General features: G+C 44.8%; 4 protein-coding genes across 4 annotated transcripts; 2 read left to right on the forward strand and 2 right to left on the reverse strand.

Moving 5' to 3' along the window:
- Positions 1-619: 619 nt before the first annotated feature.
- On the forward strand, positions 620-34,637 carry MYLK3 (myosin light chain kinase 3). The gene is made up of 13 exons (XM_040982766.1): positions 620-1,096; positions 7,756-7,846; positions 9,063-9,492; positions 13,328-13,785; positions 15,461-15,566; positions 16,096-16,189; positions 16,652-16,761; positions 18,143-18,284; positions 25,787-25,857; positions 29,402-29,530; positions 31,024-31,176; positions 32,976-33,108; positions 33,994-34,637. The coding sequence occupies exons 1-13, from the start codon at positions 620-622 to the stop codon at positions 34,051-34,053; spliced, it is 2,454 nt and encodes an 817-aa protein (XP_040838700.1). The 3' UTR covers positions 34,054-34,637.
- A 13,685-nt stretch (positions 34,638-48,322) lies between these two features.
- ORC6 (origin recognition complex subunit 6) lies at positions 48,323-62,829 on the reverse strand. The gene is made up of 7 exons (XM_040982143.1): positions 62,765-62,829; positions 61,988-62,117; positions 60,496-60,659; positions 60,227-60,316; positions 58,755-58,867; positions 57,809-57,871; positions 48,323-48,820 (listed from the first exon to the last, which is right to left on the reverse strand). The coding sequence occupies exons 1-7, from the start codon at positions 62,827-62,829 to the stop codon at positions 48,693-48,695; spliced, it is 753 nt and encodes a 250-aa protein (XP_040838077.1). The 3' UTR covers positions 48,323-48,692.
- Positions 62,830-63,278: 449 nt separating this feature from the next.
- On the forward strand, positions 63,279-110,674 carry VPS35 (VPS35 retromer complex component). Its single transcript, XM_040982767.1, has 17 exons — positions 63,279-63,347; positions 72,556-72,654; positions 85,265-85,361; positions 87,149-87,272; positions 88,522-88,704; positions 91,140-91,353; positions 93,954-94,037; positions 94,450-94,559; positions 96,610-96,706; positions 96,821-96,969; positions 99,351-99,558; positions 100,032-100,187; positions 102,121-102,243; positions 107,188-107,367; positions 107,825-108,064; positions 109,454-109,597; positions 110,082-110,674. The coding sequence occupies exons 1-17, from the start codon at positions 63,345-63,347 to the stop codon at positions 110,259-110,261; spliced, it is 2,391 nt and encodes a 796-aa protein (XP_040838701.1). The 5' UTR covers positions 63,279-63,344; the 3' UTR covers positions 110,262-110,674.
- A 5,271-nt stretch (positions 110,675-115,945) lies between these two features.
- Positions 115,946-118,743, reverse strand: LOC121157815 (histamine H3 receptor-like). Its single transcript, XM_040982189.1, has 3 exons — positions 118,470-118,743; positions 118,182-118,348; positions 115,946-116,803 (listed from the first exon to the last, which is right to left on the reverse strand). Exons 1-3 carry the CDS (start codon positions 118,741-118,743, stop codon positions 115,946-115,948), a joined length of 1,299 nt encoding a protein of 432 aa, XP_040838123.1.
- Between the last annotated feature and the right edge of the window lie 24,377 nt (positions 118,744-143,120).

Raw genomic sequence — 143,120 nt, forward strand, 5'->3', positions numbered from 1 at the left:
TCATTGCACAGAAGATCTTCCTCTCTGTCTCTCCTCTCTGTATATCTGACTTTGCAATAAAAATAAATAAATCTTTACAAAAAAAACTTTTAAAAAATGTGTATGGGGCATCTGCTCAGGGCTTTAGAGCTCCAAAGGCATTACTGTTGCCCTGGGGTCTCTAAGTACCCCTGGTAAAGTTCAGTTAACAAGTTCTCATTGTCGTCTCTTTTTGACAGCACATATACAAGTTCTTGTTACCTAAATGACCTTTGTCCCAGCTCCATGAGCTACTGCCTGCCCTGGGCAGATTCTTAAAATATTTGCCCATCAGCAGCCTCTCAGAGAGGAATGTCAAATGCTGCCATGATGTCAAAGGGGCCCCAAGTGGGTAGGGACTGCACCAAACTTGGGCTGTCACTCATGGCCGTGGAGGAGTGGGAGATAAGCGAAGGCACAGGGAGGACCCAGTCCCACGGGCTCCCCAAACAAGCCCTGAGGTCCATGAAGGTTGGTGTTGTGGGGACAGGCTGTCAGCTGCCCAGGACAATGAACTTCCAGTCACTACTGCCTTTGTGAAAGCCAGAGGCTGGTGGCTCCTTCATTTCCTCCTGTTTACCCTGGTCCAGCCTGCATCAGGATGTCAGGAGCCTCCCAAGAGGGCCCAGGGCCCCGGGGACTGCCAGTGTTGGGCAAGACCTGTTTAACCACCATGGACAAAAAGCTTAGCATGCTGAATGAGAAGGTGGACAAACTCTTGCATTTCCAAGAAGACGTCACAGAGAAGCTGCAGTGCGTGTGCCAAGGCATGGGCTACCTGGAGCAAGGCCTGCACCGGCTGGAGGCCTCCCAGGTGCTGGCCCCGGTGGGTGCTGACAGTGCCCCTCCAGCGGACACTCAGGCTGGGTGGCATGAGGTCCTGGAGCTGGTGAGGGCCGTGCGGCAGGAGGCCACCCAGCATGGCGCTAGGCTCGAAGCCCTCTTCAGGATGGTAGTGGCTGTGGACAGGGCCATTGCTTTGGTGGAAGCCACGTTCCAGAACTCAAAGGTGGTGGATTTCATCACACAAGGCAGGGTGCCATGGAGGAGAAGCAGTCTGGCTGATGGCTCTGAGGAGGTTGGTTCCTGCTTCCCTGCACTGGCTGGAAGGGAGGCCAAGGGGGAGTGCCTGCCAGGCGGAGGGACTTAGAGCAGGAGAGGCATAGTTGCCTGCTGTGTCTCTTGTGTGACCTGTTGATGCGGGGAGATGGGAACTTACAGATGTGTGGGGTGGTGTGTGTGTGTGTGTGTGTGTGTGTGTGTGTGTTCCAGACTGCCCATCCTCCCAGGGAAAGGGAGAGGTGGTACCCTAAAACTGAGGCAGTCTGGAGCTGCTCCAGGCAGGTGTGGTTAGGGAAGGGGCTGTTGAGGTTCTTTGACATCCTGGGATTTCTCTTCCTCTGGGAGCTGCTGTGGGATCCTTGCTACCTAGGATGGAAGTTGGGGTGTTTGCCTCGGTGGAGCTATTACTTAGAAACCTAGCCCCTTTCTTATCCCCAACCTTGTGCTTTTCCCCAGAGTAGATGGTCTGTACAGCTCTCCCTTAGGGAGATGTGTTGACAGCGAAACACAGGGGACAAAGGCAGGAGCCAAACCTGGGGGTGGAGGCTGGCATTTCAGGGATCGGCTGTTCCCTCAGGTTGCATAATCGAATCAGCTGGCTAATGGAAGCTTGGGCTCTGGGGGTTGGATGGGGATGGGGGTGGAGTGGCTGGGAGATAGAAGGAACATCCTGTTTGGGAACAGCCAAGGACCAGCCACTTAGCAACACTCAGACGACCTGGAGCCACTGTTTCAGAGCCTGGCAGTTACGCGCCAGCTTGGGCAGGGGGTGAGTTGGACTCTAAAGGAGTCTGAGCTTGACTCTGTCAGTCAGTGGCTGACAGCGCCCCTTCCTTCCCATCTTCTAGACTATGCCCTGCTCTCCCCTCCCCCTCTCTGCCCTAAGCCCCATCACAGCCTCTGTTATCCGCTTGGCACCTTGGCCTGCAGCCAAGATGTGGCCCCTTGCACTCTTGTCTCTGGAAAACAACCTCAGCTTTAAAAAGGCCATCAGTATGATCAGCCAAAGCAATCCAATCAATTTAGTCTGATTAACAGCTTTAAAGAGAAAACTGTAGTATGCACTTGGTTAAAAAAAAATTACCTAGGGTCCGGCACTGTGGCCTAGCGGCTAAAGTCCTTGCCTTGAACACACCAGGATCCCATATGGGCACTGGTTCTAATCCCGGAAGCTCCACTTCCCACCCAGCTCCCTGCTTGTGGCCTGGGAAAGCAGTTGAGGACGGCCCAGTGCTTTGGGATCCTGTGCCCATGTGGGAGACTTGGAAGAAGTTCCTGGCTCCTGGTTTCAGATTGGCGCAGCACTGGCTGTTGTGCTCACTTGGGGAGTGAATCATCAGATGAAAGAGCTTCCTCTCTGTCTCTCCTCGTTTCTGTATATCTGACTTTGTAATAAAAATAAATAAATCTTTTAAAAAAAAATCACCTAATATAAAGGGCAGGCAGCTCCCTCCTATCCCACCCTGGGCTCTGAAACACTGTCCCTGTCCAAGCAGTCAGAGGCACCTGTTTGCTCTAACTCCTTTTGGGTGAAAATGGAGCATCTATAAGCATAGGGGATTGCACTCCACCCTGTTGGTTCTGTTCGGCTTCCATTCCTGTCCTCACATTGTTCTCACCTTGATGTTTCTAAATTTGTTTTTAAATGTGTACCCTCCTTGTCCCTGTTTCTTAAAATTGTGGAGTACTCCATTTTAGGGCAGGGGATATATTTTAATTTGTTAACAAGTCTGCATCCCTGCTTACGATGTCTCTCATTTCTTTAAACTACTATAAATAGCGATGCAGTGAATATCCACTGATACCTACAAGAACTTCAGAAACTTCGTGGAAAAACAGAACTAAAAAATATTTACTTTGGTGCAAAAAAACTTTCAAATCCAAGCATAGTTTTTCAAAGCACATACTCTCCATGGACTAAACCCTTATTTGTCTTTGAGAATATGCGAGGTTTTTCTTTTTAAAAGTTTATCCATGTATTCGAAAAGCAGAGTTGGTTGGGGCGGCGGAGGGAGAAAGATAGAGATCTTCCATCCACTGGTTCACTCCCTAGTTGGCTGCAATGGCTGGGGCTGGGCCAGGCTGAACCCAGAAGCCCAGAGCTTCATCCAAGTCCTCCTGAAGGACCAAGCCCTTGGGCCATCTTTGCTTTTCTCAGGCCATTAATCCAAGGGAACTGGATTAGAAGTAGAGCAGCTGAAACTCCAGCAGTTGCAAGTGTGGGATGCTGGTGTCACAGGCAGTGGCATTACCTCCACATCACAATGCCAGCCTCAGGACCATCACTTCCGGTACTTTCCCAGATGCATTAGCAGGGAGCTGCATCAGAGGTGGAGCAGCTGGTACCCGAACCGGTGCTCATGGGATGCCAGCATTGCAGGTGGCAGTTTAAACTACTGTGCCACAACACTGACCCCAAGTGAGTCCATCTCTACGACACACTTCTAGCCATAAAAACACCAAGTCAAGGGATAAGTCTGTGCAGATAAAGTGAAACCACTCTCAGTGAAGTCATTTTGGCTTAGTGTCCTTCCAGTCCTGAATGGGATTCTTGATGGCTCCATTAACAAGTCATGCTACTCAGTGTTTTGATTCTTCTGTCTGATGAATGAAAAACTTAAGTATGAAAATGTTGACCATTTATAAAATCTAATTATTAAAACATATTTATTAATTATAAGTTATAAATAGTGGTGAATACAGTTGTCCCTTGGTTCTGCAGACATTCAAGTCCCTTACATGTCTGCACATCTTCCCGGGTACCTTAAGTCATCCCTAGATTATTTATAATTCCTACTACAAAGTAAATGCTATGCAGGGAGTTGTTATACCATTACCAAAAAAAGAAAGCCTGTGCATGTTCAGTCCAGATGCAATTTTCTTCTGAATGTTTTCCATGTGCAGTTGCTTGAGTCCTTGGATACCAAACCCCTGAATCAGGAGGGGCGAGTGTGTAAGGGACCCATGAGCCTGCTTCCCAGCTTTACCCATCAACTCAAGGCCGAAATCATCTCATCTCCTCCCTCCTCCTAGCCCGAGGCATTGGCTCATTTCTTTCAAAAATGTTCAGTATTCATAGCTAAAACATAAAAAGGACTTTTTTTTTTTTTGGAAAACATAATCATGAAATCAGTATATCTAAGAAGGGAACAATTCATTCTTTGTCTACCTAAGTCAGTGTTCAAATTTTCTGGATTATCTCATACTTTTTCAACGGTTTACAATTTGTTTATTTGAGTCAGAGCCAAATGAAGCAATTGGTTCCATGTCTCGTAAAGCTAACTTGCCTTTGGAATTTTTACAATATTTTTTTAACTTTCTCATGAACAATTTTAAACACAATAGACAATAGAATGATGCATCCTGTGATTTTAATTCCTGTTTCTTTTTACTAGAAGATCAAATATTGCTCAAAGGATTAAACCTTCTGTATTGTCTGTCTGCTCATAGCTGGTTCTCTTTCTGTTTATTTTACTTTGTTTTCATGTTGATGAGTGAGGATTGCTCTTATGTTAATGAAATAAACTGTCACGTGTTTCAGATATTTATTTAAGGCATTTCTGGATGGCCAGGTCAGGTCATGAACTTTGGCTTTTCTGAGTTCTTGCAATAATTCTTGCCCGTGTGCTTCACTGGCCCTTGATGGATCTGTTTGGCCCTTGTGGTTAATGTGCATATCAATGTCTGCATCAATGTGTCTGCGGCCTGTTGGCCAGGGCAAGTCCCACAGGAGGTGCTCAGAGAAGGGATGCAGCTACGGCTCTTTAACACGCTGTCAGTGCTGAATGGCTTGTGTCTCCGGAGAGGCTAAAGGGCATAGCAGTCCCGCTGGGGGATTGCATGAAATCCTAGCACTGGCTATTTCAGCTGCAGATTGTGTCAGACTTTCGGGGGGTGGGGGTGCCATTTGGGTTTTCTCAAGTGCTCCGTGGCGCCTCCTTTGGTGGTAACCTGTGAATCAGAGTACTCGGAGGAGCCAGGCGTTCTGCCATGAAAGGTACATTCCGGCTTAGCTGAGGCGTGAATCACATTCAAACTGTTGGGATGTGTCAATCTTCTAGAATGGGTCTTGGCGTCTCTGTTACTTTTCTGCGTACTTTGACAAGGCAGATCCCTGAAGATTCAACCCTGAAGCTACAACCTGGCTGTGCGGGACTGGGTGGGATGTGGGGGGGTGGGGGCAGGGGATGATGCATGCCTGCGTGCCTCCCTATTTAAAAATAAATAAATAAATGGGAAGCAAGAACAGCTTGAGCCCAGCAAGGTCTGCCAAAGGACAGCGTGTCCAAGTCCCTTTCTACCGGTGGGGTGAAACAGGAGGAGGGCTGTGATAATGCCTCCAGTGCCCCAGCTATGAGGACGGAGCTGCAGGGAGGATAAGGGACAGCCATCTGCTGAGCAAGGATTCGAGCCACACTGACGGCACTCGTGAACCCATCAGAGCAGCTGGCATTTTTTTATTAAGTGCCTGCTACAGCCAGGCATTGGGGTGTGTCTTCTCGAGTGCTATGCTACCATTAAGATGGCAAAGTTTGGGGCCTGGTGCGATGGCTCAGTGGTTAAATCCTCACCTTGTAAGTGCCGGGATCCCATATGGACACTGGTTCCTGTCACAGATGCTTCACTTCACATACATCTCTCTGTTTGTGGCCCGGGAAAGCAGTAGAGGATGCCCAAAGCCTTGGGACCCTGCACCTTCTTGGGAGACCCGGAAGACATTCCTGGCTCCTGCCTTTGGATCGGCTCAGCTCTGGCCATTCTGGCCATCTGGGGAGTGAGTCAGCAGATGGAAGCTAGGTCTTTCTGTCTCTCCTTCTCTCCATAAATCTAATCTTCCTTACAAATAAAATAAATAAATCTTTAAAACAAAAAAAAAGAAGGCAGAGTTTGATACCCTGGACTCCCAAAGGGGTGAGCAGGTAATGGGCTTGAGCTAAGTGGGCAAAGAGGAGGAGAAGCAGTGAGGTCAGCCCTCTATTGTGGGGTCAGGGAATGTTCTGGAGAGGTGAAGCCCCCGATGGAGAGAATGGCTTCTGACCCTTGGGCCTAGAGTTGCCAGGGCTTTAGTTTCCCCCCATCTCCCTACTGCCTCATCCCTTGCTTTTATAATGTTCCAAAAGAAGCTGGGAATCTACATATTTTTTGTAAATTTTATGTAAGTATAATAACCATTCTTTTTTGATGCATAATTTATATACAATTAACTGCATACATACACACACCAAGCACATTTTAAGTGGGCAGTACAATAAAAATAGAGAACAATTGTGTCACCATACAGGGATCTTGGATTGTGATGTAAAAATCCACTATGCTTTATATGTTGAAAGCCAACTAAACATTTTAAAAGGCTGTGCAAACTGAATAAAATGTTCCCTAAGTTGTCTTTAGCCTCTTGACTCTAAACTAAGGGCTCTGTGGCCAAGGCAGGAGACACAGAGGCCCTTAATGGGTGAATGCCTCACGCCTGGCGGTCAGCCCAAGCTCTGGCCAAAGTGACACAGGCCAAGAGGCTATCTTACACTCAAAGCCCCCAAAAGCATCTAGGGACCCAGTAAGAAGTCAGGCCATGTAGAAATAGTTGCTTGAAGGCTCACAGCTGGGCAGTGCTGGGCATGCGAGGCGTGCTGTTGCAAGAGTAAAAGCGTGTGCAAGCTGGCACGGAGCAGGAGCAAACCCATTCAGTTGTAAAGATCAGCTGCTGAGCTCCTGTGGGCCAGGCCCAAGCACCAGTGTGGGCAATGGGCTGGTTTGATCCCCATCTCAGATGAGACAAGATTGTTACAATTGTTGAGCACCTGCTGTGTTCTGGGCATCCCACAGATAAACTCCCCCTGACCTCCCACTAACTGCAAGGCACATAATAAATCATTGCCACACTTTACAGATGGGGCAAAGGTGATGCAGAGATGGTAAGGGTCAGCAAGGCTGGCCCGAGAGTCCACAATTTTAACTGTTGTGAGAGCCACTCATGCAGCCCTGGGCAGACATTACTAATCGATTATGTCAACTGCCCCATTTATGGCTGAATCTCTCTTCTGAACCCTGCACACTCCAGTAATCATGACCAACTGATCTGCACTGACATTTTGCATTAAGTTTGGTTTAACTCCTCTGAGTTCAGTTGGTTTAGAATCCCCGGTCAGGAGCAGGGTCTGTCTTGCCCCTGTTAAGTTTTACCACCTTGGCTATCATTGTGCAGCTGGTTAAACTGCCTCTTGGGATGCTGCCTTCCCCTATTAGACTACTGGTTCAAATCCTGGTTGCTCTGTTTCCAATCCAGCTCCCTGCTCACACACCTGGGAAAGCAACAGAAGACGTCCGAGTACTTAGGCTGCAAGAGTAGTTCCTGGCTCCTAACTTTGGCTTGGCTCAACTCTGGCTACTTACCACTTTTGGAAGCAAATCAGTGGTTAAATCAGTCTCTCTCTCTTTCTCCCCCTCCCCCGCCCCTTCCTTTCTCTGTCTCTGCCATTGTTCTTTTCAAATAAATACATAAATAAATCTTTAGAAATAAGTTTGTGACCTTGGGAAGGCTTTTGTGTCCTTATCTCTACAATGATAGTGGCAGGATCCACTTTTTGATATTTACCACTAGACCACGCCAGATCCTAAGTACGGCTTAACGGGGTCCTGGAGATGGTGTTAATGACAGTTTCATGGTTGTTATTTTAGAGCAAAGAGCGAGCGGAAGAGAAGGGAGCAAAACCCAAGCATGTGCTGAGCACCAGAGGCGTGCAGGCTGACATCAGGGGGCCCTGGGAAGGTGAGTGAGGCCCCGTTCACCATCTCTGATTTGCACACAACAAAACACACCAGCCGTACCATTTCCAGTCTAATCCCTGGAAAACTATGGAAGCTGCTTTCTCTTCTTTACCCTTTTTTTTTGGGGGGGGGGCGTTGTTTGCCTTTTATATATATCCCTGCAGAGATGTGAAGTCAGGTGCTATGTTTGAAATTGCTTGGAATAGCTCCTTTCTCTGTGGGCTATGTCATCAACTTGATGTGCAGGCTGATTTAGTTCATTTTGCTTTATAATTTTATAGATTGCTGTCTTGTGGTTAAATTTTTTTATTCTTTCGCTTAATTTTACGCAGATTCCAAAGTCAAATTTTAGAAATAAGATGTACATTACGTGAAGTCTAGCTTCTGTCCTTGTCCCTAGCCCCAATTCCCCCTGCCCCCATGTAACCATTTAGGATGTTTTTGTCTTTCCCCCCACCTCTTTTTGATGTCTAGTCTATTGAGATCACAAGCTTGAGTTCCTACCCTTTCTCCCTTCTTAGATAAGCATCATATTGTGCTAGTTTGTATCTGGTTACTACCTGAAACAGGTTAACTTTACCTGGAAAAGAGTTGAATTTAGCTCTCAGTTTTGGGGACTTCAGCGCCTGCACTGAACAGCTATGGTGTGGCCCTCTTGGCTGCAACACATGGTGGGTGACAATGGTGAGAGCACATAGGAAATACAAGACAAGAGACAGACTGTGTGGGGACAGGCTCAGGATTTTGTAACAACCCTCTGGTGAGAATTTTGAAGGGGTTTCAAAGAAATGCCTTAATCCCTCCTGACCCAAGGAGCTCCCACTGACCCCATTTTCTTAAAGGTTCATGCTGATTCCCAATGCCATCACACTGGGACTGTGCTTCCAACACATGGACCCTCAAGAAACAAGCCACGTCCAAACCATAGTACCGTGCACAGTTCACCTTAATGTCACTCCATAGCTATGTATCGAAATACTAATTTCTCCCTTTCACAATTCCCAGTGGCTGTGCAACACTCCACTGTGTAGATGCGCCTTGCTCTAACCTGCACATTCCCTCGGGGTGGAGCCAGGGCTGGGAGGTCCTGTGGGGTTTCCTCAGTCTTTGGTTGTTGTGAACATGGTACACTGAATGACCTTGTGCATATGCTTTGTAGGGTCTTTGTGGTCAACTCCAAATTGGAGTGCCTTTTTATCCTGCTTATTTTCCTATAGAGAGCCAGAAGGCTGACCTGCCAGAGGGGGCGGTGGAGAGGCTGACTCCCATCAATGCTTCAGGGACAGGAGCTGACTTCCTTACCCGGGCAGGGGCCTCACTAGGACAGGGAGATGGAGCTCCTGACCCAGGGCATGAGTCCCTGGATCACCTGCAGCTGCCCACAGCTTTGGAAGCCCAAGATCCTGAGACATCCAGTGAGGACCCCAGAACTGAGCTGGAATTGGCTGTGGCACCCAACAGGATCAGTGAAGGCCTCACCAGCCAGGAAGCTGCCCCAAGTGCTGGGCAAAGTGCATCATCCAGCAAACCTGAGCCACAACCCACAGAGGACAGCAGGAAGCTGACTGCCAGCCCACAACCCCCAGGCCCTTCAGGATTGCCAGCCATGGCCAAGGCAACTCACAGTGGTGGAGAAACGTCTCCAAGGTAAGGCTTCTTTTCCATACTGGGTAAATTCAGGAGCTAGCTTCTACCAATATACATGACCAATGAGCCAGCTGTTGGTGTTGAGTGTGCAGTGCTAGCTGGCCTCAACAGAAGAGAGGAGGTATGGACCCTGCCTGGACCCTCTGCTGTCCAATGGGATTACTTGAGGGATTATCAGAACTTGATGATGAGTAGTTCTGATTCAGTTGCTCTGGGGTGAATCTGAGGTGTTAGCTGGTGATTCCAGTGGGGAGCGCTCTGAGCAGCAGCAACAACTGCTGGAAAATTGCACTCTCAGAGCGCTTCCCATATGCCTGGCATTGGCTGAGCAGTTCGTGGGTGAGCACGATGTTCATGCTTATTCTACTGATGACAAGGCACAGGCTCAAAATTCCTGCAGCTACCACACAGCTGGGGACCCGGAGCTGGGATCCGGGCTGTTACTGGATCCGGAATCTATCCCTTTACTACTGCACCAGCCTTCCTGCTTTGATTAAACCATCAGTGACACAGCTGGGAGAGGAAGATGCAATGCTCAGAGGTGGGAGATGGGTGCCAGCCAATCGATCCAGGGATTTGGGGGGAGATGATGTTGGAAGATCTGGAGGTGGAGCTGCTCCCGCTGCCCTGACCCTCAGGTGCAGCCTCAGAATGGTGCTCAGCAGACACAGAGCAGGAGACTGAAGAGCCTGCTGGCCCCAAGCCCTGGAGGTGGGGGGGCAGCGCATCCTTGGGGGCAATGAGGTCACTTGGTGAGCTGCTGAAGGGCACTGTGCTTCAGGGTTTCTCTCGGAGGGGCCTGTATCTGCCCTGGGCTGCCCTGACCTATACCCAAGACCCCATGGCCTGGCTCAGGGAGGGGATCTGATGTCTGTGTTTGCTGTGGTGATTGGCAGAAAAGCCTAGATCTCCTGTCAGCCTTTGTTCTGGAAGGAAACAGGAGCCTCTGGAGATGTGACAGGCTGGGGAGAGGAATTCCTGGCAGGCACCACTGGGGTGAGGCCAAGGCTCTAAATGTGGAATCTGGAGCTGGGGATGAACTTTCTGTGAACCTGTTAGGGGTCCCAGGAAGATTCTGAGTGGGAAGGCAAGATCTCCAACTCAACTTCAGGCTGGAGCTGATGCTCAGGTCCCTGGGGCCTGTAGTGGGGGCTGAGCAAGATCACTGCCTGTTTCTTCTCACCTCATGCATGGGTATTTAAAGTCCAGCATCTCCTAGCTGCTCTGGTTGGCAGTTTACGTGGGTAGAGGATCCTGAGGCTGTTCTCTGGATTTGGTGACACAGGTGCAGTAAATGATGAGATGCCTGCTGTGGGCATGCAGTATGTAGGAGAGCTTGGATGTTGAGCATGGCATGGAACTGCATGGCATTGGATTTGACACTATTAAGGGGGCATCCTGTGTCGTCCTGAAAGTGAAGACCAAAGGTGCAGACAGTGACCACTGGCCCAAGCTGACTGCATAGTTATTCCTTCAGTGACTGTCTTGCCACAGTCTCCTATGTCCCTGGCTTGGGGATGCGACCGCAGCTAGGTTTGGGTTGATTTGGCTGGATGCAACATATCCTATTCTGCATTGTCATCCCTGACCCATCCTTGACCCTGAGGGGCACAGTGTGGAAAGGTTGTCTGCCTCCTGCCAGTGCCACATGCCCTGTGTGTGGCTGTGGATGGTTTGCAAGGTCTTTCGGACATAGCAGGGGCACACACTGCCTTCCAAATTCCAGCCACTCAGAGGCAGCCCTGGGGCTTCAGAGGCTAAAGAAAAGCCTCTAGTTCTCTGCTTTATATTGCGATGACAAGCACATAACATACATGCTCCCACCTTAGCCACTGTGTGGCTCAGCGGCAAGTGTGTTCACAGTGTTGCAAGCGTTAGATCTCTAGAACTTTCACATCTGGCAGACCCTGCATCCAGTAAACAACTCCCAATTCTCCCCAGCTCCCAGCCCTGTAATCTTGCTGCTACTAGTGCATGGAATGGGGTCATACAAGAATTTATCCTTCAATGTTTACTTAATGTGATGTTACAAGGTCCAGCTGTGCGGTAGCAGGTGTCAGAATTTCCTTTTAAGGATGAAGATCTGCTGTATATATGTGCCGTATTTTGTTTATCCACCCGTCCATCTGTGGATATTTGGGCAGCGTTGTATCTTGAATAATGCCATTATGAACAGAGTGTACAAGTATCTTTGGAGACCTTGCTTTTGATTCTTCTGATTTTCACCCAGAAGTGCAATTGCTAGAATATATGATAATTCTATTTGCAATTTTCTTTTTTACTGTTAATTTTTGAAGACTCTCTGTGGTTTTCCATAGTAACAGCACTATTTTAAGCCCTACTTTTTTTTTTTCCAAAAGATTTATTTACCTATTTGAAAGTCAGAGTTACAGAGAAAGAGGGAGAAAGAAGGGGAGAGCTTCCATCTGTTGGTTTGACTTCCTAAAAGACCACAACAGCTAGGGGTGGGCCAAGCCAAGGGCAAGAGCCAGGAGCTGCAGCTGTGTGTTCTATCTGGGTGGGAGGGGTGCAAGTACTCAAGTCATCTTCTGTTGCTTCCTGGATCAAGAAAAGAGCAGCTGGGACTTGAACTCTTATCATTTGGAATGCCAGAGTTACAACTGGGTGATTAACTTTCTGTGTCCCAACACCTGCTGGAAGGCCTCGCTTTTTGCATCTTATGTGTATGCTTCCGCTCTCATTTAACTCTGAGTGTGCCTGAAACGTGTAACCACTCCTGTTTGACTTTTGATGGAACTGCAGCTAGACTTGTCTAAAGCTGCCTGGCAACCCACAGGCAGAGTGGAGACGAGGCCACCTGACTTCCTCCTTAAGACTAGTCCACATTAGATACCGTCCCTTCCGGCTCCTTGCTAAGCCACATAGAGCCCAGGATGGGGAAGCACTGTGATCCCACTGAGGGCGAGCAGAGATGAGGTGGCTCAGGATCCAGGTCCCTCCCTCAGGGTGTCAGGGCTCAGAGGGTCTTCCTGATCCCCACTCACTGTTTCAGATTGCTATAATGAAGATGAATGAAGTGGACCTGGGAGTGCAGCCATGAAGGCCATGGCTCTGTTTACTCCAGAGAAACAAAGTCCAGTCTTGGGAGCCATGGCCTGGGTTTTTTTTTTTTTTTTTAATTTGGTTTACTTATTTGACAGATTTCACTCCTGAAATGGCTGCAATGACCAAGGCTGAGCCAGGCCCAAGTCAGGATTCAAGAGGCAGGAACTCCATGAAGTCTCCCATGTGGGTGATGATGGTCCCAGTACATGGGCTTTCCCAGTGGCCCAAGAAAGATTTGGGACTAGCACCTGGGTGCAAACATTGCAGAGGAAAGCTTAGCCTGCTCCAGTGGTGCCTAACTGCCTTATTTTAATTACCTGCATCTGATTGATGGCTTCTAGTGTGATGTTTGACATGGGTTTTCACCTTAGCTTAGCTGGGAGGGAAGACTGAGGCCTAGAAGAAGGTGAGAGGGACCCGATCTCCCACCTGCAGTCCACAATCCTCCTGGGATGGAAGTCGGTTTTCAAGAACCTCATGGGACATCTTGCTGTCTTTGTTGGGTTTTCTCAAGCTAGCGGGCACCATGCCACAGTGCCCTGTCTGGGTAGATGTGCTCAGAGATGCCAGAAGCAAGGTTGGGAACCTGCTGATTTCAGCCACAAGTATGGGTCTACTGATATAACTGCACTGACTCCCCCATTTCACAGAGAAGAGGTCAAGAGGTCCCTGGCAGTGAGTGATAGCAATAGGCCTTGAGTGCCTATCTATTCTGACTCCAGGGTCTTTGTGTTTAACTAACCCCAGGCCATATTTCTGTCTGCCCCAGGATCTCCATCCGAGTGCAGGAGATGGATACTCCAGGGCAGCTGCTTGTGACACGAGGGGACAGCCTGAGACCCACAGTCCCTGCAGAGGCTGCAGTAGCTGCCCCTGCAGGTGAGCAAGACCCACTTGGTTCTGGATACTGCCCTGAAAGTCCTGGGACTCAGTCAGGAGATGAACCCCCTGGAGGGACCAGAGAACTTCCTGCACTGCAGGAGAGGAGCAGCAAAAAAGTTGCAAAGGCAGGAGAGCAAAGGCCTGGGGATGAGGCAGTTGTGACACCACACTTGGCCAGAAGCAATGAAGCAGATGATGCTGCCAGGACTCTGGACCTGCAGCAAGACAGAGGCCTGGAAGCAGGACATCCTGAGCCTAGGAAGGACTGTGCAGCCGGGGGCTCCACGAGAGCTGAAGCAGGAGGGAAGACGCCTCCTGATGCCAAGGCTGGTGGCATGATTCTGGGTAAGTAAGGCGGTCCTCTGGTTCCCCCCGGGCTCTGAGTTCAGTGGATTTGCAGCCCTGCTCCTGCTAGGGGCATGCTCAGCCTCTAGGGATGCATAATGCAGATGTGAAGTACAAATAGCCTCCAAGTCCATCCCATGGCTGGAGACCCATGTGCAGAGATGCAGAACTGCCAATGGCTGGAGTTGGGGCAGGTAGATAGAGTTCCCCAATCCACATCCCTGACTTATAGTTCTGCCAATGGTATTGCTTTGGGTGGAGACCAGGAAGGCATAGGGTGGGTGTTTGGCACAGTGGTTAAGATGCTGTGATTAAGATAGCTGGTCCTGGGCCCAGCATGATGGCTCAATGGCTCAATCCTCACCTTGTACCCACCAGGAATCCATATGGACTCAGGTTCATGTTCCAGATGCTCCACTTCCCTTCCAGCTCCTTGCTTATAGTCCAGGAAAGCAGTGTAGGATGGCCCAAAGCCTTGGGATCTTGCACCCACATGGGAGACCCAGAAGAAGCTTCAGATCAGCTCAGCTCTAGCTAGTGCAGCCATTTGGAAAGTGAATCAGCAGATGAAATATCTTTCTTTGTCTCTCCTCACTGCAAATCTAATCTGCCTTTCCAATAAAAAAATAAATAATTTTTCTTTAAAGGAAAAGGTAGCTGGTCCTAACCACACTAGAGGACTAGAAAGCCTGTGATAGAACCCCTATTGAGTGTCTGATTCAAGTTCTTGCTCGGCTTCTGATCCCACCTTCCTGCCAGTGTGCGCCCTTGGTAGATAACAGGTGGTAGCTCAGGTACATGGTCCCTGTAACCCACGTGGGAGAGCCAGACTGAATTCTGAGCTCTTGGCTTTGACTTGTCCCAGATTTGGCTGTTGGTATTTGAACTGACCTCCAAGAGCATGCATCAGGAGGGAGCTAGAACAAAGATAGAGACAGGACTGCATCCCAGGCATTCCCATAGGGGATGCAGGTGTTTCAGGCAGGGGCCTAACTTGCTGTGCCACAACAGCTGCCTTCACTGAGATGACTCTGTTAGACTGTTGGTATAATGTTAGAATATTAGCGTTAGGCGATATTGGGCCCTTTGTGGCAAGGAGCCGTTACTTCACTAGGTCAGGAGGCACCTGAACTGTAGGAAAACTCCACTTTAGCAACAAATCTGTCCTTTAGTCCTCTGTAACCGTATCTATCAACTAACCTGGTGCAGGAAGGCAGGGGCGCAATTCCCTGGTCCCAGGGACTGGAAGAGCCATAAAGATAAGGGTGCCAGGATGGGATGAGCCGTGGGACCGGAGTAGACTGCTTCCACTTGGGAGCCAGAAAAGTCTGAAGTTGTTCATTTTAAGTTGACGTTGATGTGTTATAGCCAAAAGGGCCTTATATAATCTCTAGCCTTATTTTAGGGGAGTCTGATCTCCGCTTGGCTGGCCTGCGTGCTCCAAGTATGGTCTGACCCCAGCATGCTGGCACAATAAACTCTTTGCTTTTTGCGTTACCAGCGAGACTCTTTGTCATTTTCTGGGGGTTGACTAGTTTGCACCCTAACTTCCAGGGGGCTCTAGCCTGGACTCTAACAATTCCTATACTAGGGCTGAACAAAGGGCTATGGGCTTGCCACTTGGCGTGCCATATGGCTGACCTGGCTCACAGCCTCTGTGTGGTCTCCCCAACAGATGACAGCCCCGCCCCGCCTGCACCTTTTGAACACCGAGTGGTGAGCGTCAAGGAGACCTCAATCTCTACAGGTTACACAGTACGCCAGAATGAAGTCTTGGGAGGGTAGGTGGCTGTCTGCCCGTCAAGAGTGGAAGCAGGTGCAGTGGGGGCAGAGTCCACTTTGAGCTAGGGGCCGAACCCACTGCTGGGTGATTCTAGGAACTGTCTAATCAAGCCTGGAGTAGGAGATGGATAGCTTGCACAGTGTGAGAAAGACAGCATAGCCCCAGAGGGCAAGGAGAGCCCCTGCAGCCTGGGCAAGGGGAGGTGCAGGGCGTGGATACAGGAAAGCTGACATGGGTGTAGGACAGTTTCTGTGGGACAGAATAGCCCATGGGTGTGGGGTGAAGTGGCTTCCCCTTAGGGTACAGAAGAGACCCAGGAAATAGCATGAAGAGATCTTTTCTAGGTGTCATGAGAGCCCCTGCTGTAGGGGTGACAGCAAGTATATGCTTTGGGGTGTAGGGTGGTTTTCAGGGTGGGTGTGGAGAAGCAATTAGGAGCAGGAAGCCTAAGGAACCAGTTGCCAGCTGGGTATGCAGGTGAACCCCCTTGGACCTTCAACCTCTGATTCACTCCTGTATCTCTACAGGGGCCGATTTGGCCAGGTCCACAGGTGCACAGAGAAGTCCACGGGGCTTCTGTTGGCAGCCAAGATCATCAAAGTGAAGAGCGCCAAGGACCGGGTGAGGCATCTGTCCTGGGCCAGCCAGGTGCCTCTGGCCAAGCTCAGGACTCATTCCCTTCCTTTAGATCTTCATCCTCACCCAGCCTAGTGCCCTACACCCCTGTGCACAATGGGCAGTGCCCACGGCCCTTCCCACCTCTTTCCCATGACTCTCTTAACTTCCATCAGCAGTCACCCCGCACTCCTTAGACTTATGGTGGGCATCAAGGCATGGTACTGCCAAGCTGCCTGTGAGACCCTATACCACAAATTCATCTCCTTCTTGGGCCTCAGAGTTGTGATCTATGAAATAGATCAATAAAACTTTTCTCTGGATAAAGGTCTCATCTGTTCTAAGGCCTAGTTGATGGATCAAGGAGATTTGGTGTGAGAGCATGAGTGTGTGAGTGTGTATGTGTGTGTCTTGGGAGGCACAGCTGGTCCACACGTGTGGACACTTCTCTCTCCCGGGTTCTACCAGGAGGATGTGAAGAATGAGATCAACATCATGAACCAGCTCAGTCATGTGAACCTGATCCAGCTCTACGATGCCTTCGAGGGCAAGCACAGCTGCACACTCGTCCTGGAGTAGTGAGTGTCTAGGGTTGGGGTAGCACCTGCTTCTTGGGCCCGGATGTGGGGCTGGAGCCACGCCACCCCTTGCATTCCTCTTGCTGAGACTTCCAGCGCCTCGGCACCCCCTCTTTCCTGGCTTGCCTGCTTGACCTTCACCATGGACTCATCTTCTCATAAGCCAGTGGGGTGCAGCTGCTTGGGGGTAATTGTGAGTTTTAGCTGTTAACAGTTTGAGTTCTTACTTTAGCACACATGTATTGGATCAGAACCACACAGAGATGAGTACCACCTCCGCACAAAGGTCCCAGCAAATTCATGAAGGATTCCATTATTTTGAAGAAGAAACAATTGGAAAGGAGAAGATGTCATGTAAAATCTAGAACCAGACTTCTCCAGAAAGTGCAAAAGATCGAACAGTGCAGTTAGAAACTGTACTGGAAACTGCTGGAGTTCACAGTGGCTGTGCCCGGTGGGCAGGGCTGCCCATCTCTCACCTGCCAGCCACCCCAGCACTGAGACAAAAGGCTCAAAGTCCTCTGATGTATGTGTTTGTGTTGCAGTTTTTCTGCTGCAAGGACCGAGGAAAGTAAAATATTTGTCACATCACATCTCTATCAAAAATGGAAAAGCAAGGTTGACTAATGACTGTTTTCAGAAATTGTGTATCTCATTTATGGTCTGATTTGCATAGTTGATTTGCTTGCCATGTGGGTACTGGTGGCCCCTTGTAGGCAGATGTGTTTACAAGTCTGGTGTGGAGTATTCAAAGTTACCCTTGGTTAGCAACATCGAAGACCATCCTGTCTTCTCCCTGATCAGTTACTTCCCTTTGTTTAGGAGTCTCTCTCTCTCTCTCTCTCTCTCTCTCTCTCTCTCTCACAAACACACACACACACACACACACACACACACACACACACACACACACCGGGAGAGAAGGAGGGAGGAAGGGAGAGAGAGATGTTCCATGCATTTCTCCTAGGCCAAGCCTGAAGTCAGGAGCCAGGAACTTCATTCCGATATCCCATGTCTGTGACTGGGGCCCGATCGATTGGGCCATCTCCTACTGCCTCCTCAGGTGCATTAGTAGGGAGTTGGATGAGAAGTGGAGTAGTGTTCCAAAATGGGATGCCAATGTAGCAGACAACAGCTTAAACTGCAGTGTCACAACACTGACCCCTCTTATTTCCTTTTTGCGACCTACACTCTCAGTTTTTGCTGTGAATGGGCCACAGGAAAGATCCCATACAACACCAAGTGGCAGTGGCCCTGTGATCCACAGGATATAACCTTAGACTTGTCTGGGTCAGCTTCCTTCAACTATTGACAATAGCCATTGGACAGTACTCTGAGAACCTTGCTCAGCAGATGCCCACCTCTCCTTCTGTGCTGGCAGTGTGGATGGGGGTGAACTCTTCGACCGGATCACGGATGAGAAGTACCATCTGACTGAACTGGATGTGGTGTTGTTCACCAAGCAGATCTGTGAAGGCGTGCACTACCTCCACCAGCACTACATCCTGCACCTGGACCTCAAGGTAGGCTCTGCCCAGGCTTGTGGCAGCTGGGCCTCCCAGTTCCTGAGTCTCTGTTGTGTTCTTGTCATCAGAGCTGTCAACAGTCCTGGCTGCCACTGCTTGGTTCTCTGCCATGTATGAGTTCTGGAGCCTTGGGCAGGGCCCCTGGTGCTGCTTCTGTGAGCCTCAGTTCTCTCACCTGCAACTTGGGGGTAATTGAACCTCTTTATGTCTAATTTGAACTTCAGATGTTAGAGTGACCTTTTTTTTTCTTCAAAAGTATTCTTAAGGTAATTTTTTAAAAGTAGAAGATGCAACATGCTTATAAGTATATAGAGCCAACATAGTGGTGTAAGAATAGATGGTGAGGGTTCTGCCCAGTGAAGTCTTCATGTTGAGAGGTGTACTATGTGCAATGCCCATGACATACAAATGCTCCAAGGATAGGAGCACATAGGATCCATGTGGCTTTGAAGCTTGCTTCTCCAGCTAACAACACACTGGAGATCTTCTCTCATTCTAAGCGCTATGTGATATTCCATTGATTATCCTCTTACCCACTCTCCTTTCACTCCCAGGAGTCCTGGGCACAGCTCCTGGATGGTGGCAAACATGTGATTCCTAGTGACTATTCCTGTGGTTTTTCCATTCCATTGTGCCAACAGGTATTTGCCTACCAGCCGTTTGAGGACAGGGAAGAATTTCAGTGGTTCCCTGCAAAAGATGGGAACTGAGTTGGCCGCACTTGTGGGGTGCTCCTTGCGCTTTGAACCTCCTTTCTTGATTAACATCAGACTGTGACATTGGGATACTCAGAAACATGGTGTAGATGGTGGGCCTCAGATTTTTGCTGCTCACTAGAGCAAATTCAAGACCAGCTTCTCTTGTGGAATGGACAGTTGGGGAGAGCTCAGTGATCCACTTTATGATTCTGGGTCAAGGACCAACTTTTGAGAAATTCCTGTGACTACGCAGTAAACAGCTCAGGTAGAGAGTTGAGGCCCATTTCAGAGCCAAGAGCAGACCTTATGTTGGTTCTGCCCTTGTCTGGTTGTGAGTCCTGGTTAAGTAACTTCACAGTACCTATCTGCTAAGAGAATTGTGAGGGTTGGTTAAGTCATACTTGGGTCACCTTTTTCCCATATCAGAATCCCTATGATGGAATCCTGTCTCTGGAAGCTTCTGATCCAGCTTCTTGCTAAGGAGAGAGCAAAATGGCCCAAATACTTGAGTCCTGGCCACACATGTAAGAGTCTCCTGGCTTTGGCCTGGCCCAACTCTGGCTATTACAGGGATATGAGGAGTGAACCAGAGGGTGGAAGAACTCTTCCTGTCACTCTGCCTTTCAAGTAAATGGAAATAAGTAAATAGACTTTAAACTATGAAGAAAGGGCTTCAGCGTTGGATTGTCTGATATAATAGCCATCAGCCCTACGTGGCTGTAGAGCACTTGAAATGTGGTTTGTTAGGCTGAGGAAATGAACTTTAAATTTTATTCATTTTAATTCATTTAAAATTGACACTTGCTTTGGTTATTTGAAAAGTTTGGTATGTTTGGAACAACAGATATGTTAGTGTATTTTCCAACTGTAGATTTCATGGAATTTAAATACAGTTCAAATATTTCTGATGAAAACTTAGGATGTGAATTGATATACACTTCACATAGAAGATACAAACTGCATTTCAAAGATTTAGTATGAAAATGATGGACAATCTCTCATTGATTTTTAAAATATTGATAATCATTGGAATGATAAAATTTCATATATATAGAGTTAAAATAAAATATATTATTAAGTGAGGCAGTCAGGTTTCAAACAAGCACTTTATAGGATGTCAGCATCACAGGTAATAGCTTTACCCACTGTGCCACAATGCTGGCCTTGCTAATACTAAGCTTTTATCAGTAGGAGACTTAGAGCTTTCCCTGTAAGATCGGCAATGAGACAGTTGATGTCTGTTTTTGCCATTTCCGCTAAACATTCTATTAGAAGCTCTGACCAAGACAATTAGGCATGCAAAGATATAGAAGACATCCATATTGGAAAGGAAGAAGTAAAAGGTACAGACGATAGGATCTTGTACAGAGAAAATCCTCAGGAGAGGAAATGTTAGAATTAATAAATTAGGCAAAGTTGTAGGACAACTGTAAAAAAAAAAGTGTGTTATATTTCTTTTTTTAAAGATTTATTTTATTTTTTTATTGCAAAGTCAGATATACAGAGAGGAGAAGAGACAGAGAGAAAGATCTTCCATCCACTGGTTCACTGCCCAAGCAGCTGCAATGACTGAAGTTGCGCCAATCCAAAGCCAGGAGCCAGGAGCTTCTTCCAGGTCTTCTATATGGGTGCAGGGTCCCAAGGCTTTGAATCATTCTCAACAGCTTTTCCAGGCTACAGGCAGGGAGCTGGGAGGGAAGTGAGGCCTATATGGGATCCTGACGTGTGCAAGGCAAGGAAGTTAGCCACTAAGCTACTGTGCCAGGCCCGTTTGTTATATTTCTAAACACTAGCGGTATGCAATCCATAAATCAAAATAGAAAAACAATTCCACTTGCAATAGTATCAAAAGGATAAAATACTGGAGCTGGAGTGGTCGCATAGCAAGTTAATCCTCTTCCTGTGACACTGACATCCCACATAGAAACTGACTTGTTCAGCTTCTCCATTTCCAACCAAGCTCCCTAATAATGGCCAGTGGGGGATGGCTCAAGGCCTTGGGGCCCTGCACCCATGTGAGAGGCCAGAAAGAAGCTCTGGGCTCCCAGCCTCATCCCAGCCCAACTCTGGCCATTGAGGCCAATGAACCAGCAGACAGAATAGCTCTCCCTGTCTTTCCCTCCCTCTGTAACTTTTTCAAGTTAAAGTAAGATAGATCTTTTTTAAAAAGAATAAAATACTTAGGAATAAATTTAGCAAAGTAAGTGCAAGACAAACTCTGATAACTACAAAGCAATTTTGAAAAAAAAATAAAATGACTTAATGCATAAGAATTCCGGTTGTTATGGGTTGGAAGAGGTAATACCACCGAAGTGACGATATTCCCCCAATTGATCTACAAATTCAACATTATTTTTTATCATAATCCTGATTGGATTTTTTCAGATTTTAATGAACTGATAATCATTTATTATTTTTAAAAATATTGATTACATGGTTGATCAGGGTGGGAAGGATCAAGGATCAAGGTTTAGGGTGAATTTGTTGCTTCCAAATTTGCTATTTCTTCTTGTTGTTTCTGGGGGAAGGGGAGAAGCAAAGGGGAATACCACTCACAACTTTCCATACATCCCAGTACCCAGGGATGAGGAACCTCATATCAACCCAGGGTCTCAATGTGTACATACTCTGAGAGTTCTGTCCACGTGGTTTGGATAGAGTTCTGAAATGTTGCCAATTTCACCCATCTGAGGATGATGTCATCCTCCCAATGTCCATTGACTCCATTCACTGAAATTTTTTGCTGTCATCATTTGTTTGGGGTAGTTGTCCAGTTAGTTCTATGCTTCTGCTACAGCACCAAATGTGCTACCTTATTCTCCTTTTACATGTTGTGTCCACTGCTCCACCTTTTTCGTTTAGTAGAGCATTTAACAAACTGATTTCAAACTTCAGGTAGGAATGCAAGGACCCAGAGTTGCAAAAACAGACTTGAGCAAGGACAGTTGGTGGTCTCCCATTTCCTGATTCCAAAACTTTCTTGGAAGCTGCTAAAGTCACAGGAGTCCTAGTGCAAGGACAGAAACACAGAGGACGGTGGAGAGTCCAAAGAGAAACCCTTACGTGTGTGACTGATCGACTCCGATACTGCTATGATAACTATTCTATGGAGAAAAAGGTATTTTTAACTAAATGTTGTGGGGACATCACGCTAGATATCTGAAGAATAAAGCCACACACCTCACACCACATACAAAGATGAATTCAGGATGGGTCACTGACCTAAATATAAAAACTAAAACTCTACAATTCTTAAAACACAGAGGAATAAACCTTTGTAATCTTAGATTTGGCAATGGATTCCTAGATATAGCACCTAAAACATAAGAAAGTAAAAATAGATAAATTATACTTTATCAAAATTAAAACCATTGTGCTTCAAAGAACATGATCAAGAAAGTGAAATGACAGCTCACAGGATTGGAGAAAAGATTTTCAAATCGTCTGTATGATACACAATCTGTTTCTAGGATATAGAGAACACTTGCAACTCAATCATAGATAACTTAAAAAACAGTGAAAGGATTTTAATACACATTTATCAACGGAGATACACAATGCTAGTAAGCACATGTAAAGATTCTGAACATCGTTAGGAAAATGTAACTCAGAATACCATTTCAAATTCACTAGACCGGCCAAATGAGAAATAAAAATGCATAGAATAGAAAGTCTTGGCTATCCACTGATTGCATATTTATATTTATCTACTTCCCCTAAAGACACACACGCACACCAAGTACTAACTGATTCTTCTAGGCAATATGTTCAAAACTGAGAGGATTAAAACATAAAATCAAGTCCTCAGACCCCCTTAACGGAGTGCTGCTACGTATAAGCTAAGCAATACCAGTCATACTTCCTAATATCCTCTTTCCAGCTCCAATTCGTGACTACAGAGAACATTTTCTTAATTCTATCTTGGAAAACTTTTTGAAAGTTATTTTATTTACAGTTCCAACTTAAAAAAAAAAAAACAACCACTCAAGTTAACTGGACAATAAACCAAGAAGCAATTTGTTTTACAAAAAGAGGGAAAGGCCGAAATGCTGCTTTCTATAGAGAACACACAGTTCAGTTCCCTGCAGAGCAAGGAAAATAGGAACTTTGGCTCATACTGGAAGTCAGTCAGTCTACATCTGAATGTCTACGCAGAGCGTGCGGGCAGTGAGGACAAGATTCTGCTGAAAGTGGCGGTTTGCTGCCTTTGTCTAGTCTGCCCAAAATGGACAGAACAGTGCAACCAGCATTTAGAACAATGCTGCAAGTGGCACTGTGTCCAGCACAGCATCTCGCTTCCCTTCACCCCACTGGTTCTGTCTGCTCTTCCTCTTCTTCAGTACAGTCTGCTTGTTTGGAAGGTCTTGGAAATTTCCCCAGGAATTTCCCCCTAGATCAGACAGGCAGACCAAGAAGACTTTTGCTGTATGTAGTTTGCAGCCAGAAAAACTAAGAAGTGTTGTCCTTGGTCAATTTTGAGGAATTCTTGGTCTGGGATAACATCCGCTCACTTTTCTTCGCCTTCAGGAGTGGTGGCTGAATGCCATTTCTAATACCTCTGCAGGAGTGTTTATAGAGGAACTGGGTCATCACCTTCATCATTCATTCCACAATCTCCCGTTATGGTCCTGATAGTCACAGATTGTTTGGCAATTTCCATCTCAACTTCAAATACCTCTCCATTGAAATTCTGCAAATTAATTGAAGACATGGTGCTTGGGCTAGCAGGGACAGAGGCTGAGGGCTGACCAAGGGAGAGAAAGGTGGAGGACATGGCCATCACACACTGTCACATCCAATGTCAAAAACAGTTTGGGAACCAGTGTTACCATGCAGTAGGATAAATTGCTGCCTAAGTTGTTGGTATCCCATGTCAGAGTTGAGTCCTCAATACTCTGCTCTGGATTGATCTTAGTGCTAGTGTATCTGAGAAGGTCATGGCAGATGGACCAAGTTCCGGGGGGCTCTTGTCCCCACATGGGAGACCAAGATGGAGCATCTCAGTCCTGGCTTCAGCCTGGCCCAGACCTACCTGGCTGTGGCCATTTGGAGACTGAACCTCGGATGGAAAATTTTTCTCTCTCTCTCTCTGTCTCGCCTTCTTTCTCACAATTAAAAGATAAAATGTTGTATATTTATAAGAAAGACAAACAGGGATTTCCTAAAACAGTAAATATAGAATTCTCATATGACCCAGTATTTTCTGGTCTGAGTATATATTTAAAACAATGAAACAGATGGACACAAAACCTTGTCTACAGATGTTCTTTGCAGTTTTACACACAGTAGCCAAAAGTGGAAACTACCTGGATGTTAATTAACTAGTGAATAGATGAAAAAAATGGCATCAAATATTGTTTAGGAGTGAAAATGAGTATTTATTATAACATGGATGAACCTTGAAAAAATTATAGCCAGTCATAAAATCATATACATATTGTATGATCACATTTATATAAAGTAACTAGAATAGGCAGATACATAGGAGAAGAAAATATAATAACAGTTCTTGGAGCTCTGGGTTGCAGGAGGAATAAAGAATGACTGATGATGGATGTGGTTTTGTGTGTGTGTGTGTGTGTGTGAAGGAATGAAAATCTTCTGAAAGGATAATGCTAGTATACAAATCTAAGAAAAGACTAAAAAATTGCTGAATTACATAATTTGAAATGATAAATTTTTTTAAAAAATCATTTTTATTTGTTTGAAAGAGTTAGAGAGAGAGGGGGGAAGAAAGAGATCTTCCATTCCTCTAGCCTACCCCATAGATGATGGCAACAGCCAAGGATGGACCAGCCCAGAGCCAGGAGCCAGGAGCTCCAGTCAGGTCTCCCAGGTGGGTGGTTGGAGTTTCTGAATCAGGACCATCCTCTGTTGCTTCCCCTCAGGCCACAAGCAGGGAGCCAGTCCAAGCCCTGCAGAACAGAGGCACTGCAACATACTGGGCTAATCTTTGATGCACACCGGTGGGGCGGAATATAGATGTACCAGAACCATGCTGACTGGCTATAATGCCGACATGTTCTGGTTTGATTCCAATGTAGTTGAAGCCTTCTGTCTTGTGTCCATGGGAACAGAGAGAGAAAGAGAGAACCCTTCCCATTTGCCAGGCTGCTTATAAGCCTGGAAGGGAAAGTGGTTACCTGAAATACATAAAGGAGATGTGTCAAGGCCACCATTGCACATTCCATGGCTCTCAGCTATCACAGCAAAAAGTCAGGTGGACATTTAGCAGCCCTCTCCTGATCAGGCCAGTGATGCTCACCTCTGAGATGCTGATGTCATTGGTCAGGGTTGGGGCCTGGGCACTCAGACTTCTACAGAGTTTCCCTGATATTCCCATGTGCAGCCAGGGCTGGGAGCACTCGCCCCAGCTAACAGTTGTTGGGCAAATCAGCATCACAGTGGTGTTCTGTTTGGGTGTCCTGCTTAATGAATGTGTGTTTGACTTTTTATGGAGCCATAAACATTTAGAAGCATGGTATTTTCAGATGAAATGCTGAATTTATGGCAGCTTGTGAGAGACTGGCAATTGTGCCTGTGCTCCTGCATGGTGACTGGTGGCTGGAGTCAAGTGGGGGCTGCCCTTTGGTGCAAGGCAAGATTCCTCTGGCTCCCCAGTTCACTCCACTCCTTCACATCTCACCAGTCCTGACTCCCTCTGGTCCCTGCAGGGCTTCCCTGAGTCATTGATCTCCAGAGGCTGGGAAACTGTGGGTTGTAAGACAAATAAGTAAGTGTAGGAGCTATGGATCTCCATAGTTGTTCATTGGACTAAGCAGAATTCTCTTTCTTTCCCAGCCAGAGAACATTCTGTGTGTCAATCAGACAGGACATCAGATTAAGATCATTGACTTTGGTCTGGCCAGAAGGTAAGAGAAGTTTATTCTGACACTTGGACAGAATTCGATGGGGACTCCTTGTAGGTATCCCGAGCCTGGTTAGACACTGACCTGCCAGTCCTTCAGTTCTGAGAGAGTACAGGAAAGCTCTTGCATGTAGAGGCTACTAGCCTTGGCCCTGAAGATGGGCCTTGCTGCAGGAGATGGCTTCATGATGAGGGCTCCACTTCTGTCTAGAATGCTGTGCGTTAGCAGAGCTCCAATCCACCTGCTAGAGAAGAGAGGGAAGTGGCAGTTTAAGGGGTTGCTTGATGCAGGGCTGCAATTCCGTTGATTTCCCAGGCTCCCTGGGACCAGGCTGTGTTGGCCTGTGCAGTGTATCCAGGATCACCAGCCCTGCCCTGGGGGAGATGACTGGGTTAAATATGAAAGCACCTTAATGATAGTGTTGGGTGTTTTTGTGGGTCAGTGGCTCTGGAGCCACAAGGACTGGGTTGAGTATGGCTAAAATGGCAACACATCAGAGAGGCAGTTGTAAGAGCTGAATGGGATAATGCATGAACAGTGCAAGATCATGCTCTGAGGGTGGTTTGGTTCTCAAGTTTTACTTCCCAAAATGTATATAATTTAAGAGAGCTTCAGTTCCCTTAAGATGCCTGGTGAGATAAGTGTGGTTTTACTGTCCATCCTACCCAGTCATGGAAGGTGAGTAGAGCGCCTATGTAGAGCTCTTACCCACAGCAGTGTGGGTTCTTAGAAGTGGTTAGTAACAGGGTCCTGGCCTTGTCAGGGCTGCTGCATGGCTACCAAGCATTCACAAGTCGTACACATGGCAAGGTTGTATGCCAGCTTCCAGGCTTCCTTGAGAATTCTGTTTCCTCCAAGAATGATTTTTCTGTGGGAATCACATATTTTTGGGTAGGTCTTGCAGCTCCTCTTGCTGAAGGTTTTGTTGTTGTTGTTGTTGTTGTTTGTTTTTTGTTACTTCATAACTTTCCCTCAAATAAATTATGAGATTTGGGCCTGGCACAGTGGCTCAGTGGTTAAATCCTCACCTTGCACACACAAGGACCCCATATGGGTGCTGGTTCATGTCCTAGCTGCTCCACTTTCCATCCATCTCCCTGCTCGTGGCCTGGGAAAGCAGTAGAGGACAACCCCTGAACCCACATGGGAGACCCAGAAGTTCCAAGTTCCTGGTTTCAGATCAGCTCAGCTCCAGCCACTTGGGGGGTAAACCAGTGGATGGAAGATCTTTCTGTCTCTCCTTTGTTCTGTAAATCTGCCTTTTCAATAAAAAGAAATAAATCTTTTAAAAAATTATGAGTTGGGCCCAGCACGGTGGCGCAAGTGGTTAAGGTCCTCACCTTGCACGCCCAGGATCCCATATGGGCGCCGGTTCTATCCCGGCAGCCCCGCTTCCCTTCCAGCTCCCTGCTTGTGGCCCGGGAAAGCAGTCGAGGACGGTCCAAAGCTTTGGGACCCTGCACCCGCGTGGGAGACCCGGAAGAGGCTCCTGGCTTCGGATCGGCATAGCATCGGCCGTTGTGCTCACTTAGGGAGTGAATCATCGGACGGAAGATCTTCTTCTCTGTCTCTCCTCTCTGTATATCCGCCTTTCCAATAAAAAATAATAAAAATAAATCTTTAAAAAAAAATTATGAGTTTATGGGTTCCCTCACTGTATTCATAAGCAGAGAGGGAAAGCCTCATTCCCACGGAGGCAGAGCAATTCTCCTTGCTTAGCCTCTGCTGGTGTCTCACACCTGCTTCCCAGGCAGGGTCTAGAACCACAGTGGCAGCCTCTTGTGAAACTTCATGACCAGAACTTGTCTAATTCTTTTATCTTGATTCTAATAACAAATATACAGGTTATCACCAATGGATGAATGGCAAAGCTGAATGCATAGAATACAATTGAATAGTGTTCAGCTTTAAAAAGAAGGAAACCCTGTCATAGGCAACAACATGGATGATATTGTGTTAAGAAGAAGAAGTCAGGCAGAGAACACTGGGCTTGGCTAAAGTCCGTGCCATGAGTGCGCCGGGATCCCATATGGGCACTGGTTCTAATCTCAGCAGCTCCACTTCCCACCCAGCTCCCTGCTTGAGGCCTGGGAAAGCAGTCAAGGACGGCCCAAAGCCTTGAGATCCTGCACCTGTGTGAGAGATCTGGAGGAAGTTCCTGGCTCCTGGTTTCAGATTGGCGCAGCACTGGCTGTTGTGGTCACTTGGGGAGTGAATCATCAGATGAAAGAGCTTCCTCTCTGTCTCTCCTCCTCTCTGTCTATCTGACTTCGCAATTTAAAAAAAAAAAAGAAGAAGTCTTTCAAAAAAATAACACCCTATGATCTCACACACAGAGCCTAAAAAAGGTGAACTCGAAGAGACAGAAAGTTGATGGTGTTGGTAAGACACAGGCCAGTGTGGCACTGCTGAGGCCCTGGTTAAAGGACAGAAGAATGTTTTCAGTTAGACAAGAGAAATGAGTTCAAGAGATACATTGGACAGTGGGGTTACTACATTTAACAGCAATGTAGTATACTTGAAGCTTGCTCAGAGAATAAATTTTAAATGTTCTTACCACAAAGTAATAAACATATGATGTCATACATATATCCAAACAATGTGTTAAACATCATAATTACTTTTTTTAATTCAAAAGAAATAAATGAGTTAATTAGTTTAGGAAGAAAAATGTACCATCTTAATTTTTATGTGTTCAGGATTTTCACATTGTTGAGCAACCAATCTTCAGAACTTTTTCTTTGGTAAAGATGTGATTCTGCAACTATTAATTAATACCTTCTCATTTTTTGTCTGTTCCCCAGACCCAGGCAAGCACCTTTTTACTTTTTGACTCTGTAAATGTGACTTCTTGGGAGGCTTGTAGCAGCAGGATTATGCAACATTTTTTTTTGTGCCTGGCTTAATTCATTAATCTCATAATGTCTTTCCTTCTTTTTTGAGGCTGAATAACATTCCATTTCATGTTTATACTGTATTTTGTTTATTTACCCATCTGTCAGTGAACACTTGAGTAACTTCGTCCTTTTAGCTGTTGTGTGTAATGCTATGCATAAGGCTATACAAACATGTTTTGGTGAATCTGCTTTCAATTCTGTTGAGAATGACACGCTCTAAGTTGGAAATGCTCAATCATACGATAGCTCTAGATTTTATTTATTTTTTTTAATGAAACCACCATACTGTTTTCAGTAAGTAACCACAATAGTTGCCCTATTTTACTTTCCCACCGAAGGTGCACAAGATTTTTGATTTTTCCACATCCCAGTCATTACTTGCTATTTTCTTTTTAATTTTTTTTTGTTTAATATCCATCCCTGTGGGGATGCTGAGTAAGGCATCTTGATCTCTTCTTTTCAGATTGGAAAATCCTGGAGAATGAGGGCACTTTCTGATTCTGAGGTATTTGGGGCCTGTCATGTGACCTGCGTGATGTGGGCAGGAGGTCCAGGCAGCCTGAGTGACAGGAAGAGCCAGGGAATGTCTCCTCCCACCGGGAATTAGTCCCAGTCTCACTACCCTGCACCTTTGTAACTCCCTTCTCTAGGTACAAGCCGCGGGAAAAGTTGAAGGTCAACTTTGGCACACCTGAGTTCCTGGCCCCAGAAGTTGTCAACTATGAGTTTGTCTCCTTCCCCACTGACATGTGGAGTGTGGGCGTCATCACTTACATGCTGTGAGTGTGGAGGGTCCTGGGGTCCTCCGTTTTACCTTGTTCCAAGGAAACACCAGTAGGCGCACAGGGTAGTGGGATGGGAAAGGAAAAGCAGCCAGCTACAGGCATGTAAGCCAAGTACCGTATTTACAGTTGATCCTAATCCCTCAAGTTTTCAGCTGTGAGTCAGTGTAGAAGTAAGTGAGACGTGCATGTTACCCCTCAGAACAGAGGTCTACGTGTCTCATTTCTTAGTATCAATAGATCCAGACCTGGGCTGAGCGTCTTCATCATCGGCTCTCAGGTATCAGTCGTAACTGAAATAGCTGAAGGTGTTCGTGACTCAGCAATAAGACCCATCTGGGGGCAACTGGTGCCATTTCTGCTGGAGAACTGTGGGATCCATCATGAGACGTCTACTCAGGGTTATTCCATTTGTGGAGGAATGACTTGGGGAATTGACCATCAGTTCTCATTCATCTCCTCTTGTTTCTGGGTTGGTAGACAAGTGAAGTTCAGGTGGGGCTGGGGTGCACTGCAGATGTGAGGGGGAGGCTGGGTTGTGGGGAGCAGTACACTGGAGCTGCCCCCACATGTATGAAAAGCCGTTGCAAGATGGTGGCTGGCCCAGGGCCACGAGGCGGGGTTGGTTCCGCCAGTAGGCAAACAGGAAGTCACAGGGATAGGCTGATGGCCTCGCTGAGATTATGCCATTGCTACTGGCCTATCAGGTAGCCCCGAGTGGACACACAAGAAGTGACTGGTGGAGAGCTGTATATAAGCAGCCCGCTTTTTGCAATAAAGGTTCCGGTTCCGGTTCCTGTTTTCCAGATTTTTGTGTGTATGCCTCGTCACTAGTGTTGCTTGTAGGTCGGCGACACTGGGTGAGCTGGATGTTGCTTGCCCTACTGTCTACCCTTGCTGCTTCCCGCTCTGCATGCTGTTTCCTTCTTGCTCAAGGCCCAATAGAGTCACACTTTGCCTCTAGGCTTATCATTATTTATCACTGCTACATTGTGTGTGTGTACGTGTGCTTGCGTGCATGCACGTGTGTTATGCCAGTTGGAAAAGTTTAGTGCCCCAAAGCCAGATCCTGAGCTTCTCTTGCCTCCAGGTCCTCACTGTGGCAGAAGGCTAATCAAGCCAGTTTTCACGGCTGGAGGCCTGGGTAGTATCTAAATGAACTTGGCTGTCTCGGACACATGAAAAGCAATTTTTAAATCAAATCAAGATGTACTTGATAACTAGACACTGAGTTGGGCCCTCATTTCGGTCGTGAGCCTGAATGGAAGTTTGCTCTGAACATGCTTCCTGCCTTCCGAGTTTCACTCTTTCCACTTCTTTCATTGAGGAGCACACTGGACTGTATTTCGTGCAGAAGGAGGAGGCTGGTTTTTTTTTCCAAGCATCCTGGATTAGATCAGCTTGGGCCTTAGAAGCTTCCTCTCCCTTCTCTTGATGCCTGCTGGCAAACATGGCTTCTGGATGGTGATGGTCCTTTCTCTCTTCTGCAGACTCAGTGGCTTGTCCCCGTTTCTAGGGGAAACAGATGCAGAAACCATGAACTTCATCGTGAACTGTAGCTGGGATTTCGACGCTGACACCTTTGAAGGACTGTCGGAGGAGGCCAAGGACTTTGTTTCCCGGCTGCTGGTCAAAGAGAAGAGGTCTCTTGACAGCGTGTCACGCATGCTCTGTTCTGATGGTGACCCTGGGCTGGGTGTGAAGCAGGACTGCTGAGGTCAAAGGGCCTTTCCTCCAAGGGGCAAATTTTGTTCTGGAGTTCTTCATTTGGAAACAATAAAAGGAATAAACAAATGGACAAAGGAAATCAGTTTCAAGAAACCACTGGGATTATAAAATCTCGGTAAAATTTTAAAAGGAACACATTTACAAATGAATCTCATTTCTAAATTGTCATTTATAATAGGCTAATCTTGAAGAGAAGTTTAGACACAAAGACATTATTCTTCATAACAAAGGTCTAAACACCTCATCTCTATGAGGAAAGCTGTATAGACTTCAATTGTTACATTTAGGATCAGCACTATGGTACAACAGGCTAAGCCTCTGCCTGCAGTGCTGGTATTCCATATGGGCGACAGTTTGTGTCCCAGCTACTCCTTTCCAATCCAGTTTCCTGCTTTTGGCCTGGGAAAAGAGCAGAGGATGGCTCAAATCCTTGGGGCTCCCTACTCACATGGAGGCTTGGGAGAAGGTCTTGGTTCCAGGATTAGATTAGCTCAATTCTGTCTATTTAGGCCATTTGGGGAGTAAACTAGTGGATGGAATATCTTTCTCTGTCTCTCCTCTCTGTAATTCTGCCTTTCAAGTATAAAGAAAATACTTATGTAAGTAAAATAAAAAATAAAATAGAAGCAGTTGCATCCAAGTCATAGTAGAGCCATTGAGATTTTTGATACTCAGGCAATAAAGTAAGAATGGAAAATAACCAAAGGAATTTACTAACCCAGGATTAAGACTCCAGAATCTGAGCTCCAACACCACCCACAGATCCCTGACATTCACAGCTTTGTTATCATTCTGATTTGTGAGAAGTTAGGTATACTAGTTGACATTGCAGTCAAAAATAAATGAGCTTCTTTCAAGTCTACTTTTTAGTTTTTTTTTTTTTTAATTTGTTAAAGACATTTATTTGAAAGGCATAGTGGCAAAGAGAGAGAAGAATTTTCCATCTGTTGGTTCAACACCCAAATGGCTACAAGACCAGGGCTAGACCAGTCCAAAATCAGGAGCCTGGAATTCCTTCTTGGTCTCCTGTCATCTGTTGGTTTCCTAGGTACATTAACGGGGAACTGATTGGAAATGGAGAGCTGGGACTTAACCAGTGCTCATAAGAGACAATGGCAACATAGGAAGCAGCTTAATCCTTAAAAACATTTTGTTTATTTTTATTTATTTGAAAGGCAGACAGAGAAAACTCCCATTTTCTAGATCACATCCCAGATTCCCCTAACAGCCAGGGCTGAACCATGCTGAAGCCAGAGCTCTCAGCTCTGTTTCTCATGTGGATGGCAGGAACCCAAGTACTTGAGCCATCACACCCACTGTCTCCCAGCGTACACACCGCAGGAAGCTGGGACTGAGAACAGAGCGGGGACTCCAACCCAGACACTGCGCCTAAGTGGTGTCCTAACTGTGGGACCAAACATCCACCCCGAGTCTTTGTTGTGCTGAGCAGTTCCAGGCGGGCCTGCCGAAGGCCAGTGTCCTCGCCGGGAGATATTCCTTGCGGAGGTCAGGGACACTTTGCTGATGGTGTTCTGGCAGTTTTAAGGAGGGGAACTTTTCATACAAGGAGTTCCCTTCCTGGGGCACAGCATGAGTCTGCTTCAATGATTCATACTTTCCAATGACTCAGATTTCTTACCCAACTGAACAGATTTTGGGACAACTAGAAAAGGCAACCCCCGCTAAAAGTCTCCACTGCTGTTTGACTTCACAGCTGCAGAATGAGTGCCACACAGTGCCTGAAACACGAGTGGCTCAATCACCTGCCCGCCAAAGCTTCTAAATCCAAAGTCCGCCTCAAGTCCCAAGTGCTGCTGCAGAAGTATACAGCCCAGAGGAAATGGAAGGTAATGGGCTTCACTTTGTGTCAAGGCGACAGTCATCTTAAACTGCTTTTGACAGAATTGTAACTATGTGTTTACTTACATTTGGATTCTAAATAGGAAGATTATTGGGAGGCGGGTAACAAATCGCTCCCATGTCAAAAAACTGGCTTGATTTTAAGATGCCACAAAACCAAAAATAACTGGCTTAAAATGATATTTAGTTCAGAGTCCCTTGCATGCGTCACTTCATGCGGTAGGGCGGAGCTGAGCATGTTCCCAAGGGCTGTGGTAGTGAAGTTCTTGCAGTTGTCTGTCCCACCACACGTTCCGGAAGTGATGGATTGAAAGCCTTACAAAGCTCTACAAAAAAAAAAAAAACCTAGCTAAAAAGCAGTTGCCATCTGGGGAAATGGCTTTCCAACATTTTCGTAATGGCTCAGACCCTCACTAAAAACTAAACTGAAATGTTCTACCTGGGAGGCAGTTCATACAGCTGCGCAAACATGTGTCATCCAACAGTCCGTGAAACACTCTGGCATTTTCTAAGTTGTGGCATTAGTTTCGTTAAATAAGGTACTGTTCACAGCCCACAAATGCCCACAAATTTGGGTTCAAGATCAGCTGGTGGGTTGTGAATCCCAGTTTGAGAAATATCCTTGTAAGGTGCTGTGCTTTTCATGGATGGGGGGGGGGCATGATTGCATCATCTCACTCCGTGTTTACCTCCCACATGCCCCTGCAAGTCATGTGACTGCTCCACCAGAACTCTAGAAATCACTTTTCCTCTTGCAATGATAATTTTTAAGTGAAACCAAGTGCTTAGACCCTCTTAAATTCCCTCATTGTTCCTTTCTACAGCAAGTGGTCTAAAAACATGCCTTTTTGTTTTTTCTCTTGCATCTCAAGAAACATTTCTACGTGGTGACTGCTGCCAACAGGTTAAGAAAATTTCCAACTTGTCCCTAATCTTCAACTCGGCTGCTCCAACAGGTCTGGAAACCATGGAGGCAGGTGGCAAAGTGAAGAGATAACTCAAATTTTTGAATAATGAGGCCTAAATAGCGATTCCACTTGTCTTTGTAAAGCAAATTGTATTTATGGCCCTCCTTGCAGATAGAAGTGGTTGTAACAAATTTGTGCGGAGAGTTTTGGTTTTGCCTCGTGAGATCCCTGCGTTTGAAATGCTGTGTTTACTTTGCAAATACACCTGCTTTTGGTGATAAGTGTAGGCATGCTTCAGATAGACAGGAAAGCCTACTCTGCATAGCTCAAACTTCAATTCTAAATTTAACTGTGATTGAAGAACTCAGTAGAATTTTCTGCAGGAGCATGCTATTCAGTATTCTCTTCTTCCAGTAACAAGAAGTCCTAAGGTTTCAGTTAGCTCGGTGCAAACTGGCATTCACTGTGGTACCCTGCTGGATTATCAAGTGCCATGGCTTTGGGACGATGATCCTCTATCTTGTTTAACTTAGGTCCCCTTTTGGAAAGCAACATCACTGTGTAGCTTTAATATTGTTTGAAATTTCAAAAATATATCAACTGTGAAATCTGAGCAGTGATCATTTTAAGTGTTTCTTTTTTTAAAACCTGTACACGCCTCCATGCCTCTGACTGTTCTGAACCCCCACCTTCCTGAGTAGGAGCTTCTGATCTTGCAAGTCTGGAAATGGATATGCAGTGTATGACAGACAGGGAACAATGCTGTGCTGTGCCGCTTTCAGAGAGAAACTCAGAAGTCGTAAATCCTGAGGAAATAAAAGAAGATTGCTCTCCTACTACTTTATAGGATATAGCACTCTCAATGTAATTTTGAAAATGTACACTTTAGATACACATTTTGTACGTAATGTTTTATTTAAATGCCACAAACATTACAGAGTAATCAGGCCACCCATGCAGTGAAGTAACAGTTTTCAACACAGCAATTAACTAATAATTTTACAAACTTCCTTTACATATGTATATTTAAATATTTTACTCACTTATAAAATGACCAAATTATTCAAAAGCAAAGCATTTTAAAAAAATATCTTACTTCCAGGCTGGCACTGTGACACAGTGGTGAGGCCACTGCCTGTGATGGCAACACCCATGTGAATGTGTTTTGACTCCTGGTTGCTCCACTTCCATCCAGCTCCCTGTTCATGCTCCTGGCAGGGCAGTGGAAAATTGGGCCCCTGTCACCCATGTGGGAGACCAGGATGGAGCTCTGGGCTCCTGGCTCTCTAGGGAAGCTAGTATTATCAGTACCAGGAAGTCTGCTTGTGCATGTTGTCCAGCTAATGAATATCACCGGAGGTGACTGCTAGAAACCACCCTTAGTGAGATAGTAATACGGATGCAGTAAACTGTTTTATAAGTGTAACCTATATTTATGAGAAAGGTTTTTTGAGGGCGGCCTCAGAGCAAACTAGAAGAGACAATTTGTCACCCTATGTAGTACAGTACTTCATACTGTCTTTGGGTCATAAGGTTTTCGGGAATGCCACAGATCTGCTCCCAGGAAAATGTCCTTGTGGCTAATTACCTTGGTCTGAAACAGCTGGCTGACCGAAAAGTAAGCCATATATATAATTTAACCCAAAATGCCAAAAATACTTTACTAAACATCTATATAAATTATTGAGACATTTTATATATTTTCACGCAAAATCTTGCATGTATTTTAGACTTAAGTCACATCTCAGTTTAGATGGTAGGTTTCATCTGGCATATTTAATCTTTTTTTTTAATCTATCACAACATTTACTATGGAAGGATAGGCAGTGAGATGCATCAGGTTAAGCTGCCATTTGCAACATCCATGACCCCTATCAGAGTTCCGACCTCCTGGCTGTGCCCTCGTTCATTCCCAGCTGGTGTGGGCAAAAATTACATTAGAAATAGTAGTTCTCTTGTATTGTTAAGTGCGTAAGAGTTTGATGGGGACAGCGGCTTCTATATGGATAGGGCAGATCTAGAGAGGATCCTGTAGCTATTGAATTTTACTTTATTTCCCTTTACTTCCTATATTTTACCTGGAGTAACATTTCCTCTCCAAAGTCTGGTGGGCTGTTTTTTGAGATTTATTTATTTATTTGAAAGAATATGGTAGGAGAGAGAAGGGAGTGTGCATCTGCTGACATGACACGTGTGCTAGAGGGCTGTGAGGCCTGGGTCAGGCTGAAGGTGGAAGTCAGGGGCCTCATGTGAGTCCCCACCAGGGCTGCAGGAATCCAAGCACTTGGGCCATCCTCTGCTGCTTTTCCAGGCACATTGGCAAGGAGCTGAAAGGGACTCAAAACCCCCACCAATATGATGCTGGCACCACAGGCTGCAGTTTTACCTGCCGTACCACAACAGTGCCCCCAAAGTCTAAAGAATGTATTTATATACATCCTAATGAAAAAGAAATGTGGATTGTAGTCTCCTTGATTTTCCACTCGAGGGATAGTTTTAGTTCTTTACTTTGCTCAGAAGGTTTTAGATTAAAACTGCTGGCATCGACTCTTTCTAGTGGAACAGTTCTATTTCCGTGAAGAAACGTGCCTTGGGAAACTGTAGGGAAGAGATACTTCAAAAGACAGCCAAAGCCCACTTTTTGATTTAGCAGATTAGTGAAAGCTGGGAAGCGTGTGCGGGAAAATGGCGTTCTCCCGTGTTTGATGAGCATGGAGCAAATAAAATTCATGCCCAGCAATTCCAACTCTGGAAATGTATCACTTAGTACTTGTACAAGTATATGCAGATTTATGCAAAGTAGCGTGATTTTTTTTCATTATAAAAATTACAGAACATATATATAGTATCATCCCATTTGTGAAGACACATATGCTTACCATGTATATTAAAAAAAAATTCTAGGATATGCAAGAAAACAGCTGGGAAAGAGAGAAAACGCTTTTTCATTTCATAACTTTCTGAACCATTTGAACATTTTGTTTCTTTTTGAAATAGGCATGTAAATTAGCAACTTAGTGTCAACTGCGGACTTGTCTTGATCCTGGTGTGAGCACACCATGAAAGACATGTCAAAGACTTTGTCAATTTTCTGTTAATAACACAGCACCACAGACTGAGTGAATCGTAAAGAGGTTTACGTTGGCTGTTGGTTCTGGTCCGAGGTTGAGGGGCTGCAGCCGGCGGTGCCTCTCTGGAGTCCCGAGGCAGCTGGCTACATTTCACACGCTCACGTGCCATCCTCTGATGTCTGTTCCAGCACACTGTCGTGGGACTGTACCTTGACAACCTTGTCTCACCTTGAGCCTCCTATAGGTTACACCTCTAAACGCTTTTAACTTTCCATTCTTTCTCTACTTTTTGTAGATTTTCTTTTCCAGAGTTAGGAGACAGACAGGCAGGCAGGCACGCGCGCGCACACACACACACACACACACACACACACACACACATACACTCAGTGCAATGGGGGGATGGGAGATAAGAGTCTGCTGTAATTCTCCAAATGGCCACAAGAGCCAGGACTGGACCAGGAGCCAGGAATTCCATCAGGATCTGTTTGGTGGGTGCATGGGCTGAGGCACTTGGACCGGCTTCAGTTGCTCCTGAGGTGCATCAGCAGTTTATTGGAAGTACAGCAACCAGGACTTAAATCTGTCCTCTGTGGGACGTTGGCATGGCAGGTGGCGGCCTCCTGCATCGTACCACCTTCTTTTAAAAAGCAACTCAAACAGATGTTTTAATAAATTCCTCTAGATACACATTTGCTACTGAAAATTGAAACAGCACACTAGAATGTATGGAGTTCAAACATTTGAGGACTAGAAAATCTAATCATCTGCCCTAAATATTATGCTCTAGCTAGAATATCTAATGTTTTCCTTACGTTCATTTACATTCTTGGCATTGCTTTGTACCTCAGTTCACGGGGTAGGGTTTCATCTCATTGACTTCAGTTTCCTATGGTGTATGGCGATTTTAAACACTGCTGCCTCACTGAGTTAAATCAAAAACAACTTAAAATATACTAGAAGTCGTCCAGGTACACTGAAAGTAGATTCCAGATGAACTGTGGCTATCAAGGTAGGAAGAGAAAGACATTACAGACTCATGTTATAGGTCATCAAATATACGATAAAGCTTCTGCCTGAACTGACTCTGTTGTAACTGCTCCACCATTCTCAGAAGGACCCCACTTCAGGCTGTAACTGTGGCTCTACTTGAATGGCTTATTTGTTGGTCCACACTGACCTCAATCTTAACACCAGTGTCTTTTCATTCTGAGAATGTTCATTAAGAGCAATCTCCTTTCTGTGTCATTGCTCTTCTGCCCGCTGGCATCTGAACCATCTTCTCACATGTCAGCCCAGTAGGTGGATCTGGCACAGGGCAAGGGTTAGATAAGGTTCTGTGTTAACAGCTCTGGGCAGCTGGAAGAGAGGCTGCCTTATCTCTGGGAATTTCCTGGAAAGGAAATTCCATCCAAATGCCTGTGGGGCCGAGATTGGGTACGACTTGTGTGGCGAGTCCACTGTGCTCTGTGCTGGGGGTGTCTGCAGCTGAGGGAAAGGCTGTGCTGGACCCTCACTCTACATCTCCTAAAGAGCCTCAAGACCCTGGAAACCTCACCCCCAACACAAAGAATCGAAACAACTCCAACCTGTTCAGCAGGGGGGCGAACGGTATTCCAAACATTCTGGAGACATTTGGGGGATTTTAATGATCAATTTCACATTTGATGATAGACTGAATTACTAATAATTTTATGAGGTGTGACATGGCAGTTCCATGAAATGTACCTTGTTGAACTGTTAGGCCTTTGTTGTTATGGTTTTGTTTACAGGCATGCTTGGAAAGATTCATGGAAAATGGGATTAACAGATAAGTCTATTGTGTTGCAATACATTTTTAAATCCATCCAAGAGCACAGCCTTCAAAAAGCTCATGTAAAATACATATTGTGAAAAAAAACTATGCATGTAATTCAAAACTTTTTTTGACCCCCAAATCAAATTTTTCATTGTTTTCCCACAAACTTTTCAAGTACCAGTGTATTTGATAACTTTCATGAAACAATTTTCTAAGTCAGTTAACTAATTCATAAGGAGCTATTAAAAAACTGATCCCAAGGGACCAGCGAGATGGCTTAACTGGCTAATCCTGCCTGCAAGTGTCAGCATCCCATATGGGTACTGGATCATGCCCCAGCTGCTCTACTTCAGTTCCAGTTCCCTGCTTATGGCCTGGGAAAGCCGGTGGAGGTTGGCCCAACTCCTTGGGATCTTGCACCCACATGGGAGACTCAGAAGAGGCTCCTGACTTCAGATTGGTTCAGCTCTGGCCATTGCAGCCATTTGAGGAGGGAGCCAGTAGATGGGAGATCTTTCTCTCCTTCTTTCTGTAAATCTGCCTTTCAAATAAACAAATAAACAAAACTGGGTGAGCTATCATTCCAATTCTGGGTAAACACCTACTCCCCAAATTGAAGGCGGTGACCCAAGAGAAATTTGCACATCCATGTTCATAGCAGCAACACTCAAATTGAGGAATCAGCTGCTGGATGGGGAAGCAGAATGTGGGACTACGTGTATAACCAAGTATTAGTCATGAAAAGAGGTACAGCATGGGAGAACGTTAAAGACAGTAAGTACGCCAGTTTCAAGCAAACACTTTATAATCCCATTACATGGAATAGCTAGCAAGAAAAGAGATAAAAAAAAAAAATGCTGTTTGCCAGTGTCGAGGAGAGAGGAATGTGGAATTTTTTTAATGGGTAGTTAGCCTTGGAGGACAGAAGCATTTTAGAGATTGGCTGCAAAGCAATAATGAGCTGCACACTTAAAAATCTTAAGGGGGAAAGAGCTTTGGCATAGAGGCCTGATTTGGAGTTCAAGTTTGGGTTCTATTTACAGTTTGACTTCCTGTTATGTGTACTTGGCAGGCAGCAGATGATATTTTAGGTACTTAGGTCTCTGCCACCCATATGGGAGATGCAGATTGAGTTCTGGGCTCCTGGCTTCAACAGGGCTCAGCCCGTTATTATAGACATTTGGGGATTAAGCCAGCAGGTGGAAGCTGTCTTCCTTTCAAAAAATTAAAGTACAAAACAAAATTTAAAAAACCCACAAAAAACTAAAAGGATAGACTTTATATGTATTTTATTAAAACTAGAACAAAAAGTGGAGGGGCTTAGGATGGCACTTGGGACATGCACACCTCATGTAAGTGCCTGGCTTTGAGGCCCGGCTCTGCTTCCTAGTTGATGCAGGAGCACCCTGGGAGGCAGCAGGGGATGGTTCAAGTAGTTGGGTCCCTGCCCTCTATGTGACTCCCGGATTGATTTCTCGGTACCTAGTTATAGCCCAGTCCAGCTCTGACTGAAGCTGGGAGCCAGGAGCTTCTTCCAGGTTTTCCATGTGCGTGCAGAGTCCCAAGGGCTTGGGGCAGTCTCTGCTGCTTTCCCAGGCCATAAGCAGGGAACTGGAGCTGCTGGGACATGAACTGGTGCCTTAAGAGATGGGATGCTGGCACTGCAGGTGGAGGATTAGTGTGAAGCACCACCACACCAGCCCCACGTTAGTGTTTCTAGAATAGAAGGGCAGGGGAGAATCACTTTCAGCCACACCAGGGCCAAGCAGCAGGTATTGTATTATGCCTTACTTGCAGAAGATAGAAGGTTGCCACTAATATTACTGTTTTCAGATAGATGAAAAAAATCGGGGTACATTCATCTTATCACGGAATTATTAGATTGTATCTTTATATATATAAATATATTTATTTATATAAATATATTTATAATAATTTATATTTATATAAATACAAATATATAAAAATATATAAATAATATCTAAATATATTATTTTTATATATTTATATTTATACAAATATATTATATATTTAATATACATAATATATATTAAATCATTATATAATATATATTATATATAAATATAAACATATTTATAATAATATATATATATTTATTGGAAAGGCAGATTTACAGAGGAGAGGTCACAGTAGCTAGAGCTGAGCCTATCTGACATGAGGAGCTTCCTCCGGGTCTCCCACGTGGGTGCAGGGTCTCAAGGCTCTGAGTCATATTCTATTGCTTTCTCAGGCTACAAGCAGGAAGCTGGATGGGAAGTAGGGCAGAGCTGGGATGTGAACCGGTGTTCCTTATGGGATGTCAGCACTTGAAGCTGGAGGATTAACCAATTGAACCATTGTGCCAGACCCTTATGTTCTTTTTTTTTTTTTTAAGATTTATTTATTTATTTTGATGATTTTTACATGGTTAATTAGGGTGATAAGGGTCAAGGGCTACAGGAAGGTAGGTGAGACCATTATTTCCACATTCTCTCTCTTTTTTTCTTCCTGTATCTGGGGGAAGAGGGGGGATAAAGGGAAAAGTCACACCCAGCCCCGCCAAACGCCTCTGAACCCTGGGATGGAGGACAGTCACCCAACACCACCACATGGTCCCCGATGTGGGGCCTGCTCTGGGGGTCCTGCTCAAGAGGTTTTGGTAGTGCAATAGTTCTGAATTACAATTGATCTCACCACTCTAAGCACAATGAAATCTCTCCAGATTCCACTGGCTGACATAGTTCATCTTAGACTCTCTATTTGCCCAGATAATCACTGCCAACATTTGGCTGGGGTAATTGATCAATTTGTTCTGTCCTCTGTCCTCTGTTACAGTACTAGTTGTCCTCTGCGGACTCCAATGTACTGCCATATTCTCCATGTGCACCTGGTTATGCTGTCCACTGCTCTGTCTGAGCCACTAACGAGGCTCAGCTTTGACACATGCACTCCACAGTCAGATCATGGAACCTGCAATTTCCTCCATGGTCGGAGTTCTAAGTCCAGTGGTTCACTTGAAGGGATCTCCAAAGAAACCTTGTCTGAGGTGATCCCAGACATGATTCTTGTGTGTGCTTGTCAATACAGGGTCTGGTACATTCCGTCCCCCCAATCAGCTTTTGCACGTGTTGGTGACTGCAATTGCTAAGTCAGTTCTGTCTGCAGCCCTGTCTTTATATACAAACCAATAGTTGTTGCAGCCCAGCCCGATCCTGCCTACCACACAGTTGGCCCTCAGGTAAACCAGTGGGAGCTGCAGCTTACAGTGACCTGCAATAACCCCTACCATGCCCACCCCCTGCCCTGGTTCCCGTGCTTACAAGCACATAGAGCAAACTGGTCCAGTCTGTCCCATATCCCATTCAGCTCTCATACATGTCAATGAGCACTGAAACCTAGTTCAACCCAACCTGCCCCCACTATCCAGCCCACAAATCTGCCGGCAGGTGTCACACTCAGGTGTCAACCACACCCACTCTGGTTTATGCTTGCACCAGTAGGAACAGTCAACCCAGCCTGACTCTCCCTTAAACAGCTCACATGAGGCCAACAGGTGTTATAGCCCTGTCCAGCCTAGTCTGCCCCATCCCAACTCTTATGCTCTCCAGTGAAGTAGTGGCCCAGTAGGGGAGCCCCATGCAGCAACCCCTATTGGGTTCGCCCACTCCCTGTCCTGAGTCTCATGTGTGTTAGCTGGGCACTGCAGCTCAGTCTGGCATGGCCTGCCTCACCTCAGCATTTGCCAGGGGGACTGTAGCCTGGCCAGGCTCGTGTTACTCCCAGTTCTAGCTCACATCGGTGGGGGCTATAGCCTAGTGCAGCCCAGCCCAGCTCAGCCCAGACAACCCCCAGTCCTGGCCCTAATGTAAAATGTATTTTGGCTTAACACAGCCCAACCAACACACCATTCTGGTGCTCAGATTTGACAGCAGGTGATATGAACTGGCTTAGCCTGGGTCACCCCCAATCTGCACCAAATGTATGCTGGTTGGTACTGTTACCTGGCCTGGTCCGAGCTGCTCCTGTCTTGGTTCTTGCACTCACCCACAGGACTGTCACAATAGAGGAGTTGCCAAGTCCCTCCATCATAACCTCTCCCAATGCCAGATCTTGTGCGTACTGGTGGGTCAATAGACCAGCCTTCTTTAGTCTACCTCCTGTCCTAGCTGCAACAGTGGTGTTTCCTGACTGGCCCTTACCCTTTCCGGTTCTTACTGTTGGGTACTATAGCTCTGTCAAGCCGGTCCACACCCAGACACAGCTCATACCTGGGTCTGCAGGGACAGAGACCTAGCCCAGCTCATCCTATACCAACCCTGGTTCTCACGAGCCTCAGTGGACACTGGGAGTGTAGCACAGTCTAACACACCCCAGACCCATTACACACCCACGTCTAGGTGAGGGAACCATGTCCATACCATATTGTAGCCCTCTGACCTTCATGGGAACCACAACCAACCCAGGGGATACCCCTAGTTCCCCAACAGGGCCTGTTCCCAGCCATGGATCTTGCACATGCCAATTGTTGCTCTGACCCAGTTTGGCATAGCCCCTCATGTGTCTTGGCCTTTGCCATTGGATGCTACAGCCTGGCCTGATCCAGCCAGCTCCCAATCTCAATTCTCATTGGCAGGTGCTGCAACCTGGCCCTACTCAGTCTGCTCCCATCCCTGACTCATGTAAAAAGGCAGGAATGACCTGCACTCCAGTCTAGTTTCTGCACTTGCCAGGGGGCTAAAGTCTGCTCAGCCCTGCCTGGTCTGTCCCCTTCCAAAATGAGCCCACACACTTGCTGACAGATTGCTTGACACCCAGGCCTGGACCATGTGTTTGCCAGTGCAAGCTATTACCCAATGGGGGAATTGCCCAGGTTCCCACATTTGGCTCACTCCTATATCCAGATCTCACACATGCCAGCAGCTACCAGACCCCTACCCAGTATAACCTGCCTTCTTCCATCCCAGCCTTTGTATGAGCTGGTAATTGATGCAACCTGGCCTGCCCTATACCATTTTAGGGTGTGCATGTGGGTGCTGCAACCTAGACCTGCCCAGCCTGTTCCCCACCCCAGTGCCCCTGAGTGTTGGCAGATTGCATGGGCACGCCTAGCTCAGCCCCTCACCATCCCAACTCTTAAGCTAACCAATAGGACTTGTACTTCCATAGGGTTAGGCCCACATATTCCCTACAGTATCTACTCCTGGACTTGGTTCTCTTGTGTGCTGGTTAGTGTCATGGGCCAGGATAATGTGACCCATTTCTTGTTCCAACATTCACAGTCAGGTACTAGGATCTAGCCCTGCCAGATGGATCCTCAGCCCTAGTCTTTATGAGGCCTGGATTGTGGTAGTCAGCAATGTTCCATGCTAACAAGCCCAGCTCAGAAGTCCCATGTGGGGTGGAGAATCAGTCTGACCCATAAAGGTCTTCCAGTCTCTCCCCTTCAAAGCACCAGGTCTCAGCCCTCTCAAAACTGCACGTATAGCAAACTTATCATCAGGGCTCATTCTGGAGTCATTCCACACCTACATTTATGGTGGCTTTTTCCAGGATGTCTCTCAGCAATAAATCCTCACCCTGAGCGTGAATCCGCAGGTCATCGCTCTCCCTCCCTGTGCAGTTCCCTCAATCTCCCTGCAAATCCTCAGCCCCAAGTTCCTGGAGCGCACCGCTGGGTGGCCCGAGAGTTACACCCTTGGAGCCAACCCTGCTGATGCTGCTGCCAGCTGGGCAGGGGCAAAAAGGCTCCGGCAGGCCTCTGGAGTCACCTGTGGCTCCTGAGGAGCAGGTAGGTTCAACATGACATCAAGCAGGCCCAGCCTGGAGCCACTCCTGCTGCTGTTGCTGCCGCCAGCTGGCAGACAGGCCCTTATGTTCTTAATTTTAGTTAAAATCATATCTGGTGGACCCGGTGGCGTGGCCTAGTGGCTAAAGTCCTCGCCTTGAACGTGCCGGGATCCCATATGGGTGCCGGTTCTAATCCCGGCAGCTCCACTTCTCATCCAGCTCCCTGCTTGTGGCCTGGGAAAGCAATCGAGGACGGCCCAAAGCCTTGGGACCCTGCACCCATGTGAGATACCCGGAAGAAGTTCCTGGATCCTGGCTTCAGCTCAGCCTAGCATCAGCCTAGCATCAGCCGTTGTGCTCACTTGGGGAGTGAATCATCCGACGGTAGATCTTCTTCTCTGTCTCTCCTCCTCTCTGTATATCTGACTTTCTTTTTTTTTTTTATTTTTTAAAATCTGTTTATTTTTAATGCAGCATGAGAGAAGGTGGGAGACAGAGAAAGAGAGAGAGAGAACAGAGAACAAAAGAGAAAAGGAAAAGAGGAAATTTTTCATCTGGTGATTCACTCCTCAAATGGCTGCAACATTCAGGTCTACATTAGGCCAAAGCAGGAATCAGGAACTATCCTATGAGGGTTTCAATGTGAGTGGAAAAGGCCCAAGTACTAGGACCAGTTCTTTTTTTTTTTTTTACTTTAATTTTTTTTTTATTAACATTGTATTACGTGATACAGTTTTATAAGCACTGGGGAGTTCCCCCACCCCTCCCACACGCCTCCTCCCACAGTGGATTGCTCCATCTTGCTGCATAACCGCGTTTCAAGTTCAGTTGAAATTCCTTCATTGTAAGCATATACCTAGCATAAAGTCCAACGTCTTATTGTCCAGATAAGTTCAGTGGCCTCTTGGGGAGACCTTCTCTGGTCTGAAGGTAGAGCTAACAGAGTAAAGTTCCGGTCAGTTAAAACCCCCAACAAAACATCAGCATCGATATACAATGTTATGGGATTAATTGGTATAGTATTGAGTGAACAATATGTTAAAAAAAAAAAAAAGTTCAATTCTTCAAAACCTCTGGGTTTAGACAGTATCAATGACAGGTTCAAAAAGTAACAATCAACCAAGCATAAATTACAGGTTAAATCAAGGCAAACATTAGATGTCTGACATAGTATTGAGTAGACAATATGTTAAAATTACATGTAAGTTCTTGATTACCTTCTACAACTATTTCAATGTCACCTCCTCAATTGAGGTGTGTAACGATTTTAGGGGGTGTTGCAGAGAAATCTCTCATACCTTGCTAATGGGTACTTGTTCTTTATGTTCCATCTAATAGTACATGAGTGAGTCCTTGATGACCTATCTTTATTGTTCTTTGGTTATCTCATCCTATTAGTGTGTGTATATGAGTCTGTGTGTATGTGTGTGTGTGTGTGAAGAGGGGCTGGGGGGTTAGGAGGAACTTTGTTGGTCATTATAGGGGGTGGAGGCCCAGAGCTGGAACTAGGTAAGGACTGGAGAGGGTTCCTCCGCCACTGTCCCGCCGGAAGTTTATTGATCTTCTGGTTCTGATGACCGATTGTTGTTCTGATGTCGTTAGTTCCTATGTGGAAGGACTCGGGCTTCTTCCATCTCGTGTAGTTTGTCCAAAGAGAGGGGGTGTCTGTCCTCTGGGTTCACAGCATTCAGAGGCATTCCAGATCCCCGTGTTCTCTTTGGCTGTTGTGTTGACATTCTTGTGTCTGTTCTGATAGACCTTGGTGGGAGTCCGGGAGTCCTTATGGGTGGGGGATAAGCCTCCTCCAGTCCCTCTGTTCCACTCTGGGGTTCTCCCCTATTCTGTGCATATGACCACCTGTTAATAGACTGTTTGGGTCGTTCCTAATTCCCCCTGTGTGTCATTATAGCTTTTGCTATTGTCTAATGCTGATCTGGATCTATCAACTTTAATATACTTATGCAGATCCTGCAGGTTACACTACGTGGATTCCTAGCTTTTTCAAGGGAAATGAGAGATTTCTCCGTATTCCCACCCAGTTACTGTGTATCGTAATGAATTGGCATTATATTGGGAGTTACAATCATTCGGAACTTATGGAGTGAAACCATGATAGCAGCAGATTCGTCTGACGGAGATTTACAGCCGTTGGAAATCTTTAGGGTTGCTTGGTGTCCCCAAAATGCCACAGCTTCAGCATGAAGCCGTCTTGAGCACCATACAGAGAACCAATTTCTCAGAACTCTCGGGCTGGGCGGCCTGCAGGCGAAGCCTGGCAACAACTGGCGCACTGGCCACCCCGAAGCAGTCTTCCGAGTGGGCGTGAAGACTGCTGGTTGCTTCCCAGGAGATAAGCTTGGTTGAGCTTGGGGACCCAGGCAGCCAGAATGCCGGGGGTCACGTCCCCAAGCATCAGCCCCGCCCCTCTTCCCGGCCCGGGCTTGGGTCTGGCCACGCCCCTAGCGCCACCAACCCGGGGGTCGGATTAGCTGTACCTGCACGACCACGCTAGGCCCAAAAAGGGCCACACGTGGGGGTCCAGCCTCCCCGAAGCAGTCTTCCAAGTGGGTGTGAAGACTGCTGGTTGCTTCCCAGGTGACGAGCTTGGTTGAGCTTGGGGACCCAGGCAGCCAGAATGCCAGGGGTCACGTCCCCAATCTTCAGCCCCGCCCCTCTTCCCGGCCCGGGCTTGGGTCTGGCCACACCCCTAGCGTCACCAGCCCAGGGGTCGGATTAGCTGTACCTGCATGACCACGCTAGGCCTGAACACCGCCCCCAGCGCCTTCCGAGGGGCGTGAGATGCTGGTTGCTTCCCAGGCGACGAGCTTGGTTGAGCTTGGGGACCCCGGCAGCCATACTGCCAGGGGTCACGTCCCTGAGCGTCAGCCCCGCCCCTCTTCCCGGCCCGGGCTTGGGTCTGGCCACACCCCTAGCGTCACTGGCCAGGGGGTTGGATTAGCTGTACCTGCACGACCACGCTAGGCCCGAAAAGGGCCACGCGCGGGGGTCCAGCCTCCCCGAAGCAGCCTTCCGAGTGGGCGTGAAGACTGCTGGTTGCTTCCCAGGAGACCAGCTTGGTTGGGCTTGGGGACCCCGGCAGCCATACTGCCAGGGGTCACGTCCCGAGCCCTGACTTTCCAATAAATAAATCTGAAAAAAAAAAAATCATATCTGGCATGATGGCCATTACAATTTAATGCTATTTCCATTTAAAAATAACTACTACTTACGAACATCATATTTTTCAATATGAATATATCAAAAGAAATACTGGTTGACTGCAAAATTACACTGGGTAATCATTCTGTGTCCACGTGTGAGCCTCTCTATTGTAATACTACAGAACACTCATAGCAGTTACTGTGCTAAACCTTTTGCACTCGGGTACTTCTCCAAATTATCTAGGGTAGTGTTACTTTTGTTACTATTTATTTTTACAGGGGAGGAATAAGGTTAACTCATCTGCTCAAGGTTCCACTGGTCTAAATGCTGGAGCAGGGTTTTAAGTCCACAAATGACACAATTTGTGGTCAGTGCACAACAATGTAGGGAAAAAAAATCTTCCCTACCAGAGTAGAAACAAACTCTGGCCTGGTAAGGACTGCTCCAAACTGATAACAAGTACAACTTGTATATAAAAGTAATATTTATTAACTTAGTCTGTACAACACATCAATTTAGTCAAATCGGAAAGCTTACTGTAGACCTAACTGAATGCATTTTTCGCCGCAGACAGGACAGGACACTGCCTTTTGCTTTGAAAACAAAACAAAATAAAATCCAAAAAACAAAGCAAAATGGTTCCAATTTTTTCACAGAGCTGGGGGAGAAAGGGCCATGCGAGGACTCACGCCTTATCCAGTCCTCATCACGCTAAGGGTCCGCCCACCGCGCGGACCTCAGCCCTAGGGTTCGCTTCTCTGCTTCAAGGCAATCATCTTAGGGTCAAACAAACTCCCAAGTCCTTACATCTTCCTGGAGGCAGCACAGGTCAGTCTGGACACAACTCACTCTGTTACAGCCTTTTGAGCAATGGCAGCATTTTCCAAAATCTTCCTTCTCCATTCTTCATAATCCTGTGTCAGATCGTCACATGGCTGTGGTCTGTGTGAGGCCTCTACCATCTTCTCTGTTGCTGAGGAAAAATCATCAAAAGAGTTCTTCAAATTTTTTGTGCTTGCAAAAGAGATAAAAAAGTAAACTAGTCTGAAGTGTTTGCTTTAGCTAATTAACATAACTGGGAATAAGAATTCCAAGGCATCTGATAGCAGCTAACATTTATCAAGCACCTATTTTGAGCTTGATAGGCATGGAAATAAACACTTTAAACAGTGCTTCATTTTCCTAAAATAACATTTAATTATTTTTTTATTTGAAAGGCAGTTTTACAACTAGTAAGAGATCACCAGTATCCTTGATGAACATAGATGCAAAAGTCTTCAATAAAATACTAGCCAACACAATGAAATAATACAATGAAATAATACATAAGACAGGTCATTCACCCAGAACAGGTGGGATTTATCCCTGGCATGCAGGGATGGTTTAACAGATGCATATCTTAGCATGCTGGAATCTCTGCCATTGTCCATATCTATAGTGTCAGGATACACTTAAATAGCAGAATGATGGACATATGACTGTTTGTGAAGGACTGTTCTATTATAATAATATAGGGGAAATCATTGGTGGGGAGAGGATTAAGGGAATGAGAAGGGGAAATCCCAGAGCCTATGGAACCTGTACCATTAAAAACAAAACAAAGAATTACAGATCTATAAATGTGATATATATCACATCAATAAACTGAAGAACAAAGACCATACTCACTAGACATAGAGGAAGCATTGATAAAACCCAACACCACTTCATTCTAAAAACCCTGAGCAAGACAGGCACAGAAGGAACATTTTACAACACAACTGAAGCAATTTACCAAAAAACCCAATGCCAGCATCATACTGAATGTGGAAAAACTGGTAGCTTTCCCACTAACATCTGGAACTAGATGAAGGATGTCTGCTATTGCCATTGCTATATCCTTGCTAGAGCTATCAGGAAGAAAAAAGAAATTAAAGGAATTCAAACTGGAACAGAGGAAGTCACACTGTCTCTGTTTGCAGATGACACGATTCTATACACAGGAGAACTAAAAGACTCAATAAAGAAACTGCTAGAACTCTAAAGGTTTGGTAAGGTAGCAAGGTATAAAATAAAGAAATGCAAATCAATGGCACTAGTATATACAAACAATTCCTGGGCTGAAAAAGAACTAGTCAACATGGTATCTCTCAAAATAACAAAGTAGATATTGAAATAGCTTAGAACAAACCTAATTAAAGATGTGGAAGATCTCTATTAGGAAAATTACAGAACATTGAAAAAGAAATAGAAGACTTTAAAAAGTGGAGAAATATACCATGTTCCTGGCCCAGCAGAATCAACACCATCAAAATATCCATATTGCAAAAAGTAGTAGACAGATTCAATGTGATACCAATCGATATCCCAAGAACATTCTTCACAGAGCTAGAAAAAGTGATACAAAGATTCATCTGGAAACACAAGAGACCATGAGTACCCAAAACTATCTTGAAGAATAAGAATCTAGCTGGAGGGATCACAATTCCAGACCTTAACATATATTATAGGGCGGCAGTAATCAAAACAGCCTGGTACTGAACCAAAGCAGAGAAGACCAACGGAGCAGAATAGAAATACCAGAGAGCCCCCCCGCCCCACACATACAACTAATCTTCAACAGAGAACAAAAAACATCCCAAGGAAAAAAGTTGGGTCTCTTCAACAGATGATGTTGGGACAATTGGATAACAGCCTGCAGAAGTAAGAAACAAGACCCTCAGCTTTCACCATAAAAAAGATCAAATCTAAATGGATACAGAGGTAAACCTACACCCAGAAACCATCAGGCTATTAGAAGGAAACACTCTGTAAGACATAGGAGTGTGTAAAGACTCCTTAGAAACGACATCAGAAGATCTTGAGGCAGGGTGAGTTTGGGAGGGGTTCAGGCCTTGGGGTTGGGGGCATTTGCCGCTCCTTGCAGTGTGATGACTGTGGGGGGTGCCCCTGCTGGGTCAGACCCAATGCTGGAGACTCACGCCAAAGACACTGCTGGAAGGCAGTCCTTGGCCTCCCCCAGAGCAGCCAGTGCACCAAGTGGTGCCAGGCTTTTCTTGCTGGCCACCCGGCGGCGAACTCTGGGGTTTTTAAGATATGTAGTTGCTGCCTGGTGACACCCATGACTAATTCCAGTTTGAGTGCAGGTGAGAAGTGAATTTTGGGTGATTCTCAGTGACAGGGTCATGAAAGATTTAGGCATACGTGGTGACCAAGACCTGGTGATTTGGAGGGAAGTATCCAGAAGATAATTTGGGTTAGACAGATTCAACAGTCCAACTAGGAATACAGAGATGGGCTATTAGCATAGAACACTACTGATCACCACACACTAGCCCACACTAAAGCTACGGATGGGGGCCTCTTTGGCAGTTTTAGGTACCATTACCCAACTGGGTGGTGGAGTTGTGGAATGGTCACATTTGGCAGGATCAAGACACTATCCAGCACGCAAGAGAACTTGGTCTGGGGGTAGACTCTGTGGGGTTGTGTGGGCCCAACCAGGCAGAAATGCAAGTTCCCCTGGTTAGCTCGAAAGCTGGGGTTGCAATTTTCTAAGCTAAGTGTGACCATGCCACCTGCCATCTCTCACGGGTAAAGGAACCCACAACAGTCAGGGTAGGTCAAGGCAGCAGCACCTGAATGTGCATCCTTAAACAGGATGTGGGGTGGGCCGGGTTGCCACCTGAAGGGGGCAGAATGGGCAGGGCTGAACAAACCTTAACTCTCACAAGAAACAACAGAAATCAGGTTGGTGCACAGGTCATGCCAAGTAGGCCCTTGCACCTACTGATCTGCGTGAGCTAGGGATGCTAAGCCACAGCATCCAAAGGGCCAGGACAAGTGAGGGGCTCTGCCATGCTGAGGCAGAACAACCACCGACCTGCATGTGATCTAAGGCTGGGAATAGGCCCGGTTGGGGAGCTAAGGGGACACCCTAGCTGGGTTGAGTTTCCCACCAAAGAGCGCATGGGCTGGAATTGGGGCTGTGTTCTGATCAGGATATGGTTGTAATCTCACTTGGCACAAGTGTGGACTGGGGCTGGAAGCACCAAGCCCGGCCAGATTCCGACACAATCTGGTGCTCTGGAGGACCGGGATAGATGTGGGACAGACTAGGCTAGGTCTCATCCCTTACTGAACCATGTGTGAGCTGTATGTGGGTATGGAAGAGCCATGGCTGGGTTGAAACATCCAACAGTGAAGGCTGGTTGAAGGCTGGTCAGGAAAAGCCACTGTTCCTGCTAGGACAGGAGGTGAACTGAGTAGGGCTGGCTCATGGACCCACTGGTATGCGCAAAAACTGGCATTGGGAGAGTTTCTGATGGAGCAGCCTGGACAACTCTGGCAGGACACAGTCGCTGCAGGTAAGCGCAAGAAGCACAATAGGAAACAGTCCAGAACAGACAATGGAAATTATCCCACTGGCATACACATGGCATGGGTTGGGTGCGGACCAGGCTGAACCCGTTCACATCACCCGCTGGAGAATCCGAGCACCAGAACAGAGTGTGTGTCGGGCCACGTTCAGTTGCAACACATAGCAGTACACATTAAGGAATGCCAAGGTGAGATGAGCCGTACCAGATGTGGTTGCAGCGCCCAAACAAGCACAGGTGAAAATCGGGGTAGGAGGCAAAGCTAGCAGGGGAATGTGGGCTCCCCTGCTGGACAACTACTTCCATTGGAAAGCGTGAGTTGGGATGGGGGCAGTTCAGACTAGGCAGGGCTATAGCACCTGGGGGCCTCATGTGAGCTAAATAAGGGAAGGGTCACGGTGGGCTCACTGTTCTGACTGGTGCAAGCAAAAATTAGAGTGGGTGAGGGTTGGTTGGGCTTAGCCACAGCATTAGCTGGCAGAGGCTGGCACTGGGAGCTAATTCTGTCAAGTCAAATGCCAAAACCACCACCACTGCAGGAGAGTGCATAATCTGGGAGTAGGTGTGAACTAGAAGGGAAATAGTGGGCACCTCCCTCAGGGTTACCCTCTCACTGGACAGCATGAAAACCAGGACAGGGACGGGGGTGGCTAGACAGAATAGCATCCACCAGTATGTGTGTGGGCTGGATAGCAGGGCTGGTTGGGTTGAACTAGGCTTCAATGCCCATTGACATGTATGAGAGCTGAATGGGATGTGGGACAGACTGGACAAGCCTGCATTACATACTGGCAAGTATGGGAACCAGAGTAGGGGGCAGAACTGGTGGGGGTTATGGGGAGTCACCCCAACTAGGCTGCAGCTCTAACTTGTTTGTGTGAGGATCAAGTATGAAGTGGGTAGGATCGAGCTGGACTACAACACCCGTTGGTTCACAAGGAAGACAGGGTTGGAAACAGAACTGACCCAGCAACAGCAATGACCAGCATGTGCATAACCTGATTGGTGTGATGGACATTGTTGGAGTCTGTACTAGCAAACTCACTCAAGAATCAGATCTGGGATTATCTCAGATGAAGTTTCTTTGGCGATCCCTCCAACTGAACTGCTGATCTTAGAACCCCAACCATCAAGAGACTGTCAGCCAGTGGACTCTGAATAGGTTTCATTGCGGTTGGGACGGTGAGATTGGCAGCAATTCAGAACTGATGAACTATCAAAACTGTTTGAGCAGGACCCTCGGAGTGCACCTCTCTTTGGGGATGGCGGATGGGTGGGAGGTAGGGTGGGGCTTTTCCCTTTGTTACTCCCCTAACCCCAGATACAAGGAAAAATGATAATATTAGTATGGAAACAATGGTATTACCCACTTTCACCCTGTAGCCCTTGACCCTTTGTACCCTAATCAACTAAGATTATTAAAATTAAAAAAAATAGAAAAAAAAAAAAAAAGAAACGTCATCAGAAGCACAGGCAGTCAGGAGCAAAATAAATAAATGGGACCACATCAAACTAAGCAGCTTCTGCACAGCAAAGAAAACAATAAAAAAAGTGAAAAAGCAACCAACAGAATGGGAGAAAACCTTTGTACATTATACAACAGATGCGGGCTAATATTCGGGATATATAAAGAACTCCAAAAACACAATAACAAAACCAAAACACCCTGTTAAGAAATGAGCAAAGCATATGAGCACATTTTTCAAAGGAACAAATTCAAATGGATAACACAATGGGTCCATTTAACCCCAGCAAGAATGACCCCAGGCAGAGAACTACCAATAATACCTGCTGGCGAGGATGTGGGGAAAAAGGTACCCTAATCCATTGCTTGAGGGACTGTAGACTTGTGCAGTCACTATGGAAGTCGGTATGGAGAATACTCGGGCAACTGAAAACCCACTTAGGATTTGACCCAGCAATCCCACTACTGGGAATCTGTCCAAAAGAACTGAAACATCCACAATGAGAAAGCAACCTGGATCACCGTATTCACTGCAGCACAACCAGTAATTGCAAAAACATGGAAACAACCTAGATACCCACTGAAGGAGGATTGGATAAAGAAACTGGTGTATCTACTCTATGGAATATTATGAAATCTTACCAATTGCAACCAAATGGTCCCAATTGGAGACTATTATGTTTAGCGATATAAGACAACGTCCATCCAAGATACAAAACAAAACAGATATAAAGGTAAATGAACGTACACTTGCAATCTCACAAACGAAGGATGTAATGGAGACTAGAGTACTAGGTATCAAAGATCGACAGAATTCTTCCTTACTTCCGAATAAAAGTAGGACCCGATGAAACTTCTAAATGTATCTAGACAACAAAACACTAGCCCCTCTGCTACTGCTTATACCAAGAGTGCCATTACCCGCATAAAGAGCAGAATGCTGGAGTCCAGACTCCAGCTGAAGGACATCTACTATAAAACATGGCGGACAACGGGGAGGGGAGTAAGAGTAAGGGGAGAGGAAGCCAATACCTGCAAAATTGTAAAATAGAAAAAAATCATTTGTTTTTATTTGAAAGGCAGTTTTACAGTGAAACGTAAATGTAAATGTGGCCCCAAATGGCCAACGGGTAGTGCTGAACTAATCCAAAACCAGCAGCTAGGAGATCCTTCTGGGTCTTCCCGTGGGTGCTGGGGCTCAAGGACTTGGGCCATCCTCTCCCGCTTTCCCAGGCCATAAGCAAGACAGGGTGGGAAGTACAGTAGCTGGGATGTGAACTGGCACCCGTACGGGATACTGGTGCTTGGAGATGGAGGATTAGTTAGTTGAGTCAATGTGCCAGCCCCTGCTGGGGTCCGTGCGGTAGGTGTGGATGGCACGAAGGTGTGAAGAGAACAGCTCCCCTGCTTGGCAGGGCCCAAGGGAGCTTCCAGCTGTTTGGCAGGGCCCGGCGTATTTCTCTCCGACCACCCTGACGCTGTTTCACCCCCTGTTTGCATGGACACTTAAGCACCCCACTAAGAAGTCTGTATTCTTTTGAGGCATTGTTGTTTGCCTCTGTGAGACAGTTTTTACAACTGACGTGAGCTTGAGAGTTAATGTCACTGATAATGTCTTGGTGAGTGGGCCTTTGACAATTTACACACAGGAGCACAATTAAGCCCATGTCATTTTTGGACATCTTATTGTGTGCTAACTATTGCCTCAGAACCTGGCCCAGACATACAGCACACCCTCTGGAAAGGGGCTTGATATATATGTCTTAAATACTAATGCAAGGGATGGGAGTGAGAGCTGAAACTGCTATGGCAATAAATATAGTTATTGTTATCTCAAAGGCTAGCCTGCCTTTGCAATTTTTTGGACCCTAGAAAATGTAATTGTTTTAGCTGATTTTATAATTTTTAGCTAGAGGAATTAAGGATGTCCTGGCTGTTGCTCCATGGCTGCTGTTGTAGAATAAACAATAGCTTGCTTTGAAGAATATGAATACAGTATTTTGCAAAATTATCTTTAGGAGCACCTGCCTAGCCTTGAAGTGCAGACGGAGTGACCAAATATCTGTACATGCCCCCTTAATTTTGAAAAGAAAAAAAATAGAATAGTTGCTTGTACAGAAGCTTGAGAAGGGTTTTGAGTAAATAAAAAGGACAGCTTTTTCCTGAGCTTGTGTGAGAACACACCAAGTGTCTGTGTCTGTGTCTTTCTTTATCGCCGACTCCATGCACCCTTCCCGAGCTCCAAACTCAGCTGGAGCTGGACTCCGGCAAGCCCCTTTTAGTATCTCATTTAAAACTCATGTAAAACCTACAGGTATTCGCACCTACAGGTAGGTGCTAATATTAATCAAAAATCACAAGCCAATAGGTGGTGGTGACAATAGGTAAGTGAACAAAAGGAAACCATCAGCTGGAGCTCTTACACAAGCAAACTGGACCTTAACATGGAAACATCTGGAGTGGAGATGAAAAATTAAAACAACAACAAAATCAATCTCCAGCAATTATAAACAGTCAACCAGCTAAATAAATGGTTCTATAACCAGGGACCTTCTATAAGAAGACGCCCTAAGGCAGATGCCCGACCATGACCAACCAGGTAACTTCCCTACTCTGCTTTCCAGTCTACAGAGACTGCTGTCTGTGCTGTCTGTGCTGCTGGGTGGGGCACTCTCAGGGGTCCCTCTAGTGGGCCCGGGACTCGAGGCGTGACATTTGCACCAAGAAGAAACGTGGGACACAGGGGGTACATAGGTGAGATGAAACAATGCACACTTCACTGAATTTTACTGGGTAACTTATACCATAATCCTTGTAGAGCAAGCAGGTGGATAAAGGTTACTAGCTAACTAAACAATAGCCTACCAGCTACCCTAACAATAGATCACAGGGATTTGGAAAACAACCCACCAGGTCTCAGGCAACAGGATAAGTAAACATGAGTTACTGGTAAAGAAACAGTTATAACTAAAAAAAGGAATCTAACAGAACTTTGTTCTCAGATACGTTCAGGCCACAATCGCTAAAGGAAGAAATATGATGGTGAAGACGCCTCCCACCTCTCCAGGCACGCTTGGCCAGCAAGACGGCCACAATGTGAGCAGGAGCCTGCCTTCTGCCGCATTCTCAGTCTGCCCGGAAGGTGTGAGATTCAGGGTCCCTTGGGCCTCTGGTGGTTTGGTTTAGGGGGCAGAGCTCCACAACTAATATTTTAATCTCCACAGGGCGTGAACCTCTTTCCACAGATCATTCATCACTCTTTAATAGAGTTTGTGATTTTTTTCTGAAGTTCTTTTCACAGTGTTAAACAAAGATTTGAACCTAGGCAGTTTGCCTGCCAAGATGTTCTTAACTACATACTTCTATCACGGCCACCTATAGCTTCTCGGAAAACTGTTCTTATCAAATGATTAATAATCATGATTTATTTAAAACCCAATTCTCAGGATGGGTATTTAGCCTTACGGCTACTATGCAAATTAAGTGCCCAGTGTGGTAGCCTAGTGGCTAATGTCCTCCTTGCCTTGCATGAGCCAGGATCCCATTAGGGTGCTGGTTCTAATCCCAACAGCCCCCTTCCCATCCAGCTCCGTGCCTGTGGCCTGGGAAAGCAGTCGAGGATGGCGCAAAGCCTTGGGATCCTGCATCCACATGGGAGACCTGGAAGAGGCTCTTGGCTTTGGATTGGCGCAGCTCTGGTCACTGTGGTCACTCAGGGAGCGAATCAATGGATAGAAGATCTTCCTCTCTGTCTCTCCTTCTCTCTGTATACCTGACTTTCCAATAAAACAAAAATAAAATCTACAAAACAAAAAGATGCAAATTAAGATCCTTGTTCCCCACACTGGAATACATGGGTCTGATTCACGGTTCTGGCCCCTGATGAGTATTTGCCAATGCAGACCCTGGGGGCAGCAGTGATGGCTCCAGTGGCTGGGTTCCTGCCACCCTCACGGAGACCAGGGTGAGTTCCTGGTTGCTGACTCCAGCTCAGAGGCCTCTGTCTAGCCTGGTCATGGCAGGCATTTAGGGAATGAGTTAGTACCCGGGAGCATCAGCCTAGGTCTCTGTTCTTAAATCAAAAAGCAACAACAGCAAAAAAGTAGAGTTGTTTGTCACTAGCGCAGGTAAGACTTACTCTTTGCTGGCAACATTGTTTTCTGTTTTTTCGGTGGTGGAGTAGGTAAATCTCCAGGTTCTCCTGTGAGGAAAAATAAAAGTGTTAGCAACATTAATTTTTCTCCTATTCTTAATTGTAGTAATTGGGCAATGAATTAGCTCACAAGTAAAAATTAGAAACCTTGACTGACCAATAACTGAGAAGGGAAGGCGAGCGATCCCCTCTTCTCTGACTTCTCTGGTCAGATGTATTCTAGCCTCTGTAAGTAAAGGCTGGCATCTAACATTAGAGAATGCTACAAGAAAAATCAATTTTGCAGACATGCAATTATGGAATCTTAAAAAGTTTCAAAAAAAATCACCCTACTTAAAAACATAAATTTTCTCACTAAAAAATTGGTTCATATCAAATTTTCATAGATTCAGGAAGCAACTACTGTGTGTTAAAAAAAATGCTTGGCTTGTGGTCAATGCTGCGACACGGTGGGTTACACTTTCGCCTCCAGTGACAGCATTCCCATTGGTACCAGTTCGAGTCCCGGCTGCTCTACTTCTGATCCCAGAAAGCAGAAGACAGCCTGAGTACTCGTGCCGCTGCACCCAGTGGGAGACGCAGAGGAAGCCCCTGGCTTCAGTCTGGTGCAGCCCTGGCCACTTTTGCCATTTGGGGAATAAACGAGAGGATGAAGGCTCTCTCTCTCTCTCTGGATGTGTCTGCGCCTCAGCCTTTAACTCTGCCTTTCTCACTTAAACCAAATATACATATTTGTTTTAATTTCTTTTTAAATTATTGTCATCATTCTATGACAGTTCCATAGGCTCTGTGATTTCCCCCCCCTCCCCAAACTCCCCTATATTATTACTATAGCATAGCTCTTCATAAGCAGTCACATGTTCATCACTGCAGGCATGGACAATGGCAGTGACTCTGTCTTTCAAATAAACAGATCTTCAAGACTACTCACTGTCAATCTGCTGCCCGATCTTCTCCAGCTGCTTACAGAGTCTATCAAATATGGCTTTTTTCACACCGGATGCGGCTACCATTTTGTTCTTATCCACTTTTAGCTTTAGAATCCTACAAAAGGTTAAAAATTGATTTTGTCAAGAACAAAATAGCTTTCCTGGCCAAACAGAGTATCAACCTATTTCCTTTTCTGTTCATGCTTTAATAACAGTCCCCAACTACCTAATTTTTCCTTTGTTTCAAACATATGTCATGAGATACAATCCTATAGATTTGCTTTTGTAAGCTCTTTAGTCATTTATTGGACTGTGAGTTAAAATGCACATGGAATTTTGTCTTGCAACAATGGAGCACAGAAAAAACATTTGCTGTAATCCCTGATGCTTTCCAGTCAACTTCATACGTTACTAATTTGCCAAATGACAACAACAGCCTCTTCTAAGTGTTCAATTCACTTCATCTAGGCTGTTGAAACACTCCAACTCAGGAAGAAAAAACAAACCAACCAACCCTCAACTCTTGTAATCCTAATAATCTCCCAAGAAGCACTAATAAAACACAACCAGGGCCTAGCAGCTAACGTCCTCGCCTTGGATGTGCTGGATGCCATATGGGCACTGGTTCTAACCCTGGAAGCTCCACTTCCCATCCAGCTCCCTGCTTGTGTCTGGGAAAGCAGTCGAGGACAGCCCAAAGCTTTGGGACCCTCCACCTGCGTGGGAGACCCGGAAGAGCTCCTGGTTTCGGCTTTGGATCGGCACAGCACCGGCCATTGCCATCACTTGGGGAGTGAACTAATGGATGGAAAATCTTCCTCTCTGTCTCTTCTCTCTGTATATCTGACTTTGCAATACGAATAAATAAATCTTTTAAACACACACACACACCAAACCAAACTTCTTATTTAGGATAACAGATCCATGTAGACCTGTTTTGCTCAGTATAACTGATTTTAAAAATGGAGTTACTTAACTACCCTCACTGGTTTCTGGAAAAGCTTTCTTCTATCCCTATACACACATACCTCTGCTGAACTGACAAGACATTTTCTGCAAATAGCAGTGAAGAAATATCATTTGCAAGAATGGAGGTAACAGAGCTAAACATACCCAAATCAGTACATAGCTAGCGAGAAATTCATCCTTTAAAATTTTGATTTCTGTAACTTTCCAGCAGTACTTTTTAAAAAATCACCCATGACGACTGTTTTAATGTCAGACTTCAACACTTATGATGGACTCTGAATTCAAAACACTTAGCTTCTCGATACAGCTGCCTGTTAGCAAGGGAATTTACAGCAGTCCTGGTTCCAACCTGCTGACAACACTAAGGGATAAGACAGTGCGGCCATCTGACCACTATGCTCAATATTATTTATAGGAGAAAATGTGCTCAGAGTTGAAAGCGCTCTATGTCAAGTACTCTTTGGGAATAGAAAGCCCCTTTCCTGGACGTTAAAGGAACACTCACTTGCATGCCGAGAGTACAGCAGCGGTGGTGAAAAGCGGCCTGGACAAGTCAAGCTCCACTTGCTGTGTCTGGGGAAGACTGGATTCATAGCTGAGGAAGTTTGACAGAATTATTTGTTAGCAAATATCACTACAGAAGCAAATGAAAATGCAAATCGAAACTAACAGGCTTTTAAAATGCGTGACATCTGCCATCACTTTGGCCTTTTGAAGACAGAAAATGGACAAGGACAGAGCACTAGATAATTTCACCTTACCCACGTCCCGTACCTCTGCAGGATCTTTGAAGCCATGTTCACCGCTTCTGTACAGCTAAACTGTACTGCGAGGTCTCTGATTCCAACATTTGAATTCAGGCCCAGTAAACACTCAAAAGACTTAAGACAGCTCTGATACATCTTCTTATTCAAACCAGAAAGTTTAATTAAATAAGCCTTTAGAAAAAAAACCCACAAAGGTTCATATATTAGTATTCCTGAATAGTTGTTTAATAAGTAGTATCAACTCTGCCAAATCAATTCTGAGGTAAATCCTTTTACTGCAAATGATTCTATTTAGTCAGAACCATAATCACATTAAGCAGAGACGATTTGCTTGTGAAGAAACAATTTGAATTACTATTCACATAGCCAACTTGTGCATTGAAAACCACGGAAGGCACATATGTGGTTGCTTTTTTTCTCAACAAAGTGCCAATGGAAAACTTATGTGGAAAATGAAGAAAGCAGTGAGTGAGCAGGGTACGTGTACAGAGTGAACAAATGAGGGCAGGGAACCGAAGCAGAAGATCAGAAATTCTGAGCAAGCAGACTCAAGGATGCGACATCAAGGTAGGGTCACCTCGGACCAACAGGAGCTTGCTGGAGGAGCACTCCAGGATAAAAAGGCGTTGTATGCATGAGGCCACGAGTCACCCAAGTGCAAGGTCTGTTCATGAATATTACAGTTTCACGTCAGGGCTGAAGGGAGGCTGCAGAAGGCCAACACAGCTTGCCTTTCTTTACTTTTTAAAAGATTTAATTGTTTTCATTGGAGAGGCAGATTCACAGAGAGAAGGAGAGAGACAGAAAGAAAGATCTCTGGCTCTCTCCCGCAATGGCTGCCACGTCTGAAGCTGCGCCAATCTGAAGCCAGCGGTTGGGAGCAGGGTCCCTAGGCTTTGGGCCACCCCTCCTTGTTTTCCAAGTCACAAGCAGGGAGCTGGATGGGTAGCGGAGCGCCCAGGGCATAAACCAGCATCCATATGGGATGCAGGCACTTGCAGGAAGAGGATTAGCCAGTGGAGCCACCCCTCCCCACAATATTACCAAAGGTACATTACACACCGCACACTGCTTAATCCTCATAGTCCTACTAAACGGAGGCCTGTATCCCTAAAGAATGAGGAAAATGGAGACTCACCGAACCAGTAACCAGCTTAATATTTGGTCTCAACACCTAACTCCTGACTCTACAGCTTGTTCTCTGTGAAATGGAAAATTTAAAACCTGTGCTTTAGGACAACAAGCTAGAGCTCTGTGGAAGACAGCTTCTAGCAAAGAAAGAGGTGGCGAGGTGGCCAACCAATTAGATGGTAGAGAATACTGTATATATAGAAAAAAAATTAGCAGCTAATTGTTGATTCTAAAGTTTATCTGGAATGACACACAAGAAAAGCCGAGGGGAGGGGAGGAATAAATCAACTGATAAAAGAGTGTATCCTTTTGGCTCCCCGCCAAAATAAAAAATAAGTTACAGCTGCATGTGGTGTTGCTGCGCTCACCCTGTCCAGCGGGTACTTCATGCAGGAAGCCGCGAGGTCCAGGCACATGACCGCGTTGCTGGTCTCGGTGGTGCGAGCAGACAGGCCAGCACACTTCACCTGCGACAGTCGTAAGTACTCCTCTGCTTTCCTGGTGAGAAAGGAAAGGCAACGGACCCCTGAAACTGCAAGCAAGCAGCCAGCTGGGCTGCGTCCTGCGCCCCGTTCCCTGCAGGTTCACTCAGGGCCGGGAGGACAAGCTCTCACCGAACCAGCACCCTGAATGCAGACCGGGGGCGCTCTCTGGCCAGAGGGAAAAATCCAGCCTTTGCACTGCCGGAGGGGGCAAGAGCGATCAGAGGCGGGGAAGGGCGGAACGGGGCACCCAGCCATCACCCCGGGGTAGGGGGGGGAGATCACATAAACACCGACTGCCCGCTCCCCTCCTGCTTCTGCTCAGTGGGCCTGGGAATTTGCATTTTTGGTCAGTGTCAAGAGGTTGCTTGCCTAGGAATCACGGAGAACCGCTGCTGCCAACGACGACTTGACCGAACTAAAAGAACTTTATTTCCAACACGCGGGAGATCCGAGGCCTTGTTTTTTAGAAATCTTTAAGGCAGCCGCCTGGCCGCGCTGCAGCCTCCTGGGGTTTTAATTAAACCGGACTCCCGACCAGCCCCTTCCCGTCCCACCCGGCATCTCACAGACCTGGCGGACCCCATGGACGTCCACAGCCGCCCCTTCTCGCTACCCCCAGCCCCGTCGCGGGGCAGGGTCGCGCCTCGCCCCCCGGCTCACCTCAGCACCAGCGGGTCGGTTAGCCCCAGGCGCGGGGCGAAGCGCTCCAAAAGCGCGGACCCCATGGCGCCCGCACGCTCGGCTGAGGCGCGACAAAACGCGCGCCCGACGCGGCGCCGGCCAGTGACGGCTCGGCCCGCCCCGTCGCGCCGCGTGACTGGTGGAGACGCGTCGCGGAGCGCAGCCCACAGCCCAACCCGGCCCTGCTCTGCGCGCTTGCGCACCACGCGTGCGCGCGCCTAGGCGGATGTTGTGAACGCGGAGGGCGGCTCCCTTGGCCTCCCGTCCTTCCTAACAAACATGTCCCGCTCTGCCTGGCCTTCTTGCCTGCCGTCTCCGGTCTGGTGGCCGAGCGAGCGCCCCTGTCCCGCAAGGCCCCCACGCACAGTGCGAAGACGCCGGGCTGCGCCGCGCGGCCTGTCAGTCCGGCCCTGAATGGCAGGCGCCCAGGGCCAATGGCAGGGCCGGCTGCGGGCCCGGGGGCGGGGCCTGGCGGGCGGGGCGTGGCCGCGGCGTCAGCTGACCGCGAGCGGCTCCGCGCGGGGTCGGTGCTGCCTGCTGCGGGCTCGGGGGAGTCGCCATGGTGAGTGCGAGGGGGCGGCGGGGCCCCTGGCCGGGCTGCTGCTGCCGCGGCCGCCGGTGGCCGTGGTTACCCTGGAGCCCTGAGGGTGGGGAGAGGGCCGCTGCGGCCCGATGGGGGAGAGGGCCCCGGCGTGGCCTGCGGAATGGAGGACAGACAGGCCGCGGAAGGCCGCGGGCAGGCTGATCCGGGCCAGGGTGGGCGGCGGCTCCCGGGCTGCGGCGGTTGATCGGAGAGCCGGCGGCCCGCGGAGAAGCCGTCTCGGCCCGGAGGCCTGGGCCGTCCTGGAGAGAGGCCTGAGGCCGTGTTTCAGAGCAGGGAAAGCCGGAGCGTCCGGCCGAGTCCGGGCGTGCGGAGGAGGGCCTGAGGCTCCGAGGTGGCGCCGGACCCGCCCAGATGTGGCGTTTCCACCTTTGTGCTCAGTTTTGTTCCACGGGGCCCACACACACCCTTTCCTGTGTTGGCCTTTCTTGGGTCCACAGACCCCTTTGCTGCAGCGTTTGCGAGTTCTAGGCACCTGCTTACGTGAATTTCCTGGAAGGTTTCCTGCAGTCTCTCTCTAATCCTGACAGTTGGAAAGGAGATGGCTTCTTTCCTTTAGCGTTTGTTCCTTGAACATCCTGGCCCTCCCGTTTCCCCGATGATGAACTGTGGGAATGTTTCTTGCTGGGATGGGCGGCTTCGGTCCTCTTCAGGATGGCCGCGTCGCGCTGTGGCTGTTGGCTGGTAAAGTTGAACTTACTCAAAATGTGCATCCTTGTGTCTAGTCCCCACAAAGGCAAGTTACAATTTGCCTCTTATTAGCACTTGGCATAGTCTGCACCGGACAAATCATGGTTTTGGAAGATGGTGTCCTGTATGTCAGTTTTAATTATCTCATCACTTTGCAGAAAGGCCTCACTGTGCAGATGTTGATGTTAGCAGCATTAGATGTTTGATCAGTAGTGCTTTGGGGTGCCATACAAAGTGGTTTTGCTTGTTCCTCAAGAACTTTTGCAATTGGGAATTGATACAGGACCAGTATAAAAGTGTAAGAGCTGACCTGGTGGTTCAACAGGCGAATCCTCCACCTGCAAGCGCTCGCATCCCATTTAGGCACTGACTGCTCCACTTCTAATCCAGCTCCCTGCTTATGGCGTGGGAAGGCTTTGGAGGGTAGCCCACGTGCTTGGGACACTGTACCCACGTGGGAGACCCTGAAGCAGCTCCTTGCTTCAGGTTAGCGCAGGTCCGTTTGGAGAGTGAACAAGTGGGTGGAAGGTCTTTCTTTGTCTCTACTTCTCTTTGTAAACCTGCCTTTCCAATAAAAATCAATCTCTTATAAACAAGTGCAAATTCAGGCCGTGTATGTATCTGTACATTTGTTGGCATTTAGAGGCTTAAATGAAGATCTGTTCTCTGCCCTCCGGTTCTGTGCTGGTGAACTGGCCTGGAGCAGAAAGCCAGCCTCAGTATTATCCTCACCAATTTTACTGGAAAAAACAAACCAGGTTAGCAGTCCTGATCAATTTTTGCATCTGAAAACAAGTGCTGGCCTCTTGGACCGTGTCCAGCGTTCACGCTCAGAGTCAGTCCAGCAAACATTGCGCCTCTTGTGTCATCGGTTGTGCCAGGCAGGATTGCAGGGACAGTCCCACGTAACCGATCGCCCGGGAAGACACGCTTGCGGAACTTGTGTCTCCCAGGGAGAGGATTGCCTCATTTGCACTGTCAGCCAGGTGCTTTGGGGTCATGGAGGGAGGGTGGGTTTTCTGTAGGGAGCTTGGTAAAGACTACAGGAGGCCGTCTGGGAACCCAGGCTCTGAGACGGGCAGCAGACATTTTTCAGGTGGGGGAAGAAACAGTATTGCCAATAAAGCTGTAGATACTCCGCAGGGAGAAGTATTGGTGGGTTAGGACTGGTTTGGTGTTCAAATGATGTTTTGAAGTTCCCATTGCATGTCTTTAATTCTCCCTACTTCAGTTAGTTTGTGCCATACTGTTTGTAAAACAGCACTTGCATTAATATAATACTTGTGAAATGAGCTCGCAGTGCTCATTGAGCTTTAGCTATGTCATTTTGTTCATTTCTCCTAACAGTGATACAAGTACTCTTTACTTTAAAAAAAAGATATTTATTTATTCATTGGGAAGTCGATATACAGAGAGAAGGAGAGACAGAGAAAGAGATCTTCCGTCTGCTGATTCACTCCCAAAGTGGCCATAAATGGCTGGAGGTGAGCTGATCGGACGCCAGCAGCCAGGAGCTTCTTTCAGGTCTCCCACATGGGTGCAGGGTCCCAAGGCTTTGGGCCATCTTTGCTTTCTCAGGCCACAAGCAGGGAGCTTGATGGGAAATGTAGCAGCCGTACCCATATGGGATGCCAGCGAGGATTTAGCCATTAGGCTGCCGCACCAGACCCACAGTACTCTTTATTATCCCTGTTTTATAGATTTTTTTTTTTTTTGGAATGTGATTGATTCACCACGACTTTTCTCTTTCTGTGTTCCTTATATCTAGATTTGAAAGAGCTGCTCCTGGCCTCCAGCTAAAGTAGCTAAATTGCAAGCGTTAATTTGATCTTGATTCTCTAATATTGATAAATGTATTTGCAAATGGATCACCACTTTAGCATGAGAGAACACAGTTTGTGATCGGGCTCAGGTGTAAAGACAGCATTTTTATGTAATGATGTCCCCAGTGCATGCAGCACTTCCCAGGAAGAGGCTCGGGAGGAACCCTAGAATAGACATGTGGAAGTGGACGTTGGCCTAGCAGTTAGGATACTCATATCCCAACCCTGAGTGCCCGGATTTGATGCTGGCCTCTTTTCCTCTTCACTTTTTTCTAAGATTTATTTTGTTTATCTGAAAGGCAGAGTTCCAGAGAGAGGGGGAGGAGAGAGATTTTCTGTCCGTTGGTTCACTCTCCAAATGGTTACAACAGTTGGGGCTGTTAACCAGGAGCCAGAAGCTTCTTCATATCTCCCATGTGGGTAGGGGTCCCTGATGCTTTCCCAGACATGTTAACCGGAATCTGGATTGAAAGAGGCATCTAGGGGTTGAACTGGTGCTCATATGAACTGTTGATGCTACAGGCAGCAGCTTAACGCACTATGCCACAAGCTTCCTGAAAACGCATACCTTGGGAGGAAGTGGTGACGGCCCAGATGATTGGATGGCCGCCGCCAGTCTGGGGAACCTGACTGCGTTCCTGGCTGGCTCCTGGTTTGGCCCTCACCAGGGGAGTGAGCAGCAGATGGGAACTCAGCTCTCAAATAAATGCAAGTAGCCATTTATAGCATAGCTGTATAGCCTTAAGTAATGTAATATAAAGGTGCATTTCGCTGTTACAGCTCTATTTCTTCATTAGTAGTCTACGCAGTATGATAAATGAAATAAATCAGACAAAAAGAACAGTTAAATCGGAGAAAGTGACTCGGCCTGCGTGACAGTTACCGGTTTCCCATTTGGAGAGTGAAAAAGTTGCCGAGCTGGCTGGAAGTGATGGCTGACAGCGGGAGTGCACCAATGCCCCTCAGCTGCACGCATGTGGAGATTTTATGGCTCTTTTACCACAATAAGGAAAATATAAAAATGTTTTGATGCATCATTACTGATGGCTAAGTTGGCCTTTTGAACTTGGGGCAATCCGCTTGTCCTTCACTGCATTCAGCTGTGAGGAGCCAGGCGGGCTGAGTGGTACCTCGGTTTCACTGGCAACTGGGACGGAACCATGATGAGTAGTAAATTTCATTAAGTTAAAAATGCACATATGCTAAAACCTCCTCACCTATGAAGCCAACATTTGATGCTGCTAGATTTTCTGTATAAATTATTTCCTTTAAGTGAAGTTTAGATGGCATCTAACTTTTTGGGGAGCGGGGAGTTATTTATGCTTTGGGGAATGGTACTTGCAGGGGAACTCAATTAACCACAGTTTGTGTTAGGAAAAAAGAAAGGAAAATGCATGGCATTAGTAAGTTTTTTTTTTTTTTTAAACAAATGAAGGAGAAAGTATTCATTTTTACTATTCCAGTTCAGAAATAGGTTTCATGAAGCTTTTGTTCATTGTTCATCTCAGAACTGAAGTATTTTGATTGTCTTCTATAATGGAACATACTGGATTTTACCTTCATGTTTGTGTAATCCTCTGTTTTTGGCTTTTGTAACTCATTGCATTGAATTCTGTCTTTAGCCTTTTTTTTTTTTAAGGTGAATGGATATCACATAAAGTTAACCACTTGAAAGTGAACAATTCAAGGACATTTAGAACATTTACAGTATTATACAACTATCATAACCTCTGTTTAGTTCCAGAATCTTCTCAGTCAGGATATTCCTCAAAAGGAAGCCTGATAGTGGTTAGCGGCTATTTCCTTACTTTCCCTGCCGGTAACCATTAGTTAACTTTCTGTTTCTATGAATGATTTATTCATTAGAGATAGTTTATAAATAGAATCATACAGTGTGTGGCCTGTTTTATATCAGATGTTTTCTGCATTCATTTATGTATCATATGCCGCATTTCATGGCTATGTAATATTCTATTGGTTATATGCACCATCCTTTTTTGGTACATTTACCTGTTGATTCTTTGGTTAAATATAAACAAAATATATTCTAAAACTTTTAAATGAACTTTTTCATTTGTACATTGGAGCATTTATGAAATATCCATTATGCTTCAGGCCAAGGTTTTGAAAACGATCATTATTTAAAATTATAGTGTTATTCAATAGTAGAGGGTTTTTTGTTTGTTTAAGATTTGTTTTTATCTGAAAAGTAGGTAAATGGAGACATCTTCCATCAGCTGGTTCACTCCCCAAATGGCCACATTGGCCAGAACTGAGCTGATCAGGAGCCTGGAGTCTCTTCCAGCTCTCCCACATGGGTGCAGGGGCTTAAGGACTTGAATCATTCTCTGCTGCATTCCCAGACCACAGGCAACAAGCTGGATGGGAAATGGAGCAGGCAGGACTCAAACCTGCGGCCGTATGGGATGCCGGCACTGCAGGCAGAGGATGAGCTTGCTTAGCCACAGTGTTGGCTCCTTGTGGTAGATGTTTAAACACTATTTATGCAGCCCAAAGGAGTGTTTAAGTTCTGACAGGGAAGTCTAATTCACTTTGCAAATAGACTTTTGCTAATAACAAAAAACCAGTACATGATGCTTGTCCATTATGACTGTAGGTTTGTGTGTGTGTGATGGGCTGTGCATTTGATTAGAGTATTAGGTGGAATTTATCCCTGGTATGCAGGGATGGTCAGCGTCTGCACATCAGTGTGATGTATTACATTAGTGAAGAATAAAAATATCAATACAGAGTAAACACGTAATAAAATACAACACTCTTTCATGATAAAAGCCTTAGGCAGCTTGTATGCAGAGCACTAGGCATGTATGACAGACCCACAGCCAGAATCATATCGAATAGAGGATAGCTGGAAGTATTTTCACTGAGATCTGGAACCAAAGATGCTCACTTACCTACTGTTTAGTATGATTCTAGAAGTTTTAGCCAGAGCCATTAGATAAGAAAAGGAGATCAAAGGGAGACAAATGAGAAAGAAATAAAAGGAATAAAAATATCCCTGTTTGAAGATGCTATGATCATTTACATAGAGGAACCAAAAGACTCCGCTAAAAGATGATTGGAACTCATGAGTTTGGCAAAGTTGCAGAATATAAAAATGAGCATGCAAAGATCTTTATCATTTACTGCTATTCACTAGTACATTCAGCTATGAGTGGGCTTCAGACGATTCATGGGAAAATAGAATTGTGGCTGGCATTTGGCATAATTAGACTGCTATCTGTAACGTGAGCTGTGGGTGAGAGTTGTGATTGCTGCACTCAGTCTAGCTCCCTGCTAATGTACCTGGGATAACAACCCTAGATGGGCCAGGTCCTCGGCCCCTGCCATTGCAAAGGAGACCTGAACCGAGCGCCAAGCTCCTGACTTCAGTCTGGCCTCGCCTTGTGTGGAACAGCCGTTTAAGGGATGGACCAGAGGATGCAAGATCTCCTTTCTTTTTCTCCCTCTTTCTGTCTTTCTTTTCAACCAAAGCTCCATCAAGTTCAAGATACTTTTCTAAGTAGGGATATCTGTCATTTAATCCTATCCAGGTGGTCTTTCAACATTTTAGCATTAGAAAAAAGGGAAGTCAGAAGGAGCCAAAGCAGGACTGTGTGGTGAATGCCTAATAATTTCTCATCTAAATTATTGGGAAACTGGTAAAACCTTCCCGGACATTTTTGATAACAGCTTTGGCTAACTTTCTCAAAGTATTTATTATGAAACGTGTTACCATTATTTGACCCTGCAGAAAGTCAACCAGCACAATCATGTGACCCCACACTGCCCGTGACCATTGCTCCTGACTGTTCTGCTTCCATCGAACTGTTCCACCTCTTGGTAGCCATTACTTTGGTTGTGTTTTGTCTTCAGAATCACACTGATAAATCCGTGATTCATCTTCCTTCTGTCCAGTTGTTTGCTTCAGAATCTGATCCCATTTACTTCAAATTCCATTGAAAAACTCTGCAGCTGATCTGGGCCTAAGGTTTTGGTACCATTAAGCAGGAACCTTAAATAACCACATAAAGTCAGTTAGTTTTGTGTAAGCTAAGCTGGTCGTTTCCATGATTAATGATTGGGCCTTTTCAATTAGGTTAAGGAAAAGATTGATTTTTTTTTTCCTAACAAATTTATGTGAATGGTCTGTTACCCTGCATATAATCTTAAACATCATCTTTTTTTTTTTAAGTGAGCTAGATATTTTTAAACTGTCAATTTTATTTGGCGTTGTCCACCATAAAGCATCAGTGATTTCACCATTCTTCAACCCAACATTCACCAAATCCTGCTCTCCAAATTCATGTCTTGCTTTTCTTAGCACCTCACACTATTAGACATGTTAATGTGGGTTAATTTTGGTGCCAAAAAAAATTTTTTTTTGAAATCTGTAATTTCTTAAAAAATTTATTTACTTATCTGAAAGCCTGAGTGCCATAGGGAAAGAGGAAGGGGAGGAGTTTGATCTTCCATCCGCTGGTTCCCTGAATGCCAGGCCTAAGATTAGATCTTTGAGCCACTTGGAGTTGATATTCATGTATGGGCTTGTTGAGGATCCTGTGTCTTATTTTCACACTCAGATCCAGGTTTCCCAGCACTGTTTGTTGAGCAGACTGTCCTTTCTCCCTAGACTGATTTAGATTCATTTGTCAAAAATAACTTGGCTAATAGATGTGTGGGTTGATTTCTGGGATTTCTATTGTATTCCATTAATTTTCATGTGTGTGTGTGTTTTTTTAAGATTTATTTTATTTTTATTGGAAAGGCAGATATACAGAGAGGAGAGACAGAGAGGAAGATCTTCCGTCCGATGATTCACTCCCCAAGTGAGCGCAACGGGACGATGCTATGCCGAGCCAAAGCCAGGAGCCTCTTCCAGGTCTCCCACACGGGTGCAGGGTCCTAAAGCCTTGGGCCGTCCTCGACTGCTTTCCCGGGCCAGAAGCAGGGAGCTGGATGGGAAGCGGGGCTGCCAGGATTAGAACTGGCGCCCATATGGGATCCCGGGTGTGCAAGGCGAGGACCTTAACCACTGCGCCATCACGCCGGGCCCCATGTGTGTTTTTAAGCCAGTACCAGACTGTTTTGATTACAGCTGGTCTGCAGTACATCTTGAAAACTGGTTTGTGATATCTATACCTTTGGTTTTGTTTTTTAAGATTGCTTTAGGGGCCCAGTGCTATAGCTTAGTGGTTAAAGTCTTTGCCTTGCATGTGCTGGACTCCCATATGTTTGCTGGTTCTAATCTGGGTGGCCCCATTTCCCATCCTGCTTCCTGCTTGTGGCTTGGGAAAGCAGTCTAGGATGGCCCAGAGCTATTGGGACCCTGTACCCACGTGGGAGACCTAGGAGAGGCTCCTGGCTTCAGATTGGTTCACCTCTGGCCATTGTGGCCACTTGGGGAGTGGATAATCGGACAGAAGATCTTCCTCTCTGTAGATCTGAATTTCTAATAAAAATTAAAAAAAATAAATCTTGCGCCCGGTGTGGTGGCCTAGCAGCTAGAGTACTCATCTTGAAATGCACCAGGATTCCATATGGGTGCCAATTCTAATCCTGGCAGCCCTGCTTCCCATTTAGCTCCCTGCTTGTGGCCAGGGAAAGCAGTTGAGGACGGCCCAAAGCCTTGGGACCCTGCACCGGCGTGGGAGACCTGGAGGAAGTTCCTGGCTTTGGATTGGCTCAGCACTGGCCGTTCTGGTCACTTGGGGAGTGAATCATTGGCAGAACATCTTCCTCTCCGTTTCTCCTCTCTGTATGTCTGACTTTGCAATAAAAATAAAGAACTGCTTTAGCTATTGGGGTTCTCTTGTGCTTTCATATGAATTTCAACATTTGTTTTCTACATGTAAGAAGGAAGTTGTAGGATTTTAATTGGAATCCTGTTAAATCTGTATATTGTTTTGGTAATGTGGACAATTTTGTTGATATTGATTCTGCCACTTCAACTTTTGAAGTCTTCCTCTGTTTCTTTCCCCAGTGTTTTGTAGTTCCTTCATACAGACCCCCTCATATCTTTTGGTTAAAATTTCATTCGAAAATATTGAATTTCCTTTGTTGCTGTTGTGGATGGGACTGATATTACAAACCTTTTTCTCAGCCATGGAGTTCTTTGTGTATACACAGGGCATTGATTTTTGTGTTTTCATATCCTGCAACTTTGCAAGCTCTCCTGAGTTCCCACGGCCTGAGTCTTTTAGTCTGTGTCCCCGTGTGGACTGTCATGTCGTCTGTCCCTGTGTGGAGAATCATGTGGTCTGGGAACAGGGAAAGCTGACCTCCTTCCTTCCCCTTTGGGTTTCTTCCTCTTGCCTAATAGCAGCGTTGACATAAGCTGTACTTTAATGTCAGAATTAGCTAACTCTAGCATCTAAAAAGTCCATCCTCCCAGAGTGACATTGAGTCAGTTTCTGAGAAAGAAACGGTTGTTTGTCTGTCTGCTGTTCTGCCAACAATTCAAACTGTTAACTTTAGTAGCTAGGTGTAGCTCTGTGTTCAGGAATTTTCCAAAACAGATACAAAGTTTGAGATGTAGAGCTAAGAATGATCCTATGTGAACATCTTGGAGAAGGGGGCGTGGCTGGAACTGCAGAAATCACTGATTTGTTAAAGTGCTTATGAGATTGTAATGGGTGTTTTGTTTTGTTTTTCAGCCTACGACACAGCAGTCACCTCAGGATGAGCAGGAAAAGCTCTTGGATGAAGCCATACAGGCTGTGAAAGTCCAGTCATTTCAAATGAAGAGATGTCTGGTAAGGATGGGAATGGGGGGAGGGACGGTCCGAGCCCTCAGGTTCTACGGAAGTGACCAGCATCGCTGCTTCTGGCCAATCTAATCTTCAGTGTCCTCAGCATCTGTCCCATTTCTCTCAAATGCTGTATGGAACAATTTCAACATGATTACCATTCACGTTTGTAGCTATAACTTGGGTTGTCTTCCTACTCAAAACTAAGCTCATGAGGACCAGAGACCCCAGGCTGCCTTTTTGTAACATACATCGACCTGAATTACAGGTCTCTTTAGTCCTATACCTTAAATCTGAGGAGTACTTGATATATGCGCTCAGTAAATATTTGTTGACTGAATGAATTTAAATGCTTTTATTTTGAATTCAGCTGGTTTTCCTGAAAAAAAATTTCTTCTTATTATCATCATTTTATGATACAGGTGCATAAGCCCTGGGATTTCCCTTATCCCCTCCCCAATTTCCTCCCTGAGTTCCCTCACTGAGTTCCCCGATTTCATTACTATCATATAGTTCTTCATACACAGTCGTATGTCCATCATTGCGGGCATGGACAATGGCAGAGAGTCCAGCATCTTATTGTCAAGATATAGTAGACAGTTTCATTGGGAGTCCATCTTTGTCTGGAAGTGGAGATGCATACTGCATTGTATCCTCACATCTGGATATGATAATCTCCATTACATAGTTACTATACATCCCTTTAAATGAAAAGCCACAAAACAAAATCAACAACAGGAAGAAATATAGAAATTTATAATGTCATGAAGTTAAATAGCATGCTGCTAGATATGATAGTCTCCATTACACACTTACTAGACATCACCTTAAATGAAGAGCCACAAAACAAAATAAATGGCACGAAGAAAAAGAATTAACAACACCATGAAGTTAAATAACATGCTGCTGAATGACTAATGTGTCACTGAAGAAATGAAAATCAAGAAACTTCTTGAAGAAAATGATGCTACTCTGTGATTTATGAATCATTGAAGAATTTAATCAGAAGAAAGTGTTTTGAAGAGATGAAACTAACCAAAAAAAAAATCCATGAGATATAGTTCCCACTGATCTTTGTTGGTGAAATGTGTCTCCTATAGGCAACAAATGGGTTTTGTTTTTTAATCCAGTCTGCTAATCTATGATGTTTGATTGGTGAGGTTAATCCATTTACATTCAGGGTTAATATGTATGGGTGGTAATTTGGTCCTATCATTTTAGCAATGGGCTGTTCATTGATTTAGTCTTCTGTTATTTTACTGGGATGTTCTTTATATTTGCCTTTGGTTTTGTTTGGTGCTATTCCTCTTCTCTGTCAAGAGAACATCTTGAAGTATCATTTGTAGGGCAGATTTGAAAGAGGCATATTCTTTCAACTTTTCTTTACTGTGGAAGAATTTTATTTCACTTTCAAAGAGGAAGGAAAGTTTTGCTGGGTAAGTTATCCTGAGCTGACAGTTTTTTGCTTTTAGAATCGAATTTGTCACTCCATTCTCTTCTGGCCTGTGGAGTTTCTTGTGAGAGGTATCCTGTGAGTTTAATTGGTATTCCTTTATATGTCAGTTGACTTTTTTTTTCACATGCACATTTAAGGATCTTTTTCTTACGTTTGATTGAAGAGAGCTTGATTATCATGTGGTGAGGATCGCTTTTGGTAAACCCTGTTGGGAGTTCTGTGAGCTTCCTGCGTATTGTTTCCCAATTCTTTCTCTGGATTAGGGAGGTTTTCCCCCGTTATTCCATGCTGGAGTCTGTGCAGTGTATGTGAAGGACATGAAGGTCTGAAGAGAACTGTTACATTGCAGGCAGGGCTGCAAGGAATTTCCTGCTACATGGCGGGGTGGGGGGGGGGTGGGACGGAGGGTGGAGGGAGAGGGTGTAGAGACCCAGTGGATGTCTCTACAACCACCTGAAGGCAGTTCCACCTCCCTTTGTAGGGACACAGGCCCACCTCAGTGAGAATTCTGTAATCTGTTCAGGCATTGTTTATTGCTGTGGAGTTGGTCTCTACTATCAGTGTGAGCTTGGAAGTAGATGTTGCTGATAACATCTTGCAAAAGGGCCTTTTACAATTCATGCTGTCTCTGTCTCTGCTGCCCCCATTGACCTTATGCTAATCAAGGGATCTATGTTTATGGTTTCTTTCATTCTTTCTTTGATCTTTAGGTTCCCCCTTTTTTGTGAATCATTTCTTTCCTTAACTGATTCCAGATTAAGTTGTAGGATGAGCATTGTAGTAGGAATGTGTAACTGATCCTGTTGAGAACTTCTATTGAGAACATTAAGGTGAAACAAATAGTAGAATTATCCCACTTGATCAAGATGTAAAAAGTGTGCCAGAGCTTGTGACTGCTTCTGTATAAATAAAGGGGACAACCATCTTGCATTTCCTTTATGATCCTGAAACTGTAATGGTCCATTTCTTACTCTGTGCCTACTCCACGTACACCATTCACGAGTTCCAAACTTGGCTGGACCTGGACTCTGACAATTTCATTAAATACATTTGTAAATCCAAGTTCTCTTTCTGCACCTTCTGGGACTCCCATAACTCTTGAGTTTGGCCTTTTAATAGTGTCTTTCAATTCCTGGATACTTTTTCTTTTGTTTTTGCCTGATCCTGCTCTGCTTCCAGGTTTTTGTTTGTTTCCCCCAATGACAGGAAATATCTTCTAATTTCGAGATTTTCTCTTTTGCCTCCTTCATTCTATTTTGGAGACTCTCCACTGTCTTTATAATTTTCTCCACTGTATTCTTCATTTCCGATATATCAGCTTTCATTTGATTCATTCCTTGTGACATACTCCTTGAATTCCTTAAAAGCCAGCTTTACATGCTTCTTGTTGTTCCTAAGAAGTATTATAGCAAGTGGTTTGAATTCTGTATCCCCCATTTTTTCGATGTATTCCTCAGGGAACTCTGAGGTTGGAAACGGCTTTTTCTCCTTTGCAGGGGAGTCTTCGGTAATATTTATTGTGCCTTTGTCTCTTCTTTTGCTCTTGGTCATCATACTTATGGTTAGCAGATTCTTCTCCTTTGGTCAGGTTTTTCAGCTATGTCACCCACAGGTCTACAGTTTGATTTTACTTATTGCAGCTGGTACATGGCTCTTTGGTTGCAGTCACTTGTGCCACTCCCTCCAGCAAGTTCCAGGTCTGGGTTCTTTTTTTGTTTGTTTGTTTGTTTGTTTTTTCAGGTCTGGGTTCTTATGTTAGATTTCCACAGTGGTCTCTATAGTCCCAGCTCCTGGCTCACTGGTTTCCACCTCCACTGTTGTCTGAACAACCTTTCTCCCACTTCAGATTGGAGCAGGTCCCAGAATTAGAGGGACCCCATGAGTCCTATATAGCTAGGTTGTTGGTGGTGGTAAAATTGCCAGAACCTGTTGGCTATTACGTCTGAGGGCCACATGGACCTATTTTGACCAGTACAATGCCATAGTCGGTATTACTTTCCTGTAGGACCAGTGCAATGCACTGGCCTCAGTGAGTTCTTGTGAGCTCAGCACATGCACGATGCACTGTTGTTTCTGCAATCTCAACTGTACAATATGGCTCATGATGCACTACTACTAGGGTTCTTTTATTTTATTGTTATTACTTTTTTACAATGTTGTATAGGCTGGGATTTCCCTCCCCCAAACTCCCACCCCCTGTCAGATTTTTCCCATTTTGTTACAATAGTGTAGTCCCTCATAAGTAATTATAATTCTGTCAGTCTCTTAATTAAGTGTACCCCGACATTGTTGGTACAGACAATGTCAGACAGTCCAGCATCCCTTTGTCTACACATGTCAAACATTTTCATTGGGAATCTTTCGTCTGGATGCAGGGATACATGTTCCATCATACCCCCACGTCTCTATATGATAGACGCCAGTACTCTATCACTATACATTACCATATGTGAGAAGCCATGAAACAAAGTCAACAACTGGTATGAGTTAGAACAACCACAACAACAAATTACAGTACCATCAAAAGAAAAAAAAAAACACACCACTGAGTAACCAACATATGAGCAACAAAAAGGAAGCACGGAAATCTCTTGGGAAAAATGATGCCATCATATAATTCATGAGCCCGTCATGAATTCGACTAGAGAAAAGAGATTATTTAGAATGAACCAAATTGAAATAAAACACATCAAAACACATGGGATGCTGCCAAGAAAGCAAACAAGAATCAAAAAACAGAATGGCTTGGACTATTAGAGTTACACTTTCCATGTTGGTTTCCTTATATAAGAGAGAATATATGGTATTTGTTTTTTTGTGATTAATTCATTTCATTGAGCGTAATGGTCTCTAGTTGGGACCCCCTGGTTGTAAATAGAATAATTTCATTCTTCTTAATAGCTGAATAATATTCCATGGAGTAGATGAACCACAGTTTCTTTAACCACTCTTCCTTGGATGCACATCTGGATTGTTTCCATGTCTTTGCTATTGTAGATTGTTTTGCTGCAAATTTAGGATTACATGCAGATTTCACTTCTATTGGATATATTCCTAGGAGTGGAATGGCTGGGTCATATGGCAGGTTTTTTGCAATTTTCCAAGCACTCTCCATACTGATTTGCACAGTGGTTGCACTAGTCTACTTCAGCAGTGAAGGAGGGTGCCTTTCTCCCCACATTCATGCCAGCAAGTGTTGTTAGTTGAGTTCTGAATGTAAGCCAGTCTCACTGGAGTTAGGTGGTACCTCAACGTAGTTTTCATTTGTATCTCCCTGACAGCTAGGGGGCCTGAACATCTTTTCATAATGTCTGTTAGCCACCTGAATCTTCTTTCAAAAAAAATGTCTGCTCATTTCCTTTGCCCATTTTGCTGTCTGTGGGTTTCTGAAGCTCTTTGTAAATCATGAATATTAATTAGTCCCCTATCACTTGTGTAGTATGCAAATATTTTCTCCCAATCTGTTGGTTGCTTCTTCACTTTGTTGATTGTTTCCTTTGCTGTACGGAAGCTTTTTAGTTAGATATAGTCCCATTTGTTTATTTTTGCTTTGAGTGCCTTTTTGGTTTTGGCATCTTTTCTAAGAAGTCTTTCCCTGTTCCTATATCTTGGAGTGTGCTTTCTGTGTTTTCTTTTAATAGTTTGATGGTTTCTGGGTGTAGATTTAAGTCTTTGATACATTTAGAGCTAAGTTTCATATAATGTGACAGATGTGGGTCTTGTTTCTTAATTCTGCACACTGCTATCCAGTTGTCCCAGCAGCATTTGTTGGAGAGACCAGGTTTTTCCCTGGATTGTTTTCAGTTTTCTTGTCAAAGATTAGTTGACTATATATGTGTGGGCTCCCTTCTGGTGTTTCTATTCTGTTCAATTGATCTTCTTTGTTTCTGTACCAGTGCCAGACTGTTTTGATGACCACTGCTCTGTAGCATGTCTTGAGGTCTGGAATTGTGATTCCTCCAGCTTGATTTTTATTCTTCAGGATAGCTTTGGTTATTTGTGGTCTCTTGTGTTTCCAGATGAACTTTTGTATCTTCGTTTTTATTTCTGAGAAGAATGTTGTTGGGATTTTGATTGGGATTGTGCTGAATCTGTCTACTACTTTTGATAATATGGACATTTGATAATGTTGTGTCTGTTAATCCAGGAACATGATAAGTTTCTCCATTTCTCAAGGTTTTCTTCAATTTCCTTTTAAAATGAGTTATAGTTTTCATCATAGAGGTCTTTCACATATTTAGTTAGCCTAATTCCTAGGTATTTAAGATTCCTCTCCTCTATTTTAAAGGGGACTGTACTTACAATTTCTTCTTCAGCCATGGAAAAACTTGTGTACACTAGTGTCATTGATTTGTGTTCACTAATTTTGTATCCTGCTACTCTGCCAAAATCTCTTATGAGTTATGAGTTCCAGTAGTGTCTTGACTGAGTTTTTTGGTTCTCCTATGTAGAGAATCATGTCATCTGCAAATAGCGGTAATTTCAATTCCTCATTTCTAATTTGTATTCCTTTAATTGCTTTTTTTTTTTTTTTTTTTTTTGCCTAATAGCTCTGGAAAGGACTTTCAAAACTATATTGAAGAGTAGTGATGATAGTGGACATCCCTGACTAGTTCCAGATTTTAGTGGGAAGGCTTCCAACCTTTCTCCATTTAGTATGATGCTGGCATTGGGTTTTTTGTAAATTGCTTTGATTGTGTTGTAGAATGTTCCTTCTATGCCTAGCTTGTTTAGGGTTTTCAGCATGAAGTGGTGTTGGATTTTAGATGTCTTCTCTGCATCTATTGAGATGATCATATGGTTTTTATTTTTCAATTTGTTGATGTGATGTATCACATTTATTGTTTTGCGGTTGTGGATGTTGAACCATTCCTGCATGCCTGGGATGAATCCCAGCTGGTCTGCGTGAATGATCTGCCTGATGTGTTATTGGATCCTGTTGGCTGGTATTTTATTGAGGATCTTTGCCTCTATGTTCATCAAGGATATCAGTCTGTAGTTCTCTTTCTGTTGTTTCTCTCTCTGGCTTTGGTATTAAGGTGATATTAGCTTCATAGAAAGAGCTTGGGAGGATTGCCTCTCTATTGTTTGAAAAAGCTTGTATAGGATTGGGGTAAGTTCCTCTTGAAACGTTTGGTAGAATTAAGCTGTGAAGCCATCTGGTCCAGGACTTTTCTTGGTTGGGAGGGCTTTAATTACTGATTCAATCTCAGTGCATGTTTTTGGGCTATTTAAATTGTTAATTTTTTCTTGATTCAATTTTGGTGGATTGTATGTGTCCAAAAATCTGTCCATCTCCTCTAGGTCTTCTGATTTGTCCGCATATAGTTGCTTGTAATAGGTCCTGATGACTCTTTGTATTTCTGAGGTGTCCGTTGTTATATCTTGTTTCTCATCTGATACTATTCATGCATATTTTCTCCCTCCTTTTTTTGATTAGTTGAGCTAGTGGGGAGTCTATTTTGTTGATTTTTCTCAAAGAACCAGCTCTTTGATTGATTGATCTTATGTATAGTTCTTTTGGTCTCTATTTGGTTTATTTCCTCCCTTATTTTGATGATTTCTTTTTTCCTACTAATCTTGGAATTGCTTTGTTGTTGCTTTTGTAGTTCCTTCAGCTGTAAGGTTAGCTGATTTACTTGGTGCTTTTCTAGTTTCTTGATATAAGCACTGATTGAAATGAACTTTCCTCTAAGCACCGCCTGGATTGTGTCCCATAAGTTTTGATATGTTGTTTTGATGCCATCATTTGTTTGAAGCAATTTTTAAATTTCCCCTTTGATTTCCTTTCTAACCCATTGCTCATTTAGTAACATATTATTTAGTATCTATGGGTTTGCAAGTCTTCCTTGGTGTTTCAACTTCTTGGTCTCTAGCTTCACTCCTTGATGGTCCGAGAAGGTGCATGGTGTGATTTCAACTTTTAAAAATTTGCTGAGGCTTGTTTTGTGACCTATAACATGATCAATTCTGGAGAAGGTTCTGTGTACTGATGCAAAAAAAGTGTATTCTCTGTCTGTAGGATGAAAGGTTTGATAGATGTCAACTAAATCAATTTGCTCTAGAGTGTGGGTGAGTTCTATTGTTTCTTTGCTGAGTTTCTGGTTTTAGATCTGTCCATTGATGTTAATGGGGTATTAAGGTCTCCCACTATGATTGTATTGGAGTCTGTTTCTTCCTTTAAGCCCGTTAATATTTGTTTCATGTTACTAGATGCTTGGGTGTTTAGTGCATATACATTTATTTTGCTGATCTCTTCTTGCTAAATGCATCCTTTGATCCTTACGTGGTATCCTTCTTTATCTCTTTTGATGCTCTTTACATCAAAGTCTATATCATCTGATATATGAATGGCTACATCTGCACGTTTTTCTTTACCATTTGCTTGGAATATCTTTTTTCGTCCTTTCACTTTCAATTTTCTCTGATCTTTGTTGGTGAGATGTGTCTCCTGTTAGCAGCAGATAGCTGGGTTTTGTTTTTTGATGCAGTCCTCTAATCTATGGTGGTGCTTGATTGATGAGTTTAAGCCATTTACATTCAGAGTTATTATGGATAAGGGGCAGTTTGGTCCTGGCAATGTGTTGTTCTACGGTTGAGTCTTCTGTTAGCCTTTTAGTGCGATGTTCTCCACGTTTGCCTTTGTTTTTGGTGGTTGCTTTTTTTTTTTTTTTCTTTCATGGGAACATCCTTGAGTATCATTTGTAGGGCAGGTTTAGATGAGACAAAGTCTTGAAATTTTTCTTTATTGCGGAAGAATTTTATTTCATTTTCAAAGAGAAAGGAGAGCTTTGCAGGGTAAGTTATTCTGGGCTGAAAATTTTTCTCTTTCAGAATCTGGAATATGTCACTCCATTCTCTTCTGGCCTGTACTGTTTCCTCTGAAAGGTCAGCTGTGAGTTTGATTGGTAATCCTATATATGTTGTTTGATCTTTTTCACGTGCACGTTTAAGGATTTTTTTTCTTTTTGTTCAACTGAAGACAACTTGATTATCATGTGTTGTGAAGTTTGTTTTTGATCAACTCTGTTGGGAGGTCTGTAGCCCTCCTATATATTGTTTTCCAATTCTTTGCCCAGATTAGGAAAGTTTTCCTTTATTATTACTTTTAATCCCAACTTCTCTTTCTGCACCTTCTGGAACTCCCATAATTCTTATGTTGGACCTTTTAATCATATCTTTTAATTCTTGGTTACTTTTTTTAGCTTAACCCAGCTCTGCTTCCAGCTTTTTGTTTGTTTCTTCATAGTGACAGGAAATATTTTCTAATTCTGAAATTCTTTCTTCTGCATCATTCATTCTATTGTTGAGACATTCCACTGTATTTTTAATTTGCTCTACTGTGTTCTTAATTTCTGATATATCAGCCTTGATTTGATTTATTACTGCTATTTCTTCTTTGAACTCTTGGTTTTGCTTCTCATTGTGGATCAGCAGCTTTAGAACAAGTTTTCTGAATTCTGTGTCCCCCATTTTCTCAATATCTTCCTCAGTTAACTCTGAGAGTGGGCGAAACTTTTGTTCCTTTGCTGGAGAGTCTTCAGTAACCTTCATAGTGTCTTTGTCTTTTCTTTTGCCTTTTGTAGTTGCCAATCTGGTTGACGAAATCTTCTCTAAGGAGTACTACTTATGGGTCTACAAATTGATTTTTTTATGATCAATCAGTGCCCCAGATTTGGAAAACACAGTTGACTTGAATAATTGCTTTGTCAGCAACACTGATTTTGTAGACAGCACTGATTTTGTCGCCCCCTGTTGGCCGATAAGTTTGAGTACCTCCTGGAGTTATTTTGGTTGGAGTTGGTGGCATGCCTTGTCTGGCCTGTTTTTTTCTGCAGAGCCTGTGCAGTGCTCTAAAATGGTGATTTTGTTCCCAGCCTAGTTCTTGGGCAGCTCAGCTGTCCCCTCTTTAATGTAACAGTACCTGGTCCTGGGACATTGATGTCTGAGAGCTACTGAATTAGCGCATGAGCAGTTTACCACTCCCCCTCATTCAGTTTGTTGGTGTTCAGAGCGCTTGCCTCAGTGTCCAAGATCGCGCCCATGGGGGCACCAGCAACGATCATGGAGCTGTCATCTGTCAGCTCTAGGGACCACACAGACTCTACAGGCTACAAGGCTGGTGCTGTGGGCTCAGCTCAGTGCAATTAGCTAGTAACATGCCCACTCTGGACCTTTACTTGGGATCCACACTTACTGCCCTGCTACCCAAGATGGTGCCAGGCGGTATGCTGCTGGAGAACTGCAGCTGCTGGCTATCAGCTCCTGGGACCACACCAACCCTGCAGGGAGCAAAACTGGTGCTACCCTCCCCACTAGGATCAGTTCCATATGATTAGCCAGAAATGAGCCTCCTCTTTGCAGCTCCATCAACTCTGTGTCTGCCTCTCCACACAAGATGGCGCCATGAGTCTCCTCCCCTTTTTCCACCTGTGACTGATCCCAGTCACTCAGCTTGATTGTCAGGTCCCAGACTGCACTGGCCTCCTGAGTTCCCCACGTGGACCCAGGCTCCTACCTGGTGGTCACAAGAGCTGTGTGGAGGCCACTGCTGGATGACTGGCTGGCGCTGGAAACGGATCACCTGAGCCTGGATCGCCGGGTTCTGAGTTGCCTGCTCGCTGACCGCTGGTGGGTTTTTTGGTCCACTGCAACACTGCTGTCCCGTCACCACAGCATCCCTGTGTCCAAGGGGTCTCCAGGTACCCCCTGCTTACTACCTGAGCCCTATTTTTTCCCTGTAATCTGCTTATTGTACTTCACCCTGTCTAAAGATTCTCTATCTTATCAAAAAGGTCTGTACCCTATGCTGCCATCTTGCCCTCCTATTACTGGAGTTCTTGATCTGCTGGCCATCAGGTCTGAGGACTACCCACACCTGCCTTGGGTGGAACCTGTACGATCCCACGTTGTTGCAGTTTGCTGAGCCAGAAATGTGTTCACTCCCAGCTCAGTGCATGCACAGTACTATCCATAGCCCTTGCATCCTTCAACAAAACGGCGCCTAATTTGGCTGGGGGTTGGGGGTCGGACTTGGTTGTGACATCTACCCTGTTCCCTCACTACCTGTCTGGGATCTGCTGCTTTGCCTCTGCTCCTGGTCAAATCAAACAGACCAGCAGGATTGGCAGTTCTTTGTCTGGGTTCACTTCCTTAGCTCCCAGTGAAAATCCCTTCCCACCTGGTTGCTGGTGTAGTTCTGACTGCTGGTGCGATTCGGATTGCCGTTTGCTGAAGGCTGCTGGGGTATCAGCCTCTGCAATACCACACCATTGTTTTCGCTGCTTTCCTGTGTCTGTCAGTCTCCAGGTACCCCTCTGCTGTTGTCTGTCCTCTCCCTTTTCCCAGAATGTGCCCTCTCTGCTTCATACTGGCTAATGTTTCTCTGTCCATGCAAACGTGTCCTTACCCTATTCCGTCATCTTGATTCTCTTCCTGAAAATTTTTTGAAAAGTTTAATTTCCATGCTGAACTGATAATGTTTCATAAGCCAGTTTAAAAATTATACTTGCATTGATCCTGGCACAATAGCATAGTGGCTAACATCCTCGCCTTGCATGCACAAGGATCCCATATGGGTGCTGGTTCTGATCCTGGTAGCTCTGCTTCCCATCCAACCTCCTGCCTGTGGCCAGGGAAAGTAGTCGAGGCCAGCCCAAATGGGACTTTGCACCCACATGGGAGACCCAGAAGTGGCTCCTGGATCCTGGATTCAGATTTGTTCAGCTCTGGCCGTTGTGGCTGCTTGGGGAGTATACCAGTGAATGGAAGGTCTTCCTCTCTGTTTTTTCTCTCTGTATATCTGACTTTGCAATAAAAATAAATAAACCTTAGAAAAATATTATACTTACACAAGGGACTGGGTGTGGTATGTAGCAAGCTAATTCTCTGCCAGTGGCACCAGCATCTGTCATGGGTACCAATTCATGTCCTGGCTGCTCTACTTCCTATCCAGCTCTCTGGATGGCCTGCGAAAGCAACAGTGGATGGCTCAAGGTCCTGGACCCCTGCGACCATGTGGGAGACCAGGAAGAAGCTACTGGCTTTAACTGGCTTACCTCTAGCTGTTGTGGTCATTTGGGGAGTGGACCAGTGGATGGAAGATCTCTCCCATCTCTCCTTCTCTGTGAATCTGCCTTTCAAATAAAAGTAAATTTAAAGATTTATTTTTATTATTTTTTCATTGGAAAGGCGGATATACAGAAAGGAGAGACAGAGAGGAAGATCTTCCGTCCAATGATTCACTCCCCAAGTGAGCGCAACGGGCCGATACTATGCCGATCCGAAGCCAGGAGCCTCTTCTGGGTCTCCCACACGGGTGCAGGTTCCCAAAGCTTTGGGCCGTCCCGACTGCTTTCCCAGGCCACAGGCAGGGAGCTGGAAGGGAAGCGGGGCTGCCGGGATTAGAACCGGCGCCCATATGGGATCCCGGGCGTGCAAGGCGAGGACCTCTAACCACTTGCGCCACCGCGCCGGGCCCAATTTAAAGGAAATTATATGTATTTTTGTATCCTAAAAAATAGATTGTAAGATAATTTGTATAGATACTATACGTGGTTTCCTTGCATATAAATTGGTAAAGAAAAATAATCTTGGAATGCAGAAAATGTGTGTATATCTTGTTTCTTTTTCTTTTTATGGATAGAATTTTTGTATCTGAAGGAGTTGTGTGCATTCATAACTAGAGTGGGACATAGGGGCTTTGTGAGGACTTAAAAAATACTGGAGAGAAACTGATTTACATGAGCATTCATTCCAGATAGCACCGAAGAGCCTTGTTTAACCTTTAACCTATGACAAAGTCATTGTTAGAATACTAGCTTGTTTTAGAATGAATATGCTAGCTCTGTTGATTGCAGATAAAATGTGAACTAACAGATTTTCCTAGTCTCTAGACGTTGAAAAGATGAGACTTGTACCAGGGAATTTGCAGACGTAAAAGTCTTGTGAAGCTTTGCAGCCCAGTGGGAAATGTGTGCATCCTCTTAAAGAGCAGAAAGCAAAATTGTTTAAGATTGATTTTCGTGTGATTAAAAAATTAAGTGCTATATACTTTTAAAATTACATGTAATCTTTGACTTAAAAGGTTTATGTAACCAACATAAATGTTTGTTTGAAGTAAACAATCTCATCAATTATCTTGATTGTTTTGTTTTGCAGGATAAAAACAAGCTCATGGATGCTCTGAAGCATGCTTCTAATATGCTTGGTGAACTGAGGACATCTATGTTATCGCCAAAGAGCTATTATGAACTTTGTATCTTTTGAATGTTGAATAGTAAACATTTGGATTTTACTTCATTTTCTTTTACGATTTTTATTCCTTTTTTGAAAGCCGAGATACAGACACAGAGACCTTCCAGCTGGCTGCAAGAGCTGAGGCTGGGCCAGGCTGAAACCAGCATCCTAGGACTCAGTTCAGGTCCTGCTCATATGCAATATGAGCAGTCCAACCAGTTCCTGTTCCTAGATTATATTCATTTCTTCATCAAGCTAATTTTGCTTTTTTTTTTTTTTTTTTCAGTTTGTCTTACTTGAAAGGCAGAGTCACAGAGAGAAGTACACACACACACACACACACACACACACACACACACACACCATCTACTGGTTCACTTCCCAAATGGCCACACCAGCCAGAGCTGAGCTGGAGCCAAGAGCATCCTCCAAGCCTCCCCCATGGGTGCAGGGACCTAAGGACCTGAGCCATCCTCTGCTGCCCCTCCCAGGCCATAAGTGGGGAGTTGGATTAGAAGTGGAGGAGCTGGAACCTCAACCAGCACCCACATATGATGCTGGTACCGTAAATGACGGCTTAGCCACCTATGCCCGTGGCGCTGGCCCCTAATTAATGCTTTTTAATTATACTTTTCTAGAGTTCTTCATTGTCATAATTCAATGGTATGACCGTTATAGACACACTAGATGAGAGAAATAAAAACTTTTAAGAATATTGCTTTTCTGTGCTTAAATTCTTTCAAGTGGGCAGTTATTCTATCTTGATTTTTGAACTTCATGAAGTTTGGTGTGATGGCTCAATTGGCTGATCTTTCGCCTGCTCCACTTCCCATCCAGCTCTCTGCTTATGTTCTGGGAAAGTAGCAGAGGATGGTCCAAAGCTTTGGGACTCTGCATCCGCATTGGAAAGGTGAAAGAAATTACTGGCTCTTGGGTAGGGGAGTGAACCAGGAGATGGAAGATACTTCTCTGTGTCTCTTTTCTGTAAATCTGCCTTTCCAATAAAAATAAACCTTTCTTTTTAAATAAAAAGATATTGAGGCCATTAGATAGTTGTTTTGTTTTTTATGTTCCGGTTTTTGCCTTGAGGAACTCTGAAATGTTACAAAATAGTTCACAATTTTTTGCCCTTGCTAAATCAATTAGAATTTGAAAGAGAGAGCTCTTCTTCTCTTCCATAATTCCCCAAATAGCCACAATGGCTGAGTGTGGGTCAGACTGAAGCCAGGAACTTCATTCAGATCTGCCTTTGTGGGTGGCAGGATCCCAAGGACTTGGATTATCTTAGACTGCTTTTCCATGGCACATTAGCAAACAGCTGGATTGGAATTAGAGCATCCAGGTCTTAAACTGATGCTCCTGTGGGCTGTGGACATCACAGGCAGTGAGTTTACCCACTATGCCACAGCGCCAGCTCCTAAATTTTTTTTCCAGTATGTGTTTATTTGGAAAGCAGAGTGACAGATTTCCATCTGCTAGTTTCCATCTGCATTCATCCAATGCCCATATCGGCCAGGTGTGGATCAGGCTGAAGCCATGGTTCAGGAATTCCATCTGGGTCTTGGGGGTGGCAAAACCTCAGTACCTGGATTTCCAAGGCATGTTAACAGGAAGCTGCTGTGCCACAGCACTGGCTCCTAAGCTGCTAAAAGTAAGGAAAGGCCGCCTTGAGTTCTGTCTGCACTTTAAGCCCCTATGTCTGAAAGACTAAAATTTACGATATTTACCCTTGGTTCAGTGACTTCAGTATATTGTTTTTGCTTAGATTGGCTTATCTTTATTTTTGTCCTTAATCTAATTTAAAAGATATGGCTATTTCTGATGAATTGCACTACTTGGAGGTCTACCTGACAGATGAGTTTGCTAAAGGAAGAAAAGTAGCAGATCTGTATGAACTTGTACAGTATGCTGGAAACATCATCCCAAGGCTGTAAGTAATTAAGAATTTGAAGACTTTTACTTCTGGATTTCCCCTCCTCTATCTTGAAAAACTTTGCAATTTTTTAAAAACCAATATGAAAGAATTCTTTAACAAATTGAGATGAACATTTTCGTAGACATTCTGTTAAGATTTTAGAGTAAATTTACTTTTATGATTCTTTATTTCAAAGGCAGGGAATTAGAAAGAGAGGGATCTCTTCCACCTGCTGGTGCATTCGCCAAGGCGCCTTTACCAGCTGGGGTTAGGCCAGACCAAAGACAGGAGCTAGGAACTCCCTCGGGGTTTCCTTTATGGGTGGCAAGGATCCAAGTACTTGGCCCATCCTTTGCTGCCTTCCCAGGCATATCAGCAGGAAGTTGGATCTGAAATATAGTAAAGAGACTTGAACTGGCACCCTGATATGGGATACCAGTGTCGCAAGGGCGAACCAACCTGAATGGCACAATTAGAGCCCCCAAATTTACTTTTATGTCAATGCTGGGAAGAATTTCGGAAATAAAAAGAACGTGCTATTTTAGTGTCTTGACTTCTTCCACAGTTTTTCTTTTTGTGATTTCAGCTACTCATGGTCATCTACTGTCTAAAAATGTTAAATAGAAAATTCTAGAAACAATTCATAGGTTTTTGGTTGTTATCCTAAGTAGCACAATGAAATTTCACCTAGGATGTGAATCATCCTTTTGTCTAGTGATTGTATGCGACCTGCTTCCCTGTTAGTCACTTAGGAGCTGTCTTGGTTATCAGATCAATATTCAGAATTCAGGTAACCTGGACATACTAGCCTGACAGTACCCCACAGTACCTTCATGTTCACATCACTTCATCTCATCTTGCAGGCTTTGCACATATTTCATACCATTACAGTAATGTACAGTACAAGATGTTTTGAGGGAGGTTATCATTACGTCACTTTTATGATAGTATAATATGATTGTTATATTTTAGTTGCTAAATTGTTAGTGTGCATCATTGACAGGTTCAGCTCCATCATAATTAAGTATGTGTGGGAAATGAATACTATCCATGATTTTAGGCTTTCACTGGGAATATATCCTGCCGTAAGAGGAGACTGCATATTCACATTTGTAGGGGTCAGTCAGTGGTTATGTCTTAAATAAGATGATATGTTTTTCACACAGAAGAAACATGGTTCCTGTTTACTTGGTGTTCATGTGTTTGAACCTAGTTAATATGAATGTTGCATTTCTAATCAGGTGTTTCTTTATACTTCTTCTAGTTACCTATTGATTACAGTTGGAGTTGTATATGTCAAGTCATTTCCTCAATCCAGGAAAGACATTTTGAAAGATTTGGTAGAAATGTGCCGTGGCGTGCAGCATCCCTTGAGGGGTCTGTTTCTTCGAAATTATCTTCTCCAGTGTACTAGAAACATCTTACCTGATGAGGGAGAACCAACAGAGTAAGTGGGTTTTTTTCCTTGATTTAATTGTATTTTTTCATTATAGAGTATATAAGAATATACAGAAATAAGTAAACAATATTAAAAATTCCTCCATCAGTCAATTCTTGGTAATATTTTGTATTTTCCTTTTTTTTTTTCCCTTTTTTTTAAGAAAGTTATCTGGAAGGCAGAGTTACAGAAAAGGGCAGGAGAGAAAGAGCGAGAAATAGATTTTCCATTTTCCTGTTCTTTCTCCAAATGGCTGTAATGGCTGGAGCTGGGCCAGGCGGAAGCCAGGAGCTTGTAATTCCCCATGGACGCAGGGCCCGAAGGACTGCTTGTCCAGGTCCATTGGTACGGAGCTGCACTGGAAGTGGAACAGCAGGGATTCAAACTGGTACTTACATGGGATGCGGGCATCACAGGTGGCAGCTTTCAAGCTTCAACACAGCCCACTGGATTTCATTTGTGATAAATACCTCCTCGTTACATGTAGTATGTGACTCAGATAGCTGAATGATTTAAGCAAATCATGTCTGGATTATTAGGTCCTGCTTTTTTGATTTAACATAACTGAGAGCAGTTTTCCATTATGTTAAATATTCTTTGAAAGTATGGCTTTTAAAATTAATTACATTTTGAAAATTGTACTTATGATCAAATAATAAAGTACAAGTATGGTCACTTTTTCCATGTACCAGCTGGTTTTTATAGCTTATGGTCTGCTAGTTAATCTAGGATGTGTGATTTTCTTTTTTTTAAGATTGATTTGTTTTTATTACCAAGTCAGATATACAGAAATGAGGAGAGACAGAGAGGAAGATCTTCTGTCCGATGAATCACTCCCCAAGTGACAACAATGGCCGGTGCTGCGCCGATCCAAAGCCGAGAACCAGGAACCTCTTCCAAGTCTCCCGTATGGGTGCAGGGTCCCAAGGCTTTGGGCCGTCCTTGACTGCTTTTCCAGGCCACAAGCAGGGAACTGGATGGAAAATGGAGCTGCCAGGATTAGAACCGGTGCCCATATGGGATCCTGGCGCGTTCAAGGCAAGGACTTTAGCCGCTAGGCCACAGCTCCGGGCCCAGGATGTGTGATTATAGTTATCATACACAAGTTAGATACTCCAAAAAAAGTAAAAGCCAGGACCCAGCGTGATAGCCTAGAGGTTAAAGTCCTCACCTTGTCACACCAAGATCCCATATGGGCACCAGTTCTAATCCCAATGGTCCTGCTTCCTGTCAAGCTCCCTGCATGGACCTAGGAAAGCAAGTCAAGAATAGCCTTGGATCCCTGCACCCACATAGGTGACCAAGAAGAAGCTCCTGGCTCCTGGCTTCAGATTGGCTTTCCTCTCGCCATGGTGGCTGATTGGGGAATGAATCATCGGACGAAAGATCTTTTTCTCTGTATCTACTCCTTATCTGCCTTTCCAATACTAATAATAATAAGCCATTCATAAAGACTGTATGTTTTGGATAGCCAGTACTGTAGTTCCCAGTTTCACCGTATTTTTTATCCTGTAGAAGTTGTCTTCAGACACTCATGCAATCATGTTGACAGCTCCATACACTGAAGAATCTAACTTATGTAGTCAGTCATCCTGCTGTGCAGTATGGCACCAGAACTTTCTCCCTAACTGTAGTTTAGTACGCTAGGTCAGCCTTTTCTCACCGCACCTTCTCCTTCCTCTAGCCTCTGATAAATGTAGCTCTGCTCTCACCCTTGGTGAGATTGGTATTTTGTAGATTCCACCTAGGAGTGAGATCATGTGGTGTGTGTCTTTCTCTGCCTTATTTTCCTTAACATAGTGATCTCCAGTTCCAACTTGTATGTACCACATTTGCGTTATTCATTCTCCAGTCGATAGATGCTTAAATTTCCGTTTCTTGGCTACTGTGAATAAATAATAAGGATGAATAAACAACAGACAATAAAGGCACGTGTCTCCTTGATTTAATTTCTTTTGGGTAGATATGAGTGGTGGGTTTTAGGGATCATTGCAATTTGTCCATTACTCTCCACAGTATTTTCTACAATGGATGTCTTTCCAATACTTGTGTCTCCTTCAGCTTCTTTTTTGTTTTTTAAAGATTGTTTATTTGAAAGGCATAGTATCTGAGAAGGGGAGAGACAGATCTCCATCACAGTGGTTCACTCCCAACGTGACTACATCAGCAAGGTCCAACCAGCATGTCGATTCCTTTAAAGAAGAGTTACCATAAGAGCAAGTCCCCCTGGCCTAGGGCAGGGAGTTGAGCTCTTCTGTGTCTTCTTCCTGGTATTCATGCTAAGATTTGTTTCTCTTGAAATTTATTACTGAGCTAAGGAACTTGTGGTTTTTATAAAATGTTGGTATAAAACAGGTAAGAAATATAGAAAGGATGAAGGGTAGTGGTAAGTTGTTTTTGTAATTTAAATACTGTATCAAGATTTTTCCACAATTTCTTTTCAGTGAAGAAACAACTGGAGATATCGGTGATTCCATGGACTTTGTACTACTCAACTTTGCAGAAATGAACAAGTTGTGGGTGCGAATGCAACATCAGGGTCATAGCCGCGATAGAGAAAAAAGAGAGCGAGAAAGACAGGAACTGAGAATTTTAGTGGGGACAAATTTGGTGCGCCTCAGCCAGCTGGAAGGTGTAAATGTGGAACGTTATAAACAGGTGTGTATTTTTTTTATTTGTCACTTTTTCTCATGTTGTGAAGTATGAACTGAAGCTTGATTTTTTTTTTTTTTAAATAAAAACACTCTAAAAAACAATGCATTCCGTGGCAGGTATTTGGAGGAATAAAACAGCATGTGGGATCTCTCTGTCTCTCTCTCTCTCTCTCTCACACACACACACACAAACACATTCTCTCTCTTCTCAAATGTATTATTATTTTTTTTAATATAAAGAAGCTAGACATAGGGGCTGGAGCTATGGTGAAGCAAGCTAAGCCTCCATCTGCCACACCAGCATTCCATTATGGACACCAGCTTGAATCTTAGCCATTCCACTTCTGGTCTAGGTCCCCGCTTATGGCCTGGGAAAGCAGTAGAGGATAGCCCATTCCTGTTCTCATAAGGAAAACTCAGAATAAGCTCCTGGCTCCTGGTTTTGAATCATCCCAGTTCTGGCCATAGCAGCCATTTGGGGAGTGAGCCAGCGGTTCGATCTCTCTCTCTTTCCTCCTTTCTCCATAATTCTACATTTCCAATAAAAATAAATGAATCTTTAAAAAAATGCATTGATGAACATTTTTAAACCGCTAAGTTTGGTGATCAGAAGTCTTGAGGTTGCCTGGATAGCAGCTTTCCTTAAGCTTATCTGTGAAGTTAGTATATAATCTCATTCAAAATTGCAGCAGGATTGCTTTTTTTTTTTCCCAGCAAGTTTATTTATTTGTTTAGCTAGAAGTCAACAAGCTGATTTTAAATGTTGTATCGAAAAGCAAAGAACCTAATAAGCACAAAAGTTTTGGGAAAGAGGGACAAAGTGGGACTCTTTCTGAACTCGAAGCTGACGTGAGGGAAGGTGATCGTTGGTGAGAGGGATGGACCTGTAACATGATGGTGAGAGTGAAACAGTGACCATAGGGCTTCCCTTAACGGCTCTGATACTAAATATTCTTTGTTTTTGAAAACCGTGTGGTTTATACCTAATAAACTCGGTAAATATAGTACAGAAGTAGCCACAGACAAAATGGAAATGAGTAGGATCAGCTATGTTCCATTAAAATTTGATGTACATAAACAGCCAGACCTAGATCTGATCCTTACAATAGACAATGCTTAGTAGACCCAGATACATTTGACTAAAACATACAAAAGTAACTTCTTTAAAAAAAAGATTTACTTATTTGAAAGGCAGCATGAGAGAGTGAAGGAGAGACAGAGAAATCTTCCATCCACTGGCTCATTCCTCCAAAATGCTCAGCAGTGGCTGGATCTGAATTAGTCCAAAGCTAGGATCCTGGAATTCCATGTGGGTTTTCTAAATGGGCCGTCTTCTGCAGCTTTAGCACTTGCATTAGCAAGGAGCTGGATTGGAAAGAGAGCACGTGACTCAAACTGGCACTCCTACAGAAAGAATACTGTAATCACAGGCACAGGCAGCGGTTTGGTTCACTTCTTATGTGAAAGCAGATTTACAGAGAGGAGATGAGAGGGAAAGCTATTCCATGCACTGGCTCATTCCCCAAATGGCCGCAGTGACTGGAGCTGAGCCAGTCTGAAGCTGGGAGCAAGGAGCTTCTCTGAGTTGCCCAGGTGGGGTACAGGGTCCCAAGGACCCGAGCCATCTGCTGTTGCCTTCCCAGGCTATTAGCAGAGATCTGGATCAGAAGTGGAACAGCCAGGACAGGAACTGGTACCCATTTGGGATGCTGATGCTTGAAGATGGGAAAATTAACCTGTTGGAGCCATAGCACTGGCCCACTAAAGGGAATCTTTTTAACAAATGGTGTAAGGGGATGGGCTGACATAATGGCTCAATTGGCTAATGCTTCAACTGCCTTTCCAATAAAAGTAAATCATGAAAACAAACAAACAAAAAATGCTTTTGGAACCAAAGTATAAAAGCTCAATCTTGACCTTCATTCATGCAGTGTAGAATAATTCTTAAAAATGGAATGGAGGGCCTGGCGTGGTGGCGCAGTGGTTAAGGTCCTCGCCTTGCACGCCCGGGATCCCATATGGGCGCCAGTTCTATCCCGGCAGCCCCGCTTCCCTTCCAGCTCCCTGCCTGTGGCCCGGGAAAGCAGTCGAGGACAGCCCAAAGCTTTGGGAACCTGCACCCGCGTGGGAGACCCGGAAGAGGCTCCTGGCTTCGGATCGGCATAGCATCGGCCGTTGCGCTCACTTGGGGAGTGAATCAGTGGATGGAAGATCTTCCTCTCTGTCTCTCCTCTCTGTATATCCGCCTTTCCAATAAAAAAATAATAAAAATAAATCTTTATTAAAAAAATGGAATGGAGATCTTAATATAAAACCTAAACTTATTAGGAGAAAATAGGGAGATCTTTATGATCATGAATTCAATAAAGATTTCTTAATACAGAAAAAAACATAAACCGTAAAGAAAACAAGTTGATAAATTGGGCTTATTTGTGACTGTTACTAAATAGAAATCCAGGATTTTTTATTTAAAACATCTATAAAATTTAAAATTCAATCTGTAAAATTTAAAGAATTATGGGTGAAAAAAAATCTAAAATATGCTTTTCAAGTTAGTACTGAAGTCTTACTCCTTTTTGTTTTTCCCCTGACTGCCTGTTTTAGATTGTTTTGACTGGCATCTTGGAGCAAGTTGTGAATTGCAGAGATGCTTTGGCTCAAGAATATCTCATGGAATGCATCATCCAGGTGAGTGAGAAGATTCATTCTCTAGGGGGACCCATTTCACTTTGCATTGTTTAAAAAAAAATCTTGACTAAAGAGAAAATACGTTTTCCCGAATAAGGAATTCTGCTTATTACAACTTAATAACTTGTTTTGTATTAACGACCCCCTACTCTTCCCCGAAAATGTAGGAAAGGGTGATCTCCACATTTTCTAGGTCTCTGTAGCTTTAAAACTTTGCAGGACTTCTTTGGTTCTGGAATATTTTCGTCTGGGTCCTGTTCAGAGAGATTCAAAAGCAACATGCTTGAGTTTAGTTGAGTACAATTTAAATGATTTTTTCCCCCCCCACAAATATGAATTTTAAAGGTCATGTTAGTTCAGGTTGTTTTGTGAAGTATTTTTACCTGTATCAACCAATTTTTTTGTTTTTCAGGTTTTTCCTGATGAATTCCACCTCCAAACTTTGAATCCTTTTCTCCGGGCCTGCGCTGAGTTACACCAGAATGTAAATGTGAAAAACATAATCATTGCTTTAATTGATAGGTAAGACCTTTCTGCTCCAGAGACAGATATTCTTTCTTGGGCGTAATAACACATTCTTTGTGAATTATTATATTGATGCTTTTTGTGTGATTATCCAGTAATTCAGCTTTGCTAGTGTGTTTATTAGGTGCTTGCCTAACTTAGGTATGAATGAATTTCGTTATGTGGGAGATGTGGAAATAATGAGCACTTTTAATTTCTGCATTTTATGGGCATTGGCATTGTTGTATAGACCCATCATTTATTCTTCCAAATCAAAGGCTAAAACTTGTTTTGTATCATAATGCAAGTCGTTGTCCATTGGGAGTGATGTGATTGAGTGTTCTGCCAGGTGGACATTACATATAGTTGGTTAAAATTGAAACGTTAACTAAAATTAATCACTGTTAACACATTTTCTCAATTTTCTGATATGTTTGGTAAATCCCTTGTAAATTTCACTCATTTACTTATTTATGTATCTATTTATTTATTTCAGCCATTGTTCTTGATTGGTTAAAAAATAAAAACTTGGTCAGCATTTTGACACAACACGTTAGGCTGATTCTTGAGGTCCCAGCATCCCGTATGAGTGCCGGTTTGAGTCCTGGCTGCTCCAGTTAAGATTCAGCTCCCTGCAGTGTGCCTGGGAAAGCAGAAAGGGTGGCCTAAGTATTTGAGCCCCTGCACCCACGTGGGGGACCTGAAAGAATGGCGGGAGACCTGAAAGAATGTCCCGACTCCTGGGTTCATCCTAGCCCAGCTGCAGTCATTACGGCCATTTGCAGAATGAATCAGTAAATGGAGGACCTCTCTGTCCTCCTTTGTAACTCTGCATTTCAGATAAAAATAAGCCTTTTTTATTTTTTTAAAGAAAACTATTTTAAAGATCTGTATAAAACTTGGCTTCTAATAATCGCTGTAATAAGCATTTGGCAACTGTGCTGCCTTTGTATCCCTGCTGCATACATCATCATTGTCAATGTGAAAACAAAGCAAAGATGTATTTCTGTAAATACCTTCAGTAACTAGCTCATTAAATTTAAATTTTAAAGACACAGTTTTCCAAAATATCAGTTCAATCTTAGGCAGCCAAAATTATAGGTTTCATGGGCCTGCCCTTAAAGGAAGTTGTATTCAAGTGATTTTTCCTGTGTTGGATGTGATGTCACTCAGGTATCTTTAATGATTCAGGTATGATACAGGTATCAGTAATGATTCTTCTAACAAAGTGACTCTGGTAGGTAGAAACAATGAAATAGGCATTATTTTTAATAGCTTGTTGAAAATAGTATATTTACCTTCAAAAGTACATTAATGGGTCCAGCATGATAGCCTAGTGGCGAAATCCTCACCTTGCATCCTCCTGGTACACATATTGGCACTGGTTCATATCCCGGCTGTTCCACTTGTATTCAGCTCCCTGCTTGTGGCCTGGGAAAGCAGTTGAGGACGGCCCAAAGCCTTGGGACCCTGCATTGTCGTGGAGACCTGGAAGAGGCTCCTGGCTTTAGATCAGCTCAGCTCAAGCCAGGGAAGCCACTTGAGGGGTGAACCAGTGGATGGAAGATCTTTCTCTCTGTATCTCCTTCTCTCTGTATATCTGACTTTGTAATGAAAATAAATAATTAAAAAAATTTTTTAATTGGTTAATTAAAAAAAAACTTTAACAGAATCATGGTACTTAAAAATCATTTGCTTTTATAGTTATTTGTGTTTCAAACTTTAGTAAAAGTGCAGTATTTTAAAAGTTATTCATTTAAATTAAGGCCATTGGAAATCTTTGTCACTTCAGTGTATTTTTATTCATGTCAGTTAATTTGGCTTCAGAGTGCAGAGAATCAGCCTGTTGAAATCTATACCGAGTAATATAAAGTAAAAAAGCCTATAAAACAAGGTACTATTGGCAAAACCGTCGATAAAAATAAATTGAGGGAATACATTTAGAACCCTGTTTTAACAACCTTTGTTAAGAAAGTGTGACTCATGATTCCACTACCCAAATATCTCTGTCATTTTAAAAATAAAGATTTTTGGTTTTTGTTTTTGTTTGTTTGTTTTTTTTTTTTAGATTAGCTTTATTTGCCCACCGTGAAGATGGACCTGGAATCCCAGCAGATATTAAACTTTTTGATATATTTTCACAGCAGGTGGCTACAGTGATTCAGGTGTGTATAGATTTTTTTTTCTGAGTTCTCAAAACTTTGAAACTTCTCTGCTCCAAATTGTTTTATAGTTTGTTTTTTTTTTTAATAAATTATGTGGTTTTCTAAACATTCCAGTCTAGACAAGACATGCCATCCGAGGATGTTGTATCTTTACAAGTCTCTCTCATTAATCTTGCTATGAAATGTTACCCCGATCGAGTGGACTATGTTGATAAAGTTTTAGAGACGACGGTGGAGATATTCAATAAGCTCAACCTGGAACAGTAAGTTAAAGTTGCATTTTGTAAGCAACCTTGTGAAACACTTTTTTTGGTCCCAGATTTCTTTCTCAGTTGCTATTTTTTTCTCAATTGCCTTTCAAAATGTTAGCCTTTGTCTTATAAGCATTTGTTAAGACTGTCATGTTTCGTGCTAATCGGGGCAGGTGGCACCCTGTGAAGTGGTTGTGAACAGTAAGGAAAACTGACACTCTTGGACCAGAGACAGCTTTTGGAGACCATTGTCTGCAAATTAGACTCCCTATTATACAAATATACATACACATTTACATTTACTTTTCCTTGGGGGGCTAGCGGAAGCGCTGCCATTTCCTGTTGTAGCTGGTGAGTGTCCTGGCTGCTCCCAGCTGGGAACAGCAACGGATGACCCAAGTGCTTGACCCCTTCCACCTATGTGGAAGGCCCTTGCTTTGACAGGGCCCAGCCCTGGTTGTTGCTCTGGCTGTTTGGGAAGTGAATTAGGGGTACAGAATCCCTCTGTGTGTCTCCTTGTCTCTACGTAACTCGCATAACTAGATTTTTTTTAAAACAGTTTCCTACAGATGAATAAATTGCAACCAGATGGTGGCATATGTATATTTAAGGTATAGAAATCCAGTTGATTTAAAGATAGTTTTCTGTGTTGAGCTTGGATTTTGATACCATCAAAGAACATATGGTAGATACTGTATTCTGTCCCCCATTTTGTGTCACACTAGCTATCCAGTTACTGCAAGCCTGTGGCATCCCCTAGTGGCCACTGAGGGCATTTTCCTAGCAGTTCCCTTCCTGTGTCATTCCTCAGATGCTTGTGAAGTTGGGTCAAATCGGGCATTCCTTTTTTCATTCTGTTATTCAGAATTTCACCTAATGTAATATTTTTACTTTTCAAGTCCCTTCTAGTAGTTCAACTGTATCAGGAAATTTTTAATTTCTTCCCCTCCCCTCTTCTCTTTAAAGATCTACTTATTTATTTTCAAGGCAGAGTGACAAAGGGCTCTTCCGTCTGCTGGCTTACCTCTCAAATGGCTACAACAGTCAAGCCTGCACTAGGCTGAAGCCCAGGCCTTCAGATTTCCAGCCAGGTCTCCCATCTGGGTGGCAGAGGCCTGCGTTCCTGGGCCATCATCCACCTGCCCTCTCGGGGACGTTAGCATCCTGATGTGGGTGTGAGCAGCCCCAGCAGGGCCTGTATCTTCTGTGTTCTCTAACACCTGCCCCTATAACTTTATTTTGTTACCTCCTTTTCTTTCATACATTCTCATATTTCTGTGATCTGAGAAACAGTCCAAATCTTGAGTAACAAATGTAAGAGAAAATTGTGTATTTGTATCTTCCTCAAGTGACTTAAAAGTAAGCAGAATAATTAGAAATCTCAGCCTCTGAAGATCTTACAGATCCCTGGATGTGTGTTAGTCCTCATGGAGTGTTTCTATAAGCTACTGTCTTAATTCAGCCTGCTTTTCCTTAATCATCAGCATATGCTGCGCAAAAAATAATTCATATATTTTATTGAATTGTTGGTTTTATAAAGCATTTTTTCCCTTTATTTTTTTTTTTTACTGTGAATATATAATACTTACTAACTTCCCTAGGAACCAAACTATCACTTGAAATATTTTTCTTAGAAATATAAAATTGGGATATGCCATTTAGTGCAGTAGTACTTGGTATACTCACATTTTTTTCTCAGAGTGCCTAGGTGTGTGTCCTGGCTCTGCCTTTGATACAGCTTGCAGTATGCCAATATACCGTCCTGGGCAGCAGGGACAGCTCCAGTGCTTGGGCCGCTGCTGCCCGTGTGGAAGACCTAGATGGATTTCAAGGCTCCTGGCTCTGGCCTGGCTCAGCCCTGGCTACCACAGGCATGTGGGCGATGAACCAACAGATGCAAGATCCCTGGGTTTTTTCCCTGTCTTTTGTCATTCTGCCAAATGTAAAATCCAAATAGCAGGACTGGATATCTTTTTCTGCCAAAGGTCATTAAGATATTTATGAAATGTGGGCCATACAAAATTATCAACTTAAAAATGAGCTCGCTGTAGATTCGTTGAAATTCAAGTCCCACCTGCCGTTGCCGTGGCATTGTTACATGTTCCTTTCCCTGTTAGTCACCTTAACTCCAGCACAATTTGCTCATGAATTGGAGACAGTTTATTGTATCTTATTTTGTGTCAGTCGAACAATAATACATAAGTAAGTATTTGTGCTTTCATGGACATCCTTGTCCTTTTAGAGAAAGATCTTTGGCGTGTTTTGGAGTAGTGTGATTTACTTGACTCACTTCCTTTAAGTGGTATAGAACTTTATGATCTTTATGAAGCAAGTTCTGTTTGTGTAGAAAGTTAATTTTATTCGCTAAAAGGCTTCTGTTTTTCTGTTTGTAGTATTGCTACCAGTAGTGCAGTTTCAAAGGAGCTCACCAGACTTTTGAAGATACCTGTTGATACTTACAACAATATCTTAACAGTCTTGAAATTAAAACATTTTCACCCGCTGTTTGAGTACTTTGATTATGAGTCCAGAAAGAGCATGAGTTGTTATGTGCTTAGTAATGTGCTGGATTATAACACAGAAATTGTCTCTCAAGACCAGGTAAGAAAATGCTGACATGCTGTTTTAGGAAATGGTGCTGTAGCTTTGATGGAGAAATCTCGAAGAGATGGGAGGGGAGAATAATTTAATACTGAGGAAAGATCACAAGCAGTTTATGTGTTATCTGAATTAGAAAATTGGAGAATTAGAATAATCACAAATAATTAACATTGGGTGTATTTCTTTTTAGATTTTTTGTCCATAGCTGAGGGATTTCGTGGAAATTGTATTATGAAGAAGTTATGTATGGTTTTCAAGAAAGTGCCCTAAAACTTTTAATTCAGCTTTCCTGCAAACTTTTGAAGCACTTCTATGTGCGTGCGTTGACGCGTCTATAGCAATTTTCTTACAAAAGAAAGAATTCTTTTGTTGATATTAATTTGTACCTTTATACAATTGAAAATATTTTTAATGGTGGCTTCGCATGTCAACTGTTTGACCTTAGTGAGTTTATTGTGCCCCTCATGTTACAGGTGGATTCCATAATGAATTTGGTATCCACATTGATTCAAGATCAGCCAGATCAACCCATTGAAGATCCTGATCCGGAAGACTTTGCTGATGAGCAGGGCCTTGTGGGCCGATTCATCCATCTTCTGCGATCCGAGGACCCCGATCAGCAGTACTTGGTATGATGTACTGCTTCCTGTGACCCTTTACCACCTGCTAATGAAGTCAAGTAGTTTACAATGGTTAGAATTTATGATTTTGAAAGAACTAGAACCAAATGGAAGGTTCATGGCATCCATCAATTTAATTTGCATAGAAATACTAGAGCCTATGAGGTACAAGTTTCTAGTTTCTTCTGTAAACTTCTTAAGAATTGCAGAAAAGCCTGTCTTCTTTTACTTGGGTATCCCATGATTGTGCTGTATTTATTTTCTTCTTAAATTGTGTATTTACTTTATAGAAATGTCCAGTTGTCTATCAGAGTAAACTTTATAAGAAACATCTTTATATTATTTATATTTCTGTGGTTTGCAAATATGTTGTATTTGTCATGCTGCATATGTTTTAAAGACCTTAAACTTCAGCTTGCCTTTTCCTTCCTTAATTTGTTTTTTTTTCTGCTTAAGGTAGTCAGATGAAATCTGTCTTTATTATTAAGCCTCGGTAAATCTGAAATGAGTGGAACATGTTGCTGGAGTAAAGGTATTGGCAGCTGATAGCAGGCGATTTTAATGATGGAAAAGTGCAGTTTGGGTCCTTGAGTATTGATTGACAAAGTGGTTTAACCATTGTTGGTACATAGGATGTTGACTAGTGTGATGGAAACATTTATTTGAGGATAAATTGTTGACTGTTTCCTTGTGTTGGTTATCCTTGTGGTAGCTGACACTCTTGTTTTGTGTAAGGATTAGTCTGAGTGCAGGGTTGATAATCTGCTGGTAGTAGGATAGTCTTTGGCTTGGTCTTGACAGTCGTTGTATGTCATTATTATGGTCTGTGTATGATCTCTTACATTGACTGTTCGAGTATTTTGAGTGATTGCTTTGTGTAAGACTTTTTTCTTGTGTGTGTGTGGGGTGGGGGGGGTGTATTTTCATCTGCTTTGCAACCAAATGTAGCTTACCAGATAGTATGGCTTGAATTTTGAGGTTTTCTTTTAACTTTTTTCTGAACCAACAATATTTATTTCACAGTGGCTCTTTTCAAAGTGAATTGACGTTTCTGTTAAATGGTCCTAATGGTTTTCTGAATTAGGAGATATAATATGCTAGCCATATACATACAGCTATTTGTATGTCATAATAGCCAATGTTTTCCAAGTTCATGCCTTGTGCTGGTAATGTGTGTCATTTCATCTTCTCAGTAACCCTAGGAAAAGTATAGCAGTCTATTTCTCAAATGGGACTTCTACCCAAGAGGTCATTTGCTTAGGTCACACAATAGTAATATTAGAATCTACTTTTTTTTTTAAAGATCTACTTAATTTAAAGATCTACTTAATTTTATTTGAAAGGCAGACTTACGGAGAGAAGGAGAGACAGAGGGAGAAAAAGAGAGATCTTTCAGCTACTGGTTCACTCTAAATGACCGTAACAGTCAGGCTGAGCTCATCCGAAACCAGGAACTTCTTCCAGATCTCTCCATGTAGGCGCAGTGGCCCAAGGACTTGGGCCATCCTCCACTGCTTTCCCAGACCATAACTAGGGTGAATGAGACACGAACCGGCAACCATCAAGGATGCCAGTGCTACAAGGAAGAGGATTAGCCTACTGAACCACATGCCAGCCCTACTTTGAAATGTAATCTCTCTTACTATAGTTTGTATGTGGAGTATGAAATACATTTCAGTAAATCTGTGCTCCTGACTAGCTACCTTGCACAGGTTCCACAACCTCTGGACTTCAACCCTCAGGTGTGAAATGAGCTTAGTGTCCATCTTAAGGAGATTGTGATAACTCAGGAGATAATATCTTACTGCCTCATGATAAGCCTGCTGCAGCCAATGTTTTAATTCACAAAATGGCAGCAATGGTGTATATAGAGTCTTCTTTTAATGAATGATGATCATTCTGGGGGAAAGATGTGTTCATTTATTTATTTTGTTTTTGTCAGATTTTAAACACAGCTCGAAAACATTTTGGAGCTGGTGGGAATCAGCGGATTCGCTTCACACTGCCACCTCTGGTGTTTGCAGCTTACCAGCTAGCTTTTCGATACAAAGAAAATTCTACAGTGGTGAGTTTATTTTTAAGTATGTCATTACTTTTTTCCTTTTGTGTGTTTGTGTGTGTGAGTTTTGCTTTTAAGCCTACCAAAAAGGACAGTGGCATAACACAAACCCACTATCAGTTAACTCTTAGTTTTATTACCTACCTGATGTTAAGTGCTCCAGATACTTGTAGGTCACATACTAGTTGAAGGATCACACTTAGAAATAAGATTAAAACAATTTAAAGTTGGGCCCAGTGCCGTCGCCTAGCAGCTAAAGTCCTCGCCTTGAACGTGCTGGGATCCCATATGGGCGCTGGTTCTAATTCTGACAGCCCCACTTCCCATCCAGCTCCCTGCTTGTGGCCTGGGAAAGCAGTCGAGGATGGCCCAAAGCCTTGGGACCCTGCACCAGGTGGGAGACCTAGAAGTTCCTGGCTCCTGACTCTGGATTGGCGCAGCACTGGCCTTTGTGGTCACTTGGGGAGTGAATCATCGGATAGAAGATCTTCCTCTCTGTCTCTCCTCCTCTCTGTATATCTGGCTTTGAAATGAAAGCAAAAAATAAATCTTTAAAAAAAAAACAATTTAAAGTTACACTAAATGAGATCAGCTTATAGCTAATGAAAGGGCCTAGCATTGCATAGTCACTTTTCTAAAAGCTGTATGAATTTATTTCTTTCCCGGTTTCATGGCTCAGTCTTCAGCAGTATAGTTTGAAGAAGACAACTTTAATCTCACACCTGAAAATTGAGTGGCCAAGTTTATGTGAAGAAACAAACCTTAATGCATTTAATTTTCTTTTTGAAGATTTATTCATTTTAAAAGGCAGATTTACCAAGAGAAGGAGAAATAAACAGAAAGATCTTCCATTGCTGGTTCACTCCCCAAGTGGCCACAGTGGCCGGATCTGAGTTGATCCAAAGACAGGAGCCAGGAGCTGCTTCTGGATCTCCCATGTGGGTTAAGGGTCCCAAAGCTTTGGGCCATTCTCCACTGCTTTCCCAGGCCACATGCAAGGAGCTGGAAGGGAAGTGGAGCAGTTGGGATATATAGCAACACCCATATGGTATCCGAGCACCTGGAGGTGGAAGATTAGCCAGTTGAGCTATCATGCTAGGCCCTAAACTTCGTTTTTTAATAATGGGTTGAAAATGATTATTCAGTAGAGCATTCATTGTATTACAACTACTTCCAGCTAATTTGTATTGTGGCTACTTCTCACTGATACTCTTCTCCAACGTTGGATGAATCTAACAATTGAAAATGTGACAGTGGTAGTGCAATTATTATAGCTAAGGTAAACCTCACTAAAGCTAATTTTTGAGAATGCAGAAAGGGAAAAAAAGGAAAGAAAATAGCAGCAATAGACAGGTACTGTGGCACAGCAGGTTAGGCTGCCTCTGGGGATGCTTACTCTACACTGAGGTACTAGTTCAAGTCCCAGATGCTCGGCTTCCAATCCAGCTTCCTGCTAATGCGTCCTGGAGGCAATGGATAATGCCTTGAGTGCTTGGACTCCTGCCACACATATGGGGGACTTGGGTGGGGTTTCAGGCTCCCGACTTCAGCTCAGCCCGGCCCAGCCTTAGCCGTTGCTGCCGTTTACATAGTGAACCAGGGAGTGAGAAGACCTCTGTCTCCGTCTCTCCTACTTTTCAAGTAGATGTGCATAAATAAACATTAAAAGCAGTCACACACAAAAAAATATGTTTAAATAACAGCCGCTATACTCAAAGCAATGTGCACTGCATAAAAACAGACACATGAATCAATGGAACAGTACGGAGAGTCTAGGAATAAAATGATGTAGCAATAGACAACTAATCTTAAATAAGGGCAGCAAGAGGATCCAGTGTTTTGGTGAAGCAGTCAAAACATCTGGCTGCTGTACTTGCAATACAGCTCCACACTGATGGCCTAGGAGGGCAATGGAGGATGGCTCAAGTGCTTGAGTCCTTGTACTCACGTGGGAATCCTTTGAAGAAGCTCCTGGCTTTGGCCTGGCCTGGCCCCAGTCACTGTGGCTACTTGGGGAGTGAACCAATTGTTGTAAGATCTGTTTCTCTGTGTGTTTCTCCCTCTCTCTGTAACTGTAGCTTTCAAATAAATAAAGGCCTAAAGAAAAAAGAAGGGAGCGCCAAGAATGCACAGTGGGGAACATGAAGACAGAGAGTAGCCCTTCTTTAAATAGTATGGGGAAAACCAGATGTCTGCAGGAAAAGAATGTGGAATTGGATTCTTACCTTACAATATATGCAAACATTAACTTGACATGGATTAAAGACTTAAATGAAAGACTTAAATGTAAAACTTGAAACGATAAAGCGCTTAGAAGAAAACCTCAGCACTAGTCTTGGCAGTGGTTTTGGTAGGGGATTTCACACCAAAATCTCAAATAATAAAATAAAAATAACTAGGGTCTTAGTAAATTTTGTTTATTTAGACCATTCAGTTTGTTTCTAACAAGTTATTACTAAATACAATGCAAATTGTATTTCTAAGAGGCAAGAATGCAGTGCAGGCATTCGGTGTAGGGATTAATGTTGCTTGGGACACGCATATTCTAATGCTTGGGTTTACTCATGATACCAGCTCCCCCTGATAGGCACCCTGGAAGGCAGCACATGGTGTTCCAAGTGTGCGATCTTTCACTCCCCCTGTGGGAGATACCCAGATGCCCTAGCTGTTGCAGGCATTTGGGAAGTAAGCCAGCAAATTGGAGAGCCGTTTCTGTCTGTCTCATTCTCTCTCTCTTTTTTTGGCTTTCAGAAATAATAAGGGGGAATAGTTAAATTGTTCTATACATGTAGTTTATGAAATATTTTTCACTCGTCAAAATGATCTCAAATAACTTCTGTGTGAGGAAAATTGTTATAATGGAGTAAGAGATAAACAGAGATTGTAGTGGCTGCCACTGTGGCAAATTAAGCTGCCACCTGCAGTGCTAACATTTCCAGTTTAACACCTGTTCGAATCCTAGCTGTTTCACTTCTGATCCAGCTCCCTGCTAATAATGCCTGGGAAAGCAGCAAAGGATGGCCTAAATATTTGGGCCCCTGAACCCATGTGGGAAACCTGGGAGAAGTTCTTGGCTTTGATTTGGCATAGTACTGGTCTTGGAGTGTGAACCAGCAGATGAAAGACCTTTCTTTCCTTCCCTCACTGTCTGTAACTTTGCCTCTCAAATTAATGGAATAAATCTTAATTTACTGTGCAAATTATTCACAGTTTGAACCCAATTTTATTTAATTTTTCTTCAGAGGACTTAAAGTAAAAACCATTTACAAAGATCCAAATTATGTAGGAAAAAGAAAGGAAAGTGTTACTATTAGAATGTTATTAATAATTATTACTCAATGGTAGATTAGGGAGAATTTTAACTTTTAAAATCCTTTTATGGGGCCTGGCACAATAGACTAGTGACTAAATCCTTGCCTTGTAAGCACCAGCTTCCCACGGGTTTGTATCCCAGCCTCTCCACTTCCCATCCAGCTCCCTGCTTGTGGCCTGGGAATGCAGTAGAGGATGGTCCAAAGCCTTGGGACCCTGCACCCACTCTGACCATTGTGTCTACTTGGGGAGTGAACCAGTGGACAAAAGATAAAAATAAATAAATCTGTTTTCAAACCTTGTATGTGAATTCCTACTTTTCCCAGTTTGTGAATGCATTACTATTTTATCAGAAAAAACAAATTTCTAAACATTACAAAGGCAATAGCCTCAGGTGGATATTTTGAGAAGACATCCTATTTGACATGTGTGTGCCGGAATCCAGCTCCAGCTGAGTTCAGAACTTGCCAAGCGTGCGTGGATGAGGCGCAAAGAGGAAAGAAAGACGGACCACTAGGATTTCATGATCATAATGGACAATGCACGAAAGCTGTCTGCTTTATTTATACAAAATCAAACTCTGGCTTATACTTTTTATGTCATGGTCAAGTGGGTGTTTCTAAGGATAATTCTGCCATTTGTTTTACCTAAAAACAAAAGAAGTTCCTGCTACAATTCTTATCCTACAACTCAATCTTGTATCACAAAGAAAAGGGGAACCTAAAGAATGAGGAAAGAATGAAAGTGTAAATATAGGGCCCGGCGCGGTGGCGCAAGTGGTTAAAGGTCCTTGCCTTGCACGCCCGGGATCCCATATGGGCGCCGGTTCTAATCCCGGCAGCCCCGCTTCCCTTCCAGCTCCCTGCCTGTGGCCTGGGAAAGCAGTCGAGGACGGCCCAAAGCTTTGGGAACCTGCACCCACGCGGGAGACCCAGAAGAGGCTCCTGGCTTCGGATCGGCATAGTATCGACCCGTTGCGCTCACTTGGGGAGTGAATCATCGGACGGAAGATCTTCCTCTCTGTCTCTCCTCTCTGTATATCCACCTTTCCAATGAAAAAATAATAAAAATAAATCTTTAAAAAAAAAAAAAGTGTAAATATAGGTCCCTTGATTAGCATAAGGTCAATGGGGACAGGAATAATAGAAGGCCCTTTTGCATTAACCTCCAAGCTCACATTGAGTAAAAGGCCAACCTCACAGTAGCAAACAGTGCCTGGATGGATTAGAATTCTTCCACAGGGTGGTCTGGTGTCCATGGAAAAGAAGGTGGAGCTGCACTCAAGTGGTTGTAGAGACATCCACCGGGTGGGCCCTGCCATGCAGTGGGAAATTCCTTGCGGCCCTGCCTGCAATGGAATAATACGCTTCACACCTTCGTGTCCCCCACATCCACTGCACAGACCCCAACATGTGTGCTTCCATAGGAGAGAGGAAAACATTCTTTTCCTGTAGACATCTGGTTTTCCCAATACTATTTAGTGAAGGGCTACTCTTCATGTTCCCCATCGTGTATTCTTGGTGCTCCCTTCTTTTTTTTTTTTTTCCACCTTTTTTTTTTTCTGTTAAGATCCTAAGTAAAATGGAAATTTTTTTTCATTTAATCTTGACCTTAAGATAATTTATTTTCTCATTTCAGGATGATAAGTGGGAGAAGAAATGCCAGAAGATTTTTTCATTTGCTCACCAGACTGTCAGTGCTTTGATTAAAGCAGAACTGGCAGAATTACCGTTAAGACTTTTTCTGCAAGGGGCACTAGCTGCTGGAGAAATTGGTTTTGAAAATCATGAGACAGTAGCATATGAGTTCATGTCCCAGGTGAGGATCCATTCCCCTTTCTGGTTGTCCGTTAGTAAGTTTTGTTGAGTTTAGTCACTTATTACAGTGGTTGTGCACTGAAGAGGTAGCTACTGTTTTCCCACTGTCTTGGAACTCTGAGATATTTATATTGATTAGCATGGAGCAGCAAAATTGATCAGTTCCTGGATTTGATGAAATTTAAGGTTTCCATGGGAGTCATGGGAACAGTGCTTCATAGAGAGAGTTCCTTTATCCCGGTTCATTTTGGAAATTCTTGGTTAAACAAAGGTGGGACAGTTTTCCGCATTTCAGCATACCAACACAGTTACATCCTGTGCTGCTCCATGAAGGGGTACCACAGGCTCGGGTACCAGGGAGCTGTGGAGTGTGCCACGGGCTAGGGGCTTGGTTGGATGGACTGGGGGAAATGTTGGCGTGCATGGTTGGTCCCTAAGAGTGTTTTGTGTCCCACCAGGCGTTTTCTCTGTATGAGGATGAAATCAGTGATTCCAAAGCACAGCTGGCTGCCATCACCTTGATCATTGGCACTTTCGAGAGGATGAAGTGCTTCAGTGAAGAGAATCACGAACCGTTGAGGACTCAGTGTGCACTTGCTGCGTCCAAACTCCTGAAGAAACCCGACCAGGGCCGAGCTGTGAGCACCTGTGCACACCTCTTCTGGTCTGGTCGAAACACAGACAAAAATGGGGAGGAGGTAGGTTGTTCTCGACCTTGTTTTGATACACAGGTGTAATGGCCCTGGCCTTGTGCTCTGAAGGTGAAACATTTGGAGTCCCGAGAAATTAGATGACAGAAACAACATTGTTTTGTTAAAGAAGTGGAGGGGGGCCTGGCGCGGTGGCGCAAGTAGTTAAGGTCCTCACCTTGCATGCCCGGGATCCCATATGGGCGCCGGTTCTAATCCCGGCAGCCCCGCTTCCTTTCCAGCTCCCTGCCTGTGGCCCGGGAAAGCAGTCGAGGACGGCCCAAAGCTTTGGGAACCTGCACCCGCGTGGGAGACCCAGAAGAGGCTCCTGGCTTCGGATCGGCATAGCATCGACCCATTGCACTCACTTGGGGAGTGAATCATTGGACGGAAGATCTTCCTCTCTGTCTCTCCTCTCTGTATATCCGCCTTTCCAATCAAAAAATAATAAAAATAAATCTTTTAAAAAAAAAAAAAAGAAGTGGAGGGGCCGGCATTGTGTGCATCAGATTAAGCTGTTTCTTATGTGGGTGTGGTTTGGATTCCTGCTAATGTGCCTGAGAAAGCAGCGGAAGATGACCCAAGTGCTTTGGCCCTTGGCATTCATGTAAGAGACCTGGATGAAGTTGCTGGCTCCTGGTTTTGGTTGACCCAGCTCTGGGTCTTAGCAGCCGTTTAGGGAGTGAACCTGTGGTTGTAAGCTCGCTCTGTTTCTGGAGCTCTACCTTTAAAATAAAATAAAAATAAATAGCTTTTTTTTTTAGAGGGAGGAAGTGGACAATAATATACAGGAATTCTCATCCTGTGTCAGAGCCTCTGCTTTGAGGATATTGTAATCAGCACAGATTCTATACCTCCGTCTGCTTCAAAGTCACTACTTGAAGGGCAAAATTATTAAAGACAGAATCACAGCTGGCAGCTTAACCTTCTGTACCACAGTGCTGGCCCGTTTTTAATTTTATCTCTCTCTCTCTCTTTTTTTTTTTAAGATTTATTTATTTCTATGGGAAAGTCAGATATACAGAGAGACAGAGAGGAAGATCTTCTGTCTGCTGATTTACTCCCCAAAAGCCAGAGCTATGCCAATCCGAAGCCAGGAGCTCAGAGCCTCTTCCAGGTCTCCCACATGGGTGCAGGGTCCCAAGGCTTTGGCCCATCCTCGACTGCTTTCCCAGGCCCCAAGCAGGGAGTTGGATGGGAAGCAGGGCCGCCAGGATATGAATCGGCTTCCATTTAGGATCCTGGTGTGTGCTCCCGTTTTTAATTTTCAAATACAAAAGGCAGGTTTAAGTTTCTTTAAAACAAGTAGGAGTACTGAAGTATTGTATTTGTCTGTGTCAACATAGCATGTTTACATTTCATCACTCTGTTCAGTAACTCCCTGCCCTTTTATTTTAGCTTCATGGAGGCAAGAGGGTAATGGAGTGCCTAAAGAAAGCTCTAAAAATAGCCAATCAGTGCATGGACCCCTCTCTTCAAGTGCAGCTTTTTATAGAAATTCTAAACAGATATATCTATTTTTATGAAAAGGAAAATGATGCGGTAAGTGAACTTTTAAGTCTTGTTGGTGGTGTTAAGTGTTTAAATGTTGCTGTTACGAGACTTGGTACATACAAGTTTATTCTGTCTTGTTCAGAAGAGTCAGGATCTTTTTAATGTATTACTCTAGTGGAAGAACCAATATATGCAAGAACATTCCCAACTCTCTTGTCTCAGGTGATAGAAAATAACCCTTGTCTATTTGAAAAAATGCAAAATAATTTACAAATGCTAAATAAGCTGATCCAAGTAGTTTAAAGTACTTCATAAATGCATTGTTATTTTAGCATTATGGTAGTAGTCAAGATTTGTAGGTTAAATGAAATGGTGCTTTCATTCTTTCACTGGTTCTTGTTACTCTGTATGGTAACATAGTCACTGATGGAGGAATAGTCAATAGTTGTGATCAGTTAATGAGAGTCATGTAAGCTACGTTGAGTGCATGCTGGATCATGAAGGTCATGAAGGTATGTGTGTTCTTTTGTAGGTAACAATTCAGGTTTTGAACCAGCTTATCCAAAAGATTCGAGAAGATCTCCCAAATCTCGAGTCCAGCGAAGAAACAGAGCAGATTAACAAACATTTTCATAACACGCTGGAGCATTTGCGCTTGAGGCGGGAATCACCAGAATCCGAGGGGCCAATTTATGAAGGGCTCATCCTGTGAGACAGAAACAGCTCTCCACACTCCTTCCATGTACATCCAGTAAGGGTTTAATATGCTAGGTTTCCCTGTCATAGATTGTGCCTTCCAGAAATGCTGAGGTAGGTTTCCCGTTTCTTACCTGTGATGTGTTTTGCCCAGCACCTCCAGACACTCACCTGCAGGACCTTAATAAAGTTTCTCACCTTGTCAGTGTTCAGGTTTGTCTGATCACCCCAAGTAGCATGACTGATCTGCTGTTTAAATTCCCTGTGATCCTTTTTTTTTTTTTTTAAACAAAAACAAAACAAGAACAACTTCTTTGGCTACAAGTGAAGCTTTCCTTCCTTTTGTTTGTTTCATTGTTGGCTGTGTGTATTTTCTTCATTGCTGGGGCCTAACCCAAAAGTGTCTGTCTCTGTTCTGTAGTCCAGTTGGAGATTAATTTAGAGGAAGGGAATATTGTATGTGAAATTCAGCTTGGGCTGTTCCCTAAATGCAAGATAAGGCCATGTGTACTATTTTCCCCAAAACTAGAATGTATGAATGCATGTTGAAGAATTTTGAAACACCATGGTCAAAATCAGAAGCTATATTTTGCAGATTTGGACTCAGTCATTCACTCAGAACCTGTTTGTCCTCTGGGTATATTTATCAGAATAATTTGATTCTATTTGAATAGTGCAAAATAGAAAATTTGTGATCTATATAATTTATGTTTAAACTTCATTGTAAATTTTATGGGAAATGCATCACAGTTATCATAAATTTCTTTCTTTCTTTCTTTCTTTCTTTCTTTCTTTCTTTTTTTTTTTTTTTGCACCAGTGAACAATAAAAATTGCTATTAACAATTTTGGCTGTTTTTCATGCCATCTTGCTTGATAAAGAAACTTACAGAAATCCTGTGGCGTCCAGTTGACTTTCTCATATGTTGACAGAGCTCACTGTTCAGCTGATCACTTGCTGAATAAATAAGGTGCTGTTTATTTTAGTCATTTGTATTCCTCTGCTGTTCCTGAGCCATGATGAATTACCTCAAGCCCCAGAAGGCTCACTGCCCATTTGAGTTACTTGAGTACAACAGGTTATCTTCAAACTTAGTATCATGAAATAATAGATGTTCATCTCAGAGTTCTGTAGATTAGAAATTTAGAAACAGTGTAGATGGTGGTTCTGGTAGCAGTCATGGTTTTGGCCAGGGTCGCTGTCACCTGAAGGGTTATGGACTTCTGTGTAAGCTCACTGACTTGGCTGTTAGCCTGAGGCCTTCGTTCTGCCTGTGGTCCCTTCCGTAGTGTCACACAGCTTGGCCGTGACTTCCTCAGAAAGGGGCAGAGGACAAGAACAAGCCACAGTGTCTCTCATGACATGACCTGGGAGTGGCACCCTGTCATTTCTACCTGAATTCTTTTAGAAGGAAGTTGCTGAAGTCTAACCCATACTCAAGGATAAGGGAATTAAGCACCACAGTTTGGAAGAAGTAGCAGATGATTTACAGATATTTTTAAATGACCACAATTAACACCTCACCATCTGCCTCACATTGTGTTAGTACTTGCTAAGTTTTACAAGAACGTGTTTCCAAAGTTACAAAGTTAGTACCATCAAAATCTGTCAAATAAGCCAAGACTTCCTGTGGCACAGGCTAGTCCAGCAACTTTTTCTGTCTTTGGCAGGTGTTAATTTTCCCTACCAAAATAAGGTTAAGGGTTGTGGCTATTTTACTTCCAGGTTCAGTGAAATGCAACTGGAAAAGAGTAGAAATGTAACTGGGAAACACAAAACTTGGAAACACCTGCATATGAGCTCAGTAGGAGAGGGTTAATTGGGGAAAATGTTTCCGTATAGGGCATACAGTAACTCATTTTCTGGCTTGAGGTACAGGTATCTTTTTAAAATAAGCTTGATTTATTTTGAAACTGTTATGGAGAGGAGGAAACAGATCTTCCACCTGCTGGTTCACTCCCCAGATGGCTAAGAGAGCCAACACTGGGCCAGGCATCTACTGCAGTTCTGTCAGGCTTGGTTTGGTTTGTCTTCCTCTTGGGTACATCCGTTTCCTTGCCTCATGCTGAACAACAGTGAGCTTAACCTGTAGTGCCATATTTAACAGCTCGAGAGTGAGCCAGGGACTCTTGGCTCTTGCCAGTGTGGAATGAGGTAAATAAATATTGTTTGAAGTATTATTTGAAGATTTGTGTATTTGAAAGGCATAGTGATAAGAACAGAGATGGTCCAACTACTAGTTGGTCTCCCAAATGACCATAATAGTAACAGCCAGGCCTGAGAGAGGATAGATATACAGACAGATCTTCCATCTCCTGGTTCACTTCCCAAATGGCTGCAACAGATGGAGTTCAGCTGAACTGAAACCAGGATCCGGGAACTTTTTCTGGGTCTCCTACACAGGTGCAGAGTCCCAAGGTTTTGAACCATCCTCTTCTGCTTTTCCCAGGCCATCTACCAGGAGCTGGATGGGAAGTAAAGTAGCCAGGTATGGGATATCAGCACTTTGAGGTAGAGGTTTACCCTGTTGAGCCATTGTGCTGCCTTCCACTGAGTACTTTCAAGAAGCAGGATGAGCAATTGTAAAATTCATGAGAAATTTGAAGGCACTGAGAAACATAACAGTTCAGGAATAAATACACCATCATAGACACTGAGAGGGAATTTAACAATCTAGATTTCAAAGGAATCTTCCATTACATTTGCTGTTTCATTCTGAAAACTCCACAGATTCAAGCAGATTGGGATTGAAAGCATTCCTCAACAGAATTCTCTTTGATGGGACCCAGTGCGGTAGCCTAGTGGCTCAAGTCCTTACTTTGCATGTGCCAGGATCTCATACGGGTCCCATAGGGGCACTGGCTCGTGGACCAGCTGCTCCAGTTCCCTACTTGTGGCCTGCCACGGTGGTGGATAGCCCAAGGCCTTGGAACCCTGCACCTGTGAGGGAGACCCCAAGGAAGCTCCTGACTGCTGGTTCCAGCTGGGCTCAGCTCCAGCCTATGCAGCTGGAGGATCTTTCTGTTTCTCCTCTGTACATCTTACTTTTCAATAAAAAAATTTTTAAAAATCTTTAAAAAAAGTTGTCTTTGATGATGCGACATCAGACAACATAATGTAAATGAGAGGAGTTGGATGGGAAATTTCTGAAGGAGGCCTTCTCTTTTCTTTTTTTAATGTAAAATTTTATTTTAACTTTGACAATCTTTACATAGTTAATTAGGGTAAGAAGGCTCAAGGGCTACAGGAAAGTGGATAATACTAGTATGTTTTCCATATTGTTTCCTTCATGTTTAAAGGGGGGTATTAAGGGAGAAGGCCCACCCAATTTCCCACCCTCCCCAGGTCCCGGATGTAGGGCATGCTCTGAGGTTCTTGCTCAGGTGGTTTTGATATTGCAACAGTTATGAATTGCTGTCAATCTTGCCGCTGAGGCCTTCTCTTTTGCTAGGATTGTTCCCATAAGAATGCCTAGAGGATGAATGGCAGAAACGAATCCAGTTGCCTGTAAGTACACATTTGCTATACACTCAAGTAACCTAGAGGAATAACTAGGTTTTTAAAAAAATTTATTTATTATTTGAAAGATTACAGAGAGAAGGAGAGACAGAAAGATTTTCCATCTGCTGGTTTACTCCCCAAGTGACCGCAAAGGGCAGAGCTGAGCCGATCAGAACCCAGGAGCTTCTTTCATGTCTCCCACATGGGTGTGGATTCCCAAGGCCTTGGGCTGTCCTCTACTGCTTTCCCAGGCTACCAGGCAGGGAGGTGGAGCAGCAGGATATGAACTGGGCCCATATAGGATCCCGATGTGTGCAAGGTGAGGACTTTAGCTACTAGCTTACCATTCTGGCCTCAGGAATAACTAGTTTTGATGAAAGTTTCTAAGTCAATTGGAAGTGGACTAGGATAGGTTTTATACAGTTACCTTGTAGTGTAACAATAAAACTGCCATGCTTCCAGAATCTGGAGACAGACTTTGCCCCTCACTGTAGTGTTTAGCTTTTGGTCAGAAATCTTTCCTGCTATTGACAGGTACTCAGTCCTGGCTAGGCGTATTCCGAGTTCTTATCTGTGTGCAAGAAAAGAATTGAAGGTATACAGAAGAGCAAGACTTATTGAAAGGATTTTACACACTCAGATGTGCGTGTGGGCATCCTCTCAGGAGGAGGGAAGGGATACTGTACCCACCAAAGTTGGTCTTGTTGTTTTATAGTGGGGGGTAGTGCATGCTTCAGTGCCAAATTGAACATTCAAAGGAGGAGGAGTTTGGGTGGGGCTTGAGAACTGCGTTTTTCTGGCGCTTTTTGTGGGATCTCTGAAGTGTTAGGGCTTCTCTGCTTAGCACTGCAGCACATGTGGTCCTCTCTAGGGGTGTCATGGCATCAGATGCAGGGTGGGGGACAGGTGTGTCGAACCTGTGGTTGTGCTGGATATTTCCAGCCAGTGCACATTAGAAGGGGCTCATATGGCTGGCACACGTCAGCTTGCTTACCGTAACTTACCTGTCCACATCATTCTAGCTAAGTAAAACCTTCAGCTGTGGTTTAAACCTATCTGCACTCAGCAGAGCTAAATGCAAATACAGGGAACCCTTTGGAAGCTCCATGGCAATCAGGTATGATTTCTTAGAGTTGTCTACTGTGTCATTGCAAACAGTCTCTGCTGTGTTTTGTAAAGCCTTATTGTCTTTCATTGTATTCATATATACAAAAGTGTTGGAACATTGCCATATACTAAGAAGAGTGACTAAACAGGTGAGCCTTATCAGGGAATGAAATTGATTAACAACAGGCTAGTGTGTGCAAATTTGGCCAATTTAATTGAAAGTTGAGTAGCAGTGACGTAAGTGTCAAGCAGGATGTCTGCACAGAAGTTGAAATGTTCTAAAACGGTTTTTTCTCAACCATTTTTATCTTCTACACATCCCCATATCCACGTTTCTCAAACATTGTTAAACCTACAGATTACCTGGGGATCTTGTTACACTGCAGATTCTGGTATTCAGCAGGTGGTTTTGGGCCAGAGGTTTTGAACAGGCCCAAGTAACGCTCATGCTTCTAGCGCAGCCACCACTCTTAGAATAACAAAGCTTTGTCTACGGCCATACCACCCTGAACGCGCCCGGTCTCGTCTGATCTCAGAAGCTAAGCAGGGTTGGGCCTGGTTAGTACTTGGATGGGAGAATAACAAAGCTCTGCACGTCAGTTCCATAAACAACATCTTAAAGATGGCAGTCCTTGCAGGAACTTGTTTCATGTACTGCTTTTATTTTTTATCTATTTGAAAGGCAGAGAGACAAAGGGGGATATTTGATATTCTATCCACTGACTCACTCTTCAGATGCCCCCAGCAGCTGGAGCTGGGCCAGGCCAAAAAGTGGAGCTGGATTGAAATCCAGGTTCTCCCCATGGGTGACAGAGCGTCAGGTACTTGAGCCATCATCATTTGCTGCCTCCCAGTTTGCACATTAACAGCTGGATCAGAAGCAGAGGTGCGACTCCATCTCAATCTTACAGAATGAGTGTGTCCCATGCGCTGTCCTAACTGCCGCCTACAAACCCACTCCACTTAGTTTTGCCATAGGCTCCAAGTTTCCTTGTGGCAAAGACAAGATGAAGTGGGTGGCAGTGACCTACTTTCCTTGACTGACTTTTGGAGCATGAGGGGTTTAAATGATCTGGCCCAGGAGGCGTTTCTGTCACATGTATATGTGAGGGTGAATCTTGGCCTTTCCAGGGCACAGCAGTTTAATGAATGCTTTTCTGAAACTCATGTGGCACAGTGGGTACAGGACAGGGTTGATAGCCGAGTTCAGCCAAAGGAGCCAGAAGGATGTTTCATAGAGCGAGTGCCGGATGCACGTCCCATGGCAGGCAGCTCGGATGATCATGAGCAAAGTGTAGGGAGCCCAGCACAGGCCAAACACACACACGATGATGGCCAGTGACTTAGCCACTCGCCTGTCTCGGGAGAGCCGCAGGCGGCTGGCAACGGTGCTGGCGAGGTCCAGCTGACCTGGGACACTGCAGACCCGCTCCCTGGCCCTGTAGTGGTTCTGCTGTGGCCATGTTGTTTTCATTCTGCCATCCACCTGCAGAGGGGGTAAATCCCGAGCCCCAGGAACGTCCAAGGAAAGACTCTGGTGCCTGAGGGAGGTGTCTGGATCTTTTCTCTTCCTGCTCTTCCTCTCTGCTGACTTAAAAAACATGATGTGCTTCTTTTGTTTCCCCTTCAAGTCCATCTCCAAGCCGTCTTGGCTGGGAGCGCTGTTGTCCTTCTTCAAGGAGGCACGCTTCCGAATGCTGGCATAGATACTCAAGCTGAAGTAGGTGACGCTGATGAAGGGAGTGAAGAATTCAATGGTGGAGGCTGTCATCAGGAAATACCAGTTGTAGAAGAATTCAGCATAGCACTGTCCCTGGGGCAGGATGCTTTTATTGGCCATGTACTCCCAGCTGATGATGGCGGGACCGTAGAGGAGGAATGCTGCCACCCACACCAGTGCCATCTTCACGATGGCATTCCTGGTCATGTCCTTCTGGGCCCTGTAAGTCACCTAGAGGGAAGGAGTAGGGCCCACTGAAAGGGAAGGTGCAGGCAGCTCAGGAAGGTGCCAACAATGAGGCTAAACATCAGTTGTTAGTTTGGGTGGCATTTGGGGGGGATGGGTGGGATTTTTGGTCCTGATGCAGCGGGGATTTTTGGACCTGGTGCAGAACTCTCGACTCTCCACATGGTCAACTCACAGCATGTGGATGTGGTCGTTTGACTAACTCTTCATGCCCGCATTGCACGCAGGGCCTCTAATTCAGAACAATGAAAATCTATCCATCATGGGAGGGTCTCGGGGGATGGAACCCATGCCATGGAGTCTCTGGGCTCCTGGAAAGTTAGAAAACTCCACTTATGCAACACTGATATTTAGGAGCGGATTCTCACAGTGGGAATATAAGAAGCAGTAATGGCGATGGGAGACAAGGAAGATCTGGGCTTCAGCAACAATGGAAACGTGATTTTCATTCTCAGCTGTACCTTACAACCACTTGAAGGCATTTTTCTAAAAATGCCAATATCTTGGCCGCACTCCAAGCCAATTAAAATGAGTTGAGAACTGCAGCTATAAGTGAAGCAAACGTGTGGGTGCTGCAGAGTGGACTTGGCAGTGGCTCCGAAAATGGTGTTTCTCATAACATGGTCTGGTAGCTATTAAGAAGTCAAAGCTGGCTAGCATTTACTTTTCCTGTGGTGAGGATGGATTACTTATAGAGAGAAAGGTTTGTTTTTTTGAAAATCCAGAGGACTTCCTCTATTTTATTTACCACTCATGTCCAGCTTCTGATTAATGTCTTTGAGCCTTATCATCCCCATCTGTAGAGTGGACCTAAAGCTGCCTTAGTTTCTACCTGTCTTACATAGAGACGAAGACCACAGGACTCTGCCGTGCCAGAGATTGGTTCCAAAGGATTTAAAGCCCTGGCGTTCCGATGGGAAAACAGAGGTGCCAGCATGTGCCTAAGGTCCCCCAAGGTGTAAATGGCTAAATTAAGAAGGGTACCAAGGTCTAGGGACGCCCCTCCGAGGTCAGCCGGAATAAACAAGCGATGTGCAGACTGCTCAAGCAGACTCTGTTATCCCATGCAGAGCCGGGAGAGGGGTCATGAACTCCTGGGCCGCGGGAGAGCCCTCGAGCCAGTCCTGGTCACAACTATGGCCACAGCACTGATGTGCCACCACGCGCGGCCCTGAGGACGCCTCCCGAGAATGGCACATTATGAGGCTTTTACATTTCTGTATGTATTTAATACTTACAACGTAGCTTGTGTTTCAGAGACACCTGAGACCCCACGCGGGAGCGCTATGGGGCTGATACTTTTCACAGCAAAGGCCACCTGCCTGCCCATCCCCGGTCCTAGAGGAGTCCAGACCCTACTTACCGCCTTGGTGACGGACAGGAACCTGTCATAGCTGATGAGGACGATGTTGAAGACCGAGGCGGTGCACACAAGGTAATCCGTCACCAGCCACACTTTACACAGCGTCTTCCCCAACTTCCACTTCCCGGTCAGGACATAGGGGATGTACAGTGGGATGCAGACGCCTCCTGCGGGCACAAAGGGGCGCTGGGATCTCATCCCTCTGCCGCAGGGTCCCCGCGCTCCCAGCGCCCCGCAGCGCTCCAGCTCCCAGACTGCCGGGCTCCCCAACTCTGGACCTGCACTCACCCACCAGCAGATCGGCCACTGCCAAGTTGAGGAAGAAGAAGTTGCCACGGGAGCGCAGGCTGCGGTCCACGGCGAAGGCCACCACGACTAGCGCGTTGCCCAGCACCGTGGCCAGCGCCAGCAGAGCCATGAGTGCCGCCAGCAGCGCGGCCTCGGGTACCGAGAAGTGGCCAGCGTGCGGCCCGGAGTGCAGCACTCGCCCGGGCTCCAGCTCTGGCTCCGACCCGGGTCCCACTGCCGAGGAGCACGCGTTGCCAGACACGTTGGACTCCATGCCGCAGCGAGGGCTAGCCGGACGCGGCGGGGCTGACCAGGCGACTTTTGCGTCCGGAAGCGGTGCAGGGCAGCGCGCGAGGCGAGTGCGGGCAGCCGGAGCCGGTGGCGCGCGGGCTTGCGGACCGGGGTGAGGGGGCGGCGGGCGCGGGCTGCACCTTGGGCGCTCCTTTGAGGCAGGAGGGAAGCAGGTACCGCGGCCAGCAGCACCCGGCCTGGATTCCCCGCAGCAAGTTGCTATTCTGTCCAACAGTTTTCTGTATTATTTCAATCCTAACAGCAATACCCGCCCTTGTAAAAAGACAGCAAACACTACCGGACGGCACAAGAACACCCACTTGGAACACTAATAGGGTTAAGTCCTTTCAGCTGCTGGCCCTATCCCATCCCAGCCTTACCCCCACCCCCGCTCTTTTCCCCTTACCCTCTCCGCCTCCACACATCTAGACAAACAGGGAGGGGATGGGGCAGGAAAAAGCATAGATTTTAAAAAACAAAAGCAAAAACGGGGAGCCTGTTTGTCCTCTTCCAGAAATAACAGATCCTGACTTGGTGGCCGGACCCCTAGGGGGCAGAGAGGAGGGGTTGCCTGCCACGCCTCTCCAGCTCCCTCCCCACGGTGGGAATGAGCCTCTGTCCTCTCTCTCTGCTTCTAAGCTGTGTTTGGTTCTGCTCTGTTTTGACTCACTGGCCCCATGATTTCCTCGGAAGAAGTTAATGGAAGCAAAAAGTTACTATTTTGCTAAATTGTCTTTGCAAAGGAACTGCTGAGCAACTGAATGAGCCCTAGCCACTTTAAACACGTTCCTGGTGAGTAGTAGTTGGTGAGGGATGGTCTATTGTTTTGGATCCCTGGCCTGCTCCAGCCCCTCTGCTTGTCTAGGGCTTTCCTGTGGGGGCCTGGCTCAGAGTCCAGGTGTCAGGGCTGGTGAAGTCAGGGGTGGGAATGCACCTTTGCCCCCAGAGGGACTAAGGGGTTCCTGGTGTCTGGGATGGATGCCTTGGGTGGCAGAATCTGCTTGTCCTGTCCTCCCTGAGCCATGGGATGGGAAGAGGGACTATTTCAGAAGTGACCCAGACTTGGCACTTGCTTTATGTGTCCCCTTATTTGCCTGTAGCTGACTTAGTTCTAGCCATGGGAACAGCCATCTGATGCCATGCACAAAAATTCTCAGATCATCGGGCGGGAACGACCACTGGGCAGGAACAGGTCCTTGAGGATCACTTAGTGCAGTGACTGTCAAATCTTTTGAAACCACAACTCACAGCAAGAAATACTTATTAACTGTGGCCCAGCGCATGCTCACACACACACACACACACACATACACACACGCACACACACACACACACACTCACACTCAGTGAAGAAACAACAACAAACACAATAACAAGTGCAGCTGGCAGTATGCACTTGGATGCTTAGGGTTCTGTTCTATGTGGGCAATGGTCCTCAACTGGCTGGTAACCCTCATTTGAGAAACGATACCCTAGAAGGTTTCCTTCATTTGTTATGTGAGGGCACAGGCCAGGAGGGGAACAGAGTCACCCAGCAGAGTACAGGCAGGGAGCAGCCCCACCTGGGATCGTCTGGCTGTGCGCTCCTCAGCTCTGGACTGGTACTGACATGGCCTGTCAAGGAGATGACTGTCCCTTACATGGGCGCAATGATGCTTTCAGGGCTAGAACAACTGTGATGATTGAGGAAGGAAGAAATAAGCCAGCACTTATCTCCCTTCTTGTCTGCTAATTGCCTCTTCATTCTGCCAGAAAGACCCCTTTGCTTTGGTGCCACAGCTAATTGCTGCTAATTAGTAGCAATCACTACACCCCCTACTTGGGAGATGCTGGGTCCACGTGAGAGGAGCAGAGAGTGCCATGCTGGCCAGCCCACCAAGAAAGGTGGTGGTAGATCAGGTGGAGGACAGAGTTAGTGCTGCCTGGATGGAGGGAGATGGGACGACACACTCTTGCAAGAGTAACATCTCCCTTAGTATGAGCTACTGAGTGTCTAGTGGACCATTTCAAGGAACAAACTCCTACTTAACACTAGCTCAGTTACATTCCTCCCAAATTCCTATGTAAGTCCTGATTCCCAGTATGGACTCAGGGTTGTTAAGATGGTATTTATTTGTTTATTTATTTGTTTATTTATTTATTTTGGTTTTTCTCTCTGTTTTATTTTTTTTTAATTTTTTAAATTTTGACAATCTTTACATAGTTAATTAGGCTAAGAAGGTTCAAGAGCTACAGGAAAGTGGATAAGACTAATATATTTTCCATATTGTTTCCTTCATGTTTAAAGGGGGGTATTAAGGGAGAAGGCCCACCCAATTTCCCACCCTCCCCAGGTCCCGGATGTAGGGCATGCTCTGAGGTTCTTGCTCAAGTCGTTTTGATATTGCCACAATTATGAATCGCTGCCAATCTTGCCACTCCAAGCACTATGAGGTCTTTGAAAAATCCACTGATTGACATAGTCTATCATAGCTGAGATGGTTGGTTGACCCGTTCTGTCTTCTCTCTTTTCTTCGTTAGGGTTCTGAGTCCAGCATTTAGATTAGGAAGATCTCCAAAGAAACTTCTTGTATGCACCAGCAAGTACAGGGCCTGGCACAGTCCATTGCCCTGATCAACTGGTGGTTGTAATTGCTGGGTTGGTTCTGTTTTCACTCCCGACTTCCACTGGAACCAATGGGTGTTGCAGTCCAGCCTGCTTCTGCCCAACACATACTTGGCCCTCACATAGACCAGTGGGAGCTGCAGCCTAGTTGGAGCGACCCACAATAACCCCCACCAGGCCCGCCCCCTACCCTGGTTTGCCAGTATGTGTAGCAGTAATCCAGTCTGTCCCACACCCCATTCCATCCCAGCCTCTATCTTAGTTTTATGTCCTCCCGTGGAAGTGGTAACCCAAGAGGGATGAACCCACTATTTCCCTTCCAGGCCTCTCCCACTCCCAGATTCCAGCTGATGCTATAGCCAAGCCCAAACAACCCTCGCCCACTTTAATTTTGTTTGCACCAGTAGGAATAATCAGCCCAGCCTGGCTTTTCCCTAATCTAGTCCACATGAGGCGCACAGGTGTGGTAGCTCTGCCTAGTCTGGTCTGCCCCCATCCCAACTCACGCTCTCCAGCGGGAGTACTGTCCAGCAAAGGAACCCTCCCTTATTCCCCTGCCAACTCTGCCCCCTTCCTTCCTTGTTCTCACTCTGGTTGGGTGCTGTGGTCCCTTCCTCACCTTGGCATTCCGTATTGTGCACTAGCCTTTGTTGTGACCCAACCTGGCTCGACCCACACTGGTGCCTGGATTTGCCAGTGGATGACGTGGACAGATTCAGCCTGGTCTTCCCCCAACGCCTGCCAATTGTATACCAGTGGGTAACTTTCCATGGCCTGTTCTGGGCTGTTTCCTATCATATTTCTTGCACTTACCTACCTGCCGGGTCTGTGTCCTGCCAGAGGAGTTGCCCAGGCTCCTCCATCAGAACCTCTCCCAATGCCAGGTTTCACGCTTACCAGTGGGTCCATGAGCCAGCCCTACTCAGTCCACCTCCTGTCATAGCAGGAACTGTGGCTTTTCCTGACTGGCCTTCAACCCAAGATGGTATTTATTAAAATATTATTTTTATGGGAAAGACACAGAGAGACAGGAGAAATGGAGAGAGGATCTTCCATCTGCAATAGATAGCTACAATGGCCAGAGCTGAGCCCATCCAAAGCAAGGGGCCAGGCGCTTCATCTGGGTCTCCTATATGGGTGCAGGGTCCCAGGGCTTTTGACCATCCTCCACTGTTTTCCCAGACCATAAGCAGGGAGTTGGGTGGGAAGTAGAGCAGGGCATGAACTGGCAACCATGTGGGATGCCAGGTCTTGCTGGCATTGTGCTCGTTCCTAAGGTGGTATTTAAATGGGGTAAAAAGTCTGGGACCAGGACTGTGTTGCGGTGCAGTGGGTTAAACTGTTTCATCCACTGGACTGCTAAAACAGAATATTACAGTCACCAGTGACAGTCACAACAGCCAGCTGGACTGACATACCTTACTGGAGTGTGACCCCAAAGCGCACAGTCACAGGGTTTTTATAGGAGCTGTTTACAACAGCTCCAAAGGGGCAATTTACAATAGCTTGTAAAGGAGGGGAGGAAAGGCCACACGTTCCCTGCCTGTCTCGGCTGGGCAGCCCCTGCCTGGCTCTTGCTGGTCCAGTAATTATGGTAACTGGACTCCAGCCTAGAGGCCACCTGTGAGATAACCAGACTCTGGCCTTGGCGTCATCTTTGAGTTGATTAGGCTGGGGCCTTGATTCATGCGGATCCAGGGCTGTTGGCACTAAGGGTCACAGAGGCCGGTAGGCCTGCAGGCTCACACAGTTTCTTTCTTTCTTTTCTTTTTTATTATATATATATTTTAATTACATTGTATTATGTGACACAGTTCTATATAGGCACTGGGATTCCCCCCACCCCTCTCCCATCCCTCCCCCCATAGTGTGTGTCCGCCCCCCCCCGCCCCCCATTGCACAACCACAGTTCAGGTTTAGTTGAGATTCCTTCATACACCAAGCATAGAGTCCAGCATCTCATTGTCCAGTCAAGTTCAGCGGCTTCTTGGGGAGACCCTCCCAGGTCTGAAGGCAGAGCCAACAGAGTAGAATTCCAGTCAATTAAAAGCCCCAACATAACATCAGCAACAATATATAACGTTAAGGGATAAATTGACAAAGTATTGAGCAACCAATTTGTCAAAATTGGATGCATGGTCTTAACAACTTTCTGTGACTATTTCAATGACAGTTCAACAATTGAAGTGCGAAACAGTTTTAGGAGGGGTGTGCAGAGAAATCTTCCATACCTTGGTGAGGAGTACTTAATCCCCGTGTCCTACCTAATCAGGTGTCACACAGTTTCTTAGCCAGGCAAGCAAAGCAGAAGTTACCAAAGTGAAAAGTAATGTAGTAGGCAATGAGCCATGTTTACTCCATGCTGATTTCAACTCTACAAAACCGCAGCTCAGATGCCTACCTCCCACATCAGAGTTGAGTCTTAGCTACTCTGCTTCCTGCCGAGCCAGGTTCCTGTTGATCCACCTGAGAGGCAGCGAATGATGGCTGAAGTGCTTGAGTTCCCGTTACCCACGTGGGAGACCTGGATGGATTCCGTGGCTTCTGGCTTCAGCCTGGCCCGACTCTAGCTCTTGTAGCTATTTAGGGAGTTGGTGAGCAAGCAGATGGAAGATGGATCTCTCTCAGTCTAATGGTTTAATTAATTAATTTTTTTAAAAAAGTGTGGGCCCACAGGAAAAAGACCCAACGTGAGCGTGGTGTGATGAAGTCCGCTGCCCAGAAACCAGGAAGGATAAAACCTCACCAGAACCCGGTCCTGATGTCTGGCTGCGGGTCTGCCAGCCTCTTAAGCTGTGAGAAAACATGTTTCTGCTGAGCAAGCTGCGCGGACTTTCGCATTTTGCGGTTGATTATTTGAACAGACTAGTGTAGTGAGCCAGCACTAACCAGGTACAAGAGTGTGCCGTGGCTAAGACTCCCCTTCTCTGGGTCTCAGTTTTCTCATATGTGAAAAGGGAGTCTGACAGTTATTTCTCTGCCCTGTTACGGAAAGATTCAATGACCGTGCAGAATGCATAGAACACAGCACAGGGCAGATGGTTGAGTGTTCTGTTAATGGGAGCTGTAGTGATTAGCATTACCCGTTTAGGGAATTATCACCAGCACACTTCAAATCCTGGGCACATCTCAGCAGCTGCCCCCTGTTGAGTGTTCTCTGGAACAGATACTTGAAATTTGTCTCCGCAAATGAGAAGCCAAATCTGATAAAAAAAAAAAAAAAAGAGAAAAGATTGGCTATTTTTTTTAAAATGGAAGTAAAAATGATCTTATTATTTCTGTTGATTTGGTGCCTGGGCTTCTTGCTTTGCTGTGAGAAGAGCTCATCTCCCTTCTTCGCTAGGCTATGCGGGACTCCTGCACACGGTTCCAGAACGGAGGTGGGAGACTGACCTTGGGACAGAGTAGTGACCTCCCTCTTTTCTGGGCTCCACTGTCATGGTCCTCAGCCCAGCTCTCACTGTGGGGTCCCCTCTCGAGTGTAGAGTAAGACCAGTCACTGCTTGGGTGATCCTGAGCAAGAATCTCTGAGTCTCATTTGATCAGCTGTCACCTGGTGGTGGCAGGAGCTGGCAGCATTGTTGTAAAGATTACGGGGCGGTGGGTGCATGTTGCATGGTGTGCAATACGTCGATATAAACAATAGATCTTACAGCCTGTAGGTAGACAGGGTCTCCAGGCTCCAAGCTGTAGGTAACACTTCTTGAATGCACACCACTCTAACTTCTTCAGGATTCCTGCAAATTCATTGAGGACTTTTCCCAAGACTCTCTCTTGCAGTTTAAAATTCTGCTTCCTGTGTGTATTGCCTTGATATTTCAATTGTCCCAGGCGTTTCTTTAGGGGGCACAGAAACACACCTAAGAAATTCAGTTATTTCCTTGATTCCCTCACAACCATGCCTTGAGCAAGATTCGGAGAGAAGACGCAAAAAGACTTACGTTTCAAAAGTAGAAGCTTAGCAAATTTAAAGGAAGCCTCAACATTTGCTAAAAATGCCTTCCAAGGCCCGGCAGCGTGGCCTAGTGGCTAAAGTTCTCTCCTTGAACACGTCAGAATACCATATGGATGCCGGTTCTAATCCCGCAGCTCCACTTCCCATCCAGCTCCCTGCTTGTGGCCTGGGAAAGCAGTCAAGAATGGCCCAAGTTCTTGGGAACCTGCACCCACGTTGGAGACCTGGAGGAAGTTCCTGCCTCCTGGCTTAGGATCTGCATAGCATCGGCAGTTGCGCTCACTTGGGAAGTGAATCATTGGACGGAAGATCTTCCTCTCTGTCTCTCCTCCTCTCTGTTTATCTGACTTTGTAATAAAAATAAATAAATCTTAAAAAAAAAAAAAAAAGAAACTCACTTTAAGAAAAAATTCCTTCCAGTCCTCCACGCTAGCTCTGTGATTTTGTGGACTGCGTCACCCTCCTCAGTGCCGCAGGCTGGCTGTGTTAGCTCGGCTCGTTGTCTCTGCTCCCTTTTCTCAGAGCAAAGCAGTTTCCCTTTCTTCTCATGACTATCAATCTGGTCATCTCTCTCTCTTTTTTTTGTAGGTTTCTACTGCTATTTGTGGTTCGAGCAGTTTAGCGTTGTACTTCTCCGGATCGAAGATCATTTCTCCGTAACAGAAATTGCAGAGGCAGCTGGAATTTTAACATCTTTTTGCACTGTTATCTTTTACTTTATTACAGAGCGAAGCAAAACATTCTTTTTTGTCTATCTAGCCAATGTAGCAGGCTCAACTAAAAATCTACTGAGAGTAGCATGAGTTCCTTAGGGTGGCTGATTTCAAGTTTATGTACGAAATCAATAACTCTGTTACATATAACTAATAAGCAGTTACAAATTGGTTGCAAAAATGCCATTCGTGTTTGCGACAAAACCCACAAATACATATGAACGGACCTAACAAGAAGGGTGCAAGACTAGTGTGAAGAGAAAAATGTAAACTTCATTGAAAGACTCAGCAGAGACACTGAATAAATGGGGAGATGTGGTTCCAGGTTTGTAAGCCCCAACAACGTGAATATATGAAGATGTTTGAGGTAATCCACACATTAGATTCAACCTTAACTACATCCCACAGGATTATCAAGCAACGTTCACCTGGAAGGGACAATGCACAAAAATGACCAAGCCATTTTTGAGAAAGATGAAAGGGACTTGCTCTTTCTATTATCCTGTTATGTTATAGTCCTATAATGAATAAGGAGATGGTCCAACAATAAACAGACATGATAATCAAGCAAAATATGGAAATTATAATAAACAAGGCATTTTTCATACATAGGAAAGGGTGATTATAATATCTATATTTTGAAACAAAGGACCAAAATCTAGAAAAAAAATAATGTTAACTACTATTTTATTCAAGGGAGAACAAGATTTCCGATGAATTAAGAAACTTAAGAAACAGAAACAATTCTGTGTGTTACTAACTTAAGGATGTGCTTCATAAATCAATGAGATAAGCAATCCAACACACGAAATAAACAAGTTATTGTCATGTGATACACAAATGATTCCTTCGAACTAGTGATGACGTTAAATGCAAATGTAAACAAAAAGATTTTATATCCCATGATGCTCCAAATCATTTTAAATTATAGCTAATAGCCATCATTAGCAGAGACATGAGACTTAAACGTCTTATGAGTGCCAGTATAAATCAATGTCTGAAAATGTGAAGGGGCTGGCACCATGACTCAACAGGCTAATCCTCTGCCAGCAAGCACTGGCATCCCATCAGGATGCACTGGTTTATGTCTTTTTTTTTTTTTTAAGATTTATTTATTTATTACAAAGTCAGATATACAGAGAGGAGGAGAGACAGAGAGGAAGATCTTCTGTCCGATGATTCACTCGCCAAGTGACCGCAATGGCCGGTGCTGTGCCCATCCGAAGCCGGGAACCAGGAACCTCTTCCAGATCTCCCACGCGGGTGCAGGGTCCCAAGGACTTGGGCCATTCTTGACTGCTTTCCCAGGCCACAAGCAGGGAGCTGGATGGGAAATGGAGCTGCCAGGATTAGAACCGGTGTCCATATGGGATCCTGGTGCGTTCAAGGAGAGGACTTTAGCCACTAAGCTATGCCGCCGGACCTGGCACTGGTTTATATCTTGCCTGCTTCATTTCTCATCCATGCTTATGGTCTGGGGAAGCAGTGGAGGATGGCCCAAAGCTTTAGGACCGTGTACCCACATGGGAGACCTAGAACAAATCCCAGACTTTAGATTACCTCGGCTCTGGCTGTTGCAGCTATTTGGGGAATAAACTAGTAGATGGAACATCTTTATCTCTGTCTCTCCTTCTCTCTGCCTTTCCAATAAAAAAAATAATAATAAAAGAAATTTTAAAAAGAAAATGTGAAAAGCTCTATTTCTTGACCAAAGAATTTTAGTATTGAAATCTATCAAAGGTAATCACACATATGTATAAAGAATTATATAAACTGGCAGACAGTCCAGCATCCTATTGTCAAAATATAGTAAACCGTTTCATTGGGAGTTCATCTTTGTCTGGAAGTAGAGATGCATACTCCATTGTATCCTCACATCTGGATATGATGGTCTCCATTACACAGTTACTGTACATCCCCTTAAATGAAAATCCACAATACAAAATTGACAACACGAACAAAAATAGAAATTTACAGCACCATGAAGTTGAGTAACATGCTACTACATATGCTGCCAGTGTCCATGCCCACAATAATGGACATATGACTGAGTGTGAAGAACTATACTATAGTTATGGTGTAAGGGGACTCAGTGAAGGAAAATCTCAGAGCCTATGCAACTGTACCATAAAATGTAATAATAAAAAGAAATAAAATTTAAATATATAGATATATTTATATATATATATATAAACTGATGTTTATTGGGCCCGTCACAATAGCCTAATGGCTAATTCCTTCCCTTGCATCTACCACAACTCCTTATGGGCACCAGGTTAATCACAGATGCTCCACTTCCCATCCAGTTCCCTGCTTGTGGCCTGGAAGGGCAGTAGAGGACCTTGAGCCCTGCACCTGCATGGGAGATGCAGAAGAAGCTCCTGGCTCCTGGCTTCAGATTGGCTCAATTCTGGCTGTTGTGGCCACTTGGGGAATGAACCAGTGGACAAAAAAATCTTTCTGTCTCTCCTTCTCTATAAATCTGACTTTCCAATAAAAATTGAATAATTTTTTAAAAGATTTATTTATTTATTTATTTTATTGCAAAGTCAGGTATTCAAAGAGGAGGAGAGGCAAACAGGAAGATCTTCCGTCCCATGACTCACTCCCCAAATGACCACAATGGCTGGTGCTGATCCAAAGCCAGGATCCAGGAACTTCCTCCTGGTCTCCCACGCGGGTGCAGGGTCCCAAGGCTTTGGGCCGTCCTTAACTGCTCTCCCAGACCAGAAGCAGGGAGCTGGATGGAAAGTGGGGCTGCCAGGACTAGAACCAGCGCCCATATAGGATCCTGGTGCCTTCAAGGTGAGGACTTTAGCCACTAGGCCACCTTGCCAGACCCACCAGGTGTCCTTTTTAAGCTGCTGAGTTTTGGGATGATTAGCATTGGATGATTGATAACATGAAATTTCATGCAACAATGAAAAAGAATGAGGTGAATACATGCATGTTATGGCCCTGACGTGGAAAGCTCGCTAAAGTGAATTAACACAAAAGCAAAGACTTTGCAATTTTACAAACTATTTTATTGCTTTTTAATAAGTTCCCTTCTTTCCCTCTTAAGTTAGCCAAGGTTGATTTTGGTTTGGTTTGCAACCGTATCATAGATGTCCCTGGTGAGATAAACTTGGGCAACTCCAAGGTAAGCAGTATCTTTACTGCAGGATTTACGAATGGACCCTCCAGGAAAGGCAATGTATGTAGCTGAACATAAGCATTGGATAAGAGTACTTCCTTCCTGTCAGCTCCTAATGCGTCGAGAGACTAATGAGCGTGTCACACAGTTTGAGAACGGCTGTCCTGTCTGTCCGCAGCTCCAAGGATTATGCCATTTTTCTGCTGTTGCGCTCAAAGGTTTTTTTACTTGTGTTGTTCTGTATCAATGATCTCATTCCCTATGCATCACAACACAAGCACATAGGAAATGGCCTCCACTTTCAAAGGTATCCATCTAATTGTCCTCAATGGATATTACTTCTTGTGTAGGTGAATAATGATTACTTTCTCCAGTGTACCACGTATCAGAGCCAATGATGCATTCCATGGAATAGAACTGATCTACATACGACCTAATGGGATTTTGTGAAAGGATCTTGCTGGAGATGTAGGGGGCACAGAGCGGCTTTGTCTTGCAAGGTATTGAAATAGAAGTGCTCATCAGAGAAATATGAGACAGGCTCGGTGCACTGAGGCAAGAGGTGGAATTCCTGGACTATAATTCAGACCTTGGTAAGCCAGCCGATGGAACCTCAGGGGAGTTTCTGAGCCTAAGTTTGTGTGGTTTACCATCAAAACCTTGGTTGTAGTAAAATTCATGCTGCGGGGACATTCTGGTACTCAGATAAATTACCGAGGGTGAAAGTTGGTTGAATAACAAAATGCTGAATCTGTAGATATTAACCATGGCCTTTTTACTGCAAACTGGCAGATACCCAGCCTGTCCTAGATAAAACTAAAAAGGAATTTTGAACAACTGAAAATTCATAAATATCCATGGAGATTCTAGCTTCAGGCAATACTGGACACAGGGGCTCCAGCAAAGTCAGCAAGTTCTGCTTCTATGAATTCTTGCACATTGAGTTTCTGTGCTGTTTCTTAACTGGAGGAGGGACTGGGACTGAACAAGAGCCCACTAACGTGAGTGAAGGATTCTCAGGCTTCCCCACTCCCGCTCTGCTGACTCACATCATGATTTCACTCACCAACATGACCTACCCTTACATGGGTGAGTTTGAGGCCTATACGTAGACCTAGAATTGGGAAGAAAAGAGCTGCTGGTCTAACTTTCACTTTGTTCTTTACATGTGATTTTAGCCAATTTCATTTCTCTTCAATCCAAGCAATGAAATGAAAACCTCGGGCACTTCCTGAAAGGCAAACCTCTTATTTGGGGAGATGAGTGGGAGAGATGTAGAATCATACTTAGTAAAAATGGATGGAACTGAATACAGTACACCCCATCTAGCTCCTGGTTCAAATTTCCGCTGGTCCTGAGTCCTAATGAACTTTTGGATTTTCCGATTGGTAGGAAAGGAAATCCTATTGCTGGTGGAAAAAAAAAAAAAAAAGGAAGAAAGGGGGAGAAGAAGGGAGGAAGGAAGGAGATCAAAGAGAAGGAAAGAAAAGAATAAAATGTGGAAGAGAGAGAGAAGATGTGAAAGAAGGCAGGAGAGGGAGTTAAATGAAGGTATCTGCGGAGTCCCCGGGGGCTGGGGGGCGGGGGGGGACTGGGGCTGGAGGACAGGCAGGACTTTCTGAACAATACCCTCTCTCCAATAGCTTCTCTCCTCCTATAATTTCTGTGGAGTTCTAAGTTCAGATGTCAAGCTTATTTATGGCAATTAGAGAAGATAAGGTCATTATAAATTGCAGAAAGTACAACAGGTATCAAGAAACGAAAGACCACCCCCTGATCCCACTGACTCCTTCTGGCTGAAGATTCCTAACTCAGCCTAGAGACCCTGCACCTGCCACCTCTCCCTGCTCATCTTTCTACTCTCTGTGTTCCAATCACGGTGGCTTCCTGCACCCCACTTCCTGCCTCAGGGCTTTTGAACCTAAGATATCATTGCCCTGCTGTCTGGAATCTGTGTTGTGTCTTCCCTCATCTTCTTTTGAGTCTTTGTGGTGTTATTTCACATTTTGAACTTCCAACTCTTTCCCTACCATCAGCTAGCTATCATATCATTGAGTTTATTTCTTAGTGATTTTCAGGCTATAAACTGAATGTTCTGTTTCCTTAAAATTCATATGTTGAAATTTCAACACCAAATAAGGTGTTATTGGGAAGTGGGACTACATATGAGCAGTTACTAGGTCGAGTAATCAGAAATGGGATTTGTGCCTCCAGAAGAATCTAAAGAGATCAGAATTTGCTTTTTCTGCCATATAACCTTCCTGAGAGGTCTCAGTGTTAAAGATCAGTGTACTAAGAATTGAGCTCGGAATCTGCTGGTGCGTGGACCTGGGACTTGTAGGTCTCTAGAACTGTGAGAAATTTCTGTCCCTTACAAGCCCCCCAGTTTCTTGTACTTTTATTATAGATCTGCCAGAATGACAACACACTTCATAAAAATCTAGATATATCCTCCCTGCTGGTTCATGTTTGAACTGTGGTCTCCTACAGTTGTAGTGGACGCCCCATGGAAGCAAGGCCATCAACTCCTGTGTTGTTTCTGGCCATGGCATCTGGCACATGATGGGTATTCAGTATTTGTTGAATGATAAATCAGGCCTTTTGCTTTATAATTCATTTCCAAGTACTTGAGCCTGTATACTCTCAGTTAAATGAGGGTATGGATTGAGAAATTCATTTGCTGAATGAGGAAGCAGAGACTCCGAGAGGTGGAGCGAGCTACTTGAGGTTACAAAGCCAGTGAGTGCTGGATGTGGGCCTGGAACATCCAGGTCGCTGGCATCGTTCTGCCTCCTTCATGCTGTGCTTTAAGCTAAAAATGAAGATTTTTCCATTGGCTTTTTCTCTCTTGGGACATGTTCTCCAGGCCTGTCATCCCCAGAAGAGAGAGAAATTGATGACTGGCTGGCTGCTTCTTTTTCATAAATCTGCTTAGTCACTTTTTTGTACCATCTGTGACAGAGGGTGCTTAATGAGCATGACCTGCATAGCCTTAAGGTCAGCAAGAAGGCCACAAAGGGAGTCGAAACCTTGGACATATCTCTGTTCACTCATGGACTGAGTTAGCCCACAAGGTCAGGCTATCTCAGAGTCGTCAGTCTTTGGGAGGGCATTGGTCGTTTTTAGCAATTTTCTACATTATGGTGTGATGTGACTATAGGATTCCATTTTTTTTTTTTTTGGCCCAATGTTTGCAAAATCAGCTGACCACCCAAAAACCCTCATGAACTAAATTCAGTTTTACTTACATAGATGGAAACTTCCAGAGACTCCTTATAGGTGAGCAGTAATAGCTTTGAACCTAGAACATTGAGTGTGTGACCTGAGTTGGGCATGGCGTCAGAGCAAAAGTCTTACGGGTGGTGAATGGAAGTGCCCGGGAAAGATGTGATCCAAGATTATGGAGCGAGGAAGAAGAAACTCTTTCCCCCTTTCCGCTTATGAACAAGGCTGTGGGATGATGCAGTTTTGGGGAGCTGCCTTGGTCACCTTGAAATCATGAGAGGGACGTCAGTGTACTGAGGACGACAGCGTGAGAGGACACACACAGCCTGCACCTCTGGGACCTCGCTGAGCTTTCTTCTGGATTTTTGGCTCCTCCTCCTAGTTGGGTGTTCTCTGATAAAGTTGAAATAGTCAAATGTATCCTAAAATATATTTTCCATTTGGACAGAGAATCCTATCTATAAGTTGTTGTATTCAGATAGAAACTAGGTTTTCCCAGATTTTACATGATTGTGGATGGGGTGAGATCCTGTTTGTGATAATAATCATTACATTCTTACCAATTCTGTTTCCTACCTGCATCCCTACATGAACTCACATAGTTATTCAAATAAATGAGCTTTTAAAAATGTCACTGTTGAGCCCAGCGTGATAGCGTAATGGTTAAGATCCTCGCCTTGAACGTGCTGGGATACCATATGGGTGCTGGTTCTAATCCTGGCAGCTCCACTTCCCATCCAGCTCCTTGCTTGTGGCCTGGGAAAGCAGTTGAGGACGGCCCAAAGCCTTGGACTCTGCACCCAAGTGGGCGACCCGGAAGAAGTTCCTGGCTCCTGACTTCGGATGGGCACAGCACCAGCCATTGCGGCCACTTGGGGAGTGAATCATCAGATGTAAGATCTTCCTCTCTGTCTTTCCTCCTCTCTGTACATCTGCCTTGCCAACAAAATAAATAAATCTTATTTTAAAATTCACTGTTCAAATAAAAAGGAGTGTAAGTCGCTGTAGCAGCAGTTAACTTGCACAGGAGCTGCAACCAGAAGAGGGCCGCTGAGAGGTTTTCTATAGTGTATGTCACAACCAAAGTGTGTTTGCAATGAGAAGCAGTAGGGAGCGGAGGCAGAGAGGACATGTGCTTCTGAATGGGAAGTTAACACAGTCACCACAGCAAAAGGTGACAAGACTTTGACCCAGCTCATTTATTTGAATAACTACATGAGTTCATGTAGGGGATGCAGGTGGGGCAGAGAGAGGAAAGTGGGTGGGTTTGAAACATACATAGAGTGGGCCTGGTACGGTTGCCTAGTGGCTGAAATCCTCGCCTTGAATGCGCCAAAATCCCATATCTGTGCTGGTTCTAATCCCGGCAGCTCCACTTTCCATCCATTTCCCTGCTTGTGGCCTGGGAAAACAGTTGAGGATAGCCCAAAGCCTTGGGACCCTGCACCCGCGTGGGAGACCTGGAGAAAGTTCCTGGCTCCTGGCTTTGGATCAGCTCAGCACTGGCCATTGCAGCCACTTGGGGAGTGAGCCAGTAGACAAAAGATCTTTATATCTGTCTCTCCTTTTTTATTTGCAATAAAAAAATTAAAAAATATATACACAGAGTCACGTGCACAATGTGGTGTAGTGGGTTAAGCGTCACATGGGATGCCCACATTCAGTATCCCAGTGCCAGTTTGAGTCCTGGCTACTCGGCTTCCAATTCAACTTGCTTCTAATGCGTCCTGGGAAGCAGCGGATGATGGCTCCAGTGCTTGGGCACCTGCTTTCCCTTACATGGAAAACCTGGATGGAATTCAGGCTTTTTCCTCTCTCTGTTTCTAGCTCTGTCTTTCTCTATTGCTTTACCTTCTGGAGAACAAAATAAGAACTGAAAACAATTAAATACACATCACAAAAGAGAAAACGACACAAGGGGAGGCCACACAGCATTTGCTGCTGGCTTGGCTACAGACAACGAGGGAGAAGGACTTATTTAAGTAGCTCCTTGGTTTTGGGTTTTTCAATGGCCTGAAAGATGGTAGCATCGACAAGATGGGGAAAACTGGCAAATGTAGGTCTTCAGGTATTCTCAGGTTCAACTTGTACATAAGGGACTCGAGGTTCATCAGGAGTAACTAAGTAGGGTGTTGCTAGGGGAATATATGAGTGGTAAATCCAGCCACGCAAGGTTCGCTGGCCATAGAGCAGCTACTGAGCTCATTCTGGGGAAATGAGAACACTTTGAAAGGCTTTAAGCACAGAGGTCATGATGGCCTGTATTTTGGGCTTTGGCTTTAGCTTTGAGAGTAGAAAGGAAGAGAGCCAGAGAGGAGGTGTAGGGGCCACAGCAAATGTGTGTGTGTGTATGTGTGTGTGTGCGCGCGCACATGTATGTGGCAATGACAGCAGTAATGCTGGGAAAGGAAGACAAACAGGGATTCCAGGCTTCTCACTTTGGCACAGGACACGGGCAGCCTGACTCTTACGCCTTCCGGACCCAGCCTTCCCATTGAAAGCGAGCAAAGTTGGACTTCCTTGAGCAAAGCACCAAAGTTTGTGATGGATGCTAACCTACTCTCCAGACCTTTGCCATTCAGGGCAGGCTGCAGAAGTATCTGCAGGGTCAGTGAGAGGAACCAGGCTGCCTGCTGGTGGGAGGAGGAGGAACAACAGGTAACACAGATCCTTCTTGCTTGTCCCTGCTCTGGAAGGGAGGGTTATGTTTTACAAGAAAATGACAGACAGCAGATACCAGCTCTCTGTAATTGCATTTTTGGGGCCTCACAGCTCCCTTCTGGATCTTTGCAAAGCCACCACAGAAGAAAATTGTCTCCAAGATTGGTTACAGAGCTTCCTGATTCCGAAGGGAGGTCAGAACTTGGAAGTGAGGCTTCTTAATGATTTGATCCCTAAATAAAATATTCTCCTGATCAGTCTCATCACAGTCCCTGCTCCCTGGAGAGCCTGATTGTTTTGAGAGAGCCTTTAGCAGTTGTACTTCTCACACGTCCCAGTAACTGCTCCCCCGCTTAGGTTAATGTTAAGGTGAAGATCAATGTAACAGATCAAAGATCAACGAACTGTATATTCCAAATAGGCAACTTTTATGGCATGTGAATTATATCTTCACAAATCTGATTTTTTAAAAAGAAGTGTTAGAACTGAGTCTTGAGGAATGTCATCACCTAACAGTTCATTAGAGAAGGGTAGACTTGGAAGCATAGAAGTCCAAGCTGGTGGCAAGACATTCCGAGCTCAGTGTGTCACAGAAATCTATGGAGAGAGGGCTTTCAGCATATGGAATGCCCAAGAGGGCAAGTGCTGCTGTGATAGGGAAACCATAGATTAGGATGAATTTGCGAGATGAACGTATTGGTGATCTTGGTGAGACTTTGGTGGATAAAGGCCTTTGTGTGACTTTTGTTTCTGCTGGGAAGCAAATTTGCTGGGTCATTTATATAAAAGATTTATTTATTTGTTTATTTATTTATTTAAAGATTCATTTATTTTTATTGCAAAGTCAGATATATACAGAGAGAAATATTCCCCATCCGACGATTCACTCCCCAAGTAATTGCAACAGCCGGTGCTGTGCTGATCCGAAACCAGGAGCCAGGAACTTCCTTCAGGTCTCCCATGCAGGTGCAGGGTCCCAAGGCTTTGGGCCATCCTCGACTGCTTTCCCAGATTACAAGCAGGGAGCTGGATGGGAAGTGAGGCAGCCGGGATTAGAAGCAGCGCCCATATGGGATCCTGGCTTGTCCAAGGGTAGGACTTCAGCCTCTAGGCCACGGCGCTGGGCCCAAGATTTATTTTTTTATTTGAAAGAGAGAGATCTATCTGCTGGCTCACTCACCAGATGGCTGCAGTAGGCAGTGCTGGATCACAGCCAAGATCCAGGAGCTTCATTCAGTTCTTTCATGTGGGTGGTAGGACACAAATGCCTGGGCCATTTTCTGCTGCTGTTCCCAGGCTATTAGCAGAGGACTGGCTAGAAAGTGGAGCAGCTAGGACATGAACCTGTGCCCACAGGAGATGCTGACATTGTAGGGCAGCAGCTTTACCTATTATTCCGTGTCTTCTTGATTGTAGACATTCTACATTATGATGGGAATGAAATAGAATCTTATTATGATTTTTATTTGCATTTGTTTAATGAACTGTGACATCAAACATCTTGTCATGTGCTTAATAGACATTATGTATGTGTTTTTCACTCACTTAAAATGGAATTGACTTCTTGTTGAATTTTAGGTGTTATTTATTTATTAATTACACATGTATGCCTTATCAGATTTGTGATCGCTACATGCTTGGCATATGGTGTTTCAAGTTTAGAAGTAAATTGGGCCTAGTGTGATGGGTCAGTGGCTAAATCCTCACCTTGTACTCCCTGGGATCCTATGCTGATCCCAGGTGATCTGCTTCCCTTTTAGCTCCCATATTTGGGCCTGGGAAAGTAGTAGAGGATGGACCAAAGCCTTGGGACCCTGAACCTGTGTGAGAGCTCCAGAAGAGGCTCCTGGCTCTTGGTTCCTGGCTTCAGATCAGCTCAGCTCTGACTGTTACAGCCACTTGGGGTGTAAACCAGCGGCTGGAAGATCTTAGTCTGTTATTTCTTTCTCTGTGTACATCTGAATTTCTGATACAAATAAACACATCTTTAAAAAGTAATTTTTTTTCATTTAAAAAAATTTTTTTTAATATTGTCTACATAATTAAGAGGGATGCATGGCCATGTGGGTCTCTAATTAGGGCAGGAGGGTCAGGTGTGGAGCAAGGTCAGTGGGACATATGTTTTGGTTATTTTTTTTTCCTTCTGTGTCTGCAGGGGAGGGCCCTCTCCTTGCTGTCAAACTACATCAATACCCGGGTTTGGGGGTCAATCATTTTATGAAGCCTAAGTGACCCCAGTATGGACAAGAGTGTTTTAAGGGTGTTACTTGAGTGGTTTTGATAGCTCTAAGAAGTTGTTACTTTTGGTGCCCCAGGGTTGAGAAAATCTAATCGGTTGGCTAAGTGCATCCTCAGAACCACGAACATGCTGCAGAGCTTGGCCAGGAGAGTTGGCCAACCTGTTCTGCTTAATGTCGATGTCCGCCGCTGGCCTAGATGAGCTGGCTGTCATGTCCTGCCATGGGCATGTGGAAATGCTGTTCACTGCACAGGCATCAGCAGTTGAGCAGGCCCAGTCGATACACATACTCCTAAGTCAGACAACACATCCTGTGTTTTTTTACCTGTGGCCACATTCTGAGTCCAGTGGTCTAGTAGGAGGTCCACCAAGAAACCTCACCTCAGACTTGATTCTTATGTGAACAGACCAGGTCAGGGTCAGGTTTGATTTGTCACTTGCACCAGTCAATACACTCTGGGGGATGTAGCTGTCTGGGCAGTTCTGCCCCAGTACCATATGTCACGTGAACTGATGGGTGCTGTGGCCCAGCCCAGCCAGCCAGCCATAGACCTGGTCCTCACGCATATCAGCAGGTGCCATGATCTAGTTGGAGCAACCCCCAAGAACACCAATCATGTCTTCCCCTGGCCTCAGCTTTTGTGCATGGCAGCCTTTGCGGTGGTCTAGGCTGGCCCAGCCCATATCCCATCTGGCTCTTGTGAATGCCCATGGATACTGAGTCTTTGCTTAGTCCACCCTGCTCCCAGACCCAGCCCTCATGTGTCAGACAGGTGTCTCCACCTTGACCAGCATCGGCCGGTACTGTGCCACTTCGAAGCCAGGAGCCAGGAACCTCCTCCAGGTCTTCTACTGGCTATTGTGCTCAACAGTGATAGGTACCACCTAGCAATGGAGTGCCCACAGTTCCATTGCCAGGCATCTGGATCCTGCCAGGGGAATTGCAGACTAGCCAGACTTGACTCACACCTATCCCAGCACTTGCCTGCTGGTGCAGCAGCCTAGCCCAGCTGGCTGACCCCAGACAATCCCAGCTTTCCTGTTCCCTAGTGGAAACAGTAGCCCAGCAAAGGAATCTTTGAAATTCCCTTACCAGATCCTTTTCTAGCTCTGGGTTTTGCATGTGCCAGCAGGTGCTGCAGCACATTCTGAAGTGGTCTTCTCTCAGTCTCAGCATTATCCAGCAGGTGCTACAGCCTGACTCAGCCCAGTCTGCCTCCAGTCCCAGAATTTGCTGGCAGGAGCAGCAGCCTAACTCAACTTGGCCCACTCTTAACCCTCATGTGAACTGGCAGGTGTTTCAGTCCAACCTGGCTTGGCCTATGCCCTGTCCTGGCTGTCACTTGTACCAGTGTGTACTATGGATTGACCCAGCCTGGCCATCCCCGGACCTGGATTGCATGTATGCCAACAGGTGCTGCAGTCCAATCTCATCTAGCCTGCTCCTAGTCCCAGCTCTCGCACTCACCAATGGGAGCTGCAGCTTATCAGGAAAGTTTCCCAAATTCCCCTACCAGGCCTGTTCCCAACCTTAATCTTGTGCATGTCAACAGGGACAGCAGGCCTGCCTGGCATTGTCTACCCTCAGTCCTGGTCCTTGCCTATGCTGGCAGTGTTGCAGCCTGGCCCCACCTAGCATTCTTCCAGTCCTACCTCCCTCAAATGTAAGGTGGATTCCTGTCAGATGAGTTCTGTGGTCCAGCCTGGCTTAGCCTGTCACCACTCCCATCTCTCCATGTAAACTGATTGGTACTATAGTCCCACAGAGGATAACCCACAATTCCACTACAGAATCTGCCCCCAGGTCTGGTTCTCTCTCACTCTGGTGGGTGCTGTGACCTAGCACATGGTCCAGACCCTGCTCCAACCCTTGTGGGCAGGTAATGTGGCCTAGCCCAGCCAGGCATGTCCACAGCTTTTGGGAATGCCAGTAGGTGGCAGGTGATGCTGTTTAGCCCAGCCCGAGTCTCCCACGTAGGAGAGTGGGAGTACCTTGGCCTGACCCAGATATAACCTGTGGTTTTCTCCCTCTAAACCACTCCAACTCAGCTTGCCTCTGTCTCAGTTATTTTCCTTGGCTTCCAGCAAGAGAAACCACCTCCTGGGTCCCCAAATCACAAGGCAAGACATTTGTAGAAAGTGTTTCTGGAAGTGATGATGAGCCAAGCTTGCGGTGCCTGTCCTCTGGCTGGATTCCTCATTGTGGGTTAGGATTCTTGATTTAATCTCCCCTCAAGACCGTGCCCAGTGGAGAACTCATCATCCTCCATTCACTTCAGGAAGCTGCTGAGTGGTACAGGTAGATGAACTCAGCCAAAAAAAAAAAAAAAAAAAAGTGCCAATTCTACTGAGTCCTTACCAGGATGCTTCCTAACACCAACTCCAGTTTGGCCACATCTTTTTGTTTTTCTAAATTTAATTAGTTAGCTCACCAACAATTTAATGAGTTTGAGGGTCAGAGAGTGAGAGACTGAGCGAGAGAGGCAGGGAGAGCACTCTCATCCTGTATTCACTTCCCTAAAGCTGCCAAACTCCAGGATGCCACCTGAAGCCAGGTACGAGGGAGTCAGTTCAGCACTTTCAAGTGGGTGAAAGGACCTGAGTACTTTGAACCATGGCCTGCTGCCTCCTATGGGGTCTGTTTAAGGGGAGCTGGGATTCAGGAAACCGATTCCTGGTTTCCATCCCAGACACTCTTTGCTAACTGGTTGAAAGAATGGCTAGGCACTCGAGTTTTTAAACCCTCCCAGGTGATTCTGCAGGAGGATTCTGGAGCCAACGTGAAGCAGGGTGGCAGTGGGCATTACACGTGAGAACGTGTGCAACACAGTTCACCAGATGTGAACTGCTGTCCATACAGGATGCTGGCACTGAAGGCAGTGGCTTGGCCTGATCCACCACAGCTCGGCACCAACCCAAACCCTCATTTCTTTATTTGTGAACTGAGGCTAACAGTGGTGCCTGTTTAATAGGATTCCTGAGAGCATTTAAATGAATTCATGCTTGCAGAATATTATAGCACTGATGGGATTGCTCTATTCTGGCAAAAACTAATCCAGCACAACGTGAACTATTCCAACCATTCAAAAATATGTAGTTCATTAGCATTAAGTACACTTATGTTGTTATATATTTACCTAATGGGTTTTGTTTGGTTTTTATTTTCTAGACTCTGTAGAGTGGTTAGCATAAAGTTTGACTTGTTGTAAGTATTTAATTAGCTCCTTCTGTCCCCGAGTCTAAAATATCACAAGATTTCAGTTATTTGTTTTATACTGTGTATGAGGAGGATGGTGACCCAGGTGGACTTGGGAATATAACTTAAGCTCTCTGTCTCAGGTCTTTATCTGTGAAATGGAGATTAGAAAGAGCCTACTTAATAGGGTTGTGATAAAGATATTACCTGTGTGAAGCTCTTCTAATAGATCTAACCATGCATGCTATTTAATAAACATTGATGACAATGAACAACAGCAACAGCAAAAAGCAGGCAGCATGGCATATCAGCTCAGGCAAGTGCAGTTGTTAGAAGTAAGAGGTGATATTACATTTGGCCCAAAGACCAACTCTTTGTTGCAAAGCGAAGGTGGAGTTGCTTCTTTAGACAGGATGTCACACTGGTGTTGGGGCAGGGAGGGGAAGGTGGACTCCTCTGACTCTTGCCTCCTAAATGTGTCTTCAGAGAGCATCAGCTCTGCTTCTGTATGTCGCCAGTGGCTCCCTGGTCCCTTAGAATCATAAGCTGCTATCCTTGGCAGCCCAAGGCCCTGTCTTCATTTTCTATTGGGACTTCCTGCCCTCCAACTTTCATGCCTTCCTTTCACACTCTGCGCCTACAACACATATTGTCATGATGAAACTCATCACCAACTTTAAGGATAAACTCATCATCAGAAGGCCAATTATAAGTTTAGAATATATATTTTTTTTATTACAAAGTCAGATATATAGAGAGGAGGAGAGAGAGGAAGATCTTCCATCCGATGATTCACTCTCCAAGTGACTACAAAGGCCAGTGCTACGCCAATCCGAAGTTGGGAACTAGAGACCTCTTCTGGGTCTCCCACATGGGTGCAGGGTCCCAAAGCTTTGGGCTGTCCTCGACTGCTTTCCCAGGCCACAAGCAGGGAGTTGGATGGGAAGTGCAGCTGTCAGGATTAGAACCAGTGCCCATATGGGATCCTGATGTATTCAAGGTGAGGACTTTAGCCGCTAGGCCACACTGCCGGGCCGGAGAGCTTGATGATCATATGTTGTGGTGAAGATTGCTTTTGATCAAGCCTGTTGGGAGTTCTGTGCCACTCCTGGATGTTGTTTCCCAATTCTGTCTCTAGATTAGAGAAATTTTGCCTTGTTATTTCATTGAATACATCTTTAATCCTAGCTTTTCTTTCTGCACTACTGGGGGCCATGCAGTGGATGTGGGGAACACAAAGGTGTGAAAAGCATTGTTCCATTGCAGGCATTGTCACAGGAATTTCCCGCTGCATGGCAGGGTCTGGCGGATGTTTCTACAACCACCTGAATGCAGCTCCACCTCCCTTTGCAAGGACACCGGACCACCCTGTGGAAGAATTCTGTAATCCATTCTGGCATTGTTTGCTGTGGTGGAGTTTTCTTTTTACTATCAGTGTGAGCTTGGAGGTTAATGTCAATAATAATATCTTGCAAAAGGGCCTTTTATTATTCCTACTGTCTTGCCTGTCCCCATCAACCTTATGTTAATCAAGTAATCTGTATTTAGGGTTTCATTCTTTCCTTGATCTTTAGGTTCTCCTGTTCTTTGTGGTACATTTTGCCCCTTAACTGATTCAAGATTGAATTGTAAAATAAAAAATGCAGCAGGAACTTCCAGAGTTTTTAGATGAAACAAATGGCAGAATGATTCTTGGATACACCCGCTTGACCATGACATCAAAAGTCTGTGCCAGAGCTTGTGAAGTTTTCTGTATAAATAAAGGGGACGGCTTTCTTACATTGTCCATTATAATCATGAAATCGTAGTGGTCCATTTCTTTTCTATGCCTACTCCATGCACCATTCATGAGTTCTGAACTCGGCTGGAGCTGGACTCTGGCACTGCACCCTCTGGGACTCCCGTAATTGTTATGTTTGGCCTTTAAATAGTGTCTTTCAATTCTTGGATACTTTTTTTTGGCCTGATCCAGTTCTGCTTCCAGCTTTTTGTTTGTTGTCCCATGGTGACGGAAAATATATTCCAATTCTGAGGTTCTTTCTTCTGCTTGCTTCATTCTATTTTGGAGACTCTCCACTGTACTTTTAATTTTCTCCATTGTATTCTTCATTTCTAATGTATCAGCTTTCATTTGATTTATTTCCAGTGTAGCATATTCCTTGAATTCCTTGAATGCCTGCTTCATGTGCTTCTTGTTGTTGATAAGAAGCCCAAGTGCTTTGAATTCTGTATCCCCCATTATTTTCGATGTCTTCCTCAATAAACTCTGAGGTTGGAAAAAGCTTTTTCTCCTTTGCAGGGGAGTCTTTGGTAATATTCATTGTGCCTTTGCCTCTTCTTTTGCCTTTGGTCATCATATTTATGGTTAGCAAAATCCTCTCTTTTGGTCGGGTTTCTAATCTCTGTCACCCACAAGTTTGCAGTTTGATTTTACTTACTGCAGTTGGTTCACAGCTCATTGTTTGCAGTCACTTCTGCCACTCCCTCCAGCAAGTTCCAGGTCTGGGTTCTTCTGTTAGATTTCTACCATGGTCTCCATAGCCTCAGCTCCTGGCTCACAAGTCTCTACCTCCTGTGACACTGTGCTTAGGCTGCACTGCTGTTTGTACAACCTTTCTCCTATTTGTGGC

This window comes from Ochotona curzoniae, unplaced genomic scaffold (genome assembly GCF_017591425.1).
Source record: "Ochotona curzoniae isolate NIBS_2020 unplaced genomic scaffold, NIBS_Ocur_1.0 contig_3622, whole genome shotgun sequence".
Taxonomy (NCBI): Eukaryota; Metazoa; Chordata; class Mammalia; order Lagomorpha; family Ochotonidae; genus Ochotona; species Ochotona curzoniae.

Excerpts from the sequence above, each read along its gene's own strand:
- ORC6 (XM_040982143.1), bottom strand. The coding sequence starts at position 62,829 with ATGGGGTCCGCGCTTTTGGAGCGCTTCGCCCCGCGCCTGGGGCTAACC. Across the intron at positions 62,118-62,764 it reads ACCGACCCGCTGGTGCTGAG|GAAAGCAGAGGAGTACTTAC; the intron begins GTGAGCCGGGGG and ends CTTTCTCACCAG. Across the intron at positions 48,821-57,808 it reads AACAATGTTGCCAGCAAAGA|CAACAGAGAAGATGGTAGAG; the intron begins GTAAGTCTTACC and ends ATTTTTCCTCAG.
- VPS35 (XM_040982767.1), top strand. Across the intron at positions 94,038-94,449 it reads TCATGGAATGCATCATCCAG|GTTTTTCCTGATGAATTCCA; the intron begins GTGAGTGAGAAG and ends TTTGTTTTTCAG. Across the intron at positions 96,707-96,820 it reads AGGTGGCTACAGTGATTCAG|TCTAGACAAGACATGCCATC; the intron begins GTGTGTATAGAT and ends TAAACATTCCAG.
- MYLK3 (XM_040982766.1), top strand. The coding sequence starts at position 620 with ATGTCAGGAGCCTCCCAAGAGGGCCCAGGGCCCCGGGGACTGCCAGTG. Across the intron at positions 7,847-9,062 it reads CATCAGGGGGCCCTGGGAAG|AGAGCCAGAAGGCTGACCTG; the intron begins GTGAGTGAGGCC and ends ATTTTCCTATAG. Across the intron at positions 13,786-15,460 it reads GGCTGGTGGCATGATTCTGG|ATGACAGCCCCGCCCCGCCT; the intron begins GTAAGTAAGGCG and ends TCTCCCCAACAG.
- LOC121157815 (XM_040982189.1), bottom strand. The coding sequence starts at position 118,743 with ATGGAGTCCAACGTGTCTGGCAACGCGTGCTCCTCGGCAGTGGGACCC. Across the intron at positions 118,349-118,469 it reads AGTGGCCGATCTGCTGGTGG|GAGGCGTCTGCATCCCACTG; the intron begins GTGAGTGCAGGT and ends TTGTGCCCGCAG. Across the intron at positions 116,804-118,181 it reads TCCTGTCCGTCACCAAGGCG|GTGACTTACAGGGCCCAGAA; the intron begins GTAAGTAGGGTC and ends CCTTCCCTCTAG.